This window comes from Aulonocara sp. 'chitande type north' Nkhata Bay, linkage group LG8, assembly GCF_057382095.1.
Source record: "Aulonocara sp. 'chitande type north' Nkhata Bay isolate Kocher_YH1m ecotype deep benthic linkage group LG8, A_spYH_male_GT1.1, whole genome shotgun sequence".
Lineage (NCBI taxonomy): Eukaryota > Metazoa > Chordata > Actinopteri > Cichliformes > Cichlidae > Aulonocara > Aulonocara sp. 'chitande type north' Nkhata Bay.
In genome coordinates this window covers 3686671-3830849 of record NC_141351.1, presented here as the reverse complement: position 1 = coordinate 3830849, position 144179 = coordinate 3686671, and the positions used below count along the sequence as shown (strand labels likewise).

Below are 144179 nucleotides of genomic sequence, written 5' to 3'. Positions count from 1 at the left end.
ACCAAAGATAGAAAATCCCAGAGCAAATAGTGGTCTGCACCATTCTCAGCACAGGGGCCAAATTGCCTTATAACAACTTCTTCCAAGTAGAACAACAGTTACACATGGGCTCAGCTAAACTCATGATCCGTGGCTCAAGGTAATACTTTTGATTTCCGATTTTTCTGAATCAATCCAGGCAATAAAATATCAGCTTTATTTTTAACCTGTTGTCTTCAGTTTGCTGATAGTTAAACATGATTATGAACAGAGTATGAGTTAGTGGACTATTAAGAACAAAGAAGGACAACATTGTAGGAAAACCTTAGCATTTTACTCTGCATTTATCCTCAGTGGCATAATGGTTATGCGAGTTTGCAGTACAGCTTTAGAATCGAAGGAGGCCATGGTCACCTTCTATTACCAAAAAGAAAAGGAGAAGAAAAAGGACCATGAAAAATACAGGTTATGCTCACATCATTGTTTCAGTGGCTCATAAGCAGTGTTGGTCAAGTTACTTGAAAAAAGTAATCAGTAACTAATTACTGATTACTTCCCCAAAAAAGTAATCCTGTTACTTTACTGATTATTTATGCGACATTCTCGCAAAAAATCACGGTTTTAGTAACGCAGTAACGCAGCGTTCCTACGGGAAAGTAATGGCAATCTAATTACCGTTTTTGCAATAGTAATCCCTTACGTTACTCGTTACTTGAAAAAAGCAATCAGATTACAGTAACGCGTTACAAGTAACGCGTTACTGCCCATCTCTGCTCATAAGTGATGGTGATGCAACTTTTACAGCCTTCATAAACATTTCGCAAGACCCTCCAAGGTCTCATATAATTATGACAGAACTTCCGTATAGTTGAGTAGGTATTATATAATAGGCGATCACTAACTTGACGCTTAATTTGTGCTTTTCAGAAATATGTTTGTCCTGATGAAATTGTCTGACAAAACAGGAACTGATCAAAGTTTATTCAGAGAAAAGTGGTTTACATCCAATCACCCATCATCAATGTTTAACTCTTAGAGATGGGAGGTGATGTACACAACATATTCAATAATACGTGTACATTAGAACAATCACGATTATCTTTCTTTGAAAGCAACATATTTACCATGGGGAAAGAATGGATTCTTTGTCAGCTAGAACATGCTATGACGCTATCTGAGGTGCCGGACAGTGTGAATGGCTCTTGAAAGCAAATGAGTGACATAGAGGAATACAGGGTGACATCTGGCCAATGACATCCTCTTGTGTGGTGTGAATGTAACCTCTTGAAGCTCTGAAGCATGTCAAGCATGTCAGTTAAAGACCACTAACTGGAAGAATTCCAGTAAACTTGAAAAGAGGCAAAAGATGTTCTAAGAATCTTTCCAAGAAACAGGACAAATGTGAAATTTGTCCTCCTGAGCCCACATGGTGAGGACATAGAGGGGGCGACACACTGTCTTACAGACTACCTCAACTTTTGTGTGGACACAGTCGCCCCTGCTAAGACGGTACGGTGTTATCCTAATAACAAACCGTGGGTAACACAGGAAGTCAAAGCTGTCCTCAACATGAAGAAGAAGGCTTTCAGGAGCAAAGTGAAGGAGGAGATGAAAGCAGCACAGCGGGAGGTGAAACGCTGCCTGAGGGAAGCAAAGGACACCTACAGGAGGAAGGTGGAGCAGAAGTTGGAGAGGAACAATATGAGGGAGGTCTGGAATGATGTGAAAACCATCACAGGCCACAACACCAAGAAAAGCACAGTGGGGGGGACTGTGGAGAAGGCAAACAAACTCAACAACTTCTTCAACAGGTTTGACCAGCCCACAACCCCCCCACCCTCACCTTCACTACAGAGTCCTCTCCCCACTCTCCTACCTCCCTCGCTTCCCCCCTTCCTGACACCATGACACCCCCTTCCTCCAATCCCTCTCTCAGCAGCTAGACATCTCCCCCCCTCCCCTCCTCCCAAACATCTCCCAGTGTCACAGTGGATCAGGTCAGGAGACAACTGAGGAAGCTTCGCCCCAGAAAGGCAGCAGGCCCAGACAAGGTGTGTCCTAGGATGCTAAAGGCGTGTGCTGCTGAACTTGGGGAGCCGCTACAACGAGTCTTCAATCTAGAGCGGCTCTTTCTCAACCTCCTCCGACCACAGGTACAACATGCCCAGGACCCACTACAGTTTGCATACAAGGTGGGTGTCGGAGTGGAGGATGCCATCCTGTACCTCCTACACAGAGCCCACTCACACCTGGATGGGGGAAAAGGCACGGTCAGGATCCTGTTTCTTGACTTTTCCAGTGCCTTTAATACCATCCGGCCATGTATGCTTCAGGAAAAACTGAACAGGATGGAGGTGGACCCCTGCCTGGTGGCTTGGATCTCCGACTACCTCACCGACAGGCCACAGTACGTCAGGCTGAAGGACATCACGTCTGACACTGTGGTCAGCAGCACAGGAGCACCACAAGATGTTTTTTTGGCAAATGTGAAATGAAAAATTTTTTGTGCCAACCAACTTTTTGAAATTGAGATTGAGCATACAATCCTCTCAGCCTCTGGACAGGCACTTTGACTGAAGGTGAATCCACAGGTGACTTCGTGGGAGGCAACCTGTCTCTAAATAAGTTGTTGAAGTTGAGCTGATCTCCATCACTGAAGCAACTGTTTTAACAGCAACAAGATCTCAAGTTCATTGATAGGAACTTTTTGTCATGCTGCAGTCTTTGGTGTGACTGTAGTATTAATGTGTTAGCAAAGTATGCTTGAACTTACCATTTCACTAAATGATGTGCTGCAATACAAGCTCTAATTTCTTCATTTTCATACTGCAGATTGTTCGGACAGTTCTATTTAAAAAGAGAAACAACGCTGTCTGCACAGGCTGCACATGCTGCACATGCTGCACATGCTGCACAGGCTGCACATGCTGCACATGCTGCAAAGCAAAGACAAGTAGGATTTTTTGTGCAGCATCCATTTCATTCTAGTTATAGCAACTTCCTGCTACTACTCCAGTTTAAAAAGTTCCAGAATATGCTAATGTTTGTATATAGTCACTGACGGGTCCGTAGACCTGTGTGACTCGTATCTTTTTTCACATTTCTTGAGACTAGACATATGCGAATTCACAAACGTGAACAGAATGAAAAGTCAAACAGACAGACATTGTCATGGGGGATGATGTTGGCATCATGATTAAAAACAACCCATTAAGCTTTGCAAAATGCCACTGAAACCTTTTATACAAGAATAATTATTTTTTATGCCTTAAGTACTGCATTTGGTCAGCAGTAGGTCTCCATTACTGTGGACCCCAGAGTTTAACTACAGCGCAAGTACTTTTTACTTTGATGTTTGCCTAGGAGAGAAGAATGAACATATTTTCTGTGTGTATTTTTATGTTTCCGTACACGTGTTGTGTGTGGGATGCAGCAGTACTTCTGAGGATCTGTGTGTATTTCAGTCTCTTGGCAGCTGACTGTTTTTAGCATGTGCACTCTTCTGTCATTTTTATTTTGACATTTGACGATTGTTATGGGTTTTTTTTTGGGCGGGGGGGGGGGGGGGGGGGGGGGGTGCTAAACCTGTCCTTTTTGTTGTTGACCAGGATGCCAAATGCTTGCTTACTGTGCAGTACACTAATAAATAAATAATTGAACAGAGCAAATTTGAAAGAAATCACTTCATGTTTTATGTGTTGGAAAGAAAAAAATATCGACTGGATTGGAATATTATATTGGAATACAGGATTTAAAAATGACCAAATATTGGTATTAGGTATCTGTCTTAAAATTACCCACAAATTGAAAAAACCTGGAACAATGGTGAATCTTCCCAGGAAAAGTGAACATACCAAAAAGTACTCCAAGAGCACACAGACAATGGATCCAGGAGATCACAAAAGAATGCAGAACAGCATTTAAAAAACTGCAGGCCTCACTTGTCTCAGTAAGGTCAGAGTTCATGATTCAACAGTAAGAAAGATACCAGGCAAAAATGTCTTCCTTCTCTTTCCCCAACTGGTCGCAGCAGATGGCTCCGCCCCTCCCTGAGACTGATTCTGCCAGAGGTTTCTTCCTGTTAAAAGGGAGTATTTCCTTCCAACTGTCGCCAAAGTGCTGCTCATAGGAAGTCATATCATTGTTGGGATTGTCTCTGTATGTATTATTGTAGGGTCTACCTTACAATATAAAGCACCTTGAGGCGACTGTTGTTGTGATTTGATGCTGTACATCCATCCATCCATCTTCATCCGCTTTGTCCGGGGCCGGGTCGCAGGGGCAGCAGCCTAAGCAAAGAGGATGCTGTACAAATACAATTTAATTGAATGAATTAAAAAATGGCATCCATGGGAGAGATCCAAGGAGAAAACCACTGTTGACCAAAAGCAACACAAAGGCTTGTCCAAAGACAAAAATTAAACTTTCTTGTCAATCTGCGTCTCGTTAGATGTGTTGTAAAACTCACACGGGACTTTGTATTTACTCAGGTTATTTTTTCTATCTGCATTTAATCATTACTTAATATTAATCTCTGGCTTTCAAACATCTTTGACAAAGTTGGCAGAACCACGCTGTTAAGACCACACCTAAAATCTCAGCCTTGGAAAAGCTTTACGTTAAACTCAGAGCTAAAGTATGTTCAGTCTGAGCACAAATCTTTTGGAGGATTTCCTCTGAAGAGAAAAATCTGTATTTTACAGGAAATAGTGGAGCCTTTGTTTAAGGAAATTCAGAATACTGCTTGTTACTAGTGGAAGCGTCTAACAGATGTAGTTCAAACTGGGCTGAACAGCTTGTGAAAACAGAGTCACAGACTACAGTATTACAGACAGAAGGAAACTGCTACACTGGTTAAACAGAGAAAGAACAGTTAAGTAGTCTTACTCTGGGAATCACATATCTGGTTAAGCTGAGGCTGAAAAGGTCAGTGACTCTTGGCTTTAGATAATTCAGCCTAATTAATTTTAAAGGGAAAAAACCCCAATCTGTAAACCAATGACAGTATCTGGATGACAAAATGCACATTTTAAAATAAAGAGCAAGGTTACAGACAATTAAAAGTGAAACAAACTCTATGAGCACAGGCACTACTCAGTCTGCCCAGTTTTGTTGCAGGAAGCCAAACACAGAAAAATGTATTTAACCTTGCAAATGTACGAGCCCTTCAGGCTTTAAATCACGGTGGTTCTGTCTTGGTCACTAAAATCTATTAAGAAATTCTTTTAAGGCCATAAAAGCTCTTGATAAGCTCGAGCTGCGTAAGACCTTAAATTGGACAAACGGTTAAGAAAACAGATGCTGGACTGATGGAGAGATGACCTGCTATCAGGTCTTTTATCAGTTCCCAGAGTCAGAACCAGACACGGAGAAGCTGCATTCAGCTTTTATGCTCCTTATATCTGGAACAAACTCCCAGAAAGCCTCAGATCAGCTGAAACACTCAGTTTATTTAAATCCAGGTTGAAGACTCACCTGTTCTCAGTTGCATTTGAATAAAGCACCAAATCCGCACTTAAGCTTAAATGTCAAAACTTACATTTTAACTACTGATTTTATCTACTGTTCTGATTTTATCTGTTTTGATTTCATATACTGTTGTTTGTTTGTTTGTTAATTAGTTAGTTAGTTTATTTGCTTGTTTTATTCAATTTTAAATCATGCTTTTTATTTGTTTTTGTTTCTAATGTCTCTGTAAAGCACTTTGAATCACCTTGTTGTTGAATTGTGCTATACAAATAAACTTGCCTTGCCTTGCCTTGCTTTGCCTTGCTAGTCAAATAAAGAAAGGATAGAATTAATGAATGTCCTTTATTAGATTAGATTAGATTAGATTAGATTAGATTAGATAGAACTTTATTAATCCCTCGGGTGGGTTCCTCTGGGAAATTCGATTTCCAAAAAAAGCACAGCACCGACAGAAGTTACAGAGTTACAGAATATTATATATATATATACACACACACACACACACACACACACACACACACACACACACACACACACACACACACACACATATATATAAATACAGAGACAATATAAATAAAATATACGAAGGGGATAAATAGAATAAATAGGAATAAAAAATAAAAATACAAGTGAATTGCACATTTCAAGTATTTAAGTATTTATAGTATTTAATAGGTTATATAATCCAAATTTTACAGGAGTTTTTCTTCAGGAATTACCTAACCAAAAGCATGTGCTTCAACAGTAAGACAAAGGCAAAAATATTTATTGTTTATATACACTTTGAAAACACATCAGAAAAAAAACATATTCATGCCAATATGGACATATGACCAACTCTGTAACACTATTCAGCATGACCGGTTTGGTGATTGGTCAGTGATAGTTTAGGGAGGCATATCCACTAGGCAACCACACCGTGACTGCCATTAGGTATCTGGACAAAATTTTTGGACCCACTGTCAGACCCAACACTGGTGCTTTGGGTTCTGGGTTCCTCCTGGTGCATGATAATGCCTGGCCTCATATGGTGAGAGTACACAGGCAGTTTCTAACCCATTATCCCATCCATAACAGTATAGATATCCAGCATCATTTTTTTCCTATTGAGATCTGAAGTGTTCCTTTCAGATCTGCAGAGTTTAAAGCCAGACATTGTTGTCTTACAACAAAAACCAGAAAACCGTAGATGAGAACTGGTTTAGCAGGAATTTAGGTGCATTGAAATGCTGTATATGTGAATCCTGAGCACAGGAGCAAAGCAAACGATGATCAATTAAGGAATTAGTTCCTCAGATACTCTGGGGGGGGGATGTTAAGGAGAGCTCATTTGGAAGAATTGAATGTAATTTACTGAGACAGAGAAATTAATTATTGCATTTGCTGATTAGACACCGATGCCCCGTCATGACAGAATCCCAGCAGTGACAGGACCCCCATTAACACCATCACCCAGTGAACCAATGAGCCACCAGGTGGCTATCATGCTAATATGTTACATAGTGATGAACAGAAGGCCAGTGTGGTATGTAAAGCCTGGACTACAGTCACAGCCTAATGCTTTGGCTACAGCTGTGCACACATATATAAGAAAGTGAAGCTGCATTGTTTATGAAACACAGAAATTTGTGCCATTTCCAAAACGTATGGCCCTGACTGTCCATGAATGATGCGGCGTAGCAGCTTTATTTTCTGAGAGGGAACATTTTTGCAACTTACAAAGGATAAAATAGGTGCATAAATAATAAACAGCAGTGGAGGCTTCCAGCAGCTCAGTGGTTAAGTAACACGTAACCATTAATGTACATAATGTTACTGTTCCAGGTCACTGAGGTCTACAGAGTTTCAAAAGTAAACCAGGTCTACTGTCAGGTACCGTGAACCCGCTGGGTTCATATTCATTACGTTTTAAAGTGCAGCTTATGTAAAGAGACAACAGCCACAGAAAAGGTACAGTTTCTTTATTGAGTGCTTTGAACTTACTGATCTTTCAGAATGAGACGTTGCCATGATGCAGTATCTGACAGCTGGAAACATGTGCTTAATAGTCAGCAGATTAATGGCTACTTGAATTACTACAGTGTTATGTTCTAGGTTAGCGGGTTTACTGTGTTCTCACAGGTTAATCCCTCTCTGACTCAGGTTACCAGCGAATAAAGTCACTTTAAACCCTTGAACCACGATGCTGCTGTCATAATGCAGCTCACTCGAGATGTCAGGAATAAATAACTCTTTATGTTCTTTTTGTGACTGCCATGACAGCGTTGGGACAGGAATACTAGAAACTACATTTTTCTGGAAAAGAAGCCATCCATCAACCCTTTAGAACATCATCCCCGACGCCTCGGCTAACATAGAATGACCAGTTGGGTTTGTAACAATTCAAGACACTGACGTGGTAACTGCATTCATGGCTCATGGATCCTCAAAGAAGCTGCAGAGGAAAAGGATTTAGGGAAGAAGACAGATATTATCAGGAGAGACAGTGAAGTTCAAAGTATATGAGAAAAGCTTTCTGATGCTTAAGAAATCCAACCATAAACTTGCAGTTTCATAATGCCACATCCCCATTTGTCAGATTGCCATTGATTGACAGACCTGGACATTGCCAGCCACCTGTGCAGATGTTGCCATGACGACCGTCTATATTTACACCTGAGGCTGGATCCAGGCAGGAGGTTTGGAGAAGAGCATTGACACTGTATCAGTAGCAGACACCTGCAGCCATGTTATCTGTCAGAGGTGATTCACAGCCTCTGTCAGACCAACCCAGTCACCAGAACAAAGTGCTTTCATTGTATGCTTGTGCAAACCACAGACACTTACTTGTCTTGTCTCTAGGCTAAAAATACTTTCCATATGTGTATATTGGTTTAAGTAATTTCTTGTGACAATGCATTGGTTGTAATCTATAAAATATGTGCTTAATGTAAAAATAACTCACTTCATTTTGACTCAGGGCAGAAAATCTCAAGTGTGCCACTAATTAGATTTTCACACACCACTGTGACATGTCAAAATGTCACCTGCTTTTCAAAGAGTTATGTGTCTTATTTAAAAAAAATTCTATTTTGGACACTGAAAGCATATTTCTTACATTTTACAAAACATGAATGCAGCAGATACTCGGGTGCTGCGATGAGGCAAATAATGTTTAGGATTTTATAAACTCACAATGCAAACTGCATCAAACGAGTTCAGTAGGCTGAGGGTGAATAGTCTCTTTTGCACGTTACTTGATGTTTGTTTCAACTTCAGTTGAATAAAAATTAAGATGATGTTGGTTTAAAAAATAAATGTCAAAAAACTAAAGACTGGAATAAAGCTGGGGAAAGGACTTTGGGATAGCCCTTTGAAGCACTTTGAATCACTTTGTTGTTGAATTGTGCTATACAAATAAACTTGCTTTGCCTTGCCTAACCAGAGGGAAATCTTGTTAAGTACTGGTGTTATAGGGATCATGGACACTGGAGCATAACTTCAAGCTTTTATAGGAGTCTGCCCTCAAAGGAAAGCACTGAGGGAACTATCTGATGCAATGCTGAGTTAAAAGAGCTTATTAAAGTCAGTTTGAAAGTATAGAACAAAGTCAGTAAAATTAAAGGCATTTAGGGTACTTCAAGGTCAACAGCTTGGATTATTAAAGGGAATTTTAATGCTAACTTATTTCTTGCATTCTTGCGCTTGTTAATAATGTTACAGTACACAAAAGCATTGCTCTTATAACCTAGTTCGGCTGTAGCATCTTATTTTTTTCCTATTCTTTTGTTTTTTTTTAGTTTTCAACATATGCGAGGACATGTGGTGAGGTGACAAATTAAACCTTATAAGAGAAGTCATGAGATTTTTCAATCGAAATAGCTTTGTTTGCATAGTGCTCCAAGTTTAAGGTCCCTGAATGAACTGGTGAGCCCCATCCAAGAAACTGCCTGACAAGTCTGTTTCCCTACTGCACCTAATCATAGGGCATGTCATGGTCTGGGTGAGAGTGGTGTTTTTCCACAGAGCTGGGCTCCACCTTTGGGCGGAGTCTCCAATCAGCCTGCACACCTGTCTGCAATCAAGCTACCGGACCTCTTGGACGGTATCCCTCTCACGTTGTTCTCTACCTGCAACGCATAAGCCATTCAGCAACACTGTCTAATCAACCTGTCATAATTTACTGGAACCCTGCTGACTCCCAGTCTCTTCTTCATTATAGTGACTCTGTATTTCTCCACCCAGGCCACTGCCCCTCCTTTCACACCTGGACCTGTTCATGGACTTTTGAATTGAATCACAGCTCATAGTTTTGGTTACATGTCTCAGGTTTAGCTCATAGTTCATAGTAAACTTTGTCAGGATTGTCTAGTTTCCCAATTTGATGCTGCCTTTCTGCACTATTGTAAATAAAACTCTATTTTCACATCAGTTTTGCCTCCGTCTGTTTCTGCACTTGAGTCCACACACCCAGTTTGGCCTCTTGGCCTTAACAGGCATCTGTTTGGGCTGCTTCAATGGGCAATTGGCATCATAGATGTGCAGCAACAGCTGCACATCAAAAGATTAAACACCAGTTAACATTCCAAAGTGCACTTAAAATAGTAGTGACAACAATAACAAGCAAACCATTGTACTCTTTAACTCAGGAGCGCTAATAAGACAGTGTTTGAAATCTGTTTATTTTTGGTATCAAAGTTGTTGAAAACATGAATATTCTGGCACCCTTCCATTTACCAAACACTCTTTATCAACTAAATAATTCAGGATTTTTAAAACTTGTGAATACTGTTTATACTGATGGAAAACAAGTTCCCAAATGCTCCCTTAGGATTTCACCCAGAGTTTATTACTGACCCCGGGGGAGGTTGTATAATCCAGGCTGATGAGAGTCTTCATGTGGTGCATGCTACAGCTCATTCCAGTCTGTGACTCATTTTCCAACACAGTCCCCAGGCAGTGTCTGAAACTATCTTGAGAAGCATTGTGACTGATGCCACTAACTTATCTGTGCATGACTTGAAGGCTTCTGGACCACTTGAGTATTTGGGTTTAATATTAGCTGCTGAGTTGTGAAACTGACAGTGAGAGTCTTTAACCACAGTATCAGCTCATTGAGGCTATATTTAGTAGTGCTTTGAGGTGCTAAGGTCCCTGTGCCCCCGTACTAATAATAATTACTAATATTTGGCACGTTTAAGGAGTTAAAATGAAAACAGATTTTTGGTTTCTGCACTCAAAAAAAATATTCTCCTTCCCCAATAAACATGAAACAATAATTTATACAATATAAGGTTAATTTAGTCATATCATTAACCATTAAGAAAAATGTGCTTGGTATAAACTAAATGTAAACCAATCAAGTAATATTAATTTGACTATATTCCACTGAATAACATTTTGCATGGAGAGTTTAAAAACAGTTAAAGTAGTTAAAATCAGGAATTTAGTCCTTTTTTGTGTTGTTGTTGTGTAAGTAACAAAATTCATTCATACATTGAACAGACACTAACGCTGGTAACTGTGGGTAAAAACTCTTCAAATAAAGCTCTAATTAACAAGCTCATATGATATATTTAGATGAAGAGAGTATGTTTTATAAAAGATAATCTATTATTGAGGTTAATGTTATATTCTGTCATGGTTCTCAAGATCTGGAGAGGTCGTGGTGTGTGTATTGTTTGTCTTAACCTCTCCCACCAGGGCGGAACTGGACCTTGGTTCCCCGCCTCTGAACCCACCCTGAACACACACCTGTGGCTCATTCACACTGATCCTGGCAGACTACTTAAGATGGCAAGAGAGGCTGCTTCCTTGCTGGATCGTCACATTACCAAGTGTCAGTGTAGTGTAACCTATGAAAATGTTCCTTTGATCCCCTAGAGTTTCCTCCTGACTTTGTTTTTTCCTCTGTGTACAGGCCTTCTAGACTCCCTGCCCGTCTTCCCTGCCGTCTGGATTTCTGTGGATGTGTGTGAGTGAGCGTGAGCTTCTTAGTGTGGACATTTTTGAGTTACGGATCGAGTGGAAGAAGAGCGTGTGTGTACCCCCGTCTTGGACCTTCCCTTCGGACCCCGCCCTACTCCCTGGAGCCCCGTGTTATCTGTTCCACTGTATATATGTATATATTCTCACTTGGTGTCACATTTCAAATAAACCCTCACCCTCTCTCTAAACTTCAGAGTCCTGCGAGTGAGTCCTCTGCCTACTAATCTGTGACAATATTCAGTCACTAACCAAAGTGCAACCCAGGATCAAGGCAAAATGTGTAATAGACACGCCAGCCCACTGTGTCCATTTCACGCTTTGCCTCTCTAAAATGTGAAATGGACATGCATGCATAAATTGTATTACCCCCGGGGGAGGTAATATATTTAAAGTCACAAAGTACATTCCAGGGTCTTTTATCATCAGAATCAACTAACCTAGGTGGCTAATGTGTGTATATATATGTAAATATGTTAATAATGTGTGTTTAAACGCTTTCCCGTGATTATTTTCACGTTGGCTTGAAATAAAATATCTCCCTCTGTTGTTACTGCAGCATACTACAACTTACTGCAAATTCTGCATTTCACATTTCAGATAGGTAAAACGTGAAATGGACACGGTGGACCGTGTTTCTATTACACGTTTTGTTGTGGAAGACATGCTGTTCTTATCCTGTCTTTCTTCTCTCACCCCAACTGGCCACAGCAGATGGCTCCGCCCCTCCCTGAGCCTGGTTCTGCTGGAGGTTTCTTCCTGTTAAAAGGGAGTTTTTCCTTCCCACTGTAGCCAAAGTGCTTGCTCATAGGGGGTCATATGATTGTTGGGTTTTCCTCTGTATTTATTATTGTAGGGTCTGCCTGACAATATAAAGCACCTTGAGGCGACTGTTGTTGTGGTTTGGCGATGTATAAATACAATTGAATCGAATTGAACTGTGATATCAGGTTGGACGGTGTAAATGTTGGAAGTGTTTGTTTTAATCCTGGCAAAATCACACAAAATGGGCAGTGTACCTCTATCGATAGCATTCCTGTTGTTCGTTATGAATGTAATGTGAAAATAATTGCTAACTAACATTAAACAGAAAACACTGCTGACATCAAAGAGTGTGTTTTATCAACTGTGTCGTAGAGGACGCTCATGCCACCTCATAAAGATCCCTGACATAGTGTGAACACCATTTCAAAGATAATTAAATGGAGTATGTTGGAGTAATACTTGAGATCAACAAAGGCAAAAGACATAATCCTCTGTAAAATGTCATGGCACAGCCATATGACCAAATAACACAAAATGTCAATCTCATGGTTTTTTAATGTTTTAAAATGAGGAGATTTCCGTGCCTCTCCTGTCCTGTATCTGTTGAGTTATTTCAGTCTCCACCAGTGATATTGAGAAGAAGTATTGTTAACGTAACTGTGAGTATAATGTGAAGCAACAGAAAAAGACAACAATGATGTATGAATGGAGAATTTTCTGAGTTACTTTTATTTCAATAGCTTTATTAACCCCATGATTTACTCATATACCTGCCCATTCATCATCCACATACTACATGACTTCACAACCATCAATGGACCAAATCAGTGTACAAATGCACGTAGAGTTTTAAGGTCCTTATCAAACACAGGGCTAAAATACTGTCGGTGAAATCATGACCCTGTGGCATGGCACTGAGAGAATGTGCTTTTCTCTTTGGAATCAATATGATTGAGGCCCCATGGTGACAGAGACACTCCACGGCCCCACAGTCATGCTGCCATCATTTTAGAGCAGCAGGTCTTCTGGACTTGATAAAAATAAACCCGACTGGACCAAGTTGATCTGGATACAACAGGCCAGCTAAATATGTCTCAACTACAGGAGGGAAGTGCAGCCAAAGTCAATAGGGTCATTCCTCCAGTATCAGAAAACATTTATAAGAGTAATATAGAAATGAAACCACATAGTAAAGATGCACAGCATAAACTCATGAACTCACAATTCCTGAGTGATCATTTCATTCCTGCAAGGGTCAATGGCTTGGGAAATGCTAACACAGCAAAATAAGATTTAAATATGCTCTATGTACATCTAATTAAGTCATAATCAAACAAATAATAATCTGATCCTTAGCTGATCTTAAAATTAGGTAAATACAACCTCAGGAAAACAACAACACACGCGTGCCATGTCATTATTTATTTAACAAAAATTAAGACAAAATGCAGAACAGCCTTACTGCTTCCATATGAATTAAGAAGCATCATCTAAGTAGCAGGCAGGTGCTGGTAATCAAATAATAATAATAATGGATACTTTATTGATCCCCATGGGGAAATTACTTGTTTTTCTCTGCATTTGACCCATTCACTCAGTGAAGCAGTGGGCAGCCCACTAAGCAGGCGCCCGGGGAGCAGTGTGTAGGGACGGTACCTTGCTCAGGGGTACCTCAGGGTAGCCGTTAAGTGGATTCGAACCGCCGACCTTCCGATCATGGGGCGACCACTTTACCTACTGAGCTATCCCTGCCCCCCCACAAATGCACTTGATTAACTGATCATCAGCAAGTCTGAGCATCTCTATAAAAAAGCCTCTATGCTTTGGTAGTTTGCTGGGCTGGAACATTCTGGAACATTGGAACACAGTCTGTTCCCGAGTGGATGTCCCAGCAAATTTCCCCCAGGGTCAAACAATGCAATGCACAGAGAAATTGGACAAAACCCAAGAGCTACATCTCAGAATCTACAGACCTTAATAAGCATATTAAATGTTAAAGTATGAAAAAAAAACTGAACAAACATGGTTTGTTTGGAAGGGTTATCAGGATATTAGCACAAACACTCTATACTCATGCTTCTATAAGCATGGGGTGGTGGTGGAGGGGTTGGGATTTGGGCTTGTTATGTAACCACAAGTTCCTCCAGACCAATGTAAAAATGAATGAAGTAAACATTTTCTGTATGACTTTAAGTTGTTGCTGCTAAAGTTGCTTCCTTTAATAAGCCGTTGAATCCTGAGTTTTTCACCCACAACTTAGGTTTTGTTAAATAAATAAATGACACAGTGTGTTTTTGGCACTGTTGGGTGTAACGTGTTCCAAAGTAGCATTTTACTGCATTACTGCATTAAATTCAGTAATTATATTACAGATACAGTTATGTCACTGCATGCATTACAACAGTTCTTGAAAAGAAAAAATCCATCAAACAAACAGTTTTTTCCTTCTGTAGTTGGATTACCTGATATAGACATTTCTGATACTTTCAGTTTATTATAAAGTATGAAGCCTTGAGATGACTGTGAGTGTGCATACTGCTAAATATTGTCCACTGTTACCATCATCTTTTATGGAATTCCTATTATACAAAATATGTTCTTTTAATTCTTTTCTTTTGAAGTTTTTCCTCTTGAATGGTTTGTGTAATTCAATGTCACATGGCTCGAGAGCGAGGTTGCGAGGACTGTTTTGTTTATCTCGTATTTTTCGTTTGCCACGTGTCTCTCGTCTCTCCTGCCGTTCCATTTGCTATCCATGTGTGCCTTTGTCCCTATCTGGGTTGTGAATGTATTAGCAAATAACAAATAATTCACTACATAAATACAGGATAATACAACCGCCATACTTATTCATATCATTATGCTTGTGAGTCATTGCAAGCATCCCTCTCTTATTGCTTCATTGCATTCATTATGTCAGCGAGGGGGGATTCTGTGGCTGAAAACACACAGTACAGTAGATACACGTGGCCCATCCTGAGTACTCGACAGAAAAGTAAACAATAATCTAAAATAAAAAATAAAGCTCTAATAAAACACAACTATTGAATTATAGTGAATGCTGTAATGCTTTTCTTGTAACAGTAAATGTGTTTGGGTTTATTTGGCCTTCAGACAACAATTCTGATGGCTACACTGCTGGACAGGACAGAGAAAATAATAATAATAACAATAATAATAATAATTTTGGGATTGACATGATTTATTCATAAATCATCATAAAAAGTCAATTCTGCTAATGATATATGGCACATCTTTAATTCTGAAGCCTGTAAAGTGTTTTCGAAATAGCTCCAGAGGTCATAGGTTATCCTGCGGAATGTGTAACATCTTTGAAATAAAAAGATAAAACAAATCCTTTTTATATAGTAAAAAAAGTAAACAAACCAAAGCAGAGTCTGTGTGTGTGTGTGTGTGTGTGCGTGCGTGCGTGCGTGCGTGCGTGCGTGCGTGTGTGTGTCACAGCAAAAGGTTTACCTTGCTGTTTGTTGATGTTCTTCCGGCTGAGTGGACAGGAACCTTATCTTAATGGGACTGTCTGGGTGGAAAGCTGGTTGTCTCCATAACAGTCACGCACAAGCACGTGCACATACATGTGCACACACACAGAGAGCTAGCAGTGCTCCATTTGCTGTAATGAATGATAGCTTAATCACCCACATTACTGTCACATGCTGGTAACGATTAAGGAAGTGTGTATTTCCAGTATTGATATAGCGAATGTAAATTGTTTCAATGACCCTGGTAGTTTCCTAGAAGGAGAAAGTGCGTTCAATACTGTGAGACACTTATCACATCAGCAACATTATGAATTTTTTTTTTCAGAAGGTCAGAGTCACTATCACAACAGAAGGGCCAGAAAAATCCTGCACTGAAGTAATGACAAAAGAATTTGGTATCTCCTCTCCATCACTGACATTTCAGGCTATTGTCAGAGCTGCTAGCACGTTTTAGTTACGTACAAAGTTACCTTTGGCAGCACGAGTTGGACAAAGCTTGCAGCTATGAAGGGGAATAATTTAACCTAAGCCACCATCATTTCCTAATGTTAACATGTAGTTATTGCTTAAACATAAACAAGTGCCTTTATTAAATGGCTGCAACCAAACAGACTTTTTATAGCACCTAAACCTGAGGAGCAGGTGAAAGCGAAAGTGACCACGCGCTGTGTGTGTGTGTGTGTGTGTGTGTGTGTGTGTGTGTGTGTGTGTGTGGTGTGTGTGTGTGTGTGTGTGTGTGTGTGTGGGGGGGGGATCAATACAGCATTGTATTGTGATATTTTACATGGATTACATTATTGATACAGATAACATTATTTGAGCAAACTTTAATTAAATCGGCTCAACTGACAAATGATCCAACACTGGACACAGTCAGCTTTTCAAAGCTACCTCCTAATTCAGAGGAAGGTAATGGGTCAGTAGTCAAGTGAAAATCAGACATCAACCCTTCACACACACACACACACACACACACACACACACACACACACACACACACACACACACACACACACACACACACACTGTTGAATGATTGTAACTCCTGGTGACTAAATAGTTGTCAGGAGCTTGAGCTTGAGTCACAGTCTGACTTAAGACCGACTGCAGTCACTCTCAGAGAGGTTGCTGAAGATTTGCAAAAATGTTGTCTGATTCATAAACGCAGACAGATCACCAGCATGTTGCCATCAGTCTAAATGGTCTTTGTCAATGAGCACAACTTAACAGGGACTCGACTCAACTGGCTGCCAGTTGGTAGTAATGGTTATATACTTATAGCACAGGAAGGTTGCTGAGTGCAAATTTAAAAGCCACATTTGAATTTCTGTTAAATTACAATTTTTAGAATTTTTAGACAGCAAAGGACATGTGATTTTCATTATCAGTTAATTGCTGTACTATCAGAAACAGATTGCATGTAATTGCCAACTTGACCCCATTCAGTTGCAGACTGGCATCAGACTGACTTCATCTTATGCTGACATTTATGGCAGGTTTTAATGACAGTGTTGGTGTGCTTGCAAAATCTCATTTTACACAAAAACAAAATCTTATGGCATAAAACAGGTACTGACAAAGTTTAATTTTGAGGATACAATCAGCAAAAAATTTTGTCTGGTGATTTCTACCTCTAAAAGATACATTGTGGGTTATGAACAGACACAAGTGGAAATGGCTGATAACAACTGGACATTCTCATTTTACATCATATTGTGACTCCTCAGCCTCCCTGGGAAAGTCTATGCCAGGGTGCTGGAAAGGAGAGTTCGTCCGTTAGTCGAACCTCGGATACAGGAGGAACAATGCGGTTTTCGTCCTGGTCGCGGAACACTGGACCAGCTCTTTATCCTCTCCAGGATACTTGAGGGTGCATGGGAGTTTGCCCAACCAGTCTACATGTGTTTTGTGGACTTGGAGAAGGCATTCGACCGTGTCCCTCGGGGTGTCCTGTGGGAGGTGTTGCGGGAATATGGGGTGTCTGGCCCATTGCTACGGGCCATTCGATCCCTATACAACCGTTGCAAGAGCTTGGTTCGCATTGCCGGCAATAAGTCGGGCTCGTTCCCCGTGGGTGATGGGCTTCGCCAGGGCTGCCCTTTGTCTCCGGTTCTGTTCATAATTTTTATGGACAGGATTTCTAGGCACAGCCAAGTGGCGGAGGGCTTTCGCTTTGGTGGCCTCAGAATCTCATCTCTGATTTTTGCAGATGATGTGGTTCTGTTGGCTTCATCGGGTGAGGGCCTCCAGCTCGCACTGGAACGGTTCGCAGCCGAGTGTGAAGCAGCGGGAATGAGGATCAGCACCTCCAAATCTGAGGCCATGGTTCTCAGCCGGAAAAGGGTGGAGTGCCCACTCCGGGTCGGGGATGAGTTCCTGCCCCAAGTGGAGGAGTTCAAGTATCTCGGGGTCTTGTTCGCGAGTGATGGGAGAAGGGAGCCGGAGATCAACAGACGGATTGGGGCTGCAGCTGCAGTAATGCGGACGCTGCACCGGTCCGTCGTGGTGAAGAGGGAGCTGAGTGTAAAAGCGAAGCTCTCAATTTACCGGTCGATCTACGTCCCTACCCTCACCTATGGCCACGAGCTGTGGGTAGTGACCGAAAGAACGAGATCGCGGATACAAGCGGCAGAAATTAGCTTCCTCCGAAGGGTGGCTGGCCTCTCCCTTAGAGATAGGGTGAGAAGTTCGGCCATCCGGGAGGGGCTCAGAGTAGAGAAGCTGCTGCTCCACATCGAAAGGAGCCAGCTGAGGTGGTTCGGGCATCTGACAAGGATGCCCCCTGGGTGCCTCCTGGGTGAGGTGTTCCAGGCATGTCCCACCGGGAGGAGGCCCCGGGGCAGACCCAGGACATGCTGGAGAGATTATATCTCTCGGCTGGCCTGGGAACGCCTTGGTATTCCCCCGGATAAGCTGGAGGAGGTGGCTGGGGAGAGGGAGGTCTGGGCCTCTTTGCTTAGGCTGCTGCCCCCGCGACCCGGCCCCGGACAAAGCGGATGAAGATGGATGGATGGATGGATTGTGAATATAGTTGAAAACCATATATTTCCACTCTTTTTCATTAGGTGTTATAAGGTGGATATTGAAATCTGAGATTTGCCAACATTAACCATCCAACAGTTTCTAACTTAAAAGTTTGGATAAATGGGATTTGGACCTTGTCTAAGTGTTCTGCAATAATTTTTTACTGGTGTTTTTATCTTATTCCAATAGCTAACTGCATTTGTATTATTATAATTTTGATTATTGCTTATTTTGCTTGCGCTTTGTTATTCGAAGGACTAGCAGACGGAAACTGGCTATCAGCTAAATCTGGTGCAATGCATCCTTTCTCTGAGGAGATGAGTATTTTTTGTTTGATTGTACAAATAAAGAAGCAAAAAATTCAAAAACAATGTTCCTGAAAAGTAAATTTAAACTAATCTAAACTCAGACTATTTCAGAATAATCTAATCCAAGTCGATCTGATTCTAGTACCAGAACTACAAAGTCCAGTATGCAGATGGGGTTGGTTAATGTGAAAATTACAACACTCAGGAGATCATGATTTGTTTCCCGCTTGCGAATTCTTTTGATTTCTGCCTTTTTGTGAACATTGCGACTGGGGTTCAAATAAACAAGCCAACTGAAAAAATGACATGTAAGGATGTCCAGTGTGCTACGGGCACCTAGGAAGTGTTGACAATACGTCGACACTCTGTACTCCGTACAGCACTGTTTGATTGCTCCACTCCAATCAGTAAATCCCATTCAAATTCAGTCCACTCCAGTTAAACTGATATATACCTGATCCAAGGTTAACAGGACTGTAACAGATGTTAAAAATAATTCACTCACGGTACAGTGATTACAGCCATAAGCTAATTAAAAATGCACCTTTAAATATCTAAAGATTTTTGTTACTTTTAAGGTTTAGATCAACCTAGTGACTTAAGGTTCACAAAAAAATGTCAGCAGAAGGAGGATAAAAATGGAGACGAACCCGGGTTTGAGTGCATTTAATCTTCAAAGTCACTTTCATTATTAGTATTATTAAAATTTCTGTAACTCTGGTGAGTTCAGAGAGTTTATTCCAAGGAGACAGACCGAAGCATCAAAATCCAGACAATAAGAACAAAAACCCCTCCCCCGCACACTGTCTCATCCTAAATGTATCTCAGACTTTGTCTGGTGGTTTAACAGATGCAGCGTTATTGCTCCAAACTATCACGGCCTCTCTGAGAAGGTATAATTCAGAAAAGCACACCGTAGTGTACTCAGTAGTCTTTCTTTCTTCCTCTCTTTTTTTCCAGCATTTCTACACATATATACACACGCCACATGGCTTTGTTTGGGGATCCTGGTCACTTTAGCACAGTAGAATGAACTGCTTGGCAACTAGTGGAGGATGAGAGCGCACACACTGAGGCACTGACCACTACAGAAGAGCCATCGGGGTTATGATGCCCTCAGCTAAGGCTAATGATACAGGGAGCAACCGGTGTAACAGATGGCCTTCACTAAGTCATATGAGACGCTCTGTTAGCAAGTGGGTAGACTATGACTCTCTATTGTTTACTTATTCACACCATTGCACATATTTACACACATTCAGACAGCATGACCTCCTCTGGAAACATCCTTTGGCTTGTGATTGCTACTCTTTTTTTTTCCATGTATGGAAATAAAAATGGTGAATCAATTTAAGCTGGAAGAAATGGAAAAAATCTTTAGAAACGTAAAGCATTGTTAGAGTGGTAGACTATAAGAGACTTTGATGTGACACATGTGAGCATCCTAGAAGCCCATAACCTGAGAAATCAACAACTATTCATATTCTTATCTACTTTTAAGCTAAAAATGAATAAACAAAAACACTTCAGGTATTAGTTTCACGTTTGCACGGCCATTACTGGAGCTGTTTTTAAATTTAACACTTTACAGCAGAAATGAACATTTACAGCCTGTAACAGTTTGCCAGTACAACTTATTGCAGTTGTACATATATTATAGTTTAAAGTGACCATTTTAACATTTTTTCAAAGGTTTAAAGCAGGTATGCTGAACTCGTTTTATATTGTGGGCCTAATATAAGAAAAAGAAATGCATTTTTTAACAGTAAGTCTCTGTTTTTCTACAAGATAAAGTACGTGATGTAGTGAATGAAAGAAATATGTCAGCACAAATAAATAATGTACTACTATAGCTTATTTACACTATACTTACTTATACTACTTATAGTATATAACTTATATACCATCTCTCACCCCAGCCGGTCGCAGCAGATGGCCCCGCCCCTCTCTGAGCCTGGTTCTGCTGGAGGTTTCTTCCTGTTAAAAGGGAGTTTTTCCTTCCCGCTGTCGCCGAAGTGCTTGCTCATGTATGCATTATTGTAGGGCCTTCCTTATAATATAAAGCACCTTGAGGCAACTATTGTTGTGATATGGTGCTGTATAAATAAAATTGAACTGAACTGAATTACTTAGCACTTATATAGGACTAATTAGCAAATACCTATATCCATGTTATGTAACCACAGTTTTTTGCTTCCCCTTGCTTACCAAGCTTGTTAGCCTTAGATAAAAAAGACTAATGCAGAACTCTATCACTAAAAAAGCTTCTGGCTGTAGCTGTAGATTTGCTCAAATTACTACAGAAGTGGCACTGGTCTTAAATTCCAGTCAAAACAAACAGAAAAAGGTGATTGCATCAGAAAATAATGCAGGTCACATTTTAGTTGTTGTTGTTCTAAAATGCTGGTCTTCATTACGATTATCAAATGACAGAAACAGAGTGACTTGGTGCAGGGTTGGTCAGAGTGACTGCCAGCTAAAAAACGTGCACATACAGGCTGTGAGATGTAATATACAAGATGATTGTGTCTACTGAGCAAATCTGTGGTACAAGTGCGACCCCTGCTGACCAAAACATGCATTGCAACGTGCTCCACCTTGTTAAAAGATATTTCCTTTTTTTTTTTTTTTTAGAGTTTTGAAGGTTTTGACCAAGGAAACACCTTAACACTTTAATTCCTAATGTCCTTTGAGTTCTACTTGTTTATTACATGAAATGTTGTATACGTGAACTAATCAGTTTGTATCCAAAAGTTGATTCTGTTCATCTGGACGTAGCGTTTTGTGGGAGAAACGTTTCGTCACTCATCCAAGTGACTTCTTCAGTCTCAGCTGACTGCAGGTTTCCCCGATCTTATAAACAGTATGTTTGCATAATGACTGAAACCAGCCCACTGAAGGAACAATGGGCTGGGAGGTCAGTTCCTTAATCTTAATTATGAGAATGCATCAAGACGTAATCAGTTTGTAATTATTGAACACTTGTTCATGTTGTTGGGTGTCAAGATGTGTAGATGTTCTGTTTTATCCTTTTGTTAAATAGAGGTTCCATTTTAGATAATAACCACATTATTATGATTATGAGATAAGCCTGCCAGTCAGATTATCTTGTTAAGGTCATTTCAACTTGACATAGTATGAGGCAAAACTTTTTTAGGTCATATTGTCAGGGCAACGCGCTTCAAGTGGCTCATCTTCAAGCACCTCCGCATCTAGTAAAGAAGAGCGAAGGGGGGAAAATATTTCTGTGTGTCCTTGTCATAGTGTTCCAGACTTGGATGCTTTAAAGAAATTGGAATAACTATTAGCCAGAGTGTGAGTCACAGCCTGTCTGACCAAACAGTGCCGATCACGTATGCATGGAAACCTATTTTCCACCTGCGACTAAGGACACTGTAACAGCAGGAGAGAACACTTGATTTAGGCAAAAGTAAACAGAACACAATGTATATTAATATTGTCTCCATCATCAGTGTCGACAGCAGCATCAGAGATTAACCAGAACGAAGTGCAAGGCATCTTTAACCCTTTACTGGGTGAGGAACTACATATGGTAAGCTATGTATTCACAGCTTGAAATACATGCCAGACATTCCTACAAAGTTATTCAAACAAAAAGAATGTTTCTACAAGGTGAAGTCCACCTGTGGTAAATTCAGTTGATTGGATATGATTTGGAAAGGCCAACACATGGCGGGGCGATTGTGGCTCAAGAGTTGGAAGTTGGCTTTGTAATCGGAAGATTGGCGGTTCGAGCCCCAGCTCCGACAGTCTCGGTCGTTGAGTCCTTGGGCAAGACACTCCACCCGTTGCCTACTGGTGGTGGTCAGAGGGCCCGGTGGCGCCAGTGTCCGGCAGCCTCGCCTCTGTCAGTGCGCCCCAGGGTGGCTGTGGCTACAATATAGCTTGTGTGTGTGAATGGGTGGATGACTGGATGTGTAAAGTGCTTTGGGGTCCTTAGGGACTAGTGAAGCACTTTACAAATACAGGTCTCAAGCTCTCATAGTTGGCACAACCCAAGTCATGAAGATCAAGGAAATGTCTGTAGCCATCCAAAGCAGGATTGTTTCGAGGCACAGGTCTGGAGAAGGGTACAGAAAAATTTCTGCAGCATTGAAGGTCCCAGTGGGCACAGTGGCCTCCATCAACCGAGGTTTTTGTGATCTTGTAATGATGGATCCAAGTCTCCCTTTTTTCCGCCTTTCCTCTAAAATATTCAGACAGTAGGCAAGGGTTAAGACTTAAACCCGACTGAACATCACTGAAGAGATGGCAGTTTGATAGCTTAAGAGGTTCTGCAAAGAAGATGGGAGAAACTGCTGAAAAATGGGTGTGCTAAGCTTGTGACATTATACTCAAAATTATACTCAAAATGACTTGACTGTACTTGCTGCCAAAGGTTTTTCAAGAAAGTATTGAGCAAAGGGTGTAAATACTTAGGCAAATGTTCTATTTTTGTTTTTTATTTTTCATCAATTTGCAAGAATTTCAAGAAAACCTTTTCATATTTTCATTATGGGGTGGTGTTTGTAGAATTTTGAGTAAAAAAAGAAAAGATTTTGTCTCGCACCATTGACATAAATAAAGTAGGCCCCAGGACAGAACCCTGTGGCACTCCATTAGTGAGATTTAAAAAACTGGAAGAGAGACCACTGAGCTGCATGCACTGCTGACAGTCCGAAAGTTAATTATAGAACCAGTCAACTGCTTGGTCTGAAAGGCCTATTTCCATGAATCTCTGACATAAAATACCATGGTCAACAGTGCCAAAGGCTTTTGATAGGTCAATAACAAGAGCTGCACAGCAGTTCTTTGCGTCCCGGGCTTCATAGACGTAATTGAGAACTTTTAGGGAAGCAGTTACAGCACTGTGCAATATCCTAAAACCAGACTGGAAAGGAGATAAAATAATATTTTCATCCAGATTTCTTCAATGGTGTTCTTTCTTACGTAAAATCTTTATTTTTTTGGTTTATGTAGTTGGAAAAAATAATGCAAATAAAATGCAGCCAAATAGCCTGTCCAGTCACTCTCGTGCTTCCTCTGCTCTTCTTTCCTCCATTTCCCTCCGAATCCCTCTTCTCTAATCAAGTCACGTACTTCATCTCCCCTGTCCCCTTTTCTCTTACTTTTGATTTTTTCAGCTGGTCCTCATCCTCCTGCTTTTCCTCATCGTGCTTTTGGTTTCCCACTGCGGAACTGATCCCTGGGAACCTCATTGATGGAGCCAATCAGGACTGGAGTCCTGGTAAAAGCCCTCTGTCCTAACATCCAGGGCTATGTAGCAGCAATGAGCTGCCTGACCCTGGATACTTGCAATCCTAAAGGCACAGGTGTCATTGTGTGGAGATTAAAGAGCAGTAGACCCAAAATGCAGACAACAGAGATGGATGTAGATGTCTTTATTTGAAGTTGCAAATAAACAGTGGGGACAACTAGAAAAGAACAAACAAAACCTAAAATGGGAGAACTAATCTGTAACTAGGAAACCTGTGACACAGAGGGAATGACACCATACATGCCAACCCTCCAAAATTTTCTGTCATTTTTTTGAATCCCGAATTTTAGTGCCCCTGCCAAAAATCTCCCGGAGCTACCATTCTCCCAAACTTTTCCCGCTTTTCCACCGGGACAACAAAACTGAAAAACCATATCGCAGAATTCATAGCGCAGCCGAGCCAATTCCAGTTTCCAACTATGGCGGCAGCTACTTGGTTTATTACTTATTACTTTCTGGGTCGCAAAATAAACTTTTAACATATTTTAAGGCGAGAATGTAGCTGTGTACACTTCAAAAAGCTGAGCTGACGAGAACAGCAAACTCCCAGGACATCGTTTTCAAGCCCCCGCGGTCTTTCACTACTCAGGTTGAACATGATATATAAAGCCAAACACATGTTTAACCCTTGTATGGTGTTCAGGTCTGTGAGACCCGTGTTCAGTTTTTTTCAAAAGAAAAATTAAACAATTAATTATTTTTTCACGTGTAAATGTGTTGTGTCTTTCCACTCACTCCACTTGATTATAACTGATTTATTTATAACATTTTATATAAAAGAAAAACGAGAAGCACATTAATTCATAAATGTGATCTAACAAAGGTAAAGGGAAAAAATTAACCATGTTTGCTGTTCATATGTCTTGTAATTGGGATGAAGTAAACATCTGTTGAGTAATTTAACATAAAATTGTTTGATAGTGTTAATTTGGAAAGCCAAAACTCTAGCGGGTCCACCAGACCCATGAACACTGGCTGAGTAACAAAAATACGAACACCACACAAGGGTTAAGTTATCAAAGTGACTTCTTTGATAACTTAAACATGTGTTTGGCTTTTTTCAGTGCTTTATTTGTTCGTGAGTAAATCGGTTTGGCTGAGATTACAGTTATTAGATTAGATTAAATTTAACTTTATTAATCCCTCGGGTGGGTTCCTCCAGGGTTTTCACACAGCTGAAAAAACGTCAAACAGAAAACTGATTAAACAGAAGAGTGAGACGGTCCAGAATTTACACCAGCTTCCGGTTATATTTTAGATAGCAAGGAGCCGACGGCAGTTTCATTCCACCGAGAGGGCTCGTGACGTAATTCTGAAGGCTAGACCGTCCAATTTCACAGTCGCTCACTTCCGGCCTACCCAGCTTTCGGAGGACCCAGCCCACTTAGACAGCGAAGGCCTTCACTCATGTACAGAGCAGTTTGTGCCGGTGGATGCAGCCTCTGAATTTGGACACCCCCACTGTTTCTGGCCAGCCAATAATAACAGTGACATTTAACTTATTTTATCTTATTTGGAGTCTTCTCTCACCCCCATTCTCTGCGACCTGCTGGAGCAGGGGGGCTAGGACTAGGAGGAGGAGTTGGCCGTCCGACTGCGGTCTGGAGTGTGGAGCCTTCCTGCTGCTGCGGAGTCGGGGCGGTCTGCCTCCCCCCACCGCAGGGAAAAGGGAAACACCACCTGGGTCTGGGTGCAGTTCCCCCCTCCAGGGGCGGGGGCACCTAGACCCGGTTTGTAGAGTACGCTTGGGGAGTGTGATCGTGTGTACAACGTCTCTTTATGTCTGTCTCCACGTTGGTTGAGTGTGGAGTAAGTGCATATGAGAGCATGAGGGGGGAATGGATGTTTGTGTCTGTGTGTGCCTGTATGTCTGTGTCTATATGTCAGGTTGGGTGTCAGGCGCCACCTCTCTGGGGACACCTCAGGCCCTCCAAGGTTTGGAGGCCTATCTCCCCCTACCACCACTTCCCCTGCCAGTGGCGGACCCCCTCAGACATTGGTGCGTTGGTGGTTCTTTGTGTCCGGGGATGGGCGTCCAGGTACACACCGGCTCACTCCTTGGCGGCCGCTTATCGGGGCCTGGAGCCTGGGGCTCGCTCGGGCCACTTCGGAGGTGGGGTGCCCCCGGCCTCTCGGCCTGGGGCTCGGTCACTCAGGCGCAGCTGGCTGCCGGCGGAGCTCACGGGCGCGTCACTGCAACTCCCCCTGGCTTCTGCTCCGCGGCTGCTGAGTGAGCCCTCATCTGGGACTCTCCTCAGCTCTTACTGGGACAGTGGCGCGGCTGCCCCTCTGTTGGTCTTCCTTGGTCTCTTGTGTTCTGGGGGCCTCTGGATGTCTGGAGTTTTGATCTCCTCCACACCTGCTTCACGCCCTGGAGGACGGGGCTGTGGCCCCCCCACACCCTCTAGCAGATTATTACATGAAGGAACCTTTTAAAAAAACAAAAAACAAGCGCGTCCATGCTCACAGGTGTACACACGGGTGATCACACCCACAAACTACACCCTTTTTGGCTCCTACCTCAAAGCACACTGTGTTCTGTTGATCTTATGTGCTGCACAATAATGTTTAACATTTAGTATTTACTGTCATATTCCCATATATCATTGTGATGTTGTTTATTCTATTACTCTTGTTCTCTTCTGCTTGCTTTCTTTTTTCTTTCTCAGCAGGTGATCCAGGTGATTGATATATGCATTTTTTTTTCTCTGCCCGTTCTGTTGGTTTTTGTCTTTTGCCCTTCTCCCCCGTCCCTCTTCTCAGCTGTTTCTCTTTCCCTCTTTCTTTCTCCCCTTCTTTCCCCCAGTCAAGTCTGTCTCGTATTCAGTAAGTGAAAATAAAATAAACAATAAAAGGTGAATCAAATGGACCATTACGGCAAGGCTGGGATGGTCAGTTTGGTAAAGTAAATCCGTTGGGCATCTTTCTTTGCCTTTAGACAACAATTCTGATGGCAAAAGAGCCAAACGGGACAGGCGGAAAAAAAAAACAAAAAAAAAAAAACTTATTTTATCTGATAAATAAACATTGTAAAATTCAAGTTTTTTTGTATATATATATATATATATATATGTATATGTATACCACTCCCCCCCAACAGCCCCTTTGACTCCCTAATTCTGAGGTCTCAAGGTTGGCAAGTATGAATGACACATGGAGAAATGCCAAAGTAATGCAGACTACCTAAGGGAAGCACACCATATAAATACACACGCGAGGAAATGGCTGACACTAATCAAACACGACGAGGCAGAGAGGAAGCAAAACAGAACACACTGACCTGAGACACGGACCTTCAAAGTAAAACAGGAAATTTATGGTTTAAAAAGTAAGGCTTTTTTTAGCCTTATTTTTTAATTGTTTTTATCGACAACTCGGTTTCCCTGGGTCTTTTCCCCTGTGTTATGGACCTTAAAGGCCTTGCAAATATTGTTGGACATAAACCGGTCCGTTGTGCAAAAAAGGCTGGGGACCGCTGTTCTAGTTGACCTTTGCACCACATTTAATATTCAACTGTGTGAATTCTAAAAAAGCTAATCTAAAAAAGAATGGGACTGTGCTTACTTGCTTACTTTAAGCGAAATGAACATGAACGTACATGAACATTTAAATCTCACTATCGCGAAAATAACTTAAAAATGTTGGTATCATTTGCCAAAGTTTCTACCGCTGCTTTGTCGTGGGTTAGGAGTCGGGATTGCTGGGGCTCTGTTTTCCCGTTTTCTTTCATTTCTTGGAATAGGTGGGCATGGCACACCTGCGGATCATTTAGTGTCATCAGTCAGGGTACTTAAGGAATGAGTAATTCATCGTTGAATTATTGTCTCAGCCGTAGTGATTACAGTAATTAAATAGATTCAACATCTTTATTTAACAGAATTGCAGACTGCACAGATGGTACCTTCCCAAAGGAAAGAATAATATAAGTTACACTAGACTTAATATTTACTGAATACAGTAATGGATTTCTATACATTTTACATCAGATAAAAACTTTGGTTGTCGGATTCAGATAATTATTTGTTAAAAGCGAGACATTTTAAATAAGAATAAGAAAGAAAAGTATTTCTTTGTGCCCCCTTTCCCTGCTAATGCCCTACCTGGCCCCCTGACAAAACTTTGCTAGACCCGCCCCTGCACAGTTACCAGCTGTCAGCTACTTAGAAAAGGATCCTGGTGTTATTTGTCTCTCAGAAACAGTTCATAACTTCCCTTCAACTCATTCATGTCACCTCAAAGGTAAACCTGTTTCTCCATCACCTGTTCAGCTCTGATGATTCAGTAAGGCCATCTCCTGGTTTCATCTTCATGTTTCCCTCTCACCACATATCCAAACCGACATCATGACCAGCAGCTTTTACAGCTGTGGCTCCAGCAAACATCAGCTGATACTAGAAATTCATATTAAATAAATTCTAACAACAGCTGATCAAGCTTAAACGTGCTGCTGTTGTTTAGTGCGACATCCGCTGGTTTCCTCTTTCTGGTGCAGAGAGAAAAGCCGATCAGCTGATCATTGATCAATTTCATGATTGAACTAGCAACTTTCTAGCTGAAGAGGAACAGGACAAATCGCGTTTTCATCTCAACTTTAAAGTTCGACCTCGGCTGTAATTGGTCCAGCCCAGAGTTGCTCATGACCAACTGGCCAATCCACCACCATTCATTTATACCGTTAAAAAAAGAAAAGAAATAAAACCCCATCGGCCCATAAAAACAAAAAATCACGAGTGACCCAGCGAGCAAATGCCCGATGGCCAGTCCAGCCCTGCCTGGAGTTGGACACCCCTACCTTAAATGTATTCACAACCTTGTTTGTGAAATATTTAATCACTTCTGTTGTGTAACCTCAATATAAAAAAGATAACTCTTTAAATGAGGACCTTCACTGACCTTCATTCTAGCCTGAAAAATTTGCAGGCAAATTATGAGATGGGAGATGGGAAATGTAACAGTGAGGTCAGAGGTCAAATATGACATGATATTTGGATGTAAACTGTAATCCTTATTTTTTGTCATTTTTTTTTTCACCAATAAATCAATAAGTTTACCTTAAAGACTTTGGTGGATGTAAGCCAATTTTTAATGGATGGTTAACACCCTCACTACACCCCTACAACGTTTTACCAGAATTAATTCAAAACAAAACCCGCACAAATACACAAAATGCTACCAAAAACACAACCTCCTTGGTGTAGGTAAAAACTGTTGGTTACAGCAAATGTAATCACAGGTTAGTACCAGATGATGGAGCTAAAGATCCACAAAAATGCATTCATTTTTATGATAGATTCTTTATTAGTCAACACAAAAGATCGATACAATACAAATAACCTCAGTTAAGATACAGTATACAGATTACAAGTTAACAATAAATTTATGAGAACTGATTCGTTCTAAAAATGTGTACTTCACTGTAAAATCCTTACTTATGCTTTATAGTACTAGTTGATAGAGTTTACAACATTGGCAGAAATCTGTATGAAACCATCTTTGATAAAACACCTGGAAAAATAATGGCTTTCTACCAATAACTGCAGAGAAAATAGAAAAAAACGTAAGCAAGCTGTCCTCGAAGATTTAAACGCTCCCCTGTGGTTCACTGTTCTAGATTATACGACTCTGCTGTAAGTTCATTTTGCTTTGAAAATTTTGCGCAGTGTGGTAAAATGAAACCAGGGGCTGGATGTATAAACAGAATGTGTGCATTAAAAAACACGTATACGGTTTTCGCCACACATAAAGTGGTATGGTTTGTATTAGAGCGGAGCCCCACGTGATAGTGTGGGGAAAAGGTCAGGGAAACTTAACACATAACACAACAGTTCGCTACTCATAGACTTCAGTGACAATAATTTGATGTGCACTAAATTTTACCAAGCCTTTTTTTATTACTTATGGTAATTGTCGGAGCTATAAAAAGATGTGGCTCTGCATATAAATGTGTTTTTCTTGCAAGAACTGATGCCCTTGTAGTACAGCATTTCTGCCATGGTGTTTTTCTTTGAATTTATATAGTTAGTAGCCTCCACTGCTTCTTTCCTTACTAGTTTTTCTCCTGATCATGAACCTGAGATCAACAATTACACATTTCCCTTTCTCCCGCTCTCCAATAACCTTCCCAGTTATATACTGAGTGAAACTGTGGTTCTTGTTTGCTCATGTTGTAATGATACCATAACAAGGGAGTGTGTACTTCCACTAATTGGTAAAAATAGGAATGGCAAAAATTGAGCTTTAATAAACCAAAAAAAGAGAAAGAAAAACAACAACACAGTTTTATATATTTGACAAAAAAAAGAATGCGCACATTTTCCCTAACCTTCCTTTGTGCATACAAACAGCTTTAGTCATGAGTATTCAGTTTTATATATCTGGCCCCATGATGTTGTGTTTTTGTGGAAAAAAATACGCGCAATGAAAACCTTTTCTCTCAACAGCGATATGTATCTTCTAATCAGAAAGGCTCACTAAAGAAAATCTCTGTTTAAAACTCTCAACTACACATTAAGTTTTTCATAAATAAATAGAATGAAACATCAAAATCTATATATTGTTTTTAAGTTGGGTCAATCGCTGTGATCATTTCCTTTGCTTGATGAAGACCTGGACATATGATACAAAGATACATAAAACTCCATGAGAGGAGTCCGAGTTACACGGGACCAATTCCAGATCTCTACATTTTAATTCATAGATGTTCTTACAGTAGCTTTACAAAACACTCCTCATTTCTTTATATTTTGTTTCCACGTCTTTAAGTGTTCTTGAGCAACCGGGTTTCAAAATGTATTTCCAATTTTTTTCTGGACATTGGCTGCTTGTTCACTCATTTTCAGTCCCATCCTTGTAATTGGCAATTTTCTGACAAATTCTGTTTTTTGGTTTGTTAAGCCACCCAACACTGACCTATGAATCAGAGATAAAGAAACAAAAAGGCACCAAAACTCAAGGGATCAATTAGTGTTTTGTCTACACATAACAGACATTGCTTAGCAAATAACTCATTTTAAATTGTATCTTACTTACACTCACTAGTAGAAACAGGGTGGCTGTAAAGAAGTCGATTTAAAGGACTGGCAATGGGTTTAATCCATGAGACATAATCCAAAATTGAAACTTCATTATCAATACTTAATGGAGGTCAGGATAGATGTACAATTGCATTGCTTGATGCTGTCCTTGTTAAAACTGGTGGAATTATGAGTTAAGAATAAAGAAAAGTACTACAATCATGTACTACTTCATCTGGAAAGTGTCTGATTGGCAACAGCTTCGTTTTTGAGCAGTAAAGGCATACTGGGACAGAACAACACACAGTTGAATGCTATCAGTCATGGACAGGCCTCCCTAGATCCCGGATCTCAACATCACTGAAGCAATATGGGATCATCAATGTGGGAACAAAAGGCAGCCAACATTTGTCCTTCAAAAAAAACCTGAAGAACTATTAGAGAAGATTATTTAAAGAAATTACAAGACAGAGAGTCATATCAAATATGCTGCTGGGAATTTCAAAAACTGTTTTTGCCTTATGTGTTGATATTTCCATGTATCTTTGCACACATTTCAATAAATCACTGCAGCTGTTTCACATTTTCCTAACAAAATGTAAAGAATTGAGTGGTGCATCAAGGCTTTTGCACAAAACTATATGTGTAAGGTCCCGTTCAAGGTTTGGGGAAGAAATGTGCAATGGCAAATACGCTTTTCACACCCAATATTCAACTGTTTTTGTAATTTTTTCTTTTTGCTATGCAGGTTAACAGCAGACTTCACACAAATGCAGTTGTTTTTTGTTGCAAAAAGCATTTGTCCTTTTCTTTAATTTCCTGAAAACAGAGCAACATCTAGAAAATGATTTTTCTGGAACAACTCCATCATTTCTCAGGAAGATATATTTCCCATTGTAGGTCTGCTGTCCTTTGCTGATTGTGTTGTTGTATACATTGATCACTGCTGGAGATTTATTCATGTTAGAAATATATCACACAGTTCTAACATCAAACTTAAATTGTGTACAAAAGGTCGCTAGCTCGAATGGGTCACAGACACATCAGTGTTATTAAAACCATTATTATATGGTATCCTGTACATAAACAGCATGTACTGTAGTGCAGAATGACAGCTTACATTATGTGCAATGGTGGTTTGTACAAATTGGTTTCTGTTATTCTAGTCAGACTGATGTAATATTCAGCCTTGTTACGTCTGTAGAGTTTCTTTTAATAAGACAGGCATCTATAAACAACAAAGCTTCCAGAGCACAAAATTAAAATTACATTTAAAATATTTACATCACTCATGGAAACTGGCACAGAATGGATTAAACGGGATTACAAACATAGCGTCTGCGCGCAGACATGCATGTGTATGTGCAAGCTTGGAGACAGGAATTATATTACATTCACAGTCGCAGAGGGAAGGTGGGTCGGGAGAGAGAGCGTATTGGCCGCAGAGAAATATAAACATTGAGAATTTCAGGCCATTTCCAGGTACACCAACTCAGACTTATTACATAGTGTAAGAGAGTGCACCTGCTGTCTTTCTCTCTCTCTTGCACAAATACACACGCACACACACACAAGTAGGATGTGGTCTATGAGCGGCAGCAGCCAGCGGTCCTCATTTCTTTGTCGACGTACTCCTGCAGCTGAAACTTTGGCTCATCGGGTTCCTTCATGGTCCTGTGCTTCAGTTCCCTGACACAGAGAGACATAAAGACTCATATAGAACTAAACAGGCACTGAAAGTGGTTAAAGTGCAGTAAACCTAATTTTCATATATATATAAATTCATTTTGTTCTCTTTTCTTTTCTTCTTCACCCCTGAATAATGCTCTACCCTGACTCCCACAGAGCCCATGTTCCTGCTTTGGAGCACTGCACTCATGTTTTAGGGATTACACAGAGGTGGTTTCACTCTGTTCAAGTATCTGGCCAACAACACCTCATCCAGAAAAAATATCTGGTGAACCTCTTCACGACTAGTTCTAGCAACAGGAGCCTCCTGTGATTGCAAGGGCTTGTTAGTAGTTGTTGCTGGTACTACTGTTGGCTGTGCTGGTTAATTTGAAGACATTAGGCTGCATCTATTTCTAGTTTCTTTGCTATTCTCTCTCAGCTTTTCAGCTCCATCATTTCACTTTTATTTGTCCATCTTTATCAACCGCTTCTTCCTCACTAAGCTCTGCTCCACAAGGTGCAGAGTTTCTGCCACACACACAAAATAAAGTATCCATAACTCGAAATTTTGAGTTAATAAGTCGAAATTTTGAGTTAGCTCTGGCAATCAGTAATCTATGTGAATGATGTCATTTTCTTGTTACCCGGAAGGATACGGCGCAGAGCAATGGACACTCAAAACCGGATCGCAACAAATTGGGGCTTTCGAGAGTACGTTTGCTGATAGTAACGCCATGTGATTCAGCTAATAACACAGGGATTTCATCATTTGTGAAGCCACGCTGAACATTTGTGCATTCATGACTGGCTGTAATGCTGGTAGCTTAGCTGTAGCATTTGTAGCTGAGGGCTCCAATTTCTGGGTAACAAGGAAGTGACATCATTCATGTAGATGACTGATTGGCAGAGCTAACTCAAAATTCGAGTTACTTTTCTCAAAATTTTGAGTTAATAAGTCGAAATTTCGAGTTAGGGATACTTTTTTTGTGTGGCGGAAACGGGCTTCCATAGTTAAGTGAGGCAAATTGCATTAAAAGTTTTGATTGGACAATCCAGCGCCAGTAAAAAAACATGAACCAATGGGCTGCTGTCTGTGCGGGTAGGCCCAGTGCGCAGCGGCACTTCAAGCGGGCCTGTATAATCGGCAAAGCATAAAATAAGAATTATATTGACCCATCGACCTACAAGCACATTGACCCACTGGGAAATGCCCAGATTAGCAGTCCAGCTCCCTGAGGCAACTGTTATTGTGATTTGACCCTATATAAATACAACTGTTTTCTTATTAAATGCCATGCCATAAACACTGAATTACAGATGACCACCAAGTGTCATTTCTCTACCGTTTTTTGACTTTCCAAAGAAACAAAACCAACAAAAAAATATAGATCAGATTAGTGACTTGAGGAGCCCCTCTAGGTAATACTAATAAAAAGAGCTGAAGGAGCCTTTGCCATAAATAACAAAAACAAAAAATGTTATATGAAAACCTATAGATCACTTCTGTCAGTGGGTCATTTGTCGATGTCACTCCTGCACTCTGTCTCAATGCCAAACATGTACTGTTTGGTTACCTGGTTTCATTGCCTTTTGAATTTGTGTTTTGTGCAAGTAAAGGCTCACTGGAGTGGAACAAATAAAAACATAGGGCAGAGATGAGAGATGAGGTGAGTCAGCGATGACGGAGGGGTTCGGAGAGAGACGAGAGAAGCAGAGGGATGAAAAAACCGAGAAGGTGTTCACATGAGCTGGAAGACAACAACGAGAAAATATTTAATTTCATATTCTGTTTGCAGTGTGATTGTGTGCCAGACTGTGCTACTCTATTCTTGGCATCAGCCCTCTCTGCCAGTCTGTTACCATAACAAGACTATAAGTGTGAAACAGCTCCCACACACTGTCCGACACCACACATTTGTCAGAAACACAATCAAAATACTATTGCCAACGTTTTTATTTCTATTAAAGTTCATGTTAAGAGAAAAGACACTCATGTTATATCTGATCTTATAGATGAATATGTCATTTGTATCTGTGTCTAAACGCTTTATCTTAGATATTTCTTTTTTTAGCTTTCTAGTTCCAAATATAGCATGAAAATGTGTTCATAAAACAAATGAGCAACATTTGTCCGGCAGTGCTTCTCGTGGATACATCTGTCCAGATGTACACTGCATGACAGCAATTCTTTTTGAATCTTCCATTGATATTATCCCAAATAGTACTAATTATACAAATTCACTCACCATACATTCCCTGCCTGTTTCATTAGTTACATCATCCTACTACTGGGCTGGACCCCCCTTTAACTTAAGAACTGCGTTCTTTTTGGGATGCAGTGCATCCAGAAAGCATTATCAGCCTTACACCCTCTGCATCCCTATTCTCTTTGCAGTGGCAGTGCAAGAGCGTTCAGCTGTTTGCAGGCTTTTGAGGAGGCGCACCAGTCTTTGTCTAAGTGGAACCAACTATGTTAGCTAACATATTATATAATTTAAAATAAAACCTAATCTTTGTAAAATGTGTTAGTCTCCATATTTACGTTGCAGATTTGGAGCCAGGCTGTAACAACAGCGTTTCACTTGTTCCATATTTTCTAACATTAATGCCCTATATGAAACTTCCAAACTTCTTCCATTTACGAAAAATAGAGGCCATTGTGCTCACTGGGACCTTTAGCGTTGCAGAAATGTTTTGATACCATTCCCAAAATCGACGTCTCGATGCAATCCTGTCTCAGGTTTGTACAGAGAATTCCTCGGACTTGATGACTTCAAAGCTGGAACCCAACAAAATACTGATCAAGTAAAGCCCTGTGGATTGTTAAATGGACTGATTCTTATATAGCACTTTTCTACTCCAACCACTAACCTTCTGACCAGTAGATGACCTGCTCTACCTCCTGAGCTACAGCCACCCCAGGGACAGTATATGTGCTTACACTCTGGGGATGACGATAGATTATGCTGACCTGTAATTTGGAAACCTCTGAATTACAGCTGCTAATCATAAATTAGTTAGCTAACTAGTCCCACGATCCAACTTTAAGCAATTCATTTTGATACTTTACAGGTGCAAATTTATCTTACCCTAATTTGTAGGGACGGCCTTTAACACTAAAGACTGTAACACTGTATCTGATTGGCCAAAAAACATGATCGTGTTTAATTTCAATCAGTCAGTTTGAAAAACTGATCATGATTGCTCAATAAGAGTAGAAGGAGTGCCCTTTTATTTCAGTCGTTTTACCAATTTAGTTATACTGTGATCAATCTTAGCAGTAGCTTGTATTGCATTTACTTTACGTTTAGTATTTCAGTAAATGCAAATAAAATTTTGAATCAATTTTGCTGATACTGCTCACGTCTTTTCAACCATAGTCTCAATTGCCCAATTTCTAACGTATGACTTAAATCCTGTTCCTTTCTTTACATGAAAAAGCTGTTTGCTTTTAAGAATAAATGGCACTTGGCAGACTGTAGTATTTTCTTGTATGGTCAAACACTGACATGTGATGTTAAAAAGGTGTCTCCTTTTCATAAATAAATCATTTTTGTCCATCTTTGGAATCAGGTGGGAAGTGATACAACAAAAGGCCTTACTCGCTTGCATTAAAAAAATCCTGGGTCTAAAAGGTCTAAGTGCTTTGGGTAGAATTGGAGCTAAACTTGGTGCTATTAAGAGCAGTCTGGAAAAAGTCAAACTCAGTAACATCAGTTACACAGCAAATGCTTTCTAAATCAGCCAAAATTTGGGTAAAACTTATAATGGAAAACCACTTAGTGTAGTCAAATGAGCAAACGTTACTCCTTAAGTTGCATATGCTTGCTTTATGATCACATCTAATCTCCCTCTGGGGTCTAATATTTGTGCTGTTGTGCTGAGACTCACCTGGCCACAGCAGTGAACGCCAGCTCGACATTCAGTCCAGATTTTGCACTTGTCTCCATAAACGGCACTCCAAATTCCTGCATACAGAAAAATATCTTTTCAGGTGTGTGTGTGTGTGTGTGTGGCCATGCCACTTGTCTGTCTTTTACTGTGAGGACATAACGACCTAAATTGCAGAAAAATTAGACTTATGATTAATTTAAGATTGGAAGTATATTCGTGCCGAGGGGTTTATGACACCTGGGGAGGGATGAGAGGGTTGATGATCAATACTAATATTTCAAAAATACTTGTGATGGCTACTGAGGTTCCTGGCTTTCAAAACTAATTTTCTTGTCATTTTGTTGTAATTTGGAAAAAGAGCGAGAACGCAGAATGTGGTCGATGAGAGATGCTCCCAGGTGAAGCAATCTCATTCCGTGTACGTGTGAATATCTCAATATTCCTGCTGAGTTTGTTACCTTGACAGCTGCTGTGCGTCTGCCACACTACTCCATACCACTTCATATTTAGCCTTCTCTAACATGCCTCTCAGAGCTTATCTGAGCGAAACGGCCTGGAAAATTATGTTAGCAATCCCCCGTCATTTATTCCAAACAATAACAACATTATGTGCCTGTATGAATACATAAGGAGGGGGAGAGAATTTCAGGGTCAACTTTGCTGCATGAGCGGATTAAGTATAGTAAGTATTTTTTATTCTTGTTACATGTGTCAAACGTTATGTGTGCTATGTGTATAGGCACAAGTTTGTGTTATAGAAAGCTCACCTTTGCCAGTTTCTCCCCCTCTTCTCGCTTCACCACCCTGTCATGTGTCACGTCAGCCTAGAACATATGGGACAGACAGCACAGAATCAGAAACAATCACTTATATTCTTCTCACAGTGTCTTTAGTGTAGTTGGTCCTAATGACAAAATATGTTTTTTAATAAGCATAAAAAAATAAAGAGACTGTGACCCTCCTCGTTTTAGATGCTTGAGCTAGCAACTCTATAACAAGCACAATTTTTTTAGGACTGTTGCTATTTCATTAGCTCTGCTAATCTAGTTACCATATTAGCAAGTCGGTATGAGAACACAATGACCTAACTGGAAGAAAAATTTGGTTTATTATTTGTGTGAATACACGTCTTTGAACATAAAGCTTTTATTTACATTATATTCTTTTATTTTTTAGCAACTTCATGGCTATTTAATATATAATATTCGACTTTCAGTATTGGCTAGTAGCTAGCTTTCTGCTAGCTTAATTATTCTAGGGTTTACAGAAAATGCTATTACTGTAAATACAGCTGATAAAAGTGGAATTTACAGTCTAAAAACTAAGTCTACAGCAAGTATGTTACTGAGCAATTAGATACTGAACAGAAAAAGATACTTGGCATTAATTTAGGATTGTGACTAATGTAAGCCTTAGTCACGCTACAGTAAAAACAGGACAATAAGCTTGCAATTTAGCAAAAAAATTGGTAGTTGTTTGGGTGTTTTTGCTTTTGGAGGCTCACTGCAAGTCCTTGCAGCTAATAACTGGTTGCCCAGATGTTGATGATGCAACCATCAACCTCAGAGTGATCACTTTTAAATACGAGGCAGGAGTGGGAGGCAACCTGTCTAACTCAGATTGACTGAAATCCCTCTAAAACAGATTAGCCAAGGTTTGCAAATAACTGCCATATCATTTATACGTTGCAATCTGAGTCAGTCTGCGCTGATAAGCACAACCCATCTGTAATGCATGTCTTTGCAATAAGGTTGATTAAACAGGTTGTGTTCTGGTTATATCACTTTATAATCGCAAGGTTGCTGTGCGCATATTGCAGTTAAATTGCTACCCTGCAGCAACTACATTACTATTTGTGGAAGAATTTATGAATTCTTGTTTTAAATCTATGAGGTTCTGTCTAGACTCTAAATGTAAGTAGTTAATGTGAATTTCTGTTTAATGGGATTTTTTGTGCATTTAGTTGGTAAGAGATTTGCAATTCTTGTCAGTTTATCAAAGTTAATGGTTTAAACAGATTGAGGGCAACTGCCAACATGACCCCATTCAATGATAAACTTATTGCAGACCGACTCCATCCTATTGCCATTTTATTGCTGCTTTGACACACCAAAGTCAGTTTGAAGCCTGCAACAGATTGTGCATTGTTTCTTCAGAGCAACCATTTCAAACCAGTGAGGTCACAAGTTAACTGCACGTAGTTAGAATTATTTTGGTCATGTTACAGGATGCAACTACTGTTTTCTCTTGTGTGACTGCAGAAGAAAGAATATGAATATATTAACTAACTCTTCTTGAAGCTTCCACTGTTGCCACTAACTCCTGAGCAAAACATTTGTCTGGCTGGTTATGTTAAATGTCTAGCTTTGCTAGTTGTTAAGTGTTCCACTGTGTACAGCAGCTCCATAAAACCATAAATTTGAAGGCTAAAATCAAACAATGCTAAAAAGCTCATTAAAGCTGTAAACCTTTCCATTCATCAATATGAGCAACCACTTAATGTCACGCTCAAAGCGACTTGATTAGTTGCTAGTATTAATGTGAACTATTGATTAGTTAAGCTTTAATAATGTGCATTGTTTTGCTTTGTTCTGATATAATGATGTAACTACTGAAAACTTTTTGACATTGGAAAATCATTTCTATAAAAAAAAAATTTCCCCTGCTTTTGTGCATATCCATTACACTCTGGCTCAAGGCCCTACTATACCGCCTGTGATCCCTTCTTCCCACCCTCTATGAGTCCATCTGTCCATCTATCTCCCAGTGTTGGCAACAAGGTCTCACCTTGTTGCCCAGCAGCATGACGACCACATCCTGCTGGGCGTATTCATGAATCTCTGTCAGCCATGCCTGGAGATGGAAATAGAGCAAAGAGTGGTGAAGAAATTCAGAACAGGAGAGGATGAGCAGGAAAAACGGGTCGTTCAGAGGAGATAGGACTGATCGAGGGGTGGGATAGGAGATAAAGACTACTGACAAAGGAGACGAATGAATCCACTGAGAAGGAGAAAAAGGGAAAGAAAAGATTAATTTGTTGGTTGCTGCTCTTACTTCATCTTGTTCTCCCCTTCTCCCTCCTCCAGATCGTCCCCTCTTTGCCCCTTTTCTCTTTTCTTTTATGTCTATCCATCCATCTCCTTCCAATTACAGGTCAGTGGTCACTTCCCTTTTTGCTGGCTTGGTTAAAAAGCCCTTAATGTTTCTCACTCCTGCACACTAGCGTCTAATTTCCTACATCTTCCTACATACTTAACTGTTGCCATTTGTATACCAAAGAAAAAGCATGTTTCTATCCCACATTATTTCAGGTTTTTTGTGCAAATGGAAAATGTAAGTGAGCAAGTAGAACTGACTGAAATAAGATGACTGCAGCTAGAAGACAGAGAGAGATGTGATTAGTATAGGCAAATCCTTCTTTATTGTGAGCCACCAAGGAGAAGAACTTTAAATTTCAGTAAGCTGAGCGTATCAAGGCATTCCCAAACCAGCCGAGAGACATAATCTAACACATCCTTGTTTCACATGACTTGTGACCACACAGATAAACAGCTTGAAGTAGCAGTTTATCCTCAACCAGGAACGGGCAAACCTTTTCTGACTGAGAACCACAATCTAGGACTAGGAGGAGCCAATTCTCAGCCAGCCACTTCAAGAAAGACAACAAGACCACATTATTCTTAAAAAGCAGAGACTTTGTTCGAGACCACCAAACTAGATCGCCTCTGATGCTTGCCTCTGGCTACAAATCCTGTCCGATATAATTGGAAATACTGACAGTAACAGTACATTGTAATGATTATCCAGTACACTGGACAACCACTGGGCCTTTATGTGAAACTGATGTGCGCTTCAGTGGACAGGTGTTATGAATATATAACTCCTGGTGCACATCCTTTTTAAAGCAATCACTGCAACCTCATAGATATGCTGTGTATGTTGTGACACCTACAAGTTAGTTCACACCATTATCAAATGTAACTAATTTGATAGGTGGCTATGGCATTCGGTGTCTCTCATATATCAAAGATGTGATGTGTCTATTATAATGTGCATGAACTGGCCATTTGTTCAGTACAAATACTGCAATTTTGTTAAAATGTACACTTTAATTTTCATTTTAAATACTGACAAATTCGGAAAGAGTTCCACTCTTCTCCCATACGTCTGCTGTCCCTTATCTTTCAAGGTGCACTTGTTGAATTTTTATAATGATAATGATATTTCCTTGTTGGAATATCTTCTGTCCATGATTTATGACAGCAATCTGATGGCAGTGAGCCTCACACCATATAGCAAACACTCTCCCTATTTGTTGGTCTATTTAAGATTTGAACCTTCCCATTTCCCCCTTTAAAATGCCAATGCTGCTGCTGCAATTTTGCCTGCTCTTTCAGTCTGTCCATCACCCTTAAACATAGAAAAACTGCTGTGGTGTAACTTATTTGCAGGGATTGATGATTTTGGAGCCTTGATGACAACAATAACTAGCTATATTCTGCATCTTAACTAAAGGAAACATCTAATTAACACATCTGAACTTTGTAACAAGCCAAAGAGCTGGAAAATCAATTGAATATTCAAGTCAGTGATTTCTTTAAATGTTCTTTCTTTAAATCTTCTGCCATGTTTGCATTAGGAGACATGAAACCTTCCACCAATAACATTGATGCAATAATTAGCAACTCATGATGTACCTACATACAAATATATAAAGATAAGATACATTAAGTATTGTGGGTGATTTTGAAACCATAGGAGCAATGCAATCCAAGCTCTTTATTGGGATCCATATGAATATAAACCTTTCGTCAGCCAAAGATAAAAAAGCAGCAGGTTTGTTAACAGGTGGTCTCTGCCAGAAACAGGATGTATATTTTATTTATTACTTTTATTTGATTTTATCTAAAGTCCCATCCACTTCAAAAGTTTATGAATACCTTTTGGAGATAGGAAAACAGGATTATTAACACAGGCAATAATGATTTACAGTAATGCAGTTAGCTGGCCTACTTTCATGTTTCCAATTAGCCCAGGTGATTATGAAAACCATTTCAGTCGTGGTAATTACTAACCCCTAGTCTACGGGCTTTTGTGTGATTAAATCTAAATCCAGTCTGTTTTTTCCAACTTACAGATTTTCTTAGGTTGTGAATTTTTAAGAGGGTGTAGATACTTAATAATGAGCCGCAGAGGATAACAAGATTTGTATTAGCTTTTCTTATTTTCTGTTCACAGACAATCCTAAAGGACTGCAAGATACTGTGGGAGTCTTCTATTAAGCCTAAGGATAACTATGAGCAGAATCTGAGAGCTTGTGCAACATTTAAAAGTATCTGTGCTGTCTGAAAGAGGAGAACATGAAGGTTACACTGTTGTCACATAAAAAGGGAATTAATTTCATCAGCACAATGGTGACATGCGGTACGTCCTTCATGGCAGCATCCACAAAAAAGATGCATGCTGTCTTTCCTCAACACACTATGAAGAGAACATTCTTCATGAAGGACAGTGTTACCTTAAAAAACCTGATAAACTAATTTGCAAAAACAAAGAAGAGAACTGTGCTGGTGATGCAAATAAAAAGCAATCAAAAAGGTCTTTGGTTACATGCACATGTTTCCCTATTCAGATTAAAAGATTTTCAAATCAACTGGCGCCTTTAATTGGAGCAGTGTGACCTGGCATAAAAGTGATGAATATGTCATGCATTTGTCTTCTGCTTTGGCACAGCATTAATCAGCACCCAGAAGATGGATATCTATCATCTGCTGAGTGCACTAGTTGTCATTAATGTGTTCCTCTTGATTTATTAGCATACATACAATGTATGCCATCAAAGAGAAAAGGGTTAATACAGACGTTTATGAGAGTCACAATAAATTTGGCATAAAGGAGGGTAGCTTTAAAGGTACAGTGTGTAAAATCTCTCGACCAGAGGTCAGTAGATATCAGATTGCAGTCAAATGAATTCTGTTTTCTTACCCCTCCCACCATTCAGCTGTAGTGAGTGCAGGATGTCAGTCCACTGTTGACCTCATGTGTCAATCCATAATTTTCACATGATGTCAGTACTGCAGTCCTTTGCCCTCCAGCCACCCTTTGAACCTTAACCTCTCCTAACCTGGCCTTACAGGCCAAATCATACCAATCCCTGCTTCTCCACTGCATTCAGTAGTGGCCCATACTTTGAAAGCTTTCATCCTGACAGCATCGTAAGGTGAGCAATTCTCTGTAACATACACCTAGTGTCATCAAACTGGAGCTCTGGCAGAGACGTCGCCATTTTCATGGATTTAAACAAAGCTGCCGGGGCAGAATATGGAACACCCAACCTAAAATTTGTAGTTTCTTTTCATATCTTCATTTTTTCTCCATTGATAGATATTTTATGTAGTCTTAAAATACCTACTGTCCTAAAACACTTTTGTCCTAAAATACTACAGACTGTATGGGCTGACCTCTGGCTGAAAGTGGCAATTTAATCTGTATTAGCTGGCATAGCATTAGCTTATAACTACCTCATGTTGTTTAGTCAGCTCTTTGTCAGCTGTCTGTAGACAGCAGGGTCACATAACTCATCTGCTGGCAATTAGAAATTGCAATATTGAGAATAAATGAGCATTTTATGCACATTTCTGTCTGTTAGAGCCCTGACTACTGTTCAGGAGGTGAGGCTTGAGGCGAGGAGGAAGAGGATGACATTTTATCCAGATGCCGGTCATGCTGTCTCTCGCTTTCTTAGATGATAAAACACAGGTATGGTCCCTCATATCTTTAACCTGAAGGTGCAGACACAAATTAAAAGTTGCCTACAAAGCACACGAACGCCTATCAGTTCTTTCCTCCTCCACCTCTAGTATACTATATATGTGGGCGATCTCTAGCCGCATATATAGAACATAATTAGATTATGGAGCAGCGATGTCCGTCTCGGCCCATGTATGGTGGCTACATAATTACAAAGTAATCAATGTATATTTATGAGTACATTCAGGTACAGTCAGTCACTGTACAAAGGGGCAAAAGAGTGATATTAGTGACAGAGGCTGAAATGAGAGGCCGTACCAAGGCCCAGTATAAGAGTAATTTTAAACTGTAAACAAATATCAGAATCAGAATAATTTCCCCTAGGGATCAATAGAGTATTTTTCGTTACAGTGCTCCATTATAAACAAACATTAACAGAGACAGACAACACACTAACTAAGAATAGCACAATATATACATAAAAGTCACTTATTAATAAATATGGAGCTTGAGCTGAGTATAATAGGTGTGCTTTAGGAGTTTGCCTTTAAAACAAACTAATCCGCTCTTCAGCTTTGAAGCTGCCACTTTTAGAAATGTATGTCCCAACACATTTACATTAAAAAAAAGCTATCTGCATATTTTCTGGAGTGACGTAAAACAATTTCTTCTTGCTGACATTAAAATCAGGAAATGATGTATCCCACGGCATTTTTTAATGTTAGCAATAATATCTCAAATACACTTCCAAGAACTCCTCCAAAAACCCTGCCGACGTGTCCCTGGCTGTCATGCTCACATTACGGTTTCCTCGAAAAATCCGAGGAGTTCCTTTAATCATTTTGCCAGCAAACCTGAGGGGATCAAACTGCCAAATCTCTCAATTTTCTGCAGCGCAATGCTGTGCACACCTCTGTTGATCCTGTTTCTGTGCTCAGCTGTTGTGAACAAACCTCTCTTGTCAACTTCAAGACAAACATCTTCAGTTTTCCCACATTATTTATGAATGCTGTATTTTACAGTACTGGACCTTACATTGTTTGGCAGTTTTCTTATTGTTTTGAAAAATTCTCCGCAAGAGTGTTACCAGTGATGTGTGACACAGAAAGTGATATAACCCCAAACATAACACAAATAGAAAGAGCCAGCTGGGCACAGAGATACCGTTAACATTTCAAGCATCAATAAGCACACATTGACTGAGCAGGAAGCGAGGCAAATATTTTTCATTGCTACTGGATGAAACAGGAAGGAAAAAAAGGTTAGGTGTCTCGCACATGCATTTCCTTCCCCCCCCCCTTGTGTGTATCATCAAGAAACGACTACTCCGAGAAGCAGTAATCCTCGCTCTCGTCTGTAGATTTACAGTGTCCTGTGAGGTTTACATCGCTTCATTACGCCAAGATTAATGTACTGAGCTCTGACCTAGCAGACCCAGCTCCCAACAACACGCGAACCTGCCAATTACTCACACAGCCTTGAAAGATCCCGGCAGTCTGTGGGTGGATTATGGGGAAGTGAGGGAAGGAACGCTGCTTCTGAAGTGAAGGGATCAAACTTCAAAGGAATCGCTGTCGATGCTGAGCGTTAAGAGTTCCTGCAGTACGTGCGAACATGTGTGAAAACACATGTAGTGTACATGTGACGGCTTGTAACACGTGGGCAAGATTTACAGCCTTGATAAAGATTTCAGTTTGACACTTTGTGTACAACTGCAGAGTCTGTACAAAGAGTCATGGGAGACTGGCACTCCCTGGACGCTCTGTTTGAGGGTTATACTGAATGTCCTGACTGTGGTTTTCACTTTGTGGGCTGCTTAGCATTGGTGTTCAAAAAAAAAGAAAGAGGTAAACAACTTCAAAATGTTACTGCACACCATGCTAAGAAAAAGGGCAGCAGTCGCTAGAAGTCAGCAGATCATGCCAGGGTGTAATTTGAATATTGCTACAGCTTCCTTGAACCTTGTAAATCTCTTCCAAATACAAAACTGTCATCTGGTGTTTCCAAAATTCACCTCGCTCATGACAGACTCATCAAAATACGATGTCACTGTGATTAGCAATTCTGATATTCACAGAAAAGCAGGTATAGATAATTCTCCACAAACATGCCCTATAAACAGTACAGTCTCAGCGGTATGTGAAATACTTATGAACTGCTATCTATAGATTTGTGGTCTTGGACACAAATTTCCGTTGTTTTCATTTACTCTTACTGGGCGGTTTAATATCTACTGGTTTGTTTCTGATGTCAGACAAAAAAGTTTCGACAGGACAAGAGAGTCTGAATCTGGGGGTTGTGAGAGATTTATGAAGTGCGCTGCTTTTCGGTCTGGTTACTGCCATAATGCCACCGGATACCGGTACCCATCCCTACTTTTGACAGGAAGTAAGCCCTGACAAAACCAGGCTCAGGGAGGAGTAGCCATCTGGGCAGATGGCCTGCCTACTACAGATACCTTACTGACAACTTAAGGACCCAGCACACAATATATTCCTCCACGCATGACTTTTCAATTTTATTTTGGTAGTCTGAACATTTGATTTGGGACATGCAAAAGTAACGCATCTTCCTTTGTTATTTAGCACTTTTAGCAAGTAGAGTGTTGTCATGTGCTCTCTCTTCACTATTGTGACTGGTAAACGGTCAAAAATGTGGCTCTTCCATGGCAAACAAAAAATGCCATCTGAATTCTCATGGGACTTCATTATGCTATTTTCAGCTGTTTCCTTTCTAGACTAAGGCAGGGGTGGGCAATTCCAGGCCTCGAGGGCTGGTGTCCTGCAGGTTTTAGATCTTGGGTCAACACACCTGAATCACATGATTAGTTCATTACCAGGCCTCTGGAGAACTTCAGGACATGTTGAGGAGCTAATTTAGCCATTTAAATCAGCTGTGTTGGTTCAAGGACACATCTAAAACCTGCAGGGACACCGGCCCTCGAGGCCTGGAGTTGCCCACCCCTGGACTAAGGTGTTACTTAGTAAAGCTATACTGATGTAATCCCAGTAGATGATATGTTGCTATTCCTGTGTTCAATTCTAAACACTCAAATCTGATCTTGGACCTGCTGCTTCTAATGTCTGACAAGAATTCATTTTTAACTGTGACAAATCTGTCGATCTAATGCACTCCCATCCTTCACCTCTACTGCAGCTCTTTTAGTGTTTCATCTATGTGTCACACTCCTCATTCTCACTTCTTTACTTCTTCTCCACTCCTGTGCTGTTCATAAAAAGCAGGCAATGAAATTTGTCAGTGTGTAATGATCAGATGCTACGCAGATTATATGTCAACATCAGCTTATTTGAACACATCGACCTATCAGTGACGTACTGATCCACCCCATAAGGGATAAATGTGCCATGTGCCATCTTACAGATGATTTACATTAATATAATGATCAGGTGTAACTTGGAAGTCCCTGCTTTGTTGTAATAAGAATATTTCCAAACCAATCACACAGCCATCTTCACCACCCTCACTATCTCCTGTTGCTGTGGCAGCAACAGGAGATAGTGAGGGTGGTGAAGATTGCTCCACCTTCTCGTGGCCTCTGGTGCACCTTATGCTATCTGAAGCCTAGTTAACCATTTGTTAACTATTGTTTTTTTGTGTTTGCATGCCAAAAACCATAACTCTGATGACTTGTTTGGTAGCTTTCTCCAGCACTGTGTAGGCAGAAGAATATATAAAATATTTAATATTAAGAAAAAAACTTTTTTCTTAATTCATTATTTTTTATTAAAATAATTAGTCATGTAATAAAATAAATTCTGCATATTCATGAAATAATATCGGAAAGATTAGTAAGCAACATTAAAAGTAACATTAATATAAGTAAGTAACATTACCTAATGTTATCAACTGTATAGGAAGTAAGTCTGTCTTACTTATATAAGACAGACGTGCATTAACTAAAGTTGAGATGTGATTCAATGCATCTTTAATGAGGCATAGTAAAACTAATGGCAATTGTCAGGATACTCACAAATGTCACAAATGTCAAAAAGTAACAATGTTTCCTCTTTGGTATTTTGTGGTCTGGAACAAAGAGAGAGACGAGCTAACTGAGTAATATTACCAGGATTTGAGCATCCACCGCTTGAGTGGCTAAAAATGTCCTTGGCAGCAGCTCCAGGGTTTATGAAGCAGAGATGATTTAAACTCTTGAAAACAAACACCAAAAATCATTGAGAGTGCTTATTTTTGAATATGGTACTCTATATGGGGCACTATGAGGGAGGCTTTCAAAATGGAAAAGCATCAGTGTTCGCCAAAGACTGTGTATTCTTTTTACACATCTTATATATATTCCACACACACACAGTGGAAAAACTCTTTGGTTAAAGATGCTGTAATTATGAAAATAACAGCAAGTCGTTTAATTACGATTTCTAGTCTAGTCTCTAGTATACTGCCATGGTTAGCTTCTTAGCTTAAATACCTTTCATGTAAACAACTAGACACTGAGAGATGTTGCTCTTACTCCATGCTATTATGAAAGCAGCTGCTCATCAAGCCTGACTGGAGTGTGTGTTTGAGTGCACATGTGTTATTGTGTGTGAAATGAGGACCTGTGTGTGAAATGTGGGTTTCTGGGCGTTAGTTTGGGGAAGCTGTGGTCAGATTTAGGGGAGGAAACACCCATTGAGCTTTATAAAGACAGGAGAGTGAAATAGATTAGCCCAGGCTGAAAGACAACAGCGATCTAAGCAACACCGGAGGTAAACAACATCTTACATTTCATGCTTTGCATTGGATCTCTTTTACTTAAGCTGTAAGTACATTGTAAACATACCATTGTCATTCATTTCCCAAGAGCTGCACTACGTTAAACGTAACTTCATTTACTAACTTAAGCAATCAGCTTTTATCAGTGAATGTGATGTTTAGTAATTTAATTGCATACTCATGTGGAAAGAAGTAGTTGTTTTGTTTTGTTTTTCAAAGTAGAGGCTAAAGAAACCAATGGTGAAACTCATAAGTAATAAGGTTTGGGTTTAACTGAAGCCAGTTGGTGAACTGAAGGAACACATCTGAGACATTTCATTTTCTATGTGATTGCAGTGTTGAGGCCAATAAAACAGAAGTGTTTCAGCAATTAACTGTCAACAGGAAGATTCACACAGCATATGAGTGTTGACATAGTAGCCACAGTGTCTGTTGTGAAAAGAAAGCTGTTGTGAAACACAAATTTGAGAAGTCAAGACGGGCATCTGCTCTTCCTCTTTTTAACCTTGAAACATCCTAAGTGCCCCCACCCTCTCTCTATATATATGTGTTTTTCTTCACAGGCTTATCTGCACACTAATGTCCCAAGATGAACAAGACAAAATACCCCAATGCTTGTAACGGCACTGCTACTCCAGCACTTGCCAATGGTATTGATGAGTGGGGCCAGATGAGTCAAAATGTGGTTATAGGGAATCAGGTGATCCTCAGAAAGAAAAACAGAGGGCTCAAAGAGAGGTCACCACACAGCCTGGAGCCCAGCAGAGCGCGTCCTTTGTCAGCAGTGTCCACCTCTAATGTGACAACAAACAAGATCAAGAAGGAACCACAGCCTTCTGAGCGTAGCGCATCGCTCCCGCAAACCCCTGTAGCATCCTGTGATCCAGTGAAACGCTACTCCTGCCCCCCCATGGGGATCTCACCATCACCAAGTCACTCCTCATCTTCCTCCACCTCTTCCACCACCTCATCCTGCTCCTCCCCTTCTCCAGTTAAGACATCGTTTATCATCGGCCACGACCCTCTAGGCTGGAAGTTGCATCCCAAGTCCAGCTCGCTCAACCCCCGAGCTCGTGCTAACAGGCTCTCCCTGCAGATTCCCCTCCCCACAATCCCTGATGTTAACCCTCTGAAACCAGAGCCATTACCTAAAACCAAACCCGCCCTTAAACCCAAACCCTCACGACGACGCCACTCTGACTCAGAAGCTTTCCTCCAATCTCAGAGGATCCAAATGCCCGCGGTGACGCTGGATGAACTCTGCGCTGTGCATCTTCGCCCGCTTGCCCTTTCAGATGAGTCTGACGATGTGTTCAGTGAGGGGAATGAAAAAGACCCCAGGGTGACCCCTCGCAAAATACCGCCACCCGTTCTGGAAAAAACAGCCATGGCTAAACAAATAGCACAACTTATTGCTTATTCACGCCTGGGCTGTAAAAGCGACAAAGATGAAAACATTTATACCAGGATCATAAAGCCAAAACTTAAACATTCACATCACAGTGTGGACCACAACAGAATACATGCAACAAAAAATGGTAAGTGCTCAAAGAAAATCTCACAATAATCATGCTTATTATGTGTTAAAGGGACAACTCATTAACTTTATAGTAGACTGTCACTGACTTGTGACAGTGACAGAGCAACAATTCTAATATTCTGGTACAGGCATAACTTTACATCCAGACTAAACTTATTCCTTCTGCGTGTCATATGCATGAATAGCAACTTCATCAATATAGAGTTTACATATTAATTGTATGAACCAGTGGGAAGTAATTTGGTGCTATGGGTCGTAATGACGACTGGAACAGTGTTGGTAGCAGTTTGCTTTTCTTCACCTGCACTGGAACGTTTAATTCCAGCTAATAATTTTAAAAAATGGTATTAGTGTAGTGGAAATACAGTGATTACTTGCGCAATAACATTATATCAAAATCTAGAAATGTTGATCCAACATTGCAAAAGCATATGTTTTAGAGAAACTAATGAAAAGTATAGATACGCAGAGATAGCAACAAAGTTACCTTTGGTGTTGGAGCCTTGACGCAGTAGCTTTGTTTTACAGTGGGGTTAATCCTATCCCTACCCCCATTTAAAGTTTCACTTTTGTTTACTGAATAGTTTTGGGATTTGTTTGGCTTTTTGCCTGATTAAGGTCTAGAGCCAAAAACGTATGCACGTTCATGAAAGTGAATTTGTTACCTCTGAACACGACACATGGCATTGCCCTTGCAGAAGTTCTAAGTGCAGATGTCTGAGTATCTTGATTTACTTTTGATTGATTTCCTTTATGAGGTGCTGAGATGACATGCAAGCATTTAAGTGGAAATCGATAGTAACATCATCCCCTGTTTTTCAGGCATGCAGCAACTTCACATCAGCTGCGACAGTGAGAGGTCCACCCCACGCTTCCCGGGCTGAGAGATCTAAGAGATAGGAACTGAAAAGACCTCTAATCATTGACTCCACGTCCCATCTAGAGTAGAATAATTCTTCTTCTCTGTTGAGGAGACTTTTAATTTGTTCTTTTTATCAATTTATGGGGATGAAGTAATAGCTGTATTGGAAAAAACAAGGTGTGCAGATGATGAAATTACTGCAGCTTATAATTACATAAGCATTACTTACGGTGTAATACTCTGTGGTAAAATCTGAATATATCTATGTAGGCAAGGTGCAATGACAAAGGATAGGGCTAGGTAAACAGGAAATGAGCTGTTCTAGCTGGAGATGCACATACAATTGTATTGCTCATTTTAGCTTCTCAAGTGATGACTTATTAATTGAGCTTTTAAGTATACCTGTATCCTACATGCAATATCTTTATAAATTAAAAAAATCAAATATGATTGAAATTATTGGCTGATCATATGGTCTGATGTTTTTGACACTAAACATGAATTTCACCTGCTATCCTCCCCTTCAGCCTCAGCATATCTTTAATAATATAAAGCACACAAACCTCAGTCTGTTTACCAGCAGACACACTCACAATGTGAATGTGATGCAGCTAAGAATCGGTCTTCCCTTTCACTGTGCTTTAGCTGGCTGATGTGTATTTAATGCAAGTCCAGCATGCAGCAGCTTACTGAGAAGTTTCAGGAAAGTAGAAGTGAAAAGTAGCGATAAATGCACTCTGTTTAAATGAGAGTATCTAAAAGAAAATTCATTATTGACATTTCTGCTAAACTCCTTGAAATACAGCTGAAAGACTGCATTTTGACCACATCTTGATTGATTTAAAATCCACTGTGGTGGTGTACAGAGGCAAAATTACAAAATATGACTCACTGTTGAGTCACTAAATGAGGTGCATTGTTGTAGGTGGAGGAGGGTACAGACTAAGAATAAGACTGGTAGCAAATAGCGTCTATGGCATTTGAAACAGCTGACTACGTAAAATGACAACTGAACGCCTGAACCTGCTCACCTTTTGTTACCATGGCTTGTTTGAAACCTAATTAGTGTTTACAGTATTCACGTCATCAAATCATGACAGACTGTATATAATAGATGGATGCAGGTGCAGTCAAATGGTAAGTGGCCTGTATTTGTATAGCGCTTTACTTAGTCCCTAAGGACCCCCAAAGCGCTTTACACTACATTCAGCCTTACACGGGCACAGCCGTAAGAACAAAGTCTGCCACTGACATATTTAATGGAAAAGGTTTTTTACACATTTCTGTTTGTGAATGAGGCTCAGTGTTCTTACCCTGCTAAATAAAGTGAACTGAAAGTCTTGAGGTGGAATGAACCTCTGACTTAAGGTTTCACTTAAACTGAGTGAAAAATAACTGAAACTTTAAGAGTAACAAATAACAAAAGTCCCAGGAGCCTAAATGAGATGGCAAGGAGAAACTGAAAAAAAAGGGACTAGGCAGAGAGGAAGCAATCCTTTCATCCCTTCAGAGTAAAGAGAGCTGTAGAAGCATAGCACACTGACACTTATCAGCTGTTAGTGTGTGTGTGTGTGTGTGTGTGTGTGTGTGTGTGTGTGTGTGTGTGTGTGTGTGTGTGTGTGTGTGTGTGTGTGTGTGTGTGTGTGTGTTTGGGGCATCCGTGTGTTAAAGTGTACATGTTTGCTTGGATTTAGCTCATGTGTCAGTGGTACAAAACCTATTGTTGGTTCCAAAGCAGTACGAATGAAATCATGAAAACTACAATGTTAGAAGTAATAAAAACAGCTGTTCAGTATCTCGTCCAGGTTGCATCTTGTTATGGAATTTAAATTAAGCACTCAACACAAGATTTTTGTGTAAATTGATGTCTATTAAAGCCCATTATGACACGTCACTGCATTAAATGTCCATTAAGCCCAGCTGTTTCACAGGATACAGACATACTTGCCAAATCAGAGATTTCTCCTTCAAACTTCATTCAAGTCAAATTTATCGCTGCTAATCCATTTTATTGTGACAACATTTCACATAATTTTTCTTTTTACTATTAAATGTGTGGGCATAATTATGTATGCAATTTTATAACATTTATACAATGTTGTGGTGGCAGAAATCTACATTATCTATTGTAAAAGTTGCCCATCTTGATGGACAGGTATGCCAAAACAAAGAAGCAACATCAGGGCTGAAAAATTAAACCCACACTGAAGTGTAGTCCCTGGAGTGGCAATGTTCCCGTGTATCCCCCAAATTAAAATGCCGAGTTTCACAGCAGAAAAAATCCTGTTTACAGCCTGCTGTCAAAAAGAAGGTAAACTATACAGCTGTTACAGGCGTCAGTATGTTAAAGTTTACAGTTCATGAAAGTGAAAAATGAAAAACTAGAAAATGAGAAAAAGACTGAACAAACAAGGTTGCCAAGAGAAAGACGGTTCTCCTGGCAACCGTACTCGGTTGCTATACTTGGTGGTTTAAACCCTTTCAAAACTAACTCCTGCTATTAACAGTATGCAAGCAAACAACCAGTATGTTGTTTCCAAATTATTTATGTATTGTTTTGTTATTAAATAATTAAATATTAAATAAGATGTAGAATATAAAATAGTGTCGGGGCATTCACAGGAGAACTGTCCAAATAAAATAAAATAACATGCTGATGGAAAGGCAGATGAGGAGGGACAGGTTTTAAGTAATAAGATCACCTGGAAAAAAAATAACCATAAGAAGAGACACATACACTCTTTCTTAAACGCTGTTAATGGGAATGTTTATTCTATGTACTAATTGTCTAAGGATACAGCGAGAGCAGTTTCTCCCAGAAAATCCAGTGATGGACACAGGGTAGAAGGAAAACTGGGGTTAAAGTGTCCCAGAACAATCGGAAGTTATGACACCTTCAGTTAATGAGCAATTAACCCTGAACAGGCCAATGAATCCATAACATTACTGAGGCAAAGTAGAAAACTGTTATTTAGATAAAGAAATTAAAACCTGAATTTATTTTAGGAAACATGGATTGCATTCACTAAAGAGGAGCAGAGCCATACAAGTTGTCGGCAGTCAATTGAAAGCCTGGTATTGGGATGGAATTACCAATTTATACATGCGTAAAGACACAGTCAGTGCTGAACAGTATATATAGGTTTTCCTCCATCCAGACGACGATGGAAAAAAACGGGAACAAGACAATTCTCAACCATATACTGCAGCCACAGCAAGATGGTTTTGTAGTAGAAGTGGGCACCGAGCCGGTCCAGATATTTCATGAAAACATGTGGCACATCATTGAACCAAGTATCACGAAGAACTGGGGAACAGTTCTCTCCCAGAAGTCCAGCAACTGGCCTCGCAATTCAAACATTGAACTGTGGCAGAGCAGGTTAGGCCTACATGGACTGCGTGGGTTGCTGGCTGTGCAGAGCAGCAGGGGAACTGTAATAGAACTGGGAAAAGAGTCCAGAGTGTGGAGAACTAATTGGAGAAAATAAAGGGAAGCAGAACAGCAAAATCAGATGGATGAATGTCAGGCCTGAAGAGCAAAGCTGAGGCTGTAAAGAGCTGCAGACTGAGGCAGAGCAGTATGAACGGTAGATGAGAGAGATGATAAACTTTTCAACTTTTTTATATGTGTTTGTTGTTTCCAGCTGCTCAGGTCAGATGGTTTAATCCTTCATAGTGAAAGATATTGCTTTTTATATCTTATATATTTTAGCATAACTAACACCGAGCTTTATCTTAACTTTTAACCAGAATGCTTTTCTTCTACAGTAATTAAATTATTTTGATGTCAGGTATTTGTCATATCCTTTGTTTATTAGTAGGTCCTAAAATACATTTTACACTCATGTTCTGTTATTACATTTATTTAATTGTAAAACAAAGAAAACATCTAAACTTAGGTTTAAAAAGAAAGTGTGTAAGATTAACTCATAACTGGGAAAATTAGTTAAAGTTACATTTTCAAGATATGACGTCTGCACAATTGCCTCTGTTGTGTTGCAGCATGGGGTTGAAATGTATTTATTTTTCTGGGTATTGGTATCGAGTTTAAATTCTAGTATTGTGACCACCCTAATGCTCACTTTGATATCATCTATGTACAAAGCACACAAAGCCAGGAAAAGCCGTACACCTGCTCAGCAGCATCTGAACCTGCTGCTTTAAACTGTGGTGTAAATTCAAGCTTCTGAAGCACAACATGTCATTTAAAGTTGGCTGCCAGAAAACTGGTTGGGTGAATATTTTGCCACCTACTATGGTGCCAAATGGTCCTCCTGAGTGTTGCTTCACATTTCATTTAATCGTATGTCTTGTTAGCATGGTGCTGCATCTTGAAAATTAATTTAATCTTAATAAACAGAAAACACCCTTTGCACAGTTGGGTTGCTCTACATATGCAAACAGCATTGTTGTTGGGTTTGTACAGATTCTCTGTGTGTGTTTTTTAATACAGCATGTGTATGTGTAAATGCCACTGTGTATGGCTGCGAGGCAACAGCACATGCAGGGGCATTAGTGTGAATGTGTGTGCTCCTCTTCCAGCTCCATCACACGCTGCAATGAGCCAAATACAGAAGGAGCCATTAAAGTTTCTGTCAAATTCCCCTGAAAAGCGGAGTAACCAATTAGTGGCCAACTACCACAAGGATGTCACATCTTAATCGCCCATTTCTTGTCTTTTACATATTTATAGGACACACACTGGCCTATTTCAAGCTGTTTTCTAACTGCTGTCTGATAAACTGCGCTGACGGCGGGAATGTTTTCAGCCAAAGACAGAAAAGAGAAGAAAAGAAAATCCACTGCTATCGTGGGAGAAGAGTGCGAAAAGATAACTTGGTTTGAGGAAGATGCAGCTTCGACAGAAGGGAGCGAGCAAATAAGCAGAGGAGAAACAGAGAAGAGCACGTGTCGACGCTCGAGAGGGGAGATGGAGGAAATCAACAAATTTGCTTGTGTGTCAAAGAGAGAGAAGGAAAGGGAGAGGGACAAACATTTATTTGATTTGGTGCCGTAAACTGGCAGAGTGCTGGAGTATGGAACGCCAGGACTGCCATAATGAATTAATTAAATACACCATTAAATAATTAATTAAATGTGGCAATAATTAATTAAAATTGGAATTAATTAATTAAATAAATAGTTATGACACATGTAATTAATTAATTATTGACACATTTAATTAATTATTTATGTATTTCACGTTTTAATTAATTATTGACACATTTAATTAATTATTTATGTATTTCACGTTTTAATTAATTATTGACACATTTAATTAATTATTTATGTATTTCACATTTTAATTAATTATTGACACATTTCATTAATTATTTATGTATTTCACATTTTAATTAATTATTGACACATTTCATTAATTATTGACACATTTAATTAATTATTTAATGATATATTGATTTATTTCATTTTGGCAGTCCTGACGCCTGGCTCTCATCATGAAATAATTTTATCTGTCAGCCTCACCCATCAAACTCAGGGGGCGGGGTTAACGCTGATCGAGTCAAAACCATTGCTTTGGCCTGGTGGCCATTGTTTCTAGCACACAACAACCGGCATGTGGAAGCTAACAGAACTGAGCTTTGAAAAACCCTGTTTGTGTGTTACCAAATACCGTTTTAATATTTTTTTAGCCGAGAATGTAGTGGTTTAATCTTCATGTGTCTGGTCGGTTTGTCAAGATACAGCCTCTTTGCAAAAGTGTTTCGATGATTTCGGAGATGTCGTCCCAGTCTCACGGCAAAGCGTGGGATAGACCCGCTCGCCTCGCAAGCAATCCCACCGACAAAGCGCAGGCCCCGGTACACAGCTGTAGTAACCCCCGCTGACTTCTTTTACTGAGGTTATATTTATCGGTGTTTTATTTCCTGATGTTCTTATGTGTCCTACGTGTTTCAGTCGCCAATTCTGAATTATAACTAACATTAAAAACATGTTTAAGGAGGAGAGAGAGCAAATAAATCTGTTTAACATCTGATCTTTGGGTTTTTGTTCAGTAATCAGCGTGACCTGTGTATAAACACATAAAAGAGATAACGTTGGTGTTTCTGTCATGTAGTAACTGCTGGCTTTAACTGTACAAAGGTTGTTCGACACTATGAAACACATACAGACTTCATGATGTTCGGCTAATATTTTCATTGTGAATATTAATCATGCTGACCTCGCTCTGTACACCACGCAGCGAGGTCAGCATATCCACGATATCCTCAGCTCCATGAGTTAACACAAAGTTTCCCAGCTGACTATCTAACTGCCAACTATTCCAGAGACGTGAAAATATACAGCATAAAGAAAAGTGTAAGAGACTCAGCAGCAGATTAGAATAACAGTTATACATTTAATAAATCACCAAATGAATCCAAGAAACGAGCAAACCTGTTCCGACAATTTGAATTTGTATTCCCTCAGCTGCAGACTCGCTGCTGTTTAAATGTTTGAAAAGGAAGATTAGATATAAACAAACGTCAAACATAGACTCAGTCTGCCTTCACATTTGATATGAGGCCAGCACGTATAGTGGCCTCAGCAGGCTATTACTGAAATACACGTGCTATATCATAAACTATGATATAAACAGGGAGGTCCTATTAACATGTTTAGTTTTAAAGGACACCTTCCTGCCTTTAGTCTCATTCATGAGCAGTATTCGTTTTCTTCTAACATCCAGAAGTCTGCACGATGTGTTTCATAGTTTGTAACAAGCCTTTGACAGGTAAACATAACATGACCGAAAAAGCAAAAAAAAAAAAAAAAAAAAAAAAGAGAGAGAGAGAGAGAGAGAGAGAGAGTGTTGACATAAGAAGAGAAAATGCTCTCAATTATGGAGACAGACAAATGGTTCATTTATGTTTGATGTGTGTTTATTCCTCCCTAAATATCGTCGGTGAAGTTCGCCATGCATGTCAGATTTTCCTGCGCATTTTTATACCTCTGCCAACAGAGAGAGAAAAAAAATCACATTCTAACAGACAGCTGGTGCTTAGAATACAGTTGAATAACTATTAAAAAACAGATGATATTTAGATGATAGTTCAGTCTAACACATGTGCCAGTGAACCATTAAACGTCTGTGAAACTATGCAGTTATGAAACGTAACTTTAACCTCAGCCAAACCGATTTGCTCAGTTGTAAATAAAACAGCGAAGTAAACGTGACCCGACAGACAGAACCTGAGTGAATGAAGTCCAGCGTTTAACCACTGAGAGCTAAAACTCAGCTGAGGTTTGAAAGCTGTGTGCCGGTGATTGGACATCAGCCGCTGATAAAGCTGTTCGCCTATAAAGTGCTGTGGCATGAATAAGGCACGGCGGGACCACGGAGCGACGTTCAGCGCCAACTTTATTTGATTCATGTCACACCACACCACCACCAACCCCTGAGTCCCCGTGTTTTAACACGGCGGGCGTGATTGCGGATGCCGTGCAGGTGCGTCCGCACGGCCCCGCAGACCACGCCCCACCACAAGTGCTCTGTAAGGAAACAAGCTCCAGCAGCTCTGCGCTCGGGGAAAACACTATATTTACTTATCTTGTGCAGAAAAATGCGCTGACATTGCGTTATATCGAGCACCGGCTGCCCAGTTAAACTGTGACTATCACCAGGTAACTAGGCGTGTTTCTTGAATTAGCAGCAGGTGTTAAACAGCTGACAGATGAGGAGGAGGATGCATGCAGGTAAACTGAGGGTCTGCTGAGCTGATCGCTGGTTTCGTGAGAAAAATGTCACCTCGTTCTTTATGTTACAGAAGCACAGAGACACAAGACCAGGCGGAAAGAGACGATCGTTCGGTGAAAATGAGAATCTGCGAATGCAACATGTGGAACACGGAGAGTGGAATATGTAAACAAACCAGTTAACGTAACCCCCTCGGTGCACTCTGCATGCTAACTGTTAGCAGAGCTAGTGAAATCTCTGAAAACATCTGAGCACTTTTGCAAGCATGTTCTATGTTGACAACCTGACCAGACATACGGCGCGACATTCGCGGCTAAAACACTGTTAAAAGTGTAGCTGGTGACAGAAAAACGGGGTATTTTAAAACTACACCACCACCATTGCTGCCTGTGATTTGATCTGCATTCTGGGATAACTGGCTGCCCCAAGTCTACACAAGCAATCGATTATCTAGGATCGACCTGTTTTGACTTACTTTGCACGGCAACCAATCAAATGTTAGAGAAGCTGCATGGGCAGCGTTAACCCCGCCCCCTGAGTTTGATGGGTGAGGCTGACAGATAAAATTATTTCATGACGAGAGCCAGGCGTCAGGACTGCCAAAATGAAATAAATAAATATATCATTAAATAATTAATTAAATGTGTCAATAATTAATTAAAATGTGAAATACATAAATAATTAATTAAATGTGTCAATAATTAATTAATTAAATGTGTCAATAATTAATTAATTAAATGTGTCAATAATGAATTAATTAAATGTGTCAATAATTAATTAAAATGTGAAATACATAAATAATTAATTAAATGTGTCAATAATTAATTAATTACATGTGTCATAACTATTTATTTAATTAATTAATTCCAATTTTAATTAATTATTGCCACATTTAATTAATTATTTAATGGTGTATTTAATTAATTCATTATGGCAGTCCTGGCACTCCATACAGAGAGTGTGCCTGCATTGTTAATGTTCTACTTGGCAAAGGAGAGGACCTTGAACAGCAAAGCACTGCCACCCCAGTCTGCCAGTCAAAATGATTTTTTTCTCTATTTCAGCAGCATTCGAGACATTTGAGGCAGATTTGCAGCTCAATTAGGCAAATTGGGCAGATTATCAACCTTTATAAGTTGAGGTTGTGATGGAAAAGAAAACAATTATCTGGTGTATTTTTATTTTACTTACTAGACTGTCCTTTACACCGATACTCATAAACACACAGGACCCTTCAATCATTGTCATTATGGTTATTTTATAGTATTGCTTCAGATTCCATACATATTCCCTACAATATCCCTACATAGTATTTTTTTTATTGCAGATGTCCAAACTGGTAATGAACCGATTATTTGCTACAAGGTAACTTCAGACTAAAAACAATCTGCCCTCTGTATAAAGATCTGAAACTAATGTGAGGTTTCTGCAGACTGAGGTAGATAAAAACAGTGCCTCTGTAAAGTATTCACAAAGCTGCTGTTCCACATTTTGTCATGTTACAGCCTTATTTTAAAACGAATTGGATTAATTTTTGACCTTAAAATTCTGCACAGAACATCTGTGACTGACAAAGGGAAAAAAAGTTCTTCCAAATTTATAAAAATGTTAGAGCACAAAACAAGCCATGAAGTCAGTGGGATTGTCTACAGACTTCCGAGACAGGATTGTGCAAAAAAAAAAAAAAAAGAATATCTGCAGCACTGAAGGTCCAACGAGCACAGTGGCCTCCATCATCATTAAAGAAGTTTGGCACCTTCAGGACACTTCCTGTTGGTGTCTGGGTGGAAGGGTCAGGGAGGTGAGCAAGAACCTGAACATCACTCTGACAGAGTTCCAGCATTGCTCTGTGGAGAGAGATGTTATTGGTAGCAGAAACCGGGAGACTAGACAGGGATGAAGGAAAAAGGAATGCAGCAAAGTACAAGCATCATTGATGACAGCCCACTCCAACGCGCTGTGGAGCACAGAATTAGGCAAAAAGTTCATCTTCCAACAGGACAACGACCATGAACACACTGCCAAGATAACAAAGGAGTGGCTCCAGGACCAGTCTATGAATGTCCTTCAGTGGCAAAGAGCCTGACTGAACATATGTGGAGAGATCTGAAAATGTTTGCTCACTGACGCTCCCCATCCAACCTAATGGAGCTTAAGAGGTTCTGCAAAGAAGAATGGGTGTGGCTCCTGTGCTCACAGCCAGAACTTTGTAGCTGAGATGATGGTGTTAAGTATGATATTTTGTGCTGAGATCATGCAGAGCCAAGAATAAAACAATAAATAAATTAGAATAAGTGCAAATACATTTGTACGATTGTACAAACAACAAGGTCATTTAAAACTTTGACGCGTTGTTTAATATTAGCAATGACCAAAATAACAGCATATTGATATGTGACAAAAATGAAGGAAAATATGAGAAAAAGATGAGAACTTAGACTAAACTTCTTTGGAGTGATCACACTGAGAAAGGACGCTTCAGGGCCAGCATACATGGGCGAAATCATTAAGCATTCAGTAAATTAACAGATATTGTATTAAGGTTGCACCATACGGCATATGCAAAAAGATTGCAATAAACCTCCACTTCTTCTATTTGCACAGAGTTTTTCTGCTGTCTATAGTCTTGCCCTCTTCTTTCTCTCTGAACGTTTAGCTGGCAGCATGCCCGCTGACACTGAGTGTACATCGCATCGATTTTTACTCTACTGTCGAGGTAATCGTTTAAACAACAGAGCCTCCGCTCCACACAAAGGCCTTCAGTGATTTAATGATTTAAAGATTTTTCTTTCTGTGACCTCTGTGTCCAAGCGTGTTGGTCGATACCAATAAAATTTGCTTGTGCATGCGTGCTTGCATGCTTGCTTGCATGCTTGCTTGCATGCTGTGGCCTTTGTATGCATGCACTCAAGTGTGCTACTTGCATGTCAGCGTAAATCTTTAGCCAGCAGAGTGTATGGTTCCACAGTAGCAGCTGTATAGCCCCGATATGAGGTTGTAAAGCATTCAAGGCTTCAAGGAAAAATTACAACTATATTTACAGGACATGTAATAATGGAGCTAGTATGAATAATGCAGCCTGAAAAGCTTTTATCCAAACAGTACTCCTGTCCTTCTACGATTCTGGTCATTCTTTTTTGATTATTCAAGAGACATTTCAGTTTTATAATAAAAATCACCACACAAACAGCGCCTGCACTATAATAATGCGCCTAAGATGGGTACAAAGAGACATAATCAAGGTCCAGGCAAATATATTTGCAATGGTGGTGGAAAAGAAAATATCTTAAGAGCAGTTATGCACCTGTTGGCATGACAACCACCAAAACACATGATCATCAACATGTCCTTGATCATTCGGCTTATGGTTACCCATTGTGTAGATTGCAGTAGGGACACAACAATTTGAACATAAGTTCAGGTCATCGGTCGATCACAAAGGAAAAGCTACACCCTCTCTAATCTACACCTACAGCCCTTTATGAATTACCAATTAACCTGACATGAATGGCTTTTGGAGGAAGCTGGAGTAATCTCTATTAACAGGCTACAAGTGCTCTGGGAGAATGTGCAAATCCCACATAGAAAGACCACAGCCGATGAGGGCCAATCAGAAGGCCGGAACCTTCTTGCTTTGGGGTCACAGTGCAACATGCTTAACAAAGCAAAGGTGCAGTCATCACTACTAATCTGATGTGAGAATCTCTTCAACTCATGCATCTGTGGGCTGGACAGCACCTTGGCATCCAAGCTAGCAAGCATTAGCTTATGATGCCACCCTTTCTTCCAAATACTGGAAAAAAATAAATAAATAAACAATCTAAATTGCGGGTTTTAAATTCTCTACAGCAGGCACATTGTACTGGCAGTAAAACAGAGACATAAAAATGGCAGAATAGAGGAAAAAGAGACCGGTCAAACAGCAATAACAATAGTTGTAGTTGCGATTACAGATTGAAAAGAGTCTCAAAAGGAGAGAGAATGATAGATGGACAGCACTGGGGACTGTGTCTCCAGTGCTTATCTTAAAGTTGCTCTCCAGCCTTCACTCTGAAGCACTGCTGCTAATAGATTCACACCATGGGTGGCATACAGGGCAGTGAAGTAGCTTTGCAGAGCAGCGTGCGCCACATGACTACATTTATCTCAGTTAAAGCTTGAATAGATGATCTTCAAACTTCTTGTATCACTTGTAATTCCATCCCAACAATAAATGGTTTTAACCAGTTATTAAATATGTAGCTTTAAACGGCTTGTTTGAAGAACCCATGGAAAACTCTTTTGCTTCACTAACAGAAGTACTGCTAGTATAAAAACAAATTCACCGTTCACTGCAACTACATTTTTAGACAACTAAATGTAAAATTCTCAAAATGCATACAGTGTTAATTGGAACATTATATTTAGTACAGAGCTGTTTAAGTCCTATATTTGTACACACTGTTGCATAGACTGCAGTTATAATAACTTACGTGCTTTAACGTGTCACTATGGCAGTTAAATAGCATCTTGGTCTGGCTTATGCCGATAAAGTCCCTCATTAAAAAAGGCCAACTTTAGAGTAGAAATACATAAGTCTACAGCCTGTTACAAAAACATTTCTCATTTTAACTACATAATGTTCTTATTTATGACAAATATGGGGTAGTGGTGGTCGTGGAGGGACCACAGGTAACTTGAGTTGTGTGAATCAAGCTTGGTTAGCAATCCCATTATATCAGCTGATAGCAGATGAAGGTAATGACAGCCTACATCAGTTGATAGTCCAGCTGCTATAAGCCACTTTACAACTCCTCCTTAAACAGTGTAATGGCAAGCAGGTGTTCCACACACATATGAAAGGTGTGGAAAATACAAATGACTGCAAATAGAAATAAATCCTCTTTTCGCTATATTGCTCCTCAATGAAATGCAAATGTGACAAGTAAAAATTGCTCTCATTTACACAAACAGATGTGCACTGTTTAGGAGAACCTGTGGGGTGATCGTGGCTCAAGAGTTGGCAGTTCGCCTTGTAATCGGAAGGTTGCCGGTTCGAGCCCCGGCTCGGACAGTCTCGGTCGTTGTGTCCTTGGGCAGGACACTTCACCTACCGCCTACTGGTGTTGGCCAGAAGGGCCGACGGCGCGATATGGCAGCCTCGCTTCTGTCAGTCTGCCCCAGTGGCTACAACTGTAGCTTGCCTCCACCTGTGTGTGAATGGGTGGATGACTGGGTGTGTAAAGTGCTTTGGGGTCCCTAGGGGACTGTACAAATACAGGCCATTTACCATTTGCACCTTGCTTACCAGGGTAGCTACTATTAGCTGACATTGCTTGCTAATGATGGCACAACTCCCAGGGAGATTTCTTGCTCCCACAACAGCCAAATACTACAAATCCTGCAGGTAAGAGCGAAGCATACAGTGCCCCATGAACCTTATATAATACATAGTACAAATAAAAACAAGGGAGTGTGGGTGTCTGCACCTCGATTATTGTAATTAGAACTAATGAACACTAATGAACCCAAATTACCTTTGCGTGGGTGCCTGTTTCTCAGATTGTCGTGGCTCACTGTGCTGAGCAGGTGTGCTCTCTCTGAAGGGATTAGGGCTCGCAGTATATTCGTGACACACACATATACACACACTCCAGCTGTCCACTAGCATCCTACTGTGTCTGCATCTGCTCTGAAGCATTAAAGCTGGTTTTTTGTTTTTGTCTTTTTGAACTGATGCTGATAACTACAAAAACACTCAAACACTCAGAAACAACGACGCTCCATTTAGAGGAGGCTGGATGCGTTATACAAGTAACACCGCACATGACAAATTGCTCTGTATAATCTGGAGTGAAATCATGTCAGGATAATGAGGATTTATCTTCTGATGTGAAACGATAACAGTGCTACGGCTTCATAAAGTTAAATTAAGCAAGAAATAATTCAACAAATCAGGCCAGTCATGCCTGATGCTTCAGCGTATAGCTTAATACTGTTTGTATTTCTCCTCTTATAGTTCAATCTCCAGTTCTAATTTTTAAAGTTTTCTGGTGGCTCTTCCCTGTTTCTCTGGCTTTGATAGCAACATAACATAACATAACAACAACCCGGCAGACCGATCTGAGTTGCTCCCATGGCTCTCTGCACAACTGGGAAGTGAAACAAGACCCACGAGCATTTCATGTAGCTGTGGGCCTTTCTGAAGAAGACAGCACAAACTGATAACAAAACAGACTTTCTAATGTACCTACTGCTGACTCTATGATAAAGAGGCACACAAATAATGTCACTTTTCACTCATTAAAAATAAATTATGTACCTTCTTGTAGCTTCTGAGAGGATAATGTCATAGTTAGCTATAATATGTAATTTTGCTGTGGGAAACATTATTTGTGTCTGCTCTGGTACAGACACAGAAAACATCTCATTTTCAGTCTTGTCCTTATACTTGATCATTTCATTGGATTTTTGTCTGTTAAGTCTCTTAAAACTAAACTATGGACTGTTCAAGCATAAAAAAGGTATCTAATTCAAGGTATGACTCAGTGTTGTATCTATATATAGCAGACAACTTAGCAAGTCCTTAAGAAATAGCAAACAAATTGAGTAAAGACCACACACAGGACCTGAGAGATGTATTTTTCAGTTCATCCACTGTTCGCCAAGGCCAAAGCCTTCAGTAATAGTAATAAATCACACAGCAATAGTACATTCATGTAGTTGTAAAAAACATGACAATATATTAAGTAATCCAAAGTATTCAGAATACGTTACTCTCATTGAGTAGCTTAACGGAATACGTTACAAAATACATTTAGCACCATGTATTCTGTAATCTGTAGTGGAATACATTTTAAACGTAACCTTTCCAACACTGACCTCCTCAGAGCCTAGACTTCAATACTTTGTAACAGGCTGCAAGAAGAACAGAACAAAAGTCAGCAAACATCCAAACAAAAGCTTTGAATCTCAATCAAGCAGACTGGAGAACTATTCCTGAAGACTGCTTCGAGAAATTACAAGAAAGTTTGCCTAAGAGAGTCCAGAAGAATAAAGGCGATCATTCCAAATATTTTCTTTCAAGTGCATTAGAATCAAGAATTTTGCAGAATACTGTATAACCAAACAACTCAACAGATTTTCAAGTTCTAAACGTTAAAAGAGAGAAATCTATTAAATAAAATGAATAATATTGACAAAAAGATATAAGGAAAACAATGCAATATTACAGATTAAATGAATTTAACTCCATTGGTTTAAGTGTAAAATTACAGCTAGATGTTTACCTCGATGACAATCTGGCTTTAATTTGAAGAACGAGGATCTAAGTGAGGATAATGTTCACAAACACATGCTGGGGCAAATTAATCATGACAGGAACAAATTACATTTCTGAGGACTCCAAAAAGAGAAAAAAAAAAGAAAGAGATACAATTGTGGATGTTCATCAGGTTTGAGCTGTACCGACCAACACACTGTGAACACATGAAGGAAACCATCTCCAGACTCCTAACAGAGTGACGAATAGTCTGAGGGATCACAAAAAAACATGGACTACAGCAAAGCAGCTAAGCTCCTCTCTCCTAATGGCTAATGTGAATATTTAGTGAATTTAACAATCATGCTGTGTATGTGTGGGGTGGTGCAAGGAGCTGCCCTTCACATGAACAAGCCTGCAGGCTGTTGGAGCAATGTTTTGTGTGTATGCTGCACTCAGCTCTCTGACTGACAGTAAACTCGTGGCACTCAAGTAGAAAGAAAAGAAAGGGTTAGTGCCTTGGGTATTCATTATGATTTTCCTATTGAGCCTTCTCCCCCTTTATTTACCATAAAGTCTCACTGAGATAAAAATATATATATATATATTTTTCAAGAGAGACCTGACCAAGGTATCACTCATATAAACTTGCATTTTAAAAGAAGACATATACGGCATGATGAAAATATATCCACAGCAAAAATTAACACAGAGACCACTAAAGAGAAAAAACATCCACTAGCTCCCTTCACCAAATTCTGTGAGCCCCGTAAATTCCTCACTGGATGTGCAGACCTGTGAAACACTAAACAAACGAGAAAAACCTTTAGCAGCAACAACTTGGAGTGATACTTTCTTTATAACTTCATCAGCTTTGCACATCGTTTGGGAGAGATTTTGGTGCACTCTTCTTTACAGCATAACTTTGGTTCACTGATGTTTGGGGTTATTTGTTTATGAGCAGCTCTCTGAAGGTTTCAACCACAGTATTTCAATCAATGTAAGATCTTTGGCCAGGCAATTGAAACACCTTTAATCTTTTCTTTTTAAGCCCTTTTGTTGTAGATTTGCTGTAGATTGTGTTGTTGCGTACAATAAATAAAACATACATGGTCAACTTAATGACAGCAATGTACCCAGGCAGGTGCTGTGGTTGCAAAAAAAAAAGCCCAAATCATCATCCCTCCACCGCCATGCTTGATAGTTGATATGAGGTGTTTGTATCGATTAGAGATGGACCGATCCGATATTACGTATCGGTATCGGTCCGATACTGACCTAAATTACTGGATCGGATATCGGAGAAAAAAAAAAAAGTAATCCGATCCATTAAATATCACGAAAGCACCTCACAAAACTTGCAACACGCCGTAACTCACCTCAGAACGTTAGAACGTCGGAGCAGTATGCATCACGTGATAGAGCGGCTGTGGCATGCGGGACCTGTCGGTGGTCTGGATAGCATTTGGAGCTTCGCTAGCAACCCGGCATTTCATCTCCGACAAAGTTATCCCCGAGAGAAGTAAAGCAAGTGTGTAAGTCCATCTCTGAATGTTTGTAAAGCATTCCTGCGTTAAGCTTAACAAGCGACTGCCTCTCCTGCTGCTACTTCAATGGTGAAACTGCTTAACTGTGAATGTGTGTGTGAATGGGTGGATGACTGGATATGTAAAGCGCTTTGGGGTCCTTAGGGACTAGTAAAGCGCTATATAAATACAGGCCATTTACCATTACCATTTAACGATCAGCTGATCGGCTTTTCTGTCGCGAGTCCGTCTCTCTTGTTTGTTTTTGGCCCACTTTGCACCAGAAAGAGGAAACCAGCGGCTGAACAACAGCAGCACATTTAAGCTTGATAAGCTGTTGTTAGAATTTATTTAATATTACTTTCTACTCGAGGATCTTTTTCTACGTAGCTGACGGCTGGTAACTGTGCAGGGGCGGATCTAGCAAAGTTTAGCCAGGGGGGCCGATAGGGCATGAACAGGGAAAAGGGGGCACAAAGACATACTTTTCTTTCTTATTCTCATTTAAAATGTCGAGCTTTTAATAAATAATTATCTGACACCCAAAGTTTTAATTTGATGTAAAATGAATAGAAGTCAATTACTGTATATAGTAACTATTAAGTCTAATATATATACCCTAGTAAGCTATAGTACTTTTTCCTTTGGGAAGGTACCATCTGTGCAGTCTGCAATTTTGTTGAAGAAAGATGTTGAATCTATTTAATATTTCTTGAAAAATAATTGATTTCTGTGCATTTTTTTTCACATTGCATCAAATTAAGGTTGATTACGTCGATTAAGCATCATGAGGTGGAGCGTGAGGGGTGGTTCCTTATTTTTTATTTATTTATTTTTGTTGTTGCTGGGAGTTGGAACCCTATTAGTTAGGTTGCTTAATATTTATGCTAAGTACTCTTTAAAATACCAGAATAGGGAGGATGGTGTAGGTCTAAGTTTATTAGATTGATCAGTATTGCTGAACTATGAAATATTTTTTTTGCATACAGGTATAACAGAATAGCTTTAGTGTAGTTGTTGTTTTAAACTTGAGTATGAACTTATACAAAATGCAGCAAGATATTTAAAAAACAGTTTTGTTGATTAAAAAACACTATATCGGATTCATATCGGTATCGGCAGATATCCAAATTTATGATATCGGTATCGGTATCGGACATAAAAAAGTGGTATCGTGCCATCTCTAGTATCGATATGCTGTGATTGGTTTACAGCAAACGTGTACGCATTATGATCAAACATCACTTTGGTCTCATATTCTTAAACGACATTGTTCGAGAAGTCTTGTGGTTTGTTCAGATGCATCTTTGCAAGTCTAACCCATGATGTCATTTTCTTTTCAGAGAGAAGAGCCTTTCCCCTGGGAACCTTTTTTAAAAAGCCATACTCGTCTTTTTGTCTTTTTACTGTCATGAACTGTAACATTGAACATTTTTATGCTAACTCAGGCCTGTATAGCCTGTGAATCTTATCCTAATCTAGTGCTCAGAACATTAAATTCTGTATCGTTCATGGACAATCGACAAGATTTCTGTTGGAAGAATCTTTGACATTTGACAGTCCAAACCTTTGTTCTTCTTCAACAGAGCGTCTTGTGAACTTTGCATAGATACAACACCCACTTCCCCTTGAGATTCATTTCACAGATAAATGGTACGATGGGGCCTAGATGTCAGGACATCTCCTGTACCAGAGATGTCCTGACATTTTCCTTTAGAATTTACTGGTATCATTTGGAGTTAATTCGTCTATTACTGATAACACAGGAACATTACTTCCAAACCAATTTTTCTGCTGCATTTAGAGCTCCCACTTGTTACTGTAATCTAATCATCAATTGATTCTAGAGGCTGATAAACCTCAAAAGAACAGGCTGACCGCTTTCCTAACAGTACGTGTCAGGGTGACATCAGGGAGATGTAGCCCCAAAATTTAGCTCGAAAACCTGATGCAGCAAATAGAAGCTGATGGCTGAGACCAGTAACAACCAGCTGGCTAAAAGTGAATGTGACAGACGAGACAGGGGACCCCTGAAAGTTAGGGTTATCCATGGTTGGTTTGGGCATTTGTTGTTAGTATCCAAGGTTTCATATCCCCAACCGAGAGCTATTTAAATGCAGGCATAATGACGGTGAGCGGCTGTTTGGACAGAAGCTAAGCTCTGTGTCTCTTTCTCTCTAGGGACTCCTCTTCCTTCCGCTGCTAATGAAGCCATTTGCACACCTACACAGACACACACCTGTATGAGTGCGAGTGCATGCTGAGGTCACACCGGTAGCCCCGCACATCCATCCACACACACACACACACACACATCAGGTGTAAGTGGATCAGACCTGCCAGATGGCTGTGGAACCATTCCTCTGCCTGATGTGAAAGACACTCGCTTTTTTAAATGGCCATCTCCTGCTTTTAACTCTACCCCGTGTTAATCAAAGGAAAATCATGCACCTACAAGGCACGGTGGGGAGTGGCACCAAATGGGGCAAGAAATGGCTGGAAAATCACAGTGGGAACTGAGTTTGGGTGACAGACAGGCTGCCACTTCAAAGGGAGAGATAAAGGTTTTGTAATCTGCACCCCTATGCTCTTCAACTTTGTCCCCTCCCTTCATTTGGTGTTACATTGGTCATCCTCAGCTCTCCTATCATCATCACCGTCGCCTTCATCTGATCCCCGGTCTGAGCATGAGCAAGTATCGGAGATTTTATGGCGTAACTTTGAAGACGGCTTTGAAAACTAATGTAATCAAATGCAATTTTTTTACCAGACACAAATGATATCTTTGTGCTTTTCTGCTTTGTTTACATGAAAAGAAACAATTTAGAAGTAGACAGGAGCTGATGTTCAGAGATACAGCCGACTGCCAGTACGTGGGAGGAAAGTCAATGAATAATGAAACGACCTCCTAAGTCTCAGTAACATATAATAAAGCTATTTATCATGTCTCGTACCCGCCGGCTGGTCACGAAGGCAGCATGTCATTAAAAATGAGCAGATGTCCCTACCTCAGGAGGAGCTTACGTTTGCAAGGCAGAGATAATCCAGCTAAGCATCCTGTGGAATTCTGTTTTTATGTGTGAGAGCACATGCTTACACATACATCTGAGTGCTAGACCAACCCAAATGTAACACAGGGTGCCAAATATAAGGCCTGGGGGGGCAGAATTAGGACAACCAAAGAGTCCAGTCCGGCCCACTTGATGCTTTGAAAAATGTGAAAGAAGGCATCAATTTTTGGACCTTTAACTGTGTTTTACAACCTTTCTTAATGTTTTAGACATTGCCCACAGTCAATCACACCAATTTTACTACCGGTAATTGATAAATAAGCAATTAAACAGAAATCTTTGCATTGTTGCACTTACTGTAGAAATATCTAGAAATATACATAGAAATAAAAAAAGAAATGAAAAAAGAAAAAAGAAACAACCTTTCCTCCAAAAAAACGAGGACATTTTTCATGAATTACCAAAAACTTTCTATTTTTGGGAGTCTGGGCAACGAGCTAACAGAATGATTTCTTTAATTTTACACATTTATTTCTTACAATTTAAGCCAGATATTAATTATGCTGACAGACTTCTTCCAGCAGCATTACTTTATCATGTAGAAAAAACTGAGACCTACTGCTGAAACTATACGTCTTTTTCTTTTATCCAGACAGCTCTCATTAAATGTGTAGTTAAAATTTGTTACACTAACAAAAGGGGAGTTTCACTGGTCTGGCCAACTTGAGCTCAAAGTGGGCTATATGTGACCCACATTGTTAATAACTTAGCTCTAACATCTCCATTTCTCCAAGCTCCTTGCAGATGTTTGGCCGTCACTCTTGGAGTAAAAGTCCCTCTGACTGCTCTGACTCCTGGTGAAGAGCTTCCCTCCACCTGAGGGTTAGGGTAATTTGACAGCAAGCCTAGCCACTGTATCATCCATATATCCATCCCTCCATTCTCTTCCACTTATCCTTGTCATTGCCTCATGGGGGGGGGGGGCTATCCCAGGTACAATAGGGCGAGAGACATTGCCCATATCATCCTTGCTTGTGAATGAGATGATACACAGACAACTTTGCGTAGCATAAATGAAACAACATTCTTTCAGAACCTGAATAGAAATGAGGTGCAACTGACAAGCAGGCGAGTTTGATCTTACCCTGATGTTATCGAAGGATGCTTTGTTGGTGACGTCGTACAGAAGCAGCAGAGCTGAGGAGAGAAAATAAAAACGTCACATTTGAAATTGGATCAAACTTCATGTCACAAAATTACAAGTGATCAGATTATTTAGCGTGTTTGGTGGCAACAAACAGTTCACGACATCCAGAAAGTATTTTCTTACACCTCTTTCCCACCACTGTGGCGCCAATTCATTGACACTTTCATGATCTAACTCACACTTTGAGAACTCAGCATGATGCAGGCCTTGTTTTTCATGGACATAAATGCAGTTTCTAGATTAAGTGCTGCCACAGTGCGGGTGAAAAAGAGGTGATCGGGACAGTTTACTGGCAGTGGTGCCAATTTTTGTCTGCTTTCACAAAGTTATTGATTCACCACAATAATCAATACAGACACTGTAATCACCATTAGTGCTGCTTGGAGAGATCACTGAGCATTTCCATATTAACTGTGGCTCACAGTGATGAGGTATTTCATGATCAACAAGAGCACTCAGTGTTAGGGTGCCTGGGTCGTCAGCCCCGTGTTGTGTTTTTGGTTCTTTGATTTTGTTTATTTCATTATATTCTAGCTTTGTCTTATGGGTTATAGGATTATTCTTAGTTTAGGTTCTCTGTGTGGGTTTTGTTTGAGTTTTAGTGTTCTGGTTTTCTGTCTGTGATCCATAGTTGCTGTCTCCCCTGTCTGCTGTATCCCTGTGTCAAGTCTGCGTCTCTGTGTTATGTTTCCTGTTTTACTTTGAAAGTCTGTGTCTCATGTTATTGTATCAGGTTTTGCTTCCTTTGTCTCTTTAGCACTGATTTGTCCCAGCTGTGTTTCCCTCCTGTTTCCCATTCCCCGATTGCTCCCTCTGTGTATTTAAGTTTCTCTGTGTCACTGTCGCGATCTACCCTCATTCATGCTGTGTGTTCTGTCTGCCCAAGTTTATTCTTTGTATTTCGGAAGGTTGTTATTTTGATCTGTTTTTGGAGTTCACGTTTTATCTGTACTTTGGATCTTCCATTTTACCATTTCTGCCTGCACACAGCCTAAACATGACACTCAGAACTCCCTCTGAAGGGCAAGGGTTACACTACAATTCAGAGGTTTTTATGAAGTTTTTATAAAACATGCTGACTTATACTTTTTTTATAGATCATTTATGCTGATGTCAGAAAATTGTGTATTTTATCATCGTTGCCTATGTGATTGGAGCAGAATCGGCTTCTATGAGACATTAAATCTTGAAAACTTATATAGTCATGCATCTATTTGATGGCAATGATGACGAGGTTTCACCGACACGCAGCTGTTTTTTTTTTTTTTTAATATATCCTCTTCTAAATGTCAAGGCAGACTACAGATTACAGATGGCTGTACAGAAAATGAGCATTGCTTTAGCCATGCATGCTTTCCAGAACTTTGCAAAGTCTAATTAGATTTTACTCACAAAAGGTCAACGTAGATGCATGTGGGAAATTTTGCACCATAATTACATAGGAGAATACACCATAAATATTATACATCTCATATCCCCCAACAAATTGAACCTAACTGTATTACAAGACACGTGAACTTGTGGTGTTCAGTGAAGTATTTTTCCATCTAACTAAAAAGTGATTTTTCTGGTATTTTAATGCTCCATAAAACACTCTGGATTTCGCTGGATGAAAAACGTAAAATAAAATGCCCCCCACTGTTACGTGAGCAAAGTGCTGATCTCTTTCATTTACCACGGTATTAGCATTATATCTGACAACATAATTGCGCGCGTGAATTCTAATTACCTCCAACTGCATTGTTCCGCTGTGGAGCATAATATCACCTCAGGTGTTACTGGAGGGTGTGCATTATAAAGCTCGAGACAGAAAGAAAAACTCATTACACCTGCGAGGGCAATTCTAACTCATTTTCACAGCTTGAACAACCTTCTCTTTTAAGAATTAGTGTAAGCTATTTACCTCCCCAGCACCGCCTCTCCTCCTACTGCATGTAATCCCTCCAGCCATCTTCTCCACTACTTACATCTCACTCCATCCTCATTCTGCCACTTTATTCCATGCACACCTTAAAGTATGTCTCCTGTTTACTCTCCTTACTCATCCCCCGATCCCGGCACGCCAGAGTCAAGGCTGCATTTTTGCCTATTTTGGATTAAATCCTTTGTTTGTTCATTTCAGCCAGACAAGTGCGTGAAGGGTGTTTAATGAGTTGTAATCACCGTCAGCTCCAGCCAAACTGAAAAAGCACAGTGAGGGGGAGAGGGAAGCATGAAGAAAAAAGATAGGAAGGACAGAGCGAGAGAGCGAGAGATGATCTGCCACCATAAGTTAATTTCCTCTCCCGTTGCTCCTGTTGTTTATAAGATACTAGAAGAAGACGAGAGTAAACCACAAGGAGTTGCTTTCCTTCACCCTCCCTAATCCAATTACATCTTGCCAAAAGCAAGACAGATGAAGTTGGAGAACTTTCTCACAGAAGCTGAGAAGCAGAGTTTAGTTATCACAGGTTGCAAAATAATAGGCAGAAGAATGAACTCTGCAAAAAAAAAAAGAGAAATACTGCTGGTTTTAGGTGTTGGTGTATGATTATGGCATATTAATGTGTGCAAAACGTTTGAAAGTGTGCCTCAGTCTCTATGTGGGTACTCAGATTTATCTGCAATCACAGAGTGAATCACAGATTCAAATGCTCAAGTGTACTGAGGTTTGCACAGGGTCAAAAACGCAAGTACAATTTGCACATGTGTGACAGAATATGCAAATATAATCAGTCAGAAAAATGATTGTGAATAGCCTCAGTGCCCTCAGGCAGCCCTTCCGTCGGCTGTCTTTGGGTCTGACAATGCATAAGCAGTGGATTACACCAGCGGTCCCCAACCTTTTTTTTTTTTCACGGACCGGCCTTTAAGGTGTCGCGGATAAATACAACAAAATAAAACTAGTACCGCTACTGAAAAATAGAAGAGTTATTCATAACACAGGAGGAAAGACCCAGGAAAACCGAGTAAATGATAAAAACGATAACAAAATAACGCTGAAAACCGATAAAAACCCTGAAAACCACACATTTCACACCTGAGCCTCATCTCTCGCGGCCCGGTACCAAACGACTCACGGACCGGTACCGGTCCGAGGCCCGGGAGTTGGGGACCGCTGGATTACACTATTCACTATAGCTGCAAGTCAGGATTGCTAACGTACAACTACTGGTACAAGTAAGAAGATGTTGTGGGGTGGTATAGATTAGGGTAAAGCGTTGCCTGTTTCTCTTTGAGAAAATAATCAGTTTTAAAGTTAGTGTGTAAAATATTGGCCACTACATGACAATAGATTACAGTCAACTGAGTTCTGCTTTCTTACCCCTCCCAGTTCAAGAGCATATGTTGGCTGCTGTAAGACAAAATATTTAAGTCAGTCAAGGAAGATCAAAACCATCAAATGTACCCATAATTGCTGTTGTGTTTCTGCTACTGTCTGGACAGCAGTTTTTCCCTATGTGTCGAAGTCCACTGTTGACTGTTTACCTCAGTTGTCAATGCTGTGTGAGAAGTGTCCACATCTCTTTGCTCTGAAAGAAGACGTAAAATTGCTCTCCCCCTGTTTAAATGTGTAGCATACATTTATTTTCTATCTCCATTTCAACTACTTTTTCTTGTAATGGTGTAAATGTGCATGTTTTTTTAATGGTTTAGAAAAGTACATTAGCGACTGTCATTTATAACCTCTCACCGGTCTATGTGTGTGTCCAGTAGTTAAAGTACATGAAACGTCTTTTGAGCTCTCTGATGTGTGGCACTAAAATGTGAGAAAAAAAGCCCTCATGTTCAGACTTTGTACTGAAAGCAGAAAAAGGCATTTTGTCACAAATGAGGGAGTTTGAGACTTCCCCTTAATTGCTGTGACATTTGTTTGGGCAGAAAGCTGAAGGTAAAAGTGTGTTTTATATGCAGGCAACACACCGTGGCATCACTCATTCCACAGCTCAGTGAAAACAAGGATCCTCACTCATATCATATCAGTTTCAGACAGCCAATCCACCAAGACACCTTTCATCTTTGGATATGACCCCAGCACAAACTACTATCAGTATTACACACAACATGAATGACTTTGTGAGCCACTACCACCTTGACAATCCAAGTGCGTGCATGAAAGTTTGAGCATGAAGAGATGGATAGTGAAGTGATCCATAAAGAGTACTGCCATCCATCATCTCTCAGATGATCATCTGTGCCTGCTCTCCTTCCTTTGAATATACAGATCGTATGCATATAAATGCAAATAGGAGCAGGTCAGAAATGTGCTGTTGAGCATCGTGACTGCTGAATGTTAAATTTGCAAAATACACCTTAATATCTTACTTTACCTGAAACTGTAACATTTTATAATCATGATTATTTAATTAAACTTTGGTCTTTTTTTACAGTTAAACAATGAGATTATAATAAAGGATAATTAACATGTGCATGTGACATTTTTTTTTAGCTAAGCTATAATACATATCATATTATTATGATATTGTCTTTTTTCGTGTGTTTTTCCCACTAACATCTTCGGTATGATCAGACGTAACCAAACTTGCCCATTCTTGGCCCTTGAAAGCGTATGATATCATCATGCTGTCAAGCAACTACATACGAATGTGCTAAAATGACCCTTTTATGCACCTATAGTAACCACCACAGTAATTTAGCCAATTTTAAACATACCGTATTTTCCGCATTATAAGGCGCACTTAAAATCCTTTAATTTTCTCAAATATTGACAGTGCGCTTTATAATCCGGTGCACCTTATGTATGAATTCTGGTTGTGCTTACTGACTTCGAACCGATTTTATGTAGTACACGGCGCTCAAAAATCTGTCAAAAAATGCTTTAGTACGACTTTGGTAAGCTACAAAGCCGCACCGTTTGATGGATTGTCGGAGCATTACGGCTACCATAGTCAGGAGCCTCGCGGAGTAATCTGGGTCCAAAACTCCGTCTGCTTCAGGTCCCAAAGTCAAACGAACAGTGCGGGCACTGACAGTTAAAAACTGTCTAAACTCTTTCATCTTTAATAAAATGATCAGCGCTGATGCTTTACCAGTTATAACAATTAGGTTTAACATCCAGGCATCCATGAAAACAGAATTTATTAAATTTAACGGAAGTTAGCAGGAAGTTAGCTCGCTAGTTTCCACTTAAACATGACATAGCATGTTCTGACTGAGAGATTTGTGGAAAAATTCAAATGTACAGCTCTGCTATCACTTCCGACATAAATGAAGACAGAAAACTAAACAGCAGTGACGTTTGTAGGGTTACTGACGTTGGGCTAGCTGGTATATAATGATGTGCTACGTGATCGCTAACATAAACATAGTGAAACTGGAGGATGAACGATAACTTTTTCCACTCAATAAAAGTTAACGTGAGGGTTCCTGATGGTTAGAGACAAATGCAATCGCATGGCAGGATGCGGCAAACGGACCAAACTTCAGTCAGGAGAACAACTGAGATAATCCATCCACAATACGAGGTTAGTCATTAATATACTGCAACAACACGGGAATAGAGCAGCTGGGAGAGAATACAGCATTAATGAATCAATGGTACAGAAGTGGAGGAAGCAAGAAGAATGAGTTGATTAAAGTTTGACTTATCTGACTGTTCTGTTTCGCTTAATGCACCTTATAATCCGGTGCGCCTTATGGTCTAAAATATACGGTAGTCATTTTTGAGCACTTCATACTGTGATGTTTGCAGCATGTTTGTGAGGTATTGAGCAAAACATAACGCAAGTAAATATTCAACCATAATGAAAGTTAAATTATGAATAACTAACGAGCTATTCCCTTATTCACGAGGGTTCACACGAGCAGGTTATTCCATGTTTTGATTCGTTAGATTTGTGCACCAGATGCCCTTCCTGAAGAAACCCCAAAGACTGAAATGGACATATTTAACTGATTATTTCAGTTCCTGTCCATACTTCTGAGAACAGGATAACACAGCACCACAACAAATGACATTAAATTGGCTTCACTATGTGCTTTACTGCCTTTTTACTGTTATGGTTTATATTTGCAATGAAAAAAACACATAGTACACCAAATTATCTGCTGTGCCTATACGCTCGGTTATCCAGTAAAAGGCCCATTAATGTGAAATTATTCTGAAAGGTCAAAAACACTAGACTGATGTGGAAGGAGGTGGTAAAGAGCTCTACACCTGTATATTAAATTAAAGGTAACTGATTAATCATCAGACTGTCTGTTTTCAAAAACACTAGGAATTCATACACAGCTTCTTTTTTTTATAGTAGACTTCTAAAACGCATAACAGACAGCTGGTGTTTAGAGTACAGTTGAATCAATAATATCTACAAACAGCATTAAAATGCTGATCCATATGTTTATGTACCCAGTGAAAAAGCGCTCACTTTCCATGCTGTATTAAAATACTTATATTGTTTATTGTTGGTTTTAATTCATTTATTTAAACAGTTAAGTTTAACATGTCTGATCAGGAAAAAAAAACCCTGTGAATGATTTACTTCAAGCGGCCCACGCTCAGTGTTCTGTGGTGAGGATGTTCTCAGCAGGTATCACGAATGGCGGCAACCAGTCAGCTGACAGTTAATGAAAACATCAGAGCACTTGTGCAGATCAGCGCTATCTTGACACATCGACCAGACATGTGAAGAGTAACCCCCTACATTCTTCCCTAAAATATTGTGCATTTGGTGACACAGAAACAGTATTATTTCAAAACTCTACTCATAGCTCAGGGCACTTTTCTCTGTCATTACCACAATTAGAAATGTATTCTGGGATACCTGATTGCCCGGACACTGTCGACACTGTGTCAGTCTACTATCTGGGATTGATCTGTCTTGGCTTGCTGTTTGCAGTAAAAAACTGTCTGGGCAGTGACAGTTTTACAGTTACTTTTGCTGTTGTTAAATACTGTTAAGCTATTGCTTAGCTTTTTGCAGGGAAAAAACTGCCTTGGCTTTTAAGTTGTGCTGTGTCACTGAATAGTATGCTGTGTCAGTTCAATTGTGTTTATATAGTGCCAAATCACAACAACAGTTTTCTCAAGGTGGTGTATAGTTTATGGTCAAGACTCTATAATAATAGAGACGAAACCCCAACAATAAAAACATTCCCTGTGACCAAGCCCTTAGCAACAGAGGGAATGATAAACTCCCCTTTAACAGGAAGAAACCTTTCTAGAACCAGGCTCAGAGAGGGGTGGCCATCTGCATCAATACTATTGAACTATGACGTTGTTTTGTCCAAAATATCGTTATCGCAAAATCGCAAGATTTTTTGAGGCTATATCGCCCACTTCTACTAATAAATATCCCTACATTTAATGTATATGAGTACCTGAACAATACTCAAAAAAATCAAAAAGTGTGGAATGTAGTTCTGGTCGCCATCTTAGAAGACTACATACTGAAGCATGTTTATTTTTATATTTAGTGTACAAATCTGTGGATCTGGTAAACATACAGTATATACAGGCATGAGAATTACAACTCAAATCAGGCCTTAAAAGAAAAGTTTCAAAGGTGACTTTACAAATTGCACTAATTTATGTGCCATAACATTTTCATGAGCTTACAAAGTAGAGTCACAATCCATCGGAACCTCTACACCATGCAAAGGACCCCTGCTAATAAAAAGCCTTTGTCTATATGACATTTCTCACCGATGAGAAATATTTTCATTTCATCCCTTCAGGCAAGTTTTTGTCCTGCCATTGATGTTACTGTATGTCAAAATGAAAGGGAGAATGTGACATTGCTACACAGTCCCCTCCTTCCATGACTTTCACTATTCCTCCGACAGCTATAGCACCACTTACCATCTCTACCTCTTTGCCTGCCTAAGCACAGAATAGTCCTCATTCTATGGCATCCATTATAAAAAGAAGTGGCTCTATCACCATGAAGAGCGATTAATGATTCCTCTCTAGGAAGCACCCACAAATAGCTGACACCTGTCTTTTCAGGAGACTGTAAAAATATAAGCAGGTAGAGTAAGAAGTAATGACACTAGCTCAATAATGAATTCAGTGGAGAGTACAAGCAGATTTTGAGCTTCATCATAACTCTCTACAAACCCCCCCAAAAAAGCCAAAAAAATAAATTTTATGGTGACCTTGCATATAAATTATAATATTTAAAATACACAAGTAGATATAAGATATGTGCTTATGAGAAAGAAATATATAGATTTTGATGATGAATTGCACAGCTTGCTGCTTTCCCAGAACAGAGCAATGTCATTAATGTTTTGCTTCCAATCACCCTTTCCTGCTTTTTCATGCAAACCCTTTTCATCCCCTTTCTTTGTTCCTGCCCATCTTTCTCACTCCATCTTTTCTTTTCTACCTTTCTCCTCATTGCCACAGATGTTGTCTTGATCAGCGTTCTCCCTGCTGCTGTCCCTCCTTCCGATCTTAGTTGGATTATGTGTCGCCCCCACAAGCTGCTGCAGCAGACTGAGGTCTATGGTTGCTCATTAGTGACAAGAATAGTGGCCCAGTAAGATGGAATAGAAGGAATAAAAAATGATGCGGGCAAGACCGGATGAGGCCGAGCAGAGCAGCAACATTATTGGGTAATGAGACTGATTTAATCTGAAATAGATGTAGCCTCTATAGGTTCTACAACTGTTCTTTGTCACTAATATTATCTTGCAGATGCTTGTAGCAAAGTTGATGACATTCTGATGAAGAGGCAGGTGAAACAAACAGCCAAACATTATCTATTGTTATTCTTCTTATTAATGCTTTCCGCATAGCAGTAAAATAGCACCTTTTGAGAAACTAGCTAATCAGTTTGGCTATGGAGTGCGGCTTTTTGGAAACAGGTACCTGTTAGTGTGAAGAAGAAAGTTTTCACAGGTCTGCATAAAAAACCACAGGGAGTGCAGAATTATTAGGCAAATGAGTATTTTGTCCACATCATCCTCTTCATGCATGTTGTCTTACTCCAAGCTGTATAGGCTCGAAAGCCTACTACCAATTAAGCATATTAGGTGATGTGCATCTCTGTAATGAGAAGGGGTGTGGTCTAATGACATCAACACCCTATATCAGGTGTGCATAATTATTAGGCAACGTCCTTTCCTTTGGCAAAATGGGTCAAAAGAAGGACTTGACAGGCACAGAAAAGTCAAAAATAGTGAGATATCTTGCAGAGGGATGCAGCAGTCTCAAAATTGCAAAGCTTCTGAAGCGTGATCATCGAACAATCAAGCGTTTCATTCAAAATAGTCAACAGGGTCGCAAGAAGCGTGTGGAAAAACCAAGGCGCAAAATAACTGCCCATGAACTGAGAAAAGTCAAGCGTGCAGCTGCCAAGATGCCACTTGCCACCAGTTTGGCCATATTTCAGAGCTGCAACATCACTGGAGTGCCCAAAAGCACAAGGTGTGCAATACTCAGAGACATGGCCAAGGTAAGAAAGGCTGAAAGACGACCACCACTGAACAAGACACACAAGCTGAAACGTCAAGAATGGGCCAAGAAATATCTCAAGACTGATTTTTCTAAGGTTTTATGGACTGATGAAATGAGAGTGAGTCTTGATGGGCCAGATGGATGGGCCCGTGGCTGGATTGGTAAAGGGCAGAGAGCTCCAGTCCGACTCAGACGCCAGCAAGGTGGAGGTGGAGTACTGGTTTGGGCTGGTATCATCAAAGATGAGCTTGTGGGGCCTTTTCGGGTTGAGGATGGAGTCAAGTTCAACTCCCAGTCCTACTGCCAGTTTCTGGAAGACACCTTCTTCAAGCAGTGGTACAGGAAGAAGTCTGCATCCTTCAAGAAAAACATGATTTTCATGCAGGACAATGCTCCATCACACGCGTCCAAGTACTCCACAGCGTGGCTGGCAAGAAAGGGTATAAAAGAAGAAAAACTAATGACATGGCCTCCTTGTTCACCTGATCTGAACCCCATTGAGAACCTGTGGTCCATCATCAAATGTGAGATTTACAAGGAGGGAAAACAGTACACCTCTCTGAACAGTGTCTGGGAGGCTGTGGTTGCTGCTGCACGCAATGTTGATGGTGAACAGATCAAAACACTGACAGAATCCATGGATGGCAGGCTTTTGAGTGTCCTTGCAAAGAAAGGTGGCTATATTGGGCGCTGATTTGTTTTTGTTTTGTTTTTGAATGTCAGAAATGTATATTTGTGAATGTGGAGATGTTATATTGGTTTCACTGGTAAAAATCAATAATTGAAATGGGTATATATTTGTTTTTTGTTAAGTTGCCTAATAATTATGCACAGTAATAGTCACCTGCACACACAGATATCCCCCTAAAATAGCTAAAACTAAAAACAAACTAAAAACTACTTCCAAAAACATTCAGCTTTGATATTAATGAGTTTTTTGGGTTCATTGAGAACATGGTTGTTGTTCAATAATAAAATTATTCCTCAAAAATACAAGTTGCCTAATAATTCTGCACTCCCTGTAGGTACTCCATGATTCTAATGTTAGAACCACATTTAGCAGCAGTAACTAATGTTTTTTATTCATCACCAGGAAAGAATACTGGCCAACTCTTCTTTACATAATTAGTTTGTACACATTCGTTTGTGCACAGCTCTTAGGATACCACCCCAATTGTCACAAACTCATATCACATCGACGCCTGGACTTTGACTAGACCATTGCAGCTCCAGATAGGAACTGGTACAAATTTAGCAATTCCGATTCCACCATCGATTAGATTCCTAATCGATTCTCATTGGCTCTGCTTGGGGAGTCACCACCATCGCTAAACAGCATACCAATGGCATTGCATTCATGCAAAAAAAGTAATGTATTGCACATACTACACAGAAGACTTTTCTTAACAGTAATGCATTATGTCACTTAATTACTCCTAGGAGAAAGTAATCAATTCTACTTGTTGCATTACTTTCACATATCTCCATAAAATAATCTGAAACACATTGTCTCATAATTACCATTTAAAAATATAAATCTGAGGCTACAATCCCACACACCAACACAAATCCCTAACTCGGACGTCGGCAACCTTTAACATCAAGAGTCATTTTACTTCCTTCAAGCAAAAAGAGAAAAAGACAGACGGGCTGATGTAATTGTGAGAGAACAGACTAATAATTATTGTATTCACAGAATTAAATAGGGCTACGGTTAACCCTAATTCTAACCAGTAACTCAGGAGCCACATGCAGCTATTTAGCAGCTGAAGAGCCAAATGCTCTGCGCTATGCTAATGAGGACACACATATGATTTTTCTCTTAGTATTTAGGTATGAACATAAAGCACAGCACACAGCACAGATATAAAAAACCAGCACAAAGAGACTTTAAAGCTATCCCCACAGTGATTCTACTTTAGAAACATGGACAGGCAGAAATGCAGATTGCGGCCTAACTGCTCAGTCATTTGTTATTGGTTGAAGTTCAGGATCTGCCTACTGGGTTGTAGTCAGCATTCACTTAGCTAACATCACTCTGGCTTCTTGGCTAGCGCTAGCATGCTATCTGTGCAGGTGCTTGCAAAGAGCCAAAGTTGTGTTAGCAGTATAATGCAGTTGTTTCTGTCCTGGATGGAGTTTGTACTCTACCATCACACTATAAAAATGTCCATAGCCAAGCTGCAGACTGCACCACTATTTACCTCCTCCGGCACATGAACAGAAATCAGCTGATTATACTGCTAGTGGAAGTGGTACTGATAAGCAGAATCATTAAGCTAGCAGACTAACAGTTCAAGGAATTGAACTACTGGGATTCAGGTCTCTAATTGCAGCACCTTCATTCTTTTCTTCTCAGTCATTCTGCTGTAGATTTGCTCCTGTGATCTAGTGACCCATCTACGCTTAGGATTGGGTTGTGTTATAGCCACGTGCTAAAAAAAAAAAAAAAGGCTGATTTTCAAAAAAACCAAAAGATATTACACTTCAAAGGCAAATACATTTTGAGGTTACATTTTTTCTGTTCAAATATTTTCATTTCGTGGGTCATAAATAGAGAAAATTTACTTTAAAAGGGGTGAATATTAAACCCCGAACACAAAATGTCTTGCCAATGACCTAGTGGATATTAGGAGCTTAATTTTCTCCATGAGTACCAGTCATGATGTTGACAAGCAAGCCAGACATTGGTTTTTCCACCTCCTGCAGTATGTGCACATCACGCCTCTCCTTTTTGCATCCCACTTGGGAGTTAAGTCTCAAAACCCTCTAAAGTAGACCAATTAACTGAGACACTTATGCATTAAACAGCGATTTGCCTGTCACTTTTATGACTCCATTCAATTAATTATCACAGCATCCCTTTAAAGAATAATTAGTTCATCTCAAATAAGACCTCTGCTAGAAATACCAACAGCCTTTTGGGGCATCAGAATTCGAGAATAATCTGTTGAATAGCTGAAAATATATAGAAAAGGGAGAGGGGGGAGTTCCCAAACATTTGTATTTACAGTCATATCGGGGGGGAAAAAAAAACAAAACTGGCACACGTGATATGCACATTGGGTTGATAAATGTAATAAAAGCAATTTACTTATTGATTGAGCTCAGTCAACAGAGACTTTAATAATACAATTTGAGTAACTGTAATGATGAGGGGTGACAGTGGCCCATAAGGTTTTGTGCCACTTAGAATGTTCTAGCATTGATTTTCTCTTTTTCAATATAAGTGAAATGCCTATGAGCTTTTTGAATGATTTTGTTCAGTGGATTGTGCTGGGTGATGTTCCACACAGCAATACTGAGTGATAGCAGGTCCTTGCTGGTCACTGGTATCAGTTGTTTTATGTTTGTTGACTTCCTGTCCAACTTAAATACTTGAGTTATTAAGCATACTCAAACTTCTACAAAGTGCAACTGACTTTGAATGCCTTACTTTTTCAGTTTTAAAAAAAACTGGTTGTACCTCCACTTCTTCGTATTATAAGTAGTAACATCAACAGACCCCAACGTTAACACATCTACATTTACTTCCATAGTGTTGTCTTTTTTCTGTCATATTACGATGCATGTTGATTTTGTTTTATACCTCTGTTAACACAAAAATCAATTCACATTGTCTCCAAAAACACACAAGACTGAAGTTTATGCAACTTAGAGGACAATAGTAATGTTAATGGTAATGATTTAATCATTTTCAAGACTTGTGACATTGGATTTAAGACCTTGGATGACACTGAAAAACTGAAAAGATTATTGCATTTTAGACAGAAACCTATGTGAATAGCAGCAATAATGATGGAGTGGAGCATTTCACTGAGATGTGCCATAACCCCGCTTCCTTACACCATGGGTAACAAAAGCAATGAAGGCCATTATAAGGAAATGAAGCAGCCAAAGCACCTCATTCAAAACAATACTGCCTGAACAACCCTTTCAATCATAAAGCACCCATTGGAGGCATCATCTCTAATGCAGCCATTACCTGTTCCTCTAAATCTATTAACTCAATTATTCTGTTTCACTGAGTTCATCGTGTTACTTCTATATGTGAGATATAAAAATGGGAAAGACTTTGGAAGAGTTTCATTTCGGGCTGAAAGGTCTCCCATTTGCTGACGTGGTATTTTGTTACAAAGTGACTGAGTACACCCAGTTAAAGGTAGTGATGGTGTTGTGTTTTAGTTGTGTTCGCTAAAGATGCCAGTTGCATTCAGTAACAGCATGCTAAGTGGCTAAAATGAAACCAGTCACTTCAAAATCGTGAGCTCCACTCTTCTTTTATTCTACTGTTTTAATTGTTTTGCGCCTGTGTTCAGATGTAATGAGGCGTTTTGTCATGCAGGAAATCTTCTGAGGAAAGTGCTACAGTGTTTCATTATAGTCTTTTACTCACACTGCTTTCTGCTTTGACGTTAATTGATTTTTGTCAGCTGCCTTTTGTGATGAAAGCTGGTTGTTTGCAATGTTAAATGGTTCTGACCGCTTTGCTCCTCTAGACATCTTGGTTTCCATTCTTGATTTGAGAAATTAATTTGTCTTTCCAAGCATCTTTCAATATATCACCCTGTCATGCTTGCATCAGCCCCCCCACACCACCCTGGTAGTATTTTATGTCTCAATACCTCCCTTTCCTTGCCTTCCTCCTCTTGTTTCTTGTCTCAACCACCAAGTCTGCTTTTCTTCTTTTTTTTTCTTTTTTAGTACCCTGTGGTTTCGCTCCATGCTGCGGAAATGACAAACTGTCAGTTCCACTGGGGGAGAAGGGGGTGAAAAAAAAGAGTCTGCGGCTGGTTTCTGGACCCAGCTGGACCTTCACGTCACCCTCTACACCAGATGGGCCTGGCAGATTGCACTGGGCTCACTCCAACCACCAGCTCATTTGTACTGATTGTCTGAATTTCTTTGCTCTCTGTTCATGGACACAATAAAAAGTGAGAGTGGGGCCAGAATTAAATAAGACAAACATCGATAGTTGTCTAGAGGGCATAGTAGTACTCTGAGACATGCTTCATTCCCCTCCAACAACTACTGAGCTGTCTTGGGCAAGTCATTGCCCAAGACACATTTAAAAACTAAAAAACTTTAAACTGTCTCCCAAAAAAATGTACAAAACTTTTCGCTGCTTCTTCTAAAGGTCCTCACAAACACTGAGTCCAAATAGCATTTAGGTAAAGTCATTAGCAAAGGGGCAACTTCTCCCAACTGTGAGTTATTGCTTAAATTAAACCAAAAATGAGTTAACGCAAATTAATCCGCATTGAAATTAAAACTTTTAATGCAGTTAACGCAGTTAGCGCATGCAGTTAAAATCAAGTAATCAGGATCAAGTAATTGCGATTAATCGCGATTAATTACAGACAACTGTGAATTTAATTAGTTTTGTTTTGTTTTTCATTTATTGACAGCACTATTAAATACAAATATAAAGTGCAACTGCCTGCTTTGTATGACTGGTTTCCATCTTTGCAGTCAAGTTTTCGTTGTTATCTTATTATACCAAGTGTGCCTTGTAAAGTATCACAAGGTTGGTTATGTGTCAGTCACCAACAAATACAAGCAGGAGGGGAGATGAGTTATGACTCATTGTGTGTTGTGTAGCGACACAACCAGCAGTGTGAAGTCTGTTGTCTGATCTGGCAAGCCGTGACATTTTCATGTAGACACTTTTCAGCATACTACCTTATGTGCACAATACAGCAGATGGCGGTGGAGCAGATCAGTGACAGAGAGCACGGGCTATAGTGAAGAGCTCCAAAGACATCGAATCAGTAACCAGTAATGAGCTTGACAGAGAGCATATGCACTCAGCTAATCATCCATGTAGAGATAAAAGAAAATAATAAAGAAGTATAAGCAGTGAAACTTTATCTTCCTTGACAGGACTGTGAGACTTTAACTGTAATTAAAATTGCAGATTTTAAACTACTGACTTAAATCTGTTTACTATTTCCACACTTTGGACTTCCTCACTTTTACCTGGCAGTGCTCAGAAATGGAAACGAGACCCCTGACTGTGGGATCTCTACATTTCAAAGTCTGAGTCACGAAAAACTGTCCATTAGTTCACAGTAGTAGACAGCTTTCGTGACGGCTGCATTTGGGCTGGATTCCCTCCCCTGGTCCTGTCTGTCAGAGCGAATGAGCTTTATTTAAAAGTCAGCAACAGACGGACAACTCAGAGGAGCTGGTTTGAGGTTCCCTTGGTGCCTTGTTAAAGATCAGTGAGGCTAAACTGTTGCACTGACAGATCAGAATGATGCTGGGCAACTGGCCATCATACACACACACACACACGTACTTATGTATAACACATGCAAACCTCATCAAAGCCAAGCGCACACCCATACATAACGGACACAATCGGGTACACGTTTTCAGCCACGTCCCATCATTTTGCTATTTTATATGCTGCTGAGCAGATTTCGCGTTTCAGTTAATGCCAGCAAGTGTGTGTGTGTGTGTGTGTGTGTGTGTGTGTGTGTGTGTTCGACTACACCTGCTCATTCAGGTTGGCCTGAGGCAAACTGTTATCAGTACTCAGCGGGGCTGTTCGAGATATAACTACTACACACACATACACCCTCACAAGCACATGTGGGAATAGCTCAGAGCTCCCCAATACCCCCCCCCCCCCCGATTCCCCACTGTGTGAGAGGCAGGCTCATTTTCCCACCCAGTGGTTAGCCTCTCGCTTAAAAGAACCTGCACACAGCATTGAGCCTCTGGCAAATGCGTGTGCCCACACACACACACTTGCACAAACTAAGAGTATTGTGATTCCATCACTTACCAATACTCAGCCAATACTTACAGAACCAAGACTCAGTGGCAAAGTGTATTAATTGTGTTAAAATGGCTTGCTTTTTGTACCAAGAAGTAAGGAAGTTCATGTCCCGGCAACGTGAGAAATACAGGTGGAAATGTGCACACACACACACACACACACACACACACACACACACACACACACACACACACAAAGCAACATGCATGTTTTTGCAATCTCAACAGGTATGAGGGAACAACAGGGAGCAGCGTGCCTGCTGGTGCCAGTAACACATTTGAAGAAAACAAAGGAAATGAAATGTCTGTCAGAACAGTCTGGCTGTGTCAGGAGAAAATAGAGAGTGGAGAGAAGGCATGTCAGTCACAACCAAAGAGGTTCTCACAAACACAAATTGAGGAATCCTACCGTGAGCATCACGATAGTAAGCGTGAGTGACACTCCGAAAACGCTCCTGACCAGCAGTGTCCCATATCTGAGAGAGAAGGGAGGAAGGAAGAGCAGGATGAACAGAACATCGGTTGGCATAGTGAACAACTAAATAGATAGATTAATAGCTTAGCAGTTTAGCAACTAAATTTAAAACAGCATCTTTATGTTAAGACAAATTCTGCATTGAGTCTGGAGGTTGGAATTTGTAGAACACAAAGCCAAAAGGCTAACTAAGCGATTACAAGCATGTGTATATATATATATATATATATATATATATATATATATCCACATCATCCTCTTCATGCATGTTGTCTTACTCCAAGCTGTATAGGCTCGAAAGCCTACTACCAATTAAGCATATTAGGGGATGTGCATCTCTGTAATGAGAAGGGGTGTGGTCTAATGACATCAACACCCCATATCAGGTGTGCATAATTATTAGGCAACGTCCTTTCCTTTGGCAAAATGGGTCAAGAGAAGGACTTGACAGGCACAGAAAAGTCAAAAATAGTGAGATATCTTGCAGAGGGATGCAGCAGTCTCAAAATTGCAAAGCTTCTGAAGCGTGATCATCGAACAATCAAGCGTTTCATTCAAAATAGTCAACAGGGTCGCAAGAAGCGTGTGGAAAAACCAAGGCGCAAAATAACTGCCCATGAACTGAGAAAAGTCAAGCGTGCAGCTGCCAAGATGCCACTTGCCACCAGTTTGGCCATATTTCAGAGCTGCAACATCACTGGAGTGCCCAAAAGCACAAGGTGTGCAATACTCAGAGACATGGCCAAGGTGAGAAAGGCTGAAAGACGACCACCACTGAACAAGACACACAAGCTGAAACGTCAAGACTGGGCCAAGAAATATCTCAAGACTGGTTTTTCTAAGGTTTTATGGACTGATGAAATGAGAGTGAGTCTTGATGGGCCAGATGGATAGGCCCGTGGCTGGATTGGTAAAGGGCAGAGAGCTCCAGTCCGACTCAGACGCCAGCAAGGTGGAGGTGGAGTACTGGTTTGGGCTGGTATCATCAAAGATGAGCTTGTGGGGCCTTTTCGGGTTGAGGATGGAGTCAAGCTCAACTCCCAGTCCTACTGCCAGTTTCTGGAAGACACCTTCTTCAAGCAGTGGTACAGGAAGAAGTCTGCATCCTTCAAGAAAAACATGATTTTCATGCAGGACAATGTTCCATCACACGCGTCCAAGTACTCCACAGCGTGGCTGGCAAGAAAGGGTATAAAAGAAGAAAAACTAATGACATGGCCTCCTTGTTCACCTGATCTGAACCCCATTGAGAACCTGTGGTCCATCATCAAATGTGAGATTTACAAGGAGGGAAAACAGTACGCCTCTCTGAACAGTGTCTGGGAGGCTGTGGTTGCTGCTGCACGCAATGTTGATGGTGAACAGATCAAAACACTGACAGAATCCATGGATGGCAGGCTTTTGAGTGTCCTTGCAAAGAAAGGTGGCTATATTGGTCGCTGATTTGTTTTTGTTTTGTTTTTGAATGTCAGAAATGTATATTTGTGAATGTGGAGATGTTATATTGGTGTCACTGGTAAAAATAAATAATTGAAATGGGTATATATTTGTTTTTTGTTAAGTTGCCTAATAATTATGCACAGTAATAGTCACCTGCACACACAGATATCCCCCTAAAATAGCTCAAACTAAAAACAAACTAAAAACTACTTCCAAAAACATTCAGCTTTGATATTAATGAGTTTTTTGGGTTCATTGAGAACATGGTTGTTGTTCAATAATAACATTATTCCTCAAAAATACAACTTGCCTAATAATTCTGCACTCCCTGTATATATAGGGTAGGGAGCGGTTTGACCGGTAAATTGAGAGCTTCGCTTTTACACTCAGCTCCCTCTTCACCACGACGGACCGGTGCAGTGTCCGCCTCACTGCGGCCACAGCACCAATCCGTCTGTCGATCTCAGGCTCCCTTCTCCCATCACTCGCAAACAAGACCCCGAGATACTTGAACTCCTCCACTTGGGGCAGGAACTCATCCCCGACCCGGAGTGGGCACTCCACCCTTTTCCGGCTGAGAACCATGGCCTCAGATTTGGAGGTGCTGATCCTCATTCCCGCTGCTTCACACTCGGCCGCGAACTGTTCCAGTGCGAGCTGGAGGCCTTCACCCGATGAAGCCAACAGAACCACATCATCCGTGAAAAGCAGAGATGAGATTCTGAGGCTACCGAAGTGAAAGCCCTCCACCACTTGGCTGCGCCTAGAAATCCTGTCCATTAAAATTATGAACAGAATCGGTGACAAAGGGCGGAGCCCATCACCCACCAGGAACGAGTCCGACTTATTGCCGGCAATGCGAACCAAGCGCTTGCAATGGTTGTATAGGGATAGTTTCCCAGGGAGGCTGAGAAGTGTGATCCCCCTGTAGTTGGAACACACCCTCTGGTCCCCCTTCTTAAAGATGGGGACCACCACCCCGGTCTGCCAGTCCGGGGATACTGCCCCTGATCTCCACGCAACATTGTAGAGGCGTGTCAACCAGGACAGCCCTACAACGTCCAGAGCCTTCAGGAACTCGGGGCGGACCTCATCCACATCAGGGGCTCTGCCACCAAGGAGTTGTTTAACTGCCTGTGGCGGAGGTGTGGTCCCGGGCGCGGCTGCAGGGGAGGAGTGGTGCAGTGAGCTCAACGGGGCGGTGCTGGAGACGCAGGTGAGAACAGCTGATGGCGTTTGGACTAATGATGGTTTCCTTCCCCTTTTATAGTGAGACGGGAGAGGAGCGGAGGAGAGGCTAGAAATCAGCTGAGACCGGAGCTGTCAGACTGTGGACTATCATGATAAATGAAAACTAGAAATAAACGTGGCATCTGGCGACAAACAACTGTGCGTGTGTGAAGTGCATTTCACACTGCCTCAGTGACCAGAGGTCGGGTCATCACCCTCATCCCCAGACTCTGCGTCCTCCTCAGAAGACGTGTCAGTGGGATTAAGGAGGTCCTCGAAGTATTCCTTCCACCGCCTGACAATTTTCTCAGTCGAAGTCAGCAGCGCTCCGCCAGCACTATACACAGTGCAGGTAGAGCACCGCTTTCCCCTCCTGAGATGCCTGACGGTTTGCCAGAATCTCTTCGGGGCAGTCTGAAAGTCTTTTTCCATGGCCTCTCCGAACTACTCCCACACCCGAGTTTTTGCTTCAGCCACTGCCCGAGCCACATTCCGCTTGGCCTGTCGGTACCTATCAGCTGCCTCCGAAGTCCCACAGGCTAACCAAGCCCGATAGGACTCCCTCTTCAGCCTGGTGGCTCCCTTCACCTCTGATGTCCACCATTTGGTTCGGGGATTACCACCACGACAGTCACCAACCGGCTTGCGGCTGCAGCTCAATGCAGCAGCTTCGGCAATGGAGATGCTGAACATGGTCCATTCAGACTCAATGTCCCCAGTCTCCCTTGGAATGCTGTTGAAACTCTGCCGGAGGTGTGTGTTGAAGATCTCACGGACTAGGGCCTCCGCTAGGCATTCCCAGCACACCCTCACTATGCATTTAGGTGCACCAGGTCTGTCCAGCGTCCTCCCCCGCCACCTGATCCAACTCACTACCAGGTGGTGATCAGGTGACAGCTCAGCCCCTCTCTTTACCCGAGTGTCCAGAACATATGGTCGCAGGTCTGGTGATATGATTACAAAATCGATCATCGACCTGCGGCCTAGAGCATCCTCGTGCCACGTGCACTTATGGACACTCTTATGTTCGAACAAGGTGTTCGTTATGGCCAAATTGTGATTTGCACAGAAGTCCAATAACAAAGCACCGCTCAGGTTCAGATCAGGGGGGCCGTTCTTCCCAATCACGCCCCTCCAGGTCTCGCTGTCGTAAAACAATAAAAAACAGACTAGGAAAAAATGGCATCTGTGGAAGAGAAGGACACAATTACGAATGACCAAAAAGAACAAATTCTCTTCTCGCATTTGACAAAAAAACTCTTCATGATTCCCAAGATGTGAAAATATTCTGTGAACTGATGAGACAAAAGTTTTGGAAAGTTTGCAGAATATCTTCCATGAGAATGTCTGGCCATTCATTTGTGTCCTTAAGCTCAAACACATTTGGGTTATGCAGCAGAACAATTACCCAAAACACACCAGCAAGTCTAAATGGCTCAGACAAATAAAATGAAGGTTTTAGAGTAGCCTAATCAAAGTTTCACAGGAAATCCAGTCCTTTCTAAGCTCCAGCCTTTTGTTAATGTATTAAATTTATTTTGCACTAGAAAAATTCTACACACACCTCATAATGACGAAGTGAAAAACGTTTGGTTGAACTTCTTGCATATTTAATTTTTGAGTTGAAGAGACATCCGACACACGATCAGTGGAAACAGGATCTTATATACACATTACATTTTTGGTTTTTATTTTTAATACATTTGTAAGAATTTAAAATGAATGTAATCTATTTTGGACTAAGGCTGTAACAAAACAGAATGTGGAACAAGTAAAGATGCAGATGCCCTGTATATTCAGGTTTCTACTGAACGTAACATAGTCACAGTCCACTGACTCAAGTTTTATAGAGGATGCTGTTTATCAAATTTAACTCCTCTGAACATTACCATTCTTGCCTTGTACTGAAGAAATCATTAACGGCCTTCACTCTTTAATGTTATCCCATATTTCTCCTTTTCTGGTACCTGCTGTTGTAACTTGTGTTATCACTCACCAAAACAGCTTGGACTTTCTTGAATGAATCTCCAGCATGTGATTAATTGGTTTTGCTCTCACCTTTATACTTCTTTAATTTTCCTCTCCCTTCATTTTAATCTTTTCAATTCCATTTACTCCATTCAGTCAATTTTAACTAATGAGAAAAACCAACTAATATAGATCAAACATTTTAGATATGTCTCTACAGGTGATCCAGTCATCATCGGAGACATGTCAAATCAAGAACATGAGCCAAAGTAGAACCGAATATGCTAAAATGACTCCTATGATAAAACATCCTAGTGCAGATAAGGATGTTTTATCATAGGTGAGTGCGTTATAATGAAAGTAGTCTACAGCGAGTCAGAAGTGGATGTTTTACTGCTTTCTGCTATACACGTGTAAGGATAATTGAGTTCTTGTACCTACAAGACCCAATGTTAATATTAAATGAGCTTGAAAGTTGTACAGTTATTGCTTATCAGCACAGACTGACTCAGACTAATTGCAACATGCTGGCAATCTGTCTGCATTTATAAATCAAACATTAGTTGCAAATCTTTGTAAGTCTGTCTGAGAGCGATTGCAGTCAGTCCCAGTTAGGCAACCTGTGCAATCATCTTACAATCAAAAACACTTTTCCCGAGGCTTGTGGTCTTACACATTAAACCTGTGGGCGACCAGTTGGTGCAACTACCAAGCTACCAATGCAAAAACATTCAGAGCAGTTAATGGATAACCAGCAGCTTTTCTTAGTTTCATGGAGGCTATCATCCTGTTTTTACCCGTGTGTGACTCAACCATAAAACAATATTACAGGATTTTTGAAAAGTTTTAAAGATTTGACTGAATGACTTGATTTTTTTTTACTGCCATAAACATTTTGGTAATAGTGCAGCTTAAACTCAGCAGTCACATTTCCACTTATGCTATAATGTAATTAGTCTAAAGATACGTAAAGTTTCATTAAACTAATTCATGAAGTATCACCTGAAATATGCCATCTGACAGACAGACAGATGGATGGACGTGGATGGATTAAAGATGAGAAAGATAAAGAGAGAGAGCGTTAGCATTGTGTAATTGAGGTGCAAAAAACCATCAGACAGTAGCTAATGCGGTTTTGGAACGGCCAAGAGTCATTGGTCTCTCTGCCTGTCTGTGTCTTTTGTTGATAACTTCCAGGCTTGATAATCTGATGGAAAGTCTGCAATTCCCTCTTGTGTCTTCAGTCAGGCAGAACGGCAGGCTAATTGACTGATAGAGATTAACTAAGGCCCCATTAAGTCATCATTTGCACTTTTTGCCCCTCCCACAGCAGGAAATGAACATGTATGGGAGACGTATTTTACACCATGGATAATAGTTGCTGGAGATTTATTATTAAAAAAATGACCCACACGTACGTTTGGACAGGAATGGGGGAAGAAAAAGAAGATTTTATCGTTTTAAAGACAGATATTGTGGATTAGGATTCTTACCTGCAGTTTGACCTTCACAGCATCAATGGTCATAACTTTATTCTGAAAGACAAAAGAGAAAAATGATAAATGCTAAAACACAGCTGTAGACAGAAAGCCAGAAAGCCAGGTAACAAGAGAAAGGGGAAAAAAGTCAAACAGTGATAAGAACTTTTGCTACAAGCGCATAGAAAAAGAATACAGAGGCATCAGAGTGAGACTAAATGATGCTTTCAGGTACTGCTGAAGGAATTTGTTTGATTCCCAGAAGAAGAGCTTAGAAAGTAAGACAAGCTATGCATGCAGAGGCTGATGTATTACAGTCGGCTTATTGTGACCACAGTTGTTGTAATAAGGGCTTGGCCTCTGCCGTAAGGCTCTCTTTTATCACTGTGATATTGCCAGCACACTGTACTATCTATAGCTCTATGCATGTACACCTTTTGTTATGATGAAGCCTTTTGTTTCAGGGAGTTGCATCATTTACCTGCATGACGACTGTCAAAGCACATACGCAAACACACATTCAAAGGCGTCTCAGTACTTCTGCCATGTCACGTTATGCGGAAAGTGTTAATGGTCAGTGATGACAGCCACTCCTGCATTATGTTCTGCAGTTCTTTTAGTGTAAACAGGGAACTTTTCCATCAATGCAGGGAGTGTGATAATACTGGCAATGCACACACCTCTTTGGTTGGGACACAACAGGAATCTCAGCAACCGTTTCCACTCTTTCAAGCAGATACAGGTAAAAAAAAAAAAAAATACATCAGGGAAGCCAATTTCCACTTGGTTCAAACCCCTTAAAAACCTGTTTTGCTCTGCATTTTTATAATGTCTTGCCACCCCAGTGCAAATATGATCTTTGACACATCACCGTCCACTTTGTACTTGATGGGATGTCGCTGCAACACATGAGCTTTGATGTTGTTCTCCTTCGCTCTAGTCTTGGCAGTTGCTTGCCCTACACCCAAACGCTGAGGGTACAGGGACTCCATAAACTATTCCTTTGTTGATGAGCCCAAATAATTTGGTATTCTGTGGCATGCTTTGTGCTCTCTGTGGGGTGAAACCACCAAGAGTTCTGCAGCTGGATAAGCAGTATCAGTTGCTTTGTAGCAAAAACAAAAATCCAACAAAAACAAGTGCTTTCTGAAAGGAAAGATGATGGGTATAAAAACTTTGAGTTCTTTCTAGTTCGTAGAGTTGTCACAAGGGAAATAAACTCAGGAGCAAAAATGGGCTGAATTAATGATGTTTATTGGCTTGCTCAAGGTCAATATTGGAAACCAGACATGCCTGTAGAAACATATCCTGCCTACTAAAGTTCGTCTTTAAATAACACTACTAATATGTACCAGGAAATAAGTGGCAGTTTTGCTCAAATGAAAATATGACGAAGATGCTTCAGATACTCCAGATTTCTAAATACATCCAATCTAAAACCTTGCTGGAGATGTGAATAAAACCAAAGCCTCCGGTCTAATTTTATGTTCCATAGGTCTGGCACTTATGGACTGATGTAAGACAATCAATATGTCTGAACAAGAAGTTTCAAATCTTTGCAAACGACCTATTTTTGGCTCAATGCCGAACTCTGGGATTCTAACTGTCTTCTTGAGAAAATAATTATTTTGGCTCTTGCGACGGCTTAATCTACACTGCTGAAACACTGGAAGAAGCAACGTCTGGACCTTTAAAAACAATCTACAAAACAGTGCAGTTGTACATTTCTTGAAAAAGCTTAGTCAATACATTGTTGTGTGAGGTCTTTCACAAACTCTTCTCTGTCTCTTCTATAACTTAGTCATTCTATATTTCAGTGTACAAAGGTGCCTATTCTTAGAGCAAATGTGTCCCTGCAAAAGTGCAACAACATTAAGCTTTCATATTTTGCATATTTATTTTTGATTGATTCATCTGTACCTTATCACATTTCATAATAAAAATAGCACCTTCTCAGAAACTGTTGTAAGTTGCAGGTCAAGTCATGGTTACCCACAGAAAGATGCCAATTTACTGCAGAAAGCAGGCTTACTAACACTTAAAGAATCAGCTGGAAGCTGTATACCAGTGGCTGTAAACAGATAAAAATTTCTATAGACCTTCTAGACCTTCTACAAAAATATGTTCAATGATTTTATAGTATGTATTGTATGTAGTAGTCTCCAGCAGTGAGTCCATGGTGAAACCTGCATTTTTAAAAATAACCATATATCTATTTAGTTTAAAGTCTTACGAAATATAGTATGATAATTTGTATTCAATTTCAATTTAGATTAATATAGAAGATAGATTGGTGTGTGAATTAGGGTTTTGCTGAGTTATGAATGATAAATAAGTGTCTTCAGAGCCCCTCAAGTTCAGTTTCCAAAAACTCAACATTAAACAGTCAACAGAAGGAAAACAATGCAGTATTATAAAAAAAAGGATACACAATGTAAAGATATAGTACATGATATACAGTTCTTAACCACAGCTGTTCATGTTTATCATTGCACAGATAATTTTTCTATTAAAGTTTTAAAACACGAAGAGGTGAACCTATACATGTTTTATAAGTCTTTGTCCAATTCCAAACTAGCTAGCCTATGTAGCAAGCTAGCTAGCTAGCCACTAGCAGCTAACTGAATAGCTCGCTTATCATAAACTGAATTTCTAACCACCTCGTGTTGCCTAGTTATGTACTTGTGGGTAGCTAAACTGTAGGTTGTTAACTAGTTAGCTATCTACAGCTGATAAACAGCAGATCTTATTTCAAACAAATGTTGATAGCAGAAAAAAATAAGAAGCCTGATTAACCCCAGTCTGAAATCAAAGACTTGTCAAAAATAATTAAGACTTTTTAAAAGGAAATGTCTCACTTTTTTACTGTATAATCGATATTTGCAAAAGGACATTAACAAAAACAACAACCACACAAAGAACTATGTCAAAAAATATGAGTATGATGCAAAAATTTAACTGAATATTTCTGCAAGCCTGCCCTTCAGCATAGAAATAGAAACTTTTTCTAAGGGTTCTGCAAACCCACAGGTTGTGGCATGTACTGTAAATCTGTTGACCTTTCCATTTCCATTTTGATGGATGGATGTGTGTGAATGTTTAAGAGCCAACACATGAGCAGGAGGCACAAAGGACAACCTAGCTTTTTGCTTTCAGCAGCCAGGACCACTCTAAGAAAAATGAAAAAATTGAACAGGTTAGTTTGACCAAAAGTGAAAAAAACAACATCAGAATCACAGTCAGAGACCTAAAGGGGAATCTTTTGAGTCACAAGTGAAACAAGAAAGGAACTGCTGAATTGTGTGATCTGCTGCTCCACTTTTAGCTGCTGAAAAATTGAAGTTATGATTGCTTTCCACCTGCGGATGAAAAAGCCCTTTTCACTGAGGTGGCATCTCCTGACTCTCAATCACAACTAACAACTGTGGGCAGACTGCCACATCAGACAGCAAGGAAACTGATTTTTAAGGAAAGAAAGCTGCAAAATACAAGAGGGCCAGTGGTTTCATAAGTTAAAGCATATACCTAAATAACACACACAAAATCAAGGCTCCTAATAGAACCTAATATTTTCTGAGTAGGTCAAAGCTGATTAGTGAATTCGTCTGAGAGCCACAAATCACAGGCTGGCATGTGTGTAGGCAGTCGCATCCACGGTGCATAAATGAATATAAGCTAATTACAAGAGCAAATAATGCATAAATATTTGGTCACTCTACTTAATGTTGCATAACTAACTTTTAATTTGCATACTGATCTCTGCTTTGCAGTTAAACTGTAGACACAGAAACTGTGTTTTGGGGTTTGAAGCCTTGAGCAATTGACCCATTCACTAACAGTATTCTTCCCCTCATTCTTAATGCATTTCATCCATATTACATGGGATATTGTGAGTTGGAGTTAGTTTACTTTACAAATGGAAACCACTTACTAGCTCCTACGCCTCATTTTGACTGCATTAAAGGGCATTTATGGCTGGAAAGAATAGTTGCTCAAGGGCAGCCTCTGGAAGCAAACAGTGAGGTTATGGAATGCAGAACTGTTTATGCACACAGAAGCTTCTTCCAGTGCTGAGTTGTTCTAGCAAAATATAGCAGCTTGTAACTAATAACTGATCTAATTCATTGTCAGTGGCTGCAAATAAGCACAATGATATTTGAGTGTTTTGTTACAAAGGTAACATCACTTCCTGTCCGAAATGTGGGTAGAGGTTTTTAGATCACTCAAAACTAAAACCAAAGCCATCAGAGTAGTATTGACATATGGGGCATAACCTGTTCAGTTTTTCTATAAGCCGAAATAGAGCTAGCATCTAGCAGGAATCACGTGTTCGTGCATATTCCTGGTGGATTATTTTGGGACATGAAAGCTGTATTACTACTGGTTACGTTGTCATGGTAAATTGTAAACAGACTGGTTCTACTTTACTTGAGCACTCAAGGTGCTTTCATACACATTCACATAAGCACTTTTTCACCTAAGTGCTTTCTATCGAATATTCACACGCATTCACACCCCAACACCAACTTGGGGTTTATATTCTGGCATGCAGAATGGAGAATCAAGGGATTGAACCACCAACATTCCAATTAGCAGATGGCCAGCTGAGCTATAGAAGAACCCAAAGAAAAGGACTGCACGAGATTTAAAAAAAAAAAAATTGCTACATTAACTTTCCAGTTGTTAGACAAACTCACACCCATCTGTGTGGTGTTTTGCTTTAAAACCCTTCTTACAGTTCAGTTCATTTTTACTGAACTTACCACAACTTATTGCAAATCTGTTTTAGATCCCAACACTGACTTAGTGGTGCAAAGGCAGATGCTTAGATTCCCCACCACCAAAACACTATATGGTCATGACCAAAGGTCAAAAACTAGAACATGAATACTTTTTAGCAACAGGGCTGGGATACAGGAACTCACACTGCAATACTCAAAAAACAACTCAATATGTCCATGTCACTATCTGACAGGCTCAATATGTCCACTGTTGAGAACAGCTATCAATCACCAATGATAACAATCTGGTGCTGTCCATCACTGACTGACATTCAATGTCGAGTCTGGCCGACAATTAAAAGTGTAACACTCACCTTAGCACGTATCAAAGACTTTACGAGTCCTTCTGTGTTTATCCTAGCCCACAGACTCCAGATAAAAGACGAGTTAATAGCGACTGCAGTGTCACCAGGCAACGTTTCACCTCTGCTATCGTTTTTTTTGAAAAGCTGACGGGCCAAGAGTCGTTTACCAAACTTTATCATACCTTTAGACTCTAATGTCGATCATAATAAAATGAACATTATGCTTTAGCCAAAGAAAATATAAAACTTGGGGCTGACAATAATAATAAAGTCATTACGTTTATCAAGATGTCAAGTGGCAACATCTCCATTAATATATTTTCAGCTCAAATTCAATCCAGAATAGACATCACCTGTCACGTATTTACAGAACAGAGGTTTTTCACTCTATCTGCCAAAATAGACACTGACCTCCAGAGACAGAACATTATCAAATATGGATTATGATGAGTAAACCAGAGGCTCAATTTGATAACAAATAATGCAAATGTAGAAAAACCGACTTTAACTTTAAAGAACAATTTGACCCAATTCAAAGCTAAGAAAACTCTAAGACTGCCCACCATGACTGGTACATACAACCCACCTTATCTCACTGTACTATTTCGGTTTCTTAGTTCCTGTGTTTAATATGAAATTGTTTTATTCTCAGATTAAAGAAGACAACAAAATGATCCCATAAATTTCTCTACACCCTGGTTTTGTTTTCAATAAACTAACAAATCTAATCTAAGTTTGCTATAAACATTATGTTTGTTGAACTACTTTTACACTTAATTCCACCACCTAGGTGAACAGATATCCACCCTGATAACTATTAGATTTTTAAAAATTAAGGTCTTAATTCTCAGTGCTGCCTCAGTGTTTGTAAGCTAGTCTGCCAGTTATAGATCCAGATCTTTAAGGAGCCTGATTCTGAAAGCATATTAACAGCTTTGAATTGGGACCTGAACTGGATCCAACCTGGATCTGAGCGCATGATGTGCACCATGGACCTAAACCAAGGAGTTCTTCAAAAGTAATGGGTACAATTTTAAAATATAACTAATCAACAACTTAAGAGACGCAGTAGTTAAAGGGTGACTTTATAGCTGAGCACCTATGGCTTCTACAAGCTGAAGGAGCAACACTGCTTTAAACTTATATCTATTTGCAATAGTCGATGTCTGTAAACGCACACATGAGCTTCCTGAGTACAGAAAGGAGGAAATACCCAACGCGAGGGTCTCTTGGTAAATAAGAGAGGGGAACTGAAAAGAAAAAAATTAGACCCAGTGGCACGGACCAATAAAACATATAAATAAATGCAAAAACACCTTTAAATTCAAGAGTTATGGTGCGGTTCAATGGGTTTCAGAATTTTCAGTGTTTAATTTTTAATCCATTACTAGTAGTAATAATCAATAACATTGCCACATTGCATTGCCAAACAGTACTTCAGTAAAAATGACAGATAGCAAAGACAAGTTCATTTGCTGCTTCTGCACCGCCAAGGGAAAGTTCACTATTCACCCGTCCAGGTGCAGATGTTACAGCGTTTTCAGCAATTATGAGTAACCAGTAAGCGCTATGTAGAGTTGTTTGTTTGTTTTTATTTTATACAAAAAGCCACGAATGAAATGTCTGTGTTACTCTCTGATCGCAGGGACTGAAGTAGGAATGTGACTCACAGTGTTACTAATGATTTTTTTTTTTTTACTTTAAAGGAGTAAAGATGTTAGCAGCACTGTGTGTAGGCTGGGTGTTTATATAACTGTGAACCAGTCCGCAGAGCAAACCTGCAGAGTGCTTCTGATACAAAATCTGAAATCCAGGACATCCGCCATTTAGAAGTAACTTGTAAATGTAGGCTTTTCACAACATACTTTAGTTCTCATAACACAAAATTAAAAGGATGCCATATTGTTTGATGGGAATTAAAATTATCACCCCACACAATGCTAAATTCAAAGACACCCCAAAAATCAAAATGAAAAAAAAAAATGCGGCTGGCTAGTGCATTTTGACAAAATTTCATTTCAGCAACTCAAAAAGGTACTTTTGAGTTTGTATGGCCCCACCTGCATGTCTGACAATGACAAATTGTGTCCTGGGGGATCTCCCCTCAGATCTGGACCAGGGCATCACTAAGTTCCTGGACTATCTGAGGCTGAACCTGGTGGCATCAGGTGGATTGAAACATACTGTCCTAGAAGTGCTCTATTGAACTTAGGATAGGTAAAAGTAGGGGCAGTCAATAGCATCAATTCCTTTATCCTCCAGGAACTGCCTGCGTACTCTCGCCACATGTGGCCGGGCATTGTCGGCTACATGTGGTGGCTCATTGCCCTCAGTCACACAGGCTGGTTGCAAGGGAAAGATGTGTATCCCCTTAACAGGTTGCTGAAGGTTCCTGCAGTTGCTATGAAATCAGCTGGTAAAGCTCTATTCACGCATCAGTTACCCCTGATAACCACCAGGTGTTAGGGGAAAAGTGTGCATTTCATTTAATGAAGTAACTGATAATTGATCTCTGGGCCGGGTAGCTATGGAGCACGTTATGAGGCACTCTATCCTGGAAATATGGAAATGACCGATACCAACCACTGTTTCATACAAGAAAAGATCAGCAAACAGCATTGGATATTTAAGACAGAAGAAGAATTTGAGTTTGAAACAGTATTCCAACCGCAGCAAACCAGATACGTAACGCTTGCAATGACATAAAATTCAATTTCTTTATTGTCCCACAAGGGGAAATTAGTTGTGGGACAGAACTGGTCTCTCAGCAGCCTTCCTGTTACCATTAAAAAAGGCGCACAGCATTACGCAGTATCCAAAACCCAGATGTATACCTAAGTACTGCAATAAAGCACAGCAATGAGGAAGTCAACATTCCAGTCAACCAGCCTTCCACTGCTGGTTCTACTAAGCCAGGGGTGTCCAACTCCAGTCCTCAAGGGCCGGTGTCCTGCAGGTTTTAGATGTGTCCATGATCCAACACAGCTGATTTAAATGGCTGTGTTGGAAAACAACATGTCTTGAAGTTCTACAGAGGCCTGGAAATGAACTAATCATTTGATTCAGTTGTGTTGACCCACAGTGAGATCTAAAACCTGCAGGACAGCAGCTCTTGAGGCCTAAAGTTCGACACCACTGTACTAAGCTATCCATTTTCATCAAATTTGTTCAGAGTATTCACATTGTAAAACATAATGCTCAGCCAATTCTGGTTACAAGAGCTTAGTATTTTAATTAAAAATTAATTATTAATTTGTTCTAGGAAATATCACTCCAATCAGTCGCAGCAGATAGCTGCCCCTCCCTGAGCCTGGTTCTGCTGCAGGTTTCTTCATGTTAAAAGGGAGTTTTTCTGTCAAGTGCAGTTTGGGTGAATTAAGTAATCAACATGTATTCTAAGCGAAGCAGCAATTAAAATGGATTGTGAATTGTGAAAGAGGACAGACACCTTGCCATTGGGGAACTTAATCGGTCCTCCAGCCAGACCTTGCTACACCGTGTTAACAGAGACAATTTCAATATAAGGTTGTCTTTCAACTCATGTATGTACAGTGGCTTGCAAAAGTATTCGGCCCCCTTGAACTTTCCCACATTTTGTCACATTACAGCCACAAATATGAATCAATTTTATTGGAATTCCACGTGAAAGACCAACACAAAGTGGTGTAAACATAAGAAGTGGAACGAAAATCATACATGATTCCAAACATTTTTTACAAATAAATAACTGCAAAGAGTACACCTGTGTGTAATCTAATGTCAGTACAAGTACAGCTGCCCTGTGACGGCCTCAGAGGTTGTCTAAGACAATATTGGGAGCAACAACACCATGAAGTCCAAAGAACACACCAGGCAGATCAGGGATAAAGTTATTGAGAAATTTAAAGCAGGCTTAGGCTACAAAAAGATTTCCCAAGCCTTGAACATCCCACGGAGCACTGTTCAAGCCATCATTCAGAAATGGAAGGAGTATGGCACAACTGTAAACCTACCAAGACAAGGCCGTCCACCTAAACTCACAGGCCGAACAAGGAGAGCGCTGATCAGAAATGCAGCCAAGAGGCCCATGGTGACTCAGGACGAGCTGCAGAGATCTACAGCTCAGGTGGGGGAATCTGTCCATAGGACAACTATTAGTGCACAAAGTTGGCCTTTATGGAAGAGTGGCAAGAAGAAAGCCATTGTTAACAGAAAACCAGAAGAAATCCCATTTGCAGTTTGCCACAAGCCATGTGGGGGACACAGCAAACATGTGGAAGAAGGTGCTCTGGTCAGATGAGACCAAAATGGAACTTTTTGCCCAAAATGCAAAACGCTATGTGTGGAAAACTAACACTGCACATCACTCTGAACACACCGTCCCCACTGTCAGATATGGTGGTGGCAGCATCATGCTCTGGGGGTGCTTCTCTTCAGCAGGGACAGGGAAGCTGGTCAGAGTTGATGGGAAGATGGATGGAGCCAAATACAGGGCGATCTTGGAAGAAAACCTCTTGGAGTCTGCAAAAGACTTGAGACTGGGGCGGAGGTTCACCTTCCAGCAGGACAACGACCCTAAACATAAAGCCAGGGCAACAATGGAGTAGTTTAAAACAAAACATATCCATGTGTTAGAACGGCCCAGTCAAAGTCCAGATCTAAATCCAATCTAGAATCTGTGGCAAGATCTGAACACTGCTGTTCACAAACGCTGTCCGTCTAATCTGACTGAGCTGGAGCTGTTTTGCAAAGAAGAATGGGCAAAGATTTCAGTCTCTAGATGTGCAAAGCTGGTAGAGACATACTCTAAAAGACTGGCAGCTGTAATTGCAGCAAAAGGTGGTTCTACAAAGTATTGACTCAGCGAGCTGAATAATTACGCACACCCCACTTTTCAGTTATTTATTTGTAAAAAATGTTTGGAATCATGTATGATTTTCGTTCCACTTCTCACGTGTGCACCACTTTGTGTTGGTCTTTCACGTGGAATTCCAATAAAATTGATTCATGTTTGTGGCTGTAATGTGACAAAATGTGGAAAAGTTCAAGGGGGTCGAATACTTTTGCAACTGTATGTAGTTTTACTTAATATAAAACTATTCAACAATATAAGACACAATATATAATATATAATACGATTATATCACCGATTATCTTTATGACATCTTGCGAAGAGAAAATGAAGTGTAATAAAAAAAATTGAAAATTCCCTTTAGAGTGAAGATTTTAAGAAACTTCATTTCTCTCTTTAGAAAGCATTGGAGATTTTGTCTTTTGTGCCATCTTGGGTGCAGCGTGTAATGGTAAATACAATTATTGTTGTTGTCAAATGAATTTGCAAATGTACCATTTTACAAAAAATCTAAAGAATAAAATAAAATAAACAAATAAATTGGTGACTGTTTGGTGACTGCATTGCATTTTCTTCTATATTCTGCCACATTTTGAAACTTGTGTTGAGTAAATTGTTGCTCAGCGTTTGAGGGTGTTGCACAGTTGCACAAGTCACCTGATATGAGGCAACCTTTCTGCAAACAGTTGCAGTTTGACTTGGACAGACTACAATCACAGATTGTTGAAGGTTTTCAAATAATTGCTGTCTAATTTGCTGTCTAAATACAGACTCTTGCAAGCAGTCTGAATAAGTCTTTATCAATCAGCACAACTGGCTGCTAGCTGGTGGTATTTGGGGTTATTACCCTATAGAACAGGCAGATTGCACATGTAAGTTGATTGCAAATTTCTCTCCATGTAGACGGCCACAGATACGTGATTTGTTAGAAGCTGACGCCAAAAAAGGTCTGAGGTGATACTTTCTAAGGTGTAACTGATATGTATGGCAGAAAGAAAGTGACACATTTTGGAATGAGCTTTGACAGGCTGACACATTTTCAGAGTACTCTGCAGTGTAGACACCCACATGGTGCCACACAAACTCATGCACAAAGAATATATGCATATTAAACAACAGCAAGTCTGAAAGACTGGCATGTATGTTAAACAGCAGCTACCTATACGGAACAGATATAAACATACAAAGACAAAAAACAGTTGACAGACACAAACACGAAACGACATTTCACACATGCATACGCAGACTAGGAATCAAACACCTACACACAATCCTGAGCTACTGACAAATAAGCATTAATATTCAACAGCACCCCTGAGCTACCTGTCAATCAACCTGTCTGCCTGACCAGTCCCTGTTTTGAATATATTTGAGTAATTAGAACTCCCATGAAGTCTCCCACTTGAAGAAAAGAAAAGCTCAAACCACTCATGGACTAATCAACACAAACACTTATTCCACGCCAAAAACACTCCGGCTACCAGCAAAGAGTTGCAGCACATTCAGTCTGTACCTTCATGTAAAACCAAATCAAAGCTATAATAAAAAATACAATTCATGCCCAGTGGTGCAAACTGTGTTCTTTTGTGCGTAAAATGACGAACTAAATAAAACAGCTCAGTGGTTCCTTTTATTTATTTCAACAATGTACTCCTTTGGTTTCCAAAAAAAAAAAAAACAGTAGTGAGATTTGAGTTTAAGATTAGAGAAAAACAATAACAAAAGCTGCAGGTTAAAAATATGTGATGCGTGTATACCCTGATGAAATCATTTAGCCCCATGAATAGCGTTCACACCAAAATAAATGTACAACAATGTTAGCCCACATTGACTATAGTCTGTGTTACTCATACTTAACAGTTTTATCCAAACTCTTTTGTATCCGGTGCTTTCTAAAGACAATATGGCACAGGTGCAAGATTCCAAATTTTCCTTATGCGAATTGGATGTGTAACGTGTATATATATATATATATATATATATATATATATTAGTATATGTGAGGGGGCAAACTCCTCAAGATAGGTGGTGAGCATGGTGGCCATTTAGAAGTCGGCCATCTTGGATACAACTTTTGTTTTTTTCAATAGGAGGAGGGCCATGTGACACATCAAACTTATTGGTAATGTCACAAGAAAAACAATCGTGTGCTTGGTTTCAACGTAACTTTATTCTTTCATGAGTTATTTACAAGTTTCTCTTTGTTCACAGCCATTGAAATGTCGAAGAGGTTAACACGTGCAGTCCTGCAAACCTGAAGCTGATTCTGGGTAATCAGGTTGAGGATTTAAGATCCATGCTGCCAGTTTATCAATGAGCTCACGTCGGTATTAGCTCAAAGTTTCCACGCCACCCATGCCCTGCTCTAGTAACGCTGTGCTACGAATTATTCTGTTTTCTTAAATAAACCCTGTAAAACATACTTGCCGTCTCTGTTGTGGTTCTCTGCGTTTGAGTCCAGTTTTGCTATCGGCTTGCGGCTGCTGTGACGGTAGCGCTGCACAATGAGCCTAGGCGCATTTTTTGCCAAATTCAGTGATCTGATTGGACAGATGTTTATTTGCATGGGTGGAAAAATCACAAAATCAAGCTTGATCCAAAAAAATAAATGCTGCAAAAATAACAGCAGTGACGTCTCCTGCTAAGACGTAGTGCTACAATTTTACAGTGAACCACATTATTCACACAACTTGATTTATTGAACATTTTCTTCATGCAAGTCCAGAAGATTGTAAAAAGTACATTAATGGGTTTCTAGTATAAAGAGATATTTGCTTCAATATAGCAAATCTTTACTCCCTGGAAACATCACTGAATACAGTATAAACATTGCACCAACACAAGCTAGCATGTTTCCATGACCTTCTCAACACTGTTCCCTAACATTCCTTACTAGGTTTACCCTCAAAATGAAGCAACATGATTGCTACATGTGTTAGCATATGTCATCTATAGCACTGAGACACTGAGAGTAACTTTATAAGACTGAGACTGAGTACCGCAGTCTTCATGTAAAACATTTTTAAAATAAAAGCATGCGAGACAGTTAAAACTGTTTTACCACAGGATGTCTGTTTTCAGGATCATTCTGAGCAAGCTGGATATTCTGGGGGGCTATAAGTAGAGAATTGGAGGGGGTCAAATTGTTATTGTTGCCTGGAGTTAACGACAAACTGAATTTGGAATGCAAATTCCAGTTTCTGCTGTGAGACAGTGCTCCAGCTTTCTTCGCCCACCATCAACCCCAAGTACCTCCCACCAGCTGTAAGGCAATTCATTAATGTTTCTTTTCATTCTTTTAAAAAGCATTCATCTCAGAGTGCCACCCAGCAGTTTTGTTATCACAGCGTAAATGGAAAGATATTTTGTGGTAGCAGATGAAGCTTTCCTCAAAAGCTGTGAGGAGGAATACTAATGCCTCCATGCAACGTGGACTATAAAAATATCACTCACTATCCAATATAAAACAAATTACAGTTGCAACAGTTATTTCAAATTATAATCATTCATTAATTTATTATTTAATAAAAATATAATGAACATTTCTGTAAGATGAATTCAGTTAGCAGCAAAGTGATTATCAAAATGAATCCTGACCTTTAGAATCTGTAAACATGTTCAGCACAGATTGAATTCCTGAAGCATACAAATCCTCACTCATAATGGCAGAAAGTGTCAGCAAGGTATGACACAGCTAACAGACAGCTGTATTGACTCAACTCACTTTATAGCACTTTTTTGAAAGGCTTGAACATTGACCTGCCAAATTGATATTTAGAGTAGAAAAGCAGGTGCTTATCTGGCAAAAAGCAGCAGATCAGACAAACTTGACAGACGTAAACAAAACCGTCTGCATTTGGCTTTCAGCTGCTGTTCATTTTCTCAGCTTCTGCCTCGCTGTCAGGAGGTAAACTGCGAAAAACCAGGTAAGCTCCCACGAGCTCCTAAAACAAACACACGTGTCTCAGCAGCCCACTGCCTAATTAGCGCAGACATAATGAGACTTAATTAGGCTCTTCAAGTTTTCAGGTAGGAAACAAGCGAAAGGTATGAAAAATTAGGGAAAAATAAAATCCAAAGTGCCTCTGCGAGAGATGAATACAGAAACTACTGTAGGCAGGTATTTGACAAAGACAGATGTAGTCTGTAGCAGTTACTGAAATCAAAAGTTCAGAAATAAAAGAAAGTCATTTCCTTTCACTGGCCTTGGGTTCAAATAAAGCACTGTAGCATGAACACCGACTTTGCTCTGCTGTCAGAGAAATTGGTCCTGACAAAGTCTGCAAAGAAAATATGCCTAATGAAGGACCTTTAACAGTGATGAGAGCAAAATGAAATCACTCGTCTCGCACACCTTAATCATCATAATATGCTCGGCTGATTTTGATTGGGAAGAGACTCCCATAGAGGAAACTGTTCTCTTAAACTGGATGCCTCTTTGTTATACCGGAATTCATAAAGAAATCTATCTTCCCTTTACCTTTTTTTCTCCCACCGCTTCTTTTCCAGCTTCAAAATGATTTGAAATGTTCACACATTCACTCTGGACTCGGTTAATGTTGCAAATACGACATAAAATCAGCCTGCTAATTGATTAGGAGAAGAAAGTCATACATTTCTCTCACTTTCTTCCAGTCGACTTCAGAAACGTCTAACATACCCTGCTGCTCTGCTGTGTTTCTAATCGCACTCCCTAACTCGGTCTAACTCTCACCATGTAGACAAATGCACATCCGAAGTTAGTGCCTAAAACACTTGGAGCGCCCTGCCACGAGCATTCAAACACAGATGCGTGCGTATTTGTTTTCTGGTTTATAATTAACTAGAACATTATGTATCACTGTGTGTAACAGCCGACAAGCCTTTTACACTTTGCTTCTGTGCTGCTGAGATATTTTTGGGTTGCTGGGATGTTTGTGCCTGGGGCATTATCTAGACTAAGTCTGAATCAAAAACCTCTGCAGCTCATGACAACCAAAAGACTCTCCAAACAGTGTCACCCTATTTAAAAGGACTGTTAGAGTGTGAGTCCTAAAACTGGACGGGATAAGTGTTGGTAACTAATGTTGCAGTTCAGCTTCTTTACTTATGTCAGCTACAATGCAGAAATGAGATGTCTCCATATTGGCTTTGCGCCATTTGGTTGTTAGTTTACAGAGAAATTAAACCCCTGTTGGGTGGGTTGCAGTGACATTTTGCCACCTTTGACAGGCAGAGATTTAAGACCACGTTTCTCCACACCAGTAGAGCACTTTGCTCTTAGACCGCTGGCTTATATATTTAACTCCTTAAGATCTACTGTCTCATATTTGATTCAGTACATACGTTTTTTGTGGTTTCTTTCTTTCTTTTTCTTTTCTTTTTTTTTGTGGTTCTGAGAATTCACCACCAAAACTATGATTTTTTTTTTTTTCCTTAAATGGATTTGCCAGGCAATTTGAATTTTCAAGTTTATTTTATGGTTCAGGGCAGACAGAGCTTTCAGCTTCTAGGCACCAGCTCTCAGGCTGGATTTAGGAGACACTATGCTTTTTAAAAAGTAAAGTTTTCAGCCTAACCTTAAAAGTAAAGATATAGTTAGAGCTGGTGACCCCTTGGTTTCACTGCAATAGCCTAACCCAGCGGTCCCAACCTTTTGTGCGCCATGGACCGGTTTATGTCCGACAATATTTTAAGGTGTCGCGGATAAATACAAAATAAAACCAGTACTACTACCAAAATAAAGAGAAGATTTATTCATAACAAACGGGAAAAGACTCAGGGAAACCGAGTTAACGATAAAAAAATAATGATAAAAATGGATAAAAATCCTGAAAACCATAAATTTCACACGGGGGTTGGGGACCGTTGGCCTAGGCTGCTGGGGGCTTCCATGAGTGTTTCTTTTTTACTCACCTCTTTTCATTCTCTGTGTGTTTATACACACATATTGCATTTTAGAATCAGGTATTATTCATCTATAACTCTTTTCTTCACAATGTGTTTTTTGTCCCTGCCCGAGCCTACGTCTGCTGGAGGTTTCTTCCTGTTAAAAGGGGCTTTTTCCTTCCCACTGTCACCAAGTGCTTGCTCATGATAATCTGATTGTTGGGGTTTCTCTTGTTTTCTCTGTATTATTGTAGGATCCTTACCTTACAATATAAAGCGCCCTGAGGCCGCTGATGTTGTGATTTGGCGCTGCTACGCCATGACAATAATTACAAATATCATAAGTCAATATAAGTCAAACAAGTCAAATTGGTTTATACTCATATAAACAAATAGCTGTTTTCTAGTGCAGACTGATGTACAACATACCATGTAAGAACTGGATAAAGATTGATTTACTGCACTAACTTTGGTCTGCTTGCAGTAATGATGCACTAATCTCAGGTAAATGCACATCAAGACTTGTAACAGTAGATCACAGTAAGTGGAGCTAAATTCGTTAGCTTGCTTTAGAAGACATATTCTCCACTTTCCCTCTTCCTTTTCACTTATGTTGCAGCAGTTTGGCACAGGATGGCTTCCACCCAGCACCTTGCAAAACCAGCTTATCCTGGATTTGTCATCCTCTGCGGCTCTGTCTCTCAACTTCCTCTTTTCTTCTCTATCCATCTCCTTCTTTCCCCAAGTGAAATTTTTAATACATCTTTTCGTAAAGCCTCCCAACCCACACTTTCCCTTTCCTTAATAGCAAATGTCCATGCTCAGGTTCCTTTCTTCCTTCTTCCCACTTCGTTTAGATTCCTGCTCCCCCAGGTACTGCTCTGTCATGACCTATGTGATTTCTGTGCAGCTTCACCTGACAATTACTGTTGAACCTTGTGCTCATTTTTGAAACAGCTATGTCTCAAGATGAGACTTTCCTTTTTTCTTTATCCTTCTCTTACTGTAATCCATTCAGGATCTTCCCTGTGTAGGCTAGCCACAGCTAATATGAAATATATTTCTCTGCTTCTGAGAAGTCTGGCTTAGGTTTGGATAGCTTCGGGTCCATGGGAGCTCTATCTCGTTCTCCTTTCCTTCTTGTCACAAATCTCAGAAAAGATTTAGATTAGTGGGCAGCCAAGCACAGCAAGTCTGACTCGTCCACTTTAAGGCGAGGCCTGTGCCGGTCTTCTCTTTCATTCCCAGGAGATATCTTAAACATTGTCCTAACTCTGTTTTTCCAAAACTTTTAAAAAAGGACTCCCTCATCACTGCAGTAAAAACATCTAAACTGATACTACAGGTGTGTCTTAAAGGCCTCCATTGCATTGATTATGATAAACACAAAGTGGCAAAAACATTTTTTCCATGTCTTTGTTCTCACATAAATCAGTTCTCATAGATGCATTAGGAATTCATAATGTAAGTTTTTCTTATAATCAAGGACCTTTACGGCTTTACAGTTAGCTGTTACACTTTTTTAAATTGTTATCAAGCAGTGCCCTACGATTTTCATTCTATATATCATGACTATAGCAGGGGTGTCCAACTCCAGGCCTCAAGGGCCGCTGTCCTGCAGGGTTTTGATGTCACCCTGGGTCAGCACACCTGAATCAAATGATTAGTTCATTACCAGGCCTCTGGAGAACTTAAGACATGTTGAGGAGGTAATTTAGCCATTTAAGTCAAGTATTTAAATCAGCTGTGCTGGATCAAGGACACATGTAAAACCTGCAGGACACCGGCCCTTCGGGCTGGAGTTGGGCACCCCTGGCCTTTAGGAATCGCTGGTTTAGACTGGCCAGAACACACATGTTGTTGACTTGACTGAAATGCATCTACAAACATAATATTGTAGATGCATTTGAGCTAATACGATGATGAAACTTAGTGAACTGCATTAAAACTTTAATGTGAACTTCCTTAATTAACTCAATTAAACTTGTTCAATGTGAACCTTTGTAATTACAAATATAAATATTGTGCATTCAGTAATGAGATTTTTATTTATATATTTACAAAGACAGTATGGTATATAAATTACCTATGACAATGTGATATGCTATATAACACAGTCATAAAGAAACATGGCCCACCAATATTCATGGTTAATTTCAACAGCTAGTCACTACGTTTGCATTTATGTAGTTTACAGCTTGACTAAAGACTTGGATCTAACCATAGACTCCAAGATGAATACCTTCCAGGTCAGTTCCTTAAACCTGTATTGTTTTTCATCGCCACCATGATTTAAAAAAGCCTTTTGGGTAAAAAAAAAAAAAGTGATCTGTGGCTGCAATATCAAGTTCATTTTGTAAATTACGCTCCTTATTAGAGTCAAAAAGGAGGTTAGACCCCAGTATGCCTCCTGATTGGCAAGTAGTTATCCAATAATATAGAGCAGTGTCCCTCAGTTTCAAAGCCAGATTCGCCCAGTGCTCATGACATCTGATTTCAGAAAGATAATATGGTGGTGGTAGCAACCCTAACCCCAACCTTAAATCTTTTGGGGACAAAAGAAAACATGACCTTTGTTAGGGAAAAAATATGAATAGTTTTTGACATTAGTTAGAGTGATTATTTCACACTGCTCCCGGGCACTGGATTGGCTGTCCACTACTTCACTGAGTGAATGATTAAATGCAGAGAGTAATTTCAGTTCAATTTTATTTATATAGCACAAAATCACAACAACAGTCGCCTCAAGGTGCTTTATATTGTAAGGCAGACCCTACAATAATTCATACAGAGGAAAAACCCAACAGTCATATGACCCCCTATGAGCAACCACTTTGGCAACAGTGGGAAGGAAAAACTCCCTTTTAACAGGAAGAAACCTCCAGTGGAATCAGGCACAGGGAGGGGCGGGGCCATCTGCCATGACAAGTTGGGGTGAGAGAAGGAAGACAGGATAACAGACATGAAAGACAATCCTCCCCCTACAGGGGATTAATAAAGTATACAAAAACAATTAGATCGCCTTGATCCTTGGGAATAAGAATAAGGGTTGGTTGGTTCTGGACGTAGAAAATTTAGACCTCAGAGGGTTTAATGCAGAGCTGCCACTGAAATCTTCCACATTCCACATTGCCATTATAGTTGTTGCAAATGTAAAGATACTGATGCAGTCTAGTGGCTTAACATGCACTCAGTCGTGTTGTTCAATAGACTTCAAACATGAATTCATCCTCAAACAACTTACGTGAAATCCTTTCCTCCAGGGTATCCGTACGTGCTGTTCCAATCCTGTCTGTCTGAATATTAGAACAGCCTCGAAAGAAATTCTAATTTGAAAGTGTGCAGCATGTAATGCCCTAATAAACCATTCAATCCTCAGCCAAACATGATAGCTTGACCAAACAATAGGACTGAAATCCTGTTAGAGCATGTCGTGTTCTTCCAATAAGTCCCACTAGGCTCTAAAACTTCTGCTTAAGCCAAAGTGTTATCTTTCCTTATTCATAGGCCACTGTGCAAGCTCTTTTAAAGTTTTTTCTGAGCACTGTGTGATAATGCAGCAGCATTTTGTTGAGGCTCTGAAATTGTTAAGAAAGTAGAGGCTGACAGCTTGATGAATAGTCACTGTGTATCTCTGCGGTTTGGCCATGATGAGGGAGTTTTCTAAAGGCTGCTGTTTTTTAGATGCAGCCCACCTCAGCTCGTATGTTCAGGAGGAGAAAGTGTGCGTCTCATAATCAAAAGCTGGGGAGTAAATTAGATTCTCATCTTGGTAGCTGTCGCCTTACTTCATCCACTCCGCCTTTGTTTTGTCGGGAACTGGAGTTTGATTATTGTGATTACTGAGTAGTGCATTTGTCAGAGAATGGCACAAAGGGTGGAGAAGAGAGGAAAAAACGACGGATTAAAAAAGCAAACGTGTGCACGTGTGTGTTGGTGCTTTCTTTCTTCCATCTGTGTGTGTGTGTGTGTTTCGCTGCATACATGAAAATGTGTGTAAAATTAGCGTGTGCGGATAATGCATTGCTACTCATCCTGTTCTGGTGTCATCCCTCACTCTCTGGGATTAGTAGCACTGTTACACTGTGATAAAGAAGTACAACAGCACTAGTCAACAAAATGAACTGAAAATTATGATAGTTTTTTTTCAATGTGGACTTAACTGAGAGTTGAAATGATTAAATGAATTGTTTCCAAATTAGTTCAGAAAGTTCTCCTCTAACACTGAGACCTTTTTATTTTCTGCTCTCGTGTGTATAGCACTGTGTAAATGTGTTCTATGCAGTTTATATATATATATATATATATATATATATATATATATATATATATATATATATATATAGCACTAGCTAACCGCAGCTTTAAAGTATCTAACTATCAGCAAATGTCAACAAACAGGTGGCTCGAAACACAACACAAACTCCACAAAGGCAAAAAACAAAACTGAATGTGGCTTCAGAAAGCATTTGTAAAGTAGCTGCTGGCGTCAGGCAATTTCCCCACATTAGTAGGTAAACTAACATTACCTGACTTTAGCCATAAAAAGATGAATTTTATTAGTTAAAACTACGTCATCAAACCAGAACAGCCCCAACATAAGGTTGGTCATAAAATTACAGCCAAGCTACGTCCTGAGATTGAGTCAAGGAGGCCATATACGTGAGAAGGAAAAGAGGGCGGGACTAAGGGTACATCTTTCACCATCTTACAATGCTGTAATTGCAGCCATTCCCAAACTCTCTGTGAATGGTAATGATGGCCATTGATCAGTGGGCTTTGATCAGTGGTTGTTGATCAATGGTCATGACAATTTGCATATTAATGATCAATGAACTGACCTCCCAGCCCATTTTTCATTCAGTAGGCTGGTTTCAGTCATTGTACAAATGTACTGTTAATAAGATTGGGGAAACCTGCAGTCAGCTGAGACTGAAGAAGTCACTTGGATGAGCGTCGAAATGTTTCTCCTACTAAAAACGCTTCGTCCAGATGAACAGAATCAACCTTTTGAGAACATCTCAGATGTTTTTCTATAAGCTACTGTTAGCTAACACTAGCCTACTACTGCAAATTATCGTACATAGAAAACTGTCCATAGTATTTTGAGTGGATAGCCCAACTGGGGCTGGTCTTCTACCTTAGCCAGCCATAAATTTCCTGATCACAACCGCTTAGGCTGTTGCTCGCTTGTCCACAGAATGTAAGCAGGTGGAGATCTTGTGTTTAATTGTGAGCATCAGAAAGTTACTGCAGTTCACTTTACAGCTGTAGGTGACCATGATTTCATAGAAAATAGATTTAGCATCTATTTAATTCTGCAATATTATAAAAGTAATAGCAAATAACAGTATCATCCAAACATTAAGAAAACATTTTACAGTATGACACACACGGTGCAGTTTGCATTAATTGTACATGATCTGTTCTATTATTTATTTAAATAAAGCTGAACACGAATGACTGAATAAACGTTCTACATTAAGTGTAAATGATAACTTGGGGTGCAGTTAATCATTAGTATTTTATATATAACCTGGTAAAAACTCTCGAGATTTAAAAAACAGTGTCCTTATAAGAATAGTTTACTGATACTTTGAAGATTTTACAACCTTAACTTAGAATATTGCTGTCCAAAGTACTTCTTTTGTCAGTCAAAAATTCAACATTGAATGTACCATTTATTAAAATGCTGCAAATTTCATATTTATATTTTTGGAACCAGTAGAAGTTTTTATTTTCCTGACAGATTTAATTATTAAACAACTATTATCGATTTTTTTTTTATGTATAATATTTTATTTTATCTGCAGTTTTTCTGCCTGGACCAACAGATGATTTGTATTGCTTAGTTCTTCTTGGACCGAGTATTTTTGATACTACAGTTACTGCTCAGATCCACTGAAACTCAATTTGCCGTATGGCTGAGGATGGTGCAAGTGCCCTGTTGTTCATCAAGAAAATATAAATGGAAGGCTACATAGGATGCTGCCACAGAACTCAGAAGCAGTGATTGGTGGAGTGTCTGGAAATAGCTACAACACAGAGCAAACTATTTTCAGCCAGTAGGCTGATGCACTTGTCAGAGCTTTCAGCTTCAGTCCTTATTGTGCTGATCAAATACCTTTAGTTCTTTTTCCCGTGTCCTTGAATTGGACTCACCAATAGAAGCTATGAATACAGACATGCTGTTCCTGTCTGTCAGAGAATGTTTACAGGTTTGTAACCACTATTTACCAGAATGTCAGGGTGTAATCATAAAATTTAAGATGTTGTATATTCACGGATATATCAGAAATAACATTGTTTTCTCCTTCATGGCTAAATCATGACCATATAATTGGAAAAAAGGGGAAAAAGAAGACATCTTATTATCTGACAGAGAAAGAGGCACTGATATTTCATTTTCTTGTCATCCTTCAAGCTTGATGTTCGCTTCCTTATAATCAGTGTCTGCTGCTATTCAAACATCACACAAGTAGCCAATATCCTACTACTTGATACTGTTATTTTAGGGTCATAACCCTGAAAAACGTCATATTCTGGAGATTTTAAAAGCAATACTGAACGAATTATTCAGAAAGAAAAGGCTTAAAATTTAATTATAGAATGAAATTATATGATAATCAAAAAGGCTCAGATTGTTACAACAACAACGGTTCAGCCTGCTACTTGTGCAGTTTATGAAACCTTAAACACTGTAAAAACATTGCCTAGTTTTTTTCTGCTCAAGTCTTAGTGATTTATTTTAGCTAGAAAAAAGCTACACAGAATCATGGACTTCATCACGAAGTCACATAGGTCACATAAACAAGCTTCTTTAGCTCTCAAAGCTATGGTATTTTTCATCAGTGCACTTAAAAGGTACAAGTATTGTTTTGAGGTTATTTAATTGAAAAGAAAAAAGTAATCTTGTATAAATATACACTGATTAGTGTGAAATGATGTCTTCCAACAAACTGATGAGTTCTCATAAACTCAACACTAGTTTGTGGAAGCCGTCATGTTGTCCGGCTATCTTGAATACAATTGCCGAGGTGGACATTGTGTCATGTCTTAAGCAGGCGAGCAGGACTCAGCAAGACTCACATGTTATTAACGAGGTTAATATAGAGGGAGAGAAGGTGAAGGGGAGAAATCCACACAACTCTCTCTCACCACAGATAAATCACCAGGGTCGACCAGTTCACGGGGAAACACACAATTATCAGCTAGTCATGGAGAACACGGAAAGCTTCACTAACGAGGTAGGTCAATGATCCTGCAACGAATGACTGCCAGAGGGAAGAGGGAGATGGTGACTGTTTATCAGGCCCAGGTGGGTGATGATCCACAGGTGAGCAGGGTGGGGACCCGGAGTCCAACACAGAGAGAGAAGGAGAGAGACCGGACAACATGCTGGGAGGGCAGGGACCAGAGATGGGCAGTAATGCGTTAATCCGATTACTTTTTTCAAGTAACGAGTAAAGTAAGGGATTACTATTGCAAAAAAGGTAATTAGATTACTGTTACTTTCCCATAAGCACGCTGCGTTACTGCGTTACTAAAACTTTTTTTGCGAGAGTGTCTCATGAAAATGATGTTAAGCGAATGCGACATTCGTGGCAACAGCTGTGTGCAGATCAACAATGGATAATATAACGAGTGCGGCAGAGAGTATGACCGTGCAGCTTTAAAGCATAGAAGTACTGATCTTACTTTGAGTTTGAACTAAAAACAAACCCTAAACTTCCGAGCAAGCACAGACAGTACACTGCCACAGGAATGTGAAACTCCCAGATCCTTCCACTGACCGCTACAACACACCTGCACCAGGGCAAACCTCCGCCTGCCCCACTCCTGCTATACAGGTAACAATAGAGCAACAGGACCGCTAGTCTTTGATTTTATGTATTTTCTGCTGTATTTTCTGAGTGAGTATAAAGACAAAAACCTATTTTATTTTATGTGCTGGAATATGCAGAAAATAGGTTTAAATGTTAAACAAATTTCTTGCAGTCAGAGAATGTTGCATATAATTTAAAGATGCTTCATGCGTAAAGTTAAAAGATTAAAACTAATAAAACTAGTTTTAAAAAGAGACTTTTTCATTTGATTACATTTTATATGATGGATTATGCAGAAAAAATAGAATTGTGCTGAAAGATCTATTGCTGTATCACCTATTCAGGTTGTAAATCGTGTTTTAAAAAGTAACTAAGTAACTAAGTAACTAATTACTTTTGAAAATAAGTAATCGGTAAAGTAACGGGATTACTTTTGGGGGGGAAGTAATCAGTAATTAGTTACTGATTACTTTTTTCAAGTAACTTGACCAACACTGGCAGGGACCATGACACATTGCTGTTCCAGCTAATCGTATTTCATGTATGTGGCTAGTGACAGGCCACATACACAGTACAACTTACTGTTAATTTAAGCTCAAAATCTATCTTTCAAATATATGATCATTTAATATTATAATAATATATTATAATATTTGTATTTGCCTCTGTTTCTCATTATGTCTTCCTTCTCCTTCACCACTGCTGTCTCTCCTTCCTCAGTTCCACCTTATCCTCTTCCTCCTCACCTTCAAGCATCATCTACTGAACTGAAGTCAGCTCTAACAATCCAAAACGTGCACGCACATGCCTTTTTTATTACGATGTCATCGCAATTACGATGCAACCCTCACGTCTCCGGATAGCTAACAATGATCAAACGAGCTGATTATAAGCAAACATTGTGCTAGCTAATGTTAAAGTCAAGTGTCTTAGTGACAAGTTTAGGAATCCTAATCAACTTACCTCAACATCACTGTCATTGGACATAAGTTAGCCTCCAGTCAACTTTTGAGCTAGGTCTTGTTTTTGTCCAGTCCCTTCAGGTTTCCATGTATGCACATGGAGGGGCAGGGAGGTGTCCTCTGTCTGCCTCACAGTTTCCATCAAGGTATTTTGAGAGCAGTCCCAGAAAAACTGCCTTGTAAGTAGTGTACATCACTCCAGATGAATGGAATCAATCTTCTTTTGACTACAGTGGTCTTGAAAAAGCTTTATATAATGTCATATGTTTACATTGTGAAATAGTCACCATGTACTGCAGATATGGATGTCAATTAGAGTTTTCTAGCTTCCACCAATACTCTATTTTCTCTGCTAATGGTCTATAAACTCAATGTTGGCTAATGTTTTAGCTTCTCAATACACATCATGTATGAATACTAAGGCAAAAACATATAGCCGTGGATGTATAAAGTGTGTTTAGAGGACCATCGCTGAGGCAGTAACCACTCGTGCTGTTGTGTGATTGTTTATGGTGTGCCGCGGGAACTTGAGAATCACCTTTACGTTTAAAAAAGAAATACAACCCCGGTGCCGTCTTTCAGCACAGCAATGATTTGTAAACGTCACCGTATGGGATTAGGGTTGATTCACTGCAGATGGGACACACAGGCGGAGCTGTGGCTGTAATATTTCCAGAGAAGACGTCTTGCAGAAACATTAATTGATCACCTGGGTACAGTCTTCCCCTTCCAACACGTTAATAAGAATTTAATATGAGGCCGCTGAGCTATGACATGAAAAGGGCAGGCATGAAAAAAAGATGACACTTCACCTTCACTCATCACATTTAAATATGTGTTATTATACACTGGTTTTATTTAACATCCCATAGCAGTAACTCTAAATCCAACCATGGTATATTTTATGTGTTGTTATTCAGTGGATGTGAGTTTTTACAAATACCACCAGCTGCAAAAAAGCACTTCAATGGGAGTTTGCTATCTGATGATACTGCTTACTCGCTTTTCTCAAGTTTAAAACCAGAAATTTTGCTTTGAGAGTCTATGAATATGTATGAAAATGCAAATTCCAGCTTTTTAAATGCTTTTTAGGTAAGAAATGGTTCTAAAAACATAAAGTTTTGAAGGTTAAAGCATTCCCCCCAAAAATCTTCATTTATGAGTTTGTACACAAAGTGGTTCCTCTGACTTCATGATCAGAAGAACTAAAGGCTCTTTGAAGCTGCCGCTCCACTAAGCCAGCGAGCAAATGAAACGTTGCGTGACTCTCGTAGTTATTCCTGCACTGGGATGAATTTCTAAGATGATCTCTCTCTCGTGGCCAGTAGGGTCTTCTTTCAACTTTGAGGACTTTCTAGATACTGACAAGATTTCCCACCGCTGTGCATCTGAGAACATTTTTAGTCAGTGCTTCTCTGAAGGAGAATATTATGCTGCGTCTAATTTGTGAGTAACAGTAGTTTTATTTTTGCAGGGGTAGCTGTGTACAGCAGGCCGTCTATCGGCTGGAAGGTCGGCAGCTCTATCTCCGACTCCTCCAGTCCGCCTCCTTCAGTATGATTATGAGAGTGTGATTTGGTGAATGAGACTTGTAATAGAGTGCTTCAAGTGCTCAACTAAGTAGAGAGGCGCTATATTATATATATATATCATTTTGCCATAAAATATAACTTATTTATTGTTAAAAATACAATAATACCAGGTAAGAATACTGATGTAACACGCAAAATGTTTAAAATGGAATACAACGTAACAGCTCAATTAACACTTGGGACAAAGTTTACATGAGCAGCTGCCTCAGAAGTTGTTTCAACCCTCTAAAAACTGACTACCACATTTTAAAAAAAAATGTATTATTTGATCATTTTGAGAATAAAGTTGAAATTTCAAGAAAAAAGTGGAAATGTGGGGATTACAGTTGTTTCAATGCAAACTGCCATGGCTGCTATACCCTCTGAAAAACTGCCCTGTCTAGATGAGTGAGTGAAACAACCTGATCAGCTGTCTCTTCAAGTGTTTTGTGATCATGTATCAACATCATGTATCCTCTGTGTTGCGCAAGGGCGTAACCATCAACATCATTGGCACCCATTTCATTTTGTACAAAGCCAGCCAACTCTTCCAAGTTTGTGTTTTTTCCTTTTGACCAGAAACAGCTTTCTGCACCAAAGCTTTGCTCAAACTACAATTTCAACCTTAATCTTGAAATTTCAACATTGTTCCTAAAATGATTAATAACATTTTTCTTTCTTAAAGTTGCCCTAGTACCCCATTGTACATTTAAGTCACTAAAAGTGAAAACTGAAGGCACGTCGAAGTGTCTTAAACCTGCATTATTTTATTTGCCAGCAGGGGGCGACTAAAAAAAAGACTTAAAGTTCTGTAGAAATCTACGGGATGACGCCCATTTGTGACCATGTTAGACCCTCCTAAAGAATTTATGGCCTCAGTCGCTAGTTTTCAGTTCAATTTTATTTTATTTATATAGTGTCAAATTACAACAAAAGTTGCCTCAAGGCAATGCAAAGTTTCTGTCCACAAATATAGGATAAATTAAAAGTATAAATTGCAATTATGATTAGAGATAGGAGGATTATCCAGGATATGCTCATTGACTAACACCTAGTTAATACCAAACTGTTTCTGGTTTTAGAATTAGATGAACCACTCGCCTGTCACATCATGTTTTAACACACCAAGATAACAGCACTAAAACCGCTCACCCCGAGGGATGATTTTGGCAGTTTTTACACCACTTCATTTTTTAAAAATTGAACTTGCATGTAATTATGTTACTCTGAGGTGTGCTAATCTCCGTAACAATGCAAAAAAAAATTTATTTGACTGAATGCCATTCGTCTCTAAGTGCCTTGGTATCCGTTTTCATAAATAAGCCGCAAGAGTAGTGTCTGTGTAAACCCAATGAAAGCAGTGCAGTGTGAAATTGTGCTCTGTGGACATGTAGCGATGCCTTCAGATGAGATAAATATCCATATGGAGGGAACAGAAGTGAATACAGCTGTGTTGTTACTTCTCATGACAAATTACACACACATTTTTCCTCAGAGTTTGAAATGGAGTTCGTTAGCAATTTGAGTCTAGCCGCCTAGCACTCATTCACTAACACACACACACACACACGAGCAAAACCAATTCCTCACTCAGAATCACTCTGTCATCTCAGAGCGCAGAAAGTGCCAGGTAATCCTATTCCACTCAGTGCTTTTATTAAATGGCAACACCACTGTTATGATTTATTTTCCACTCCCACCTCCTTACAATATAAGAAAAAAAATTCTAATTATAAATTTCATTCCCACCAGTGACAATAATAACCCGAGGGTCAGCCTTAGGCCTCGCAAAGTTATTCTCAGATTTATTTATAAAAACACGTTTGAACATCCATGCGCCAAGGCTGTGCAAAGCCAATAAAAACAAAGACTCGCAGGGGCATCAAAGTTGCCAGTTTGGATCCCTGAAGTGGCAGAGAATAGGAGGATGGGGAAAAGTGAATGAGCAGTGTGTTTCAGCGCTTCAGCAATTATGAGTGCCTCCAGCCTCGCAGCCAAACTCCTCAGTACAATTCTGTGAGTCTGTTTAATTGAAGCGGGCAGTTTTGTTTATGGAAGGAAGGATAATTTCTTTCTTTCTTTCTTTCTTTCTTTCTTTTTAATTTCTGTGGCAACTTACAGAAATGTGATGTTTTAATAGAGCTGTACAAGAGTCAGAAAGCTGTGTGGTGGATGTTTTTGCGGAATAAAATTAAAACTATGATCATCTTTGTTTTTAGAAAGTGCACTAATCAGCATTTTAACAAAATTAAAACAGCGTTTAATTTTGCCATATTGGAAATTTATTTTAATACAAATTAAATATCAATAAATAATTAGTTTCATTTTAAAAATGAATATATATAAAAATGAATGAATGTATTCAGTTCAGTTCAATTTTATTTATATGGCACAAAATCACAGGAACAGTCACCTCAAGGTGCTTTGTACTGTAAGGTAGACCCTACAATAATACAACAGGGAAAATTCCAGCAATCATATGACCACGTATGAGCAAGCACTTTGGTGACAGTGGGAAAGAAAAACACCCTTTTAACAGGAAGAAAGCTCCAACGAATCAGGCTCAGGGAGGGGCGGGGCCATGAAAACTGAAGGCTCTCCCTCCCATTTTACTTTCATGTAAGCTCACAGTCTGAGAGCAAAGTGCTCTAATGATACAGTACTATAAGGTCTTTAAGATAGACCTGATTTTTCAAGACCTTGTATGTGAGGAAGAGGATGTAGTTTTAAAATATGTTTAAGTGCTTTTTAGGTAAGAAATGGTTAAAGCTTCCCCCCAAAAATCTTCATTTATGAGTTTGTACACAAAGTGTCCAGTGGTTCCTCTGACTTCATGATCAGAAGAACTAAAGGCTCTTTGAAGCTGCCGCTCCACTAAGCCAGCGAGCAAATGAAACGTTGTGTGACTCTCGTAGTTATTCCTGCACTGGGATGAATTTCTAAGATGATCTCTCTCTCGTGGCCAGTAGGGTCTTCTTTCAACTTTGAGGACTTTCTAGATACTGACAAGATTTCCCACCACTGTGCATCTGAGAACATTTTTAGTCACGTGCTTAGCTTCACAAAGAAGTTAGATATCATAGAAGTCTACAGGAAAATGGCCTCCCAGTCAGTTCAACAACTGACAATATCAAAATGCACAAAACACTCAGCTTCAAGCTTCACAACTGGACTTCCACCAACTGCATTTTTAACACACAGTCTGTGGTTGTGCTTAGTCAGTGCCTGTCGTTTGCATATACGACAACATTTCATTGGTAAACCAACATAGCGGTACAGTGCCGTCGCACTGCCAAAGAAAAACAACATTATAAACAGAACATAAACCACTGAAAATTATCGATGTAGAAGGAAGTTGGTGGTGTTGCTCGTGATGCTGAGAAATGCTGCAGATGATTTTATTACAGGCAGTCGTGTTACTGATCAGGTGCTTTAAATTTATCAGGTTCTAACATGAAGGAGGGGATCAGAGTTGGCCTAGGAGCAAGAGAGTTAAGTTGCCAAGTCATTAAGTGTGTATTAATACAAAGCTTATGTTTACACAATTTTAATTTTATATTATTAAAAATAGTCCCAGACACAGAGTCAGTTATGACCCACGAGGTCTGAAAAAACGTACCTGGCTTAGATATAATGAGGAGGGCATGATATGTTACCTATGCCAAAAGCATTGTGCCTCCACGCTGTAAAAAGCTGCTGGATTATGAGAGCTGAGCACAAACTACCAGATGCATATGAGTTGGATGACAGTCAGCAGAAGAAGAGCAAAAACACCTTAGAGAAGAACACACTTTTGCAAATACTTTTAACTTTATAAAAGTTGAGAAAAATAAATATAAAGCAGCTGCTTTAGAAGTAATCTTTTATGTCTGTAGGAGGAAAGCTGCAGTGGACTCTCAAAGGCTTGAGAATAATGAATCAATGTCTCAAGTCAAAGTGGCCTCACCAGAGCAGCTGTGAACTCTTTATTTGCTTACTGCAACTGACTGAACTGTGCTTATTGTCACAGTAAATCCTGCAGCCATTCAATTAAATCACTGTACATGGGACATCTTTACATATTTACTGTCAAACAGGACAACAAAATAGCTTTTCTGCCCGAAGTCTGTTTCATCGCCAGTTATTCAAGATTCTGGATGACCAGCTGGTGGCAGAGCGGTTAAAATTCCCAGAGTGGGGATTAGCGTTGATGAGGCTACTCACTGAATATAGATGAAGATGACATAGTTTTCTGGAGACCTGACAAAGTGGAAAGCATTTGATTAAAAAAAGCAAAGAGCTCCTTCGTGAGTGACAGATCCCGAATGGCAGCTGGTGAGTCTCTTTTCCTTATCCTTCGGTATGAGCTGGTGTGATGTATGAGAGTGTCAGAGTGATCATGCCGAGAAGCTTAAGTGAGACAAAAAGCAGAGACACTAGAACTCATTTCCTGGCCTTACAACCGTGCACTGTGCACATTGCCTCAATCTGGCCCTGTCAGACTGCACTGAGGGACAGATGGGAGTACCATACCTCATCATATATGCCACAATTGTTGGAGCAGTATTCTGGTTTTCCCGGGCCTCCAGCAAGAAGACCGACAGGCTTGAGAAAGTCCCTTAAATCAAACTGCAGGTTAGCCGTATTCCTTTGTAAATAATGAGTTCTCTCCCGCTGCACTGTGCCTGGGACGATCGATGAGCGGCTTTAGGTTTTCACAAAGAGAAACCTTTATTTCAGTCAGGTGGAGCAGGAGATATGAGATCATTTGGACAAAAACAGAGCAAAATAATCATAATCAATAATAATCATTTACAACTGAAATTACAACTGATTACAAATCTGCTCCATTACACTCCATGTTTGCATGAAAGCATCAAGAGGCAACTTTAGCTAGTCATACAATCATTGTAAAGGTCCATGATTGGTCATCTGTGATTATTCCCATGTGGCATTTTTAATTCTTCTACAACTCTTTTGTGTTTGGTTTGGTGTTATTGTGTGGTCAGCTCTGTTGTTGTTTTTAAAAGTCCTTTCTTTAAAAAAAAGAGTGGTATGCTAAGTGATAGGAAAACCTATTTACTATGATAAAGCTGCCACTGTTACACGGCAATAAAAGGCTGTAATGCGTCTGAAACACAGAAGGGATTTCCACAGTCTCTAGCCACGGCTCAAACCTTGACCGCAAGCTTTGTGGTAAAACGCACAGCTTAGCTGAGCGGTCTGTTTAACCGTTTTAAATTAAGAGCAGATTTTGTGTTGGTGGAAACAGCATGTGTGTCTGTGTGTAAATATAGCCAGAGAAATGTCTTTGGTAATGATTATTGTTAATTCCTGGTAGAAGCTGGACTGATGAAAGCTTTCATTTCTATAAAAAAAAGAAAAAGAAGATCCCATAAAGAGTAAATTTGAATACTATAGTTCATTTATTGTTTGTGATCCAATTACGACCACGTGATCCGTCATTCCCCTGAGTAAAGAGCCAAATGGTAGATGTAGAGAATCATTACATCCCTAATAAAACATGTCCTCGCTGAATATCAGGATGTGATTCATTTCCATGCTGCCTCAAAGGGTTTTTGGTCATTTACATTTTTTGATATTACAGGGCCATTGGCAGTATTTTGGAAATGTAATCTACTCGCTAACTTTTGTTTTATTAAAAAGAAAAAACCCACATTGTTTAAAAATTTGTCATGTGATTCAAAGTCACCTTGTTTAACTTGTGTTTAGTTGTAAAATATAACCTCCCAGTAATACTAAAGATAGGTCCCTTGTGGCTCTGAAATTGCTAACAATTCCATCATGATGTGTGCAGATAATAATTTGCTTCCCAGTGTAAGAAATCAGTTCTCTATGGGCAGTCCTGTGCCACACAGATTGACACTTGAACCCAGACTTGCTCCAGTGTTCGGCAGCCTTCACTGCAGCACTGTGATTGAATTGGAATGCTTCCAGTCTGAGATTAGTCAACTGTCAGAATGGGAAGTGAGGTTTTTCTTTTGAGCAAACCTGTCCTGATGGAATACTATGCTAATACCCCCATCTGTATATTTGTCACCACATGGAGATTATGGTTGTAGCGGCTGCAACATCAACAGCGACAACATCAACATGCCCCCGTCACCAGAGAAGGACCTCGGATAAACCTGAAGCTCAAAAAAAGCCTGAAAGCCATCTGCCAGCCGAACGAGCTGAATCTGGTGGAAGCAGTGCCAACATATTCATCGCATTGCATCGTTGTCACGGTTACTGGTCCATAACAACGGTCTCCTGGGAACTCAACAAGCACATGAAGAGTTGTCTGATGCAAAAGCAAATAAATAAATAAAGAGGTACAAGCAGACCAATACATTTGATTCTGTAAGCATCTCATTTTATTGTATATCTGTCCCCAAGGTGTCCAGGTCCCCTTTGTCAATTTACTAGTAATAATAACATAAATATTCTCACACTGCAGCTTATTATTTACCAAGGTTTAAAAAAAAAAAACACTGCCACATAAATGTAAATGAAAACCTACAGAAAGAATTTAAATAAAGAAAAAAACAGCAGGAATGATTGAGGTTATGTAAGAGTGGAGAAAATGTGGCTTTGTACTGTTCCTGATGTTGTTATCCTGTGGCAGCTTATTAGCATGAGTGTGTTTCATCATTTTGCTTATTCATGAATACTGAAGTGCATCTACATATGGCTTATTTTCAGCAGATACTGCAGGAGAGGAGGAGACCATGTGCTGCAGACTGAAAGGAGATTTCTGACAATGATCATTGCAATGTGGGCGATTCCAAGGTTTGATGGCTTTTGAACAGAATTTTTGATAACTGTGGATCAATGCTTCGAGTCACATGATGACACGTTTTGATATCATAGGTGTGCTATGATTCTGATTATGTTATGATTGTGCTTTTCACTTTCCACCCCACAGCCTGGTGCCATAGCCTTAAGAGCTATAATGCATCACATGTACTAAGTACATAATTCAAACACAAAACTTAAATAAATAATATTCAAAAGCTTTAAGTGCTAAAAATAAAATGGGTACAGCTGATTAATGCCATATGCAGCTGTAAAGCCTACTAAAACATGAAATAGTCACAAAAAAGCTTCTTATTCTGTGTTCATGGCTACGAATGACAACCTTTTTGGTGACAGCAATTTTCAATGTTTATCATGTGTCTGTAGCACATGTGTTGTTCAGACAAAGTGAAATCAAGCCACTATGCTAACCAAGAAAGAAGCTGGAAAAGAAATTGTAACCATTACAATTTAACCAACACCATCATCCATATCTGCTCGTTTTAATGGTTTTACCCGATGACGGTGAAATGATTCGCTCCATCAGCAACTATCTGAACCTCCAAATTTGTACCTTTCCATTTTTTAACCCTTACACACAGCTTAGGTCAATTTTGATCCATTTTTACATTTGAAAGCAGTACAAATCACCTTAGTGTAGTGCTTTTTATTTCATGATTTCTCCTAAAGTCATGAAATAAACTTTAGGAGAAGCTGCTCCCTCTCTCTGCTGTGGAGAGGGGGAGCAGCTTCCGGTTCCTTGGTGTACATCTGGTTGAGGATCTTACGTGGTCAGGACACATAAACAAAACAGTCAAGAAGGCGCAGCAGCGCCTCTTCTTTCTCAGGAGACTGAAAAGATTCGGCATGAGCCCCCGCATCCTCAGGACCTTCTATCACTGTGCTATTGAGAGCATCCTCACTGGATGCATCACCACCTGGTATGGCAACAGCACCGCTTACAACTGCAAAGCTCTCCAGAGAGTAGTGCGGTGCTCTGAACGGATAATTGGAGGTGAGCTTCCCTCCCTCCAGGACATCTACAGGAAGCGGTGCCTGAGGAAAGCGGATCATCAAGGACTCCAGTCACCCCAGCCATAAACTGTTCAGACTACTTCCATCAGGAAGGAGGTTCTGCAGCATCCGGTCCCGAACCAGCAGACTGAGAGACAGCTTTTTCCACCAGGCCATCAGACTGCTGAACACTTCATAGACACCTCACCTTCACTTACCAGAACTTCAACATTATGCACTCTATACTGTATATAAATGCCACTTGTTTTGCGCATTTCCAACTGCCAAACTTTCTATATTTTATTTTATTGTCTATTCTATTTAATTTTTAAAATATGTATATATATATATATATATATATATACACACACACACACGCAGATATACATATTTACTATACACATTCAGTAATGCGCATACACTTTTATATTGTACATATATTGATTCATATAACTCCCAGATTTACCCATTCTTATATTTGCTTGTTCTTATGTTATTGTATTTTTGCACACCTCTGTTGCTTGTGAAGCTCGCACACAAGAATTTCACTCACATATACTGTACCAGTGTACCTGCATGTGATGTGACAATAAAAGTAATTTGATTTGATTTTTGGTTTGATTTTAAAGTTAGCCAAAACACACCAAAGTGAAAATATTCTAATGTGCTACTAAAGTCTAATTTTACCTGTGGATTTTAAATCTACCATACCCTACACCTCATACGCATGGCTTCCTGTTATGCCTTTGAATGCAGACTAGTTTGCAGTGCACAGTTTTATCTGTTAGTTTGTGTTAAATTATTGTTAATAATTACAAATGGTGGTTATGAGGGCTAAAGGAACACTGCCTTCGACAGTGCAGAAAGATGATTCAGTGAAAAGGTGATGCGAAAACTCATTCAAAAGAAAGTTCTGCTTGGTTTTATCCAGAAAAACACAATTTATAAAAATGAATAGATATTTATTAACATGTTTTAAGATACTATAGTTAGATAATATTTCATTTTCCCTTTCTCCAATTAAGGAGGGGGGGGAAGGGGGGGGGGGGGCTTTTTTACCTCTGTTGGTTTTGTGTTTGTTTGTAGTTGGTTGTGTTGGTTTCTTAAAATTAATCATCTTTATTAATAATTACTTATTATATGCTTGAAAAGCAAAAACGAGGAGCTACAGTCTGCAAAGGACACATACATACAGGCTCCACTTTATAGCAGCCACGCTGTCTCACAGAGCCATCTCACTGTCCACAGCTGAGCCCACAGCTTACACAGTGTTACGCAACTGAAAATTATAAGTGCCTTTACGTCAGCATAAATAATGCATATCCTGGGTGCATCAGGTCACTGGCAAATCCCACCACATGTAATATAGATGCACTGGTAGGCTGCAAGGATCAAGTCTGTGATTCATTCTACAACTTGAAAGAAAACAATAAAACGACACCAAGCAAATGACAGAAGCGTGTGTCCTAATTTGTGGATGTCTTTGCGGCTTCATGCATATTGAAGACTGCCTTCTAGCTTTTTGCAATGAAAATTGCCTTTGGTGTACCTGTGCATTGTTACCATGACAACCAACATTGTCCAGCGCGGTCAGCGGGAAATTACGAAGCAGAAAATGAAGCAGAAATATCACATGTTTATTAAAACGTAAGACTGTGAAATCTGTTGAGTTTGCCAGTGTTCACTGGTACCGTTAAGATTAGCCGCCCCCAAAAAAGCCTCCCAGGCTCGATGGACGTCTGGCTCAGGGAGTGCTATGTGTAGTAACACCCTATAGATATGTGTGTACAGAAAGTATACACATACACAGAGTTACTTGTGGAAAGGGACAAAAATACTAATACTGATTAGTAAGAACTGAGATCACTGAAATATTGAATTACTGAGATCACAGCCAGGAGCTTCTATCTCACTGCAGTATACTGCCAGTGTCTAAAATTAACACATTTTCCATGAACACTGTTGCTCCCCAGCCTTGTAAAGCAGGCTTAATCTCACAAGCTTAATATTCACGGCAACAATTTAGGCTTAACAACGTTTGCTGAGAATCTCCTGAAACTAGCAGACAACCCATCCTGAAAGCTATGATGAAGATAAAAACAGCGCCTCTCAAACGTCACAAGAACTCTTGAACGCTGCTGAAACTGTGACCTTTTTGATCTTCAGCCTTTTCCGAAAAAGTTTAGGGGGAATGTTATGAAGAAATGTGACATTTTCTGATTATTACCAGAGCTGCCTATCAAGAGCTTCGTCTTTACTAAAGAGTAAACAATTTTGTGTTAGTTCTTCTCAAAAATTCACCATCTGCCTTCGCCACAGATTCATAGGATGTAAGCTTTTGTTTGTTTGAGCGCTTTCATTCACATTTGTGATTTAAACAAACCAAGATTGCTTTTTTAGCCACATAGTAAAATGCAGAGTACAGGCTGACTTCAGTGCCACATATTTTTGCTCCGCCTGCAGTTTGACGAGCCCATACAGTAGCATCCATTCACAAATCCAGTCAAATCCAGTCATTCAGTCAGACATATACTGCTGCTGAAGTGTTTTCTTCCCCTCTTCATCTTCCACCACCAGCAACCTCATCAAATTTTAGCCCTGGGAGTTTGATCAGAACGAACAAGCTAATTTTAATACAGTCAACAAATAAAAGCATACAACCTGAACTCTGTCAAATTTCTTTAAGAAAACCTTTCCAAAGAGCAGTTTGGGGACACTGGTATTTTAAGTATAAGTGACATGATATTTTTACTTTGATGATCCACATTAACTGGTGTCCAATCCCAATCCCAAAGATGTTCTACCAAGTGAACTTCAACATGGGTCCAGATCAAAACATGTGGCCCAGAAAGCTATAAGTCTCCAAAGTAGATGGATTTTAATGCCTCACTTTTCCTCCCCTAAAAACATTTTAGGTGACGAATTTAGCCGAAATGTGAAAAACAATTAACTGAGGTGTTTTCTCTGATGCAAAGTACAACCTCTCTGTCTTTGGTCAAGAGGATAACGGATTTTGATGTGATTTTGTATCGATCACGACACATTTCTAAGGAGCTAGTTTAATTTGCCCTAGAAGAGAAACAGTGTGTTCCAGTTCTGCACCATAAATCAGTCCTGCAGCTTTTTTTCTCCAAATCTAACCTTGGAGCTCACAAAGTAAAACACAATAGGAAGTGACTTCTCTTTCAGTGAGTAATTTACCAGAGAAGAGGTACATTTCTGGAGCATGCAATCATGTTTAGAATGTGCAGAATAGAGTCTGACTTGCAGGTCTGAGACTTCTCAAAAGCCACTTTCAGTATTTGCTGCACCCTTATTGCTTCCATCTTACACAGTAATTTATTTTCTAGTTAGTCATTACCAAGGGGGATAAACACTGTGGCTATTATTTCTCCTGTGTGTTTTCAGTTCTTCCACCTTTGGGCATCGACATACATGTTAAAATCCTGAGCTCCGTGTGCACTAAAAGGATCTGTGATCTCTTCTGATTTTGTGCCAAAAAGTGACAAAGCAATTTTCATCAAATCCAGCCCATCAGCTTACAGAGAAATATTTTAAAATGTAAAGTTCAGATATTTAAGACGTGATGATTATGCAAAAGTCAAACTCTGAAGCTCAGTCAAGACCATAATAGTCAAAGGATGATTGTTATTTCCATCTGCATTCATTTATATTTTGCAGCATAGCTTTGTTCTGGGACCTCCCTGCTCTTCCATGCGAATACGTGGAGTGCATAAATTGGGGCGAGTACACCTCGCTGCTCTACCATGCAAGACACCAGCACACCATGGAACACGCATCAGCGACTACAGATATAGCACTTATTTAGTCAGATAGAGGATGAAAGGAGGGACAAGGGTAGTGGTGGGTTGCAATATGGCACCAACTGTGAGTTAGATTAACACTCGATTTAGTTACATCAGCACTTTATACCAGCAGTCCCCAACCCCCGGGCCACGGACCGGTACCGCTATGTGAGTCGTTTGGTACCGGGCCACGAGAGTTGAGGCTCGGGTGTGAAATTTATAGTTTTTTTTAATCGTTTTTATCATTAACTCATTTTCCCGTGTGTTTTGAATAAATCTTCTTTTTTTAGGTACCAGTACTGTTTTTTTTGTTTTTTTGTTGTATCTATCCGTGGCACCTTACAGGCCGGTCTGTGAAAATATTGTTGGACATAAAACGGTCCGTGGTGCCAAAAAGGTTGGGGACCGCTGCTTTACACCACCAGTCACCTCAAGGCACTTAATATTGAAAGGTAAAGATCGAACAATAACACAGAGAAAACCCCAACAATCACACGGCATCCTACGAGTAAGCAGTTGGCGACAGTGGGCAGGAAAAAAACCCTTTTAACAGGAAGAAGCCGCCAGCAGACGCAGGCTCAGGGAGGGGCGGCCGTCTGCCTCGACTGATTGGGGTTGAGGGAAAGGAGACGGGACAAAAAACAAACAGGTAGAGACCAAGATGATTATATGTAGAGTGGTGTATAAGCACAAAGAGAGTGCAAAAAGGTGAGTTAAGAAGAACCAGTGCATCATGGGAAGCCCCCAGTAGTCTAGGCCTATTGCAAAATAACTAAGATAGGGTTAAAGATATGCCTTTAAAAAAAAAGAAAAGGAAAGTTTGAAGCATAATCTTAAAAGTCTGGGAGCAGTGCTCCATTTGAGTGACACAGGACTACGAGTCTTTAAGATAAGAGCCTTGCAACTGATTCTGGATCAGCTGTCCCTCCTGTCTAGACATTTGTATTCCCACATACAATGACATAAGCAAAACATGTCACATGGCAGTTAGTTCAAAAAGAAAATACAGTGAGGTGGTCAACAGCGTGTCATGCTCTGACTGTTAGTGTGTGTGTGTGTGGCCTGGAAGGAGCAACAAACACACACAAACCACATGTGTCGATGTGAACTGTGCAGCATTGTGTTTAATGATTAGCCAGCCTGGTGCTGTGCAGCATTTAAAGCTGTGTGAATGGGTGGAGAAAGGGACAGAAAACCACATTATGGTAATAAGAGAAAACACAAATAATTAAATGCAGACACACACACACACACACATGTATCATCGACAGCAGGGAAGAGAAACGGGAATACGATCTGCCATTCCTCCACCATGGAATAGGTAAATCTCGTCAGAAATTCTAACAAACCTCTCCCAGGAAAAGACAACAAATAAAAATAGAACAGGAGAGAGGTCGAGCAGCATTTGAAGTTTGATTTCTGACTCATCACTTCTTCCTGTCAAGTGAAATATAAATAGATGGAGAGAAAAAAGCAGGCAGAAGTACCAAAAACTTTTTTCCCCTGCTCAGTGCTGAGACATATTCCTCATTATCTTAAATGTAAAAAGGTCACATTGCTGCACATTCCTGACAGAGCCGATAGTGCCGGTTTCTAACACTCACAGCCGCACTCAGTGCTGGAATATATCACATTTTAAACTTTACGACAGCACATTTACAGCACTTCAGTTTCAGTGCTTCTGCCCTAATGGGTGCATGGACACACAGGCTGCACAACTGGCAACTCTGACATCATATTTACACTTCAACAAATTAAAAAAAAAAAAGAAAAAAGGAGATAAGTTTTTGTTAACCTGCTCATAAAATCTGTTATTGCCTCACATCTAACAGATCTTTAAAAACTCACCCAAGTAACTTACCAGTATGAGCAATTTAACTTAAAATATTCATTTTAATTAAGCGTGGGGTGAGAGTCGAGGTGACCTGTGCGGCACTGTGTCGGCTGCAAGCAGCTAAATATTAATTACTTATCCTCAAATATCACTGACAGTGCCAATTAAAGATTTTCACTGAGCTCTAAGGATACTACCCTCTGGTACCAGGGAAGTTATGAGAACAAAGACACCCAAATTACCCAGGCGTCCTTGCAGATAAGCTCCGGCGCCCATCATTTACTGTTCAGCACAAGCTGATAACATTATCTACAGCAGAGGGGTTAAGTAAAGACAAAATGTTAATGGCAAGTGCCTGCAATTTTCTTTTGAAAGGGAAATGAACTCTACTAATGTAGGTAGATATATTCTTAGAAGAAGCAACACACTCAATGAGAAGCAACACACACCTTCCGAAGGTCATTTTTAGCTAGGGCTAGCTAACATACAGGGAATCAGACCACGTTTCTGATCAATTTAAAGTAAATTTTCTTACTAAAGAGAGACTTAATGTAGGTTCTGCTGTTTAAAACGTTCATCCTGATGATAAAACTGTACATTTACAAAAGCAGTCACACTAAAGTGTTAATCACACATGGATTATTTTAAGGTCTAATGAGCGTATGATCCCATATAAGTAGCCTGACGAAACGAGCGCATTTCAAAAGACCGTCAAAGGAGTGCTTCTTTCAGTGTCTAGCCCAGATATTCAGGCTCCTAATAATAACTGAAATCTGTCACAAAGTGCTCAAGACTTCAAAAACATATATACAGAGGCAGAGACTGAAGAGATGAGCGTCTGAGCAGACGCACTAATGAGGAGTAAACGGTAATGTCAGCATGTGTGGGAGTGCTTGTGAGTTATAGACCTTGAACATTAGAGCAAGGTTTTTAGTTATCACCTTTGTCAAAAAGTAAAACAGGCATTTAAAAAGGTTAAAGAAATCGCTCTAATTTTTTATTTTTATTTTTGAAAGTGTGGTTCTTTCTGTTGTGTCAGGGGAGAAATCTGACTCATATCAGGTGATAGGAAAAATTGTACACTAAAAGCAGGTGTGGGTGTTTGATCCCCTCCGTATGCCAAAGTGCTGTTGGGCTAGAAACCGATAATCAGTTTGCCCCTTAATGGCTGGCCACCAACGTGTATGAGTTATTGTGATACAGCTTGAATGCTCAGATCATATCATGAAATTTGCTGTCCTACTGCCTTCTTGTAAGAACTGGATGAACTCGAAATCTCCATTTCTTTCATCAGGTCCAGCTCGTCTTTGCTTGAAGTTGACTTTTCCATGTGTTTTTTAGGATGAATTTTTCAATGTTATTGGTGTGTCTATAGTGTGTGAATGTATGTGTGAACGGGTGGATGACTGGTTGTGTAAAGCGCTTTGGGGTCCTTAGGGACTAGTAAAGCGCTATACAAATACAGGCCATCTATGTTACCTGACAAAACTGCATCTGCATCAGAATCACGCTCAGTGTGTAAAGGTCTTAAGCACAAGTACCAAAAACTACATCACGTCTAAGTACCACTTGAAGCTGGCTCTAAAAGTGATTAAATACCCGTAGACTTTCAAAGCCCATGGTATGAATTGCATTTAGCTTCACAGGATACTTCCCCCTTCAGAACAACTCTGAGTTGGGTGAACTCATCCACCTGGATACTGGACTTCACTTTGATTAACAGATTTACGATACAGACAGTGGAGGCTAGGCCTGCTATGCCTCACCTCTGCTAACTGGACTCATTAAATTGGACCTATTCTGTATGCGTGCGCCTTTTACCTGCTCTAAAACCATTTAGATTGATAATCTGACTGATGCTAAAGCTTGCTACATGGTACAGACCGCACAAGATGTTTGGTTTATGAACGAGATACTAGTGTTTTATTAGCTTGCTAGCCAAGCTAGTTAGCATTAACTGATCCCTTAACACGTCAACTTAGCATAAATGTTTTCACTTCTGGCTCCAAAAAAGCCCAAGAAAAATGTTGAAGCTTCAAAATATAGTCCAAAACAAGTGACATCACAATGGCTACTGTTATGTTGTCTATGTTCCAGGTTCATGGTTCTTGTTTTGCCTACAGTATATGAGTAAATAAATGCTAATGAGATCCATCTGGATCTCTATAAATGCTAAAAAGACTTAGGTAAAGTATATATATTCAATTCAATTCAATTCAATTTTATTTATATAGCGCCAAATCACAACAAAAGTCGCCTCAAGGCGCTTCATATATAAACTCTTAAATATGTATCTTTGAAATAACAAATAGTATTTTTCATAATAATCAGCTCACACTGTCCCCTGTACTGTAATTGCCAGGAAAGATGGTTTCGTGTCATAGAAGTGATAATGAGGGGACAAACACACAGAGCACGCTAACAGCCAAAGCTCGGTTGGGATAACAGGAGTTTTTTGATCCAGAATCTGTAAAAGTTTAGGGTTTTTTTTTTAGCTCTATAGTCTGCTTGCAAAGTAATAATGACCACTTTTTTCTGTTACACAGTCTTTGTGGCCAATGACTGGAGACAAAGCACTTTTATCTATTTTTACCTCTTTTGCTGTTCTGTTTTTCTTGAGTCTGAAACAGCGTTGTGCTCTCTAATGTTGTGTTCAGCACAGTTCCAATTCACAGTTTGCAGCCTTTGCTTGCGACATCATACCTTTACTTCTTTTATATGTATCATGAGACCCTGGCTGCCCTGGTAAAACAGCAACTGATATGTTGAATGCTCAATAAGCAGCATGGTTCTCTAAAATGACAACACAGAATGCTTCCCCTGTGTGGTATCCAAGAATATACAACAAAAGATGCCCTGGTATGCTGCATTAACACTGCTTTCCTACTTTCTACCATTAAACACCCTCTACTATAACTGTTTCTAGTCCCAAGTTGTGGCACTTCAAGTGTGACCATTTTTTTCTTTCTTTCCTTTTTTATATGTAAGCCTCCTATGTAATTTCCCCCAGGGCACGACGGGCAAAAATTGGGCAAATAACCCATCAATAAATTAACTTAGTTTAACTAAAACTTTTTCATCTTGTTCCATTCAGTTTAAATGGATTGTGTCGCCTAGGGGACAGAGAGGGTTTAAACTTTTAAAGGCTAGTCATTATAGCTGAACCCTTTTTTCTAGCGGCTGCTACTCACTCGCAGTCAGACAATAATATGCTCTCAATCTCTCCCGCTTGCTGCTGCTGTCCTTGAAAATCAGTGCACTTCCCAAGCGAAGAATTTAAGAGGTACTGATTTTGCACATGAAGGCCGGTTCAATCGTCAAGGAGAGCACTACTGAAAGTGTGAAAGCAGTTATAAAGTTTCCTCCAGTCCTGATTTAAACCTACAATTTTTGACAGAAAATCTTTATTAAATATTTAAATATTTATATTTGATAAAGATTTAATAAAGACTTTAACACCAAGTGTAAACTTGGTGTTAAAGCTGTCAAAATATTATTTGCCAGATATTGAAAACTTTAATAAAGGTGTTATTAATTAACATTATGAGGAAATGTAGCCTTTCTCATTGTTATCATGCTTTGTGTAAGCCTCCCTCTTTATTAATATTCAATGTAAAATCTCAGTAGTGCTTGTATAAAGGAAAAATCTAGTAAACATAGGTCTAAGAATCTCCATTCTATGGATCATGATAAACTCTAGCTCACCACATCTGTGTTATGATATTTTATTTATAAATATATTATTTAGGAATGTCACAATACCACACAAAAAAACCCTCAAAAAACCCAATATGCTACACAGCTACACACAACTTTAGGAGGTCCTGTTATGAGCAATTGCTATGCTAGCCTGGCTTTTGTGGTGGTTGTGGGCAGAACATTCATTTCAGGATTTTTAAGACATTTCTGTAGTATCCCCGACACCTACACCGTTTACAGTACCCTGAATTTTCAACATTTTCACATTGACTTGATTTTAAATATTTATCTGTTCAAACAAACTAAAATTACAACGTAGACCTGCTGTTTCTCCTCGCATTATAATACACTGTTGTCACTTGGCTGCAAATAGATTGCTAGCTGCTAGGCTATTTGCCTTTGGCTACACTAGCTATTTCCCAAATTTTGGCACTTAAGATGATTCATGTTAAAGATATTTAACATGAATCATTATATCATATTTTATACTTCTGATACAGCTGTAAACCTTTACCATACATGTGTTAGTGCAAAACAATTCCACTAATATGTTTCCTGTTTCGACTGCTGATCGACTTTTTGGAGGCAGCGAACATCTCTAGCATTTCAAAAATGTCCCAAAGATTCGGAACCATATGTCCTCCATAAAAAAAATCTCTGGCACAACTCACACTGCAAACAGCTACAATTCTCAGAGACAGACTAAGTTTGAAAATTGGTGGGAAGAGATTTCCTTCGGATGGAAGCATCAGCCACAGCTGGATAGAATTTAAAATTTCTCAGTAACTTGACAAAGCGTACATTTGGCTGAAGAAGCAATGACGTCAACGGGCAGACACAATGTAGCCTATATGCTAATGCTTACCCTGAAATCAATGCCCACGGTGGAGATGAAGCTCCCAGCCAAAAAGGCTCCATCTTTGAAGCGAACCAGCAGACAAGTCTTTCCCACGCCTGAGTCCCCCACGAGCATCACCTGAGACAGAAGGTGACAATGTATTGGTTCATAAAATTTTAAATCTTGCGCGCGTGTGAGTGCGTGTGTGTGAAGATGTTTAAGGTATATAAAAAAATACATAAACAAATACACTACACTGGGAAAAAGCAGCATGTACAGACCAATGGACATAAAACTGCTTATTTTATTATGTTTTACATATCACATTATATATAAATATATATACATTTTTTCTCTAATTCAGTGGTCTACTCTGATATTGGTGTTCATTTAAGTTTGATTTGTCGTGTTCAGAGGTGACATTTGGTACACTGAACTGTTACAAGTGGGAGTACCACATAAAGTCAAAGTGGAGCTGTGATTTTGGTCAGTCTACCATGGGAACAGTTGCTAATCAGGGTGCATTATTAATACCAGCTGCCACCCACATAATGAGAATTTAGATTTGCATATGCCCAATGTAGAATATCATTAGTCTTTTTCATCTCCATTTCATACTTTCAATTATGTATGTTCTGTGTCAATGCTGTGTCATTATTGATTATTCCTCAGCCAAGTCAAGAGCCAAGACAGAGGTACAGAGAGATTTACTTCAAACAGTCAAGATATGATTGTACTACAGACTAATTCAAGGGGTTTAACGACAAGTATAGCATCAAGATACATATTTATGAATCATTGCAGTTTGTCTTTTTTTGTCTTTCTGTTAGCTAAAGTATGTAAAAACCACCAAGTCAAATTTTGCGATGGAGATCTAGAGCTTTGACAAAAGTAAAAAACATTAAATGTTTGTGAGTATCCAGATCTGGCTCTTCCAGATTGTCACACGTAGTACTTGCTTCCAAGACTCCAGACGTTCTTGTGATTTGCAAAATAGGTTTTTAGTAATAGTTCTCTAGTTTTCTGATGGCTTTTCAAGCTTTTCTTTAAACATTTGCTGTTTTTTCACTCACCTTCACTCCAGTCTTATACCATATGATTAATATTTTTTTAAGTTAAGCCACTTGACATATACCTATGAATCATTCATGCATAAAAAGGTACCTAACTCAAGGGATGAACCAGTGTTATGTGTACACATAACAGACATAATTAAGCAAAGAACCAATTGTCAAAAAAACACATAATTGATTTCAATGTCTTTAGCTGAATCCATAGAAAATGTTAAAGATAACACAGATTGACAGATATCAAATAGTATTTTAGCACCAACAAGAGGATTGCCAAAGAACTGAAAGTGTATCTTAGTATATCTTGGCTGAATGGGTGGAGGACAAAAGAAGAACCAAAACACCTAAAACCCTACAGTAGCTGAACAGTATCTGGGAAACAGGAAGAAAAGGCTGGGTTATGTGAAATTACACACAAAATTGGACTGAAAATCGGTTACAGTAAGTCTTATAGAGAGATGGAAGGATCTCCTCTGACCATCCCCATGCATTCTGAGGACAGTTTGACAAAATAAGTCATCAAAGTGCATGGAGGAGGTCAGAGGAGAGGTAAAAAAGTGAGTACAGCCACTAAAACATGATGGAGGCTCAGCCAGTGGTGTTGGAAATCTTGTCAAAACTGATGGAATTACAAATGCAGATAAAAGTACTGTCTGATACTGATCCACCATGCAAGACCTACTAATTGGAAAATGCTTCATTTTTCAGCATAGCAGTAATGCCAAGTACACTGTCAATACACTAAAAGTAGAAAAACACAATGGAACACTAACAGTCATGGAAATATTGACTTTCAGGCTTACATTTATTTACATTTATTTATTTAAGTGTTAAGTTTGCACATTTCAATAAACTACTGCACCTATTTCCCATTTTCCTACCAAAATATAAACAAATGACGAGTGGCTCAAGACTTTTGCACAACCGTGTATTTAGAATTGCATATAGTATAGTAAAACAGAAAAGATATTTAGATTTTTAAATGATGAAAAAATGTCTTTCTTTTATAAGCTATAACTCAAAAATATTCTTTTAGACACATAAAGTGGGCTACACACACACACACACACACACACACACACACACACACACAGCGTAGATGTAGCTTGCGAAAAGGGAAGAAGGAAGGGATGCAAAAGCTGCATTTTTTTAACAGCCAGCAGTGGGCGACACCCTGCAAAAAAACATCTGGGTGCACGGAAGTGTGTATGGCAAAAGAGTTTCCTGACGTCAGTAAAGAGTTTCCTGATAAGTTTATAAGCTCATCTGCTTGTTTCTACTTATAACAAGTGAAACTTAATGTTAGTTTTGTCAATTTGTGTGCCCATAAGTGTTCATGAACGACATTAAAGCAAAGTATGCCGTATCATGTGACTGACAATCACCTCCTATGAGCACCAGTCAATCACATCCACCTTTTCACTCCTCACATCTGGTTTCAAAACACCAAGATGGTGTTTTGTTTTTTTTGGGGGGGGGGGGGTTTACATTTTTTGTAAGGGAAACTAAAACAGTCCTTCATCCCTGATGGCATCTGCCTCCTGACACAGCTATCAGGACATATCAAACCTGAGCTTTACCATGAGATGGCAGTAGCACTTATTCTGTCAGCTCCACTCCTGTTAAACAAAAAGCGCCGCTGCTCTCCTCCACTGCAGTTAATTTATCTCATTAATAATAGAAACCTCTCTCCATCATCATCAGCTCTTCCATGTTATTGCACCGGACAACATGTGTGCAGCAACACTTAATGTTTCTAAAGTTCAGTGCTTGAAAGGAGACACCGGATGCACTAAGCAGCATTTCATGCATGTGCGAGCAGTTTGGAAGGTAAACATGAGGAAATCTCAAGCACAGGAGGAAAAACTGTCAAAAACACGACACTGAAAACAACATTTGTTTTCTTGCATAAACACACAGCACACAGTTTTTGCATATGTTACGTATGTTTTTCTGCTTTAAAGCACCTTGAGTGGCTTAAGAAGCCTGTTGAAACATAGATGACAAGGTGTATGATGTATATAGAGCTACTATCCAGCAGTCAAACGAGATGAGATGATAACTCAGAGAAACTAAACTAAAAGAAAATTCTGAAATAAAAATGAACACAATAGGAAATTATATTTCTTGGCCGAAACTAACTTCCATACACAGCCATGCCTGAAAACTACAAAAGTAGAAACAAAGTAGAAAGCCCACTATTTTAAGAAAAAGCCTGCTTTTCAGGGCAAATGAATCATCTTTAATCATCTTTAGATTCATGTCTGCAGACATTCACTGTGATTTGTCTGTAGAGTCATGCATTCTACTGGACACAAGCACACTTTTAACTAAGAACATAAGACACTTTTTTCCTTTAAAGAGGGACTTTTTAAAATTGGCTGATGCTAATTCGCTTCACTTCTCAGGTAAAGTCTCTATAAGACGAATACCCTACGCTAAGCTTGTGCTCACCTTGAAGGCGATGTCATAAAACTCTCCGCTGTTGCTGATGGATGGTCTGCTGGGATAGACCAGCCCGGAGGACGGAGCAGCAGCTGCGGTCAAACCTTTCCCCGTCCTCCCGCTGCTCGGAGATGCCTTGGGGCTCTTGGAGCTGCCTTTGCCTTTCGCTGTCTTCTTCCTGGACATGACTCTGACGACCTGCTCCACTTCGAGAAATTAAAAAAGGAAAAACGAGGAGGAGGAGAGTGTGAACTGGACACTTTTCTTTTCTCCTTTTTTGAGTTCTGATCGGGGTGCGTTGAGGTGAGGTAAGTTCACCTGTGCGTCAAAATCATGACTGTGCGTAAAGCCTAAATTGGCAAATGACAACAAAACGGAAAAACTGTCCTTTAAATAGAGGCAGCTGTTGTCTCCGCGGTGCAGCTGGATGACTGTAAATCTGAGGTCTGCTCACAATGTAAACAGCACCCTCTCTCGCTCTCCCTCCCGCCTCTCTCTCCCGTTCTCTCGTAACGTGATGTTGGGAGCGGGAGAAGGCATGGTTCTGTGGAAAATCCACACTAAAACAAAAAATAAAGAGAAAATAAATCCACACACTTTCAAATTATGCAGCACAAAAGCAGTCTCGTTAAGCTAGAAAACAGATTTCTTATAGCTGATAATGCGGCACATGAAAGATACTTGATGAATGATTGGTCATTATTTTAAGGAAGGACGAGAGACTGGAATCAGTCTTTTTACGGGGTAATTCTGGAAGCTTTACAGTATTATGCACATCACTTGGCTTCCACATCTTATTTAGGCTGTGGCTCCAAGTTTTTAATGCAAAATCAGACTGCACTAATGTTTTGGGTGTATTTCCTGCCTTAAAGGTCCAGCTTGCTTCTGGCACCGATTCAGACTTTCAGTTAGCTGTTAGTGCTGTGCCATACTGCAAATTTTGGTATGATGCGGGGCGAGTATACCGATACCAATTACCGATATTGATACGTTTAACTTTTAAAGGCAGATGAGAGCAGTGTGTCATGACTTATGAGCTGAATCATCAATTTGCAAATTCCAATGACTACTAACTCACTGTGATTTTCACTTTTCCAATAATTAGTTTACACATCAAAACACATCTTTCAGCTTTTCATGTATTTTGAGCCTGGGTTTATTGGAGACCTGGAATGTAAATTAGTCTGTCTGGGTTAACTTCTGTTTTTTAAGTGTGCTACAGGCTATAAAGAAAATAGACAGTCAACACAAAACGGTTCTGACATTTTCCATAGTTTGAGGTATATATATTAATTTGCCAAGAATGAAAAAAAAAAATCAACGCAATTCAGTGGGCTACTTGCTCAACTTAGAGGATAAGTATCGATCCTATTCTGGTTTTATCAATCCGATACCAACACCACCGTTGGTATCGATGCTATCAATATTTGGATCAAACCTCCTCTACTTGCTGTTCTGTGCAGACACTTTCAGATTCATGGCTTCGTATCTCCTGTGTCCAATACTACTGAGGCAGCTCCTCTTGGGTATAGTGCACAAGTCCAACAGCTGTTAAGCAGGCATATATGTGGGACTTCAGGTTGCCTGTGTTGTAAACAGTGTTGGTCAAGTTACTTGAAAAAAGTAATCAGTAACTAATTACTGATTACTTCCCCAAAAAAGTAATCCCGTTACTTTACTGATTACTTATTTTCAAAAGTAATTAATTACTTAGTTACCTAGTTACTTTTTAAAAACACGATTTACAACCTGAAGAGGTGATAAAGCGATAGATCTTTCAGCCCAATTCTACTTTTTCTACATAATCCATCATACAAAATGTAATCAAATGGAAAAGTCTCTTTTTAAAACTTGTTTTATTAGTTTTAATTTTTTAACTTTATGCATCAAGCAAAAATTTAATTATATGCAACATTCTCTGACTGGAAGAAATTTGTTTAATATTTAAACCTATTTTCTGCACATTCCAGCACATAAAATATTTTTTTTTGTGTCTTTACACTCACTCTTTCAAATAGATGCAAGTAAAACACAGCAGAAAATAAATAAAGTCAAAGACTAGCGGTCCTTTTGCTCTATTTTCACCTGTAAAGCAGGAGTAGGGCAGGCGGAGGTTTACCCTGGTGCAGGTGTGCCGCAGCGGTCAGTTGAAGAATCCGCGAGTTTCTCTGTGAGTTTCCCATTATGTCGTTGGGCACTCGGTGCTTGCTTGGAAGTTTAGGGGGGGTTTTTTCGCTGTAAAAAGAAGTTTTCTTCCCACGCACAACGGACGCTAATGTTTTTGTCACTTTTTATGGAATCAAACTCAAAGTAAGGTCAGTACTTCCACGCTTTAAAC

The 144179-nt window shown here is 39.8% G+C and overlaps 2 protein-coding genes across 5 annotated transcripts; one reads left to right on the top strand and one right to left on the bottom strand.

Annotated features, from left to right (window-relative positions):
• Window positions 1-29574: 29574 nt before the first annotated feature.
• On the bottom strand, window positions 29575-142297 carry rab26 (RAB26, member RAS oncogene family). Of its 2 annotated transcripts, XR_015130686.1 has the most exons (10): window positions 141851-142297; window positions 138354-138464; window positions 94230-94271; window positions 88033-88099; window positions 71372-71424; window positions 39656-39721; window positions 37636-37692; window positions 36866-36942; window positions 34549-34722; window positions 29575-32992 (listed from the first exon to the last, which is right to left on the bottom strand). XR_015130686.1 is itself a non-coding variant. In XM_086302826.1 (9 exons), exons 1-9 carry the CDS (start codon window positions 142025-142027, stop codon window positions 32890-32892), a joined length of 753 nt encoding a protein of 250 aa, XP_086158952.1. In that variant the 5' UTR covers window positions 142028-142297; the 3' UTR covers window positions 29575-32889. The 2 variants fall into 2 exon arrangements, 1 of the variants encoding a protein (XP_086158952.1); XM_086302826.1 differs by lacking the exon at window positions 34549-34722.
• On the top strand, window positions 37378-51219 carry LOC147322868 (uncharacterized). 3 transcript variants are annotated; one of them, XM_086302824.1, is made up of 4 exons: window positions 37378-37550; window positions 43518-43627; window positions 48916-49890; window positions 50715-51219. In XM_086302824.1, exons 3-4 carry the CDS (start codon window positions 48942-48944, stop codon window positions 50774-50776), a joined length of 1011 nt encoding a protein of 336 aa, XP_086158950.1. In that variant the 5' UTR covers window positions 37378-37550; window positions 43518-43627; window positions 48916-48941; the 3' UTR covers window positions 50777-51219. The 3 variants fall into 3 exon arrangements, with proteins under 3 accessions (XP_086158950.1, XP_086158949.1, XP_086158951.1); XM_086302823.1 differs by lacking the exons at window positions 37378-37550; window positions 43518-43627 and adding an exon at window positions 48279-48345; XM_086302825.1 differs by lacking the exons at window positions 37378-37550; window positions 43518-43627 and adding an exon at window positions 48297-48398.
• Window positions 142298-144179: the final 1882 nt, after the last annotated feature.

Bases quoted from the DNA above. Each gene is read 5' to 3' on its own strand.
- LOC147322868 (XM_086302824.1), top strand. From the start codon at position 48,942: ATGAACAAGACAAAATACCCCAATGCTTGTAACGGCACTGCTACTCCA. The intron at 49,891-50,714 runs GTAAGTGCTCAA...CCTGTTTTTCAG, and splicing joins AATACATGCAACAAAAAATG to GCATGCAGCAACTTCACATC.
- rab26 (XM_086302826.1), bottom strand. From the start codon at position 142,027: ATGTCCAGGAAGAAGACAGCGAAAGGCAAAGGCAGCTCCAAGAGCCCC. The intron at 39,722-71,371 runs GTAAGATCAAAC...TTCCATCTCCAG, and splicing joins CATCCTTCGATAACATCAGG to GCATGGCTGACAGAGATTCA. The intron at 32,993-36,865 runs GTGAGTCTCAGC...TCTCTGTGTCAG, and splicing joins GCGTTCACTGCTGTGGCCAG to GGAACTGAAGCACAGGACCA.